This window comes from Oncorhynchus kisutch, linkage group LG1 (assembly GCF_002021735.2).
Source record: "Oncorhynchus kisutch isolate 150728-3 linkage group LG1, Okis_V2, whole genome shotgun sequence".
Lineage (NCBI taxonomy): Eukaryota > Metazoa > Chordata > Actinopteri > Salmoniformes > Salmonidae > Oncorhynchus > Oncorhynchus kisutch.
Genome location: NC_034174.2, coordinates 32,874,824 through 33,019,002, shown reverse-complemented (window position 1 = coordinate 33,019,002; position 144,179 = coordinate 32,874,824). Strand labels below are relative to the sequence as shown.

At 42.9% G+C, this 144,179-nt stretch overlaps 5 protein-coding genes and 1 long non-coding RNA gene across 12 annotated transcripts in view; 3 read left to right on the top strand and 3 right to left on the bottom strand.

Annotated features, from left to right (window-relative positions):
* Positions 1 to 10,263, bottom strand: part of LOC109895930 (tripartite motif-containing protein 16-like protein) — an 11,150-nt gene extending 887 nt beyond the window's left edge. Inside the window, exons 1-7 of one of the 3 annotated variants that reach the window (XM_020490055.2) lie at positions 8,254 to 10,263; positions 7,960 to 8,055; positions 7,224 to 7,457; positions 6,465 to 6,624; positions 6,303 to 6,362; positions 6,094 to 6,147; positions 4,654 to 5,668 (exon numbers count right to left, since the gene is read on the bottom strand). In XM_020490055.2, the coding sequence (XP_020345644.1) occupies positions 5,118 to 5,668; positions 6,094 to 6,147; positions 6,303 to 6,362; positions 6,465 to 6,624; positions 7,224 to 7,457; positions 7,960 to 8,055; positions 8,254 to 8,790 (1,692 nt within the window). In that variant the 5' untranslated portion in view covers positions 8,791 to 10,263 and the 3' untranslated portion in view covers positions 4,654 to 5,117. Of the gene's footprint in view, positions 362 to 4,653; positions 5,669 to 6,093; positions 6,148 to 6,302; positions 6,366 to 6,464; positions 6,625 to 7,223; positions 7,458 to 7,959; positions 8,056 to 8,253 lie in introns of those variants that run through there. The other 2 variants (XM_020490045.2, XM_031820209.1) reach the window with 2 other exon arrangements.
* Positions 10,264 to 12,561: 2,298 nt separating this feature from the next.
* LOC109895946 (striatin-interacting protein 1 homolog) lies at positions 12,562 to 26,258 on the bottom strand. Its single transcript, XM_020490075.2, has 21 exons — positions 26,102 to 26,258; positions 21,497 to 21,566; positions 21,321 to 21,395; positions 21,093 to 21,227; positions 20,830 to 20,950; positions 20,631 to 20,699; positions 20,427 to 20,533; positions 20,212 to 20,339; positions 19,950 to 20,132; positions 19,613 to 19,833; positions 19,416 to 19,481; positions 19,221 to 19,284; positions 17,194 to 17,265; positions 15,458 to 15,532; positions 15,258 to 15,355; positions 15,044 to 15,170; positions 14,759 to 14,859; positions 14,609 to 14,675; positions 14,322 to 14,426; positions 14,004 to 14,208; positions 12,562 to 13,819 (listed from the first exon to the last, which is right to left on the bottom strand). Exons 1-21 carry the CDS (start codon positions 26,207 to 26,209, stop codon positions 13,572 to 13,574), a joined length of 2,445 nt encoding a protein of 814 aa, XP_020345664.1. The 5' UTR covers positions 26,210 to 26,258; the 3' UTR covers positions 12,562 to 13,571.
* An 8,968-nt stretch (positions 26,259 to 35,226) lies between these two features.
* Positions 35,227 to 97,029, bottom strand: LOC109905569 (S-adenosylhomocysteine hydrolase-like protein 1). The gene is made up of 17 exons (XM_020503043.2): positions 96,516 to 97,029; positions 57,440 to 57,551; positions 57,201 to 57,344; positions 55,150 to 55,250; positions 52,442 to 52,544; positions 47,713 to 47,807; positions 47,465 to 47,571; positions 47,244 to 47,360; positions 44,721 to 44,784; positions 43,837 to 43,925; positions 43,401 to 43,471; positions 43,079 to 43,173; positions 42,811 to 42,909; positions 42,661 to 42,729; positions 38,840 to 38,918; positions 38,337 to 38,457; positions 35,227 to 38,116 (listed from the first exon to the last, which is right to left on the bottom strand). Exons 1-17 carry the CDS (start codon positions 96,723 to 96,725, stop codon positions 38,110 to 38,112), a joined length of 1,683 nt encoding a protein of 560 aa, XP_020358632.1. The 5' UTR covers positions 96,726 to 97,029; the 3' UTR covers positions 35,227 to 38,109.
* A 3,924-nt stretch (positions 97,030 to 100,953) lies between these two features.
* On the top strand, positions 100,954 to 102,944 carry LOC109905633 (uncharacterized). Its single transcript, XR_002257295.2, has 3 exons — positions 100,954 to 102,044; positions 102,231 to 102,334; positions 102,570 to 102,944. It is a non-coding gene; the product is annotated as an uncharacterized LOC109905633 (long non-coding RNA).
* A 20,659-nt stretch (positions 102,945 to 123,603) lies between these two features.
* On the top strand, positions 123,604 to 128,599 carry LOC109895953 (serine/arginine-rich splicing factor 3-like). 2 transcript variants are annotated; one of them, XR_004208839.1, is made up of 8 exons: positions 123,756 to 123,888; positions 124,632 to 124,696; positions 124,933 to 125,143; positions 125,580 to 125,720; positions 126,294 to 126,733; positions 127,435 to 127,473; positions 127,738 to 127,824; positions 128,007 to 128,599. XR_004208839.1 is itself a non-coding variant. In XM_020490088.2 (7 exons), the coding sequence occupies exons 2-7, from the start codon at positions 124,690 to 124,692 to the stop codon at positions 128,032 to 128,034; spliced, it is 513 nt and encodes a 170-aa protein (XP_020345677.1). In that variant the 5' UTR covers positions 123,604 to 123,888; positions 124,632 to 124,689; the 3' UTR covers positions 128,035 to 128,599. The 2 variants fall into 2 exon arrangements, 1 of the variants encoding a protein (XP_020345677.1); XM_020490088.2 differs by lacking the exon at positions 126,294 to 126,733 and having other exon boundaries at positions 123,604 to 123,888.
* Positions 128,600 to 136,995: 8,396 nt separating this feature from the next.
* Positions 136,996 to 142,282, top strand: cdkn1a (cyclin dependent kinase inhibitor 1A). 4 transcript variants are annotated; one of them, XM_020490099.2, is made up of 3 exons: positions 136,996 to 137,117; positions 140,794 to 141,242; positions 141,405 to 142,282. In XM_020490099.2, the coding sequence occupies exons 1-3, from the start codon at positions 137,047 to 137,049 to the stop codon at positions 141,458 to 141,460; spliced, it is 576 nt and encodes a 191-aa protein (XP_020345688.1). In that variant the 5' UTR covers positions 136,996 to 137,046; the 3' UTR covers positions 141,461 to 142,282. The 4 variants fall into 4 exon arrangements, with proteins under 4 accessions (XP_020345688.1, XP_020345705.1, XP_020345696.1 ...); XM_020490116.2 differs by lacking the exon at positions 136,996 to 137,117 and adding an exon at positions 138,071 to 138,331; XM_020490107.2 differs by lacking the exon at positions 136,996 to 137,117 and adding an exon at positions 138,386 to 140,190.
* The last annotated feature ends 1,897 nt before the right edge of the window (positions 142,283 to 144,179 follow it).

The following is a 144,179-nucleotide window of genomic DNA, read 5'->3' as shown; positions in this document are numbered from 1 at the left end:
TCCTCACAAAACGCAGCACACGCAGGAAGCCGAGGGCATTAGTGCTCAGCCCCAACTCCAGGAAGAAGGGCAGGACGGCTATAAAGTCAATGATGTTCAGTATGTTCATTACAAACACCAGCATGTTGGGACAGCAGGTGAAACGGACTAGGAACTCAAAGATGAACCACACCACACAGACGCCCTCCACCATGGTCAGAGCAGGATTGTTCACGATCTCATAGTATGTCACCTCTTCGGTGTGGTTCCCGACCATGACTAGCTTTGTGCGGTTCTCCATCGTGTGGAAGTTCTGATGTGTCTCCAGACAGAACGCTGTGATGGAGAGGAGGATGAAGAAGAGGGAAACAAACACAATGACCTGCAAAGGACAAGGGGCATCATCTGACTGAGTGGATCATGTCATAATGATTAAAAACACAAACAACACATTATGAACCAGGTTGAAAGTCTGATTTATTCATTTCTAGGTTTGATTTATGTGTTGAACACACAATGGTATCAAAAAGGCTGTTGATCAGTGAGATTGTTAGGCTTGTGTGTTGTCTCCTAAACTGACTCAATCCCATGGCTGCTGTTTCATATGGAGCCATGTTACCTTCCATTTGGGTGACATGGCTAGATGGGAGTTACATGACTGAACCTTTTAAAAGGACTCTGAGGGTGAATCTCAATTGTATTTTCTTGATTCCTCACATCCTCTCTCCTGATTTCCTTCTTAAAGCATATTGGTGCAGAATATCTGAGGTTTGTCCCCTGTGAACCTCTCCTGCAATGTTTTAAGGAGGATATAAGGAATCAATAAAATAGAATTGAGATTCACCCTGAGGCATCACTTCTGGTGAGGCTGCTTTTAGTTATTACCGTCTCAACCTATGGAACAGCCTACTGGATAATCTGAGGTTAGCAGAAACATTGGACATTTTTTAAAGAAAACCTGAGATGCACCCTTTAGCCTTGCTTTTCCTTACTTTAAAATGTTGGTTCATACAACTACTTTTGTACTAGTTGTTATTATTGTCCTTCACTGTCTCCAATTATTATTATTTAATTTGTATTTGTTTTAATTACTTGTGAAGTGAATTGTGTTGCTGCAAGGCAGCACTGAAATGTGGTATAAACATTTATTTAGAGTTGTATTTGTATTTATTAGGGAACCCCTAGGCAGCAGCTACTCTTCCTGGGGTCCAAACACATTAAGGCACTTACATCACACATACAACAAAAGATAAAACAGTACATCATCTAACATTTTTATACCACCACATATCTACAGTACAAAATGTATAATACCACCATACAACAATATTGTAATGTACGTGCATGTGCTAGTGTGTGTGTGCGTGCTAGTGTGTGTGTGCGTGCTAGTGTGTGTGTGCGTGCTAGTGTGTGTGCTAGTGTGTGTGTGCGTGCTAGTGTGTGTGTGCGTGCTAGTGTGTGTGTGCGTGTGTCTCTTCACAGTTCCTTCTGTTTCACAAGGTGTATTTTTATCTTTAAAAAAAAAAGTGATTCTACTGCTTGCATCAGTTACCTGATGTGAAATAGACTTCCATGCACTCATGGTTCTATGTAGTACTGTGCACCTCCCTTAGCCTGTTCTTGACTTGGGGATTGTGAAGAGACCTCTGGTGACATGTCTTGTGGGGTATGCATTGGTGTCCGAGCTGTATGCTAGTAGTTTAAAAAGACACCTCTTTGCATTTAGCTTCTCAACACTTCTTATAAAACAAGTAGTGATGGAGTCAATCTCTCCTCCACTTTGAGCCATGAGAGATTTACATGAGATATATATTATTAATGTTAGCTCTCAGTGTACATTTAGGGGCCAGCCGGGCTGACCCGTTCTGAGCCAATTGTAATTTTCCGAGGTCCCTCTTTGTGACAGTTGACCACGGCTGAACAGTAGTCTAGGTGAGAAAAAAACTAGAGCCTGTAGGACCTGCCTTGTTGATAGTGTTGTTAAGAAGGTAGAAACTAGGGCCTGTAGGACCTGCCTTGTTGATAGTGTTGTTAAGAAGGCAGAGCAGCGCTTTATTATGGACAGACTTCTCCCCATCTTAGCTACTGTTGTATCAATATGTTTTGACCATGACAGTTTGCAATCCAGAGTTACTCCAAGCAGTTTAGTCACCTCAACTTGCTCAATTTCCACATGATTTATTACAAGATTTAGTTGAGGTCCAGGGTTTAGGGTTTAGTGACTGATTTGTCCCAAATACAATTATTTTTGAAATATTTAGGACTAACGTATTCCATGCCACCCATTCTAAAACTAACTGCAGCTCTTTGTTAAGTGTTGCAGTGATTTCACTTGCTGTAGTAGCTGACGTGTATAGTGTTGAGTCATCCGCATACGTAGACACACTGGATACCATTATGTTGGAGAGGCTTCCATTGAAGAACACCCTCTGTGTTCTGTTAGACAGGTAACTTTTCATCCACAATATAGCAGGGGGTGTAAAGCCATAACACATATGTTTTTCCAGCAGCAGAGTATGATTGATAATGTCAAAAGCCTCACTGAAGTCTAACAGAACAGCTCCCACAATCTTTTTATGATCAATTTCTCTCAGCCAATCATTAGTCATTTGTGTAAGTGCCATGCTTGTTTTTTCCAAAAGTTTACTTAGGGTTGGTAACAGGCTGATTGGTCAGCTATTTGAGCCAGATAAGAGGGCTTTTTATTCTTAGGTAGGGGAATGACCTCCAGGCCTGAGGGCACACATTTTCTTGTAGGCTTAGATTGAAAATATGGCAAATAGGAGTGGCAATATTGTCCACTATAATCCTCCATCCAAGTTGTCAGACCCCGGTGGCTTGTCATTGTTGATAGACAATCATTTTTTCAACTCTTCCACATTTGCTTTACAGAATTCAAAATTACAATGCTTGTCTTTCATAATTTGATCAGTTATACTGTTGATATCACATACATTATCAAGCATTGCACACATATTACCCAGATACTGACTGTTATCACTTGGTGATCTATAGAAGCTTCCCACAAGAATGGGCTTTAGGTGAGGAAGATGAACCTGTAGCCATATTACTACGACAGTATTTAACATGAGCCTCACTAAGCTTTACAGGAATCTGGTTCTGATTATAAAACAGCAACTCCTCCACCATTGGCATTTCTGTCTTTTCTATAGATATTAACATGTTTTTGGTTTTCTATTATGATTATCTTGGGTATTTAAAAGTATTATGGAGCCTTTCCTGGACACCCCCCTTTTTTTCCCATGTTCCGCTTCCCTTTACCTATTTAGTTTTTTTTGCAGTATGGGTCCACTAGGCCTTAGGTATGGCGGTACCGTACAGTTTTTTGACAGCTACGCTACGACTTGGAACTAAGAAACCTGCTGCTAGTCTATATATTTTGTTTACAGTTTAAATTTGATCGCTTTGACTTTGTTCATCGATGGAATACAGCCTATGAAATTACCCTTTGTTTGTTTTTACACTATTGGAGTTTTGGATTCCTTGTTCTGTGGTTGCTTGGAAGCACGTCTGACTGCGGCATCACACACCTGTGGCCTCAAGGCAAGTTTAGAATTGCCTTCATACATGTGCACATCTTATCATGTGTATGTGTGTCTGTGCCTGTGTGTGTGTGTCTTTTCCCAGTCCCCGCTGTTCCATAAGGTGTATTTCAAAAAGAAAATCTGATTCTACTGCTTGCATCAGTTACCTGATGTGGGATAGAGTTACCTGTAGCCATGGCTCTATGTAGTACTGTGCACCTCCCATAGTCTGTTCTTGTTCTTCCATCAGTTTAGCTAAACGGGTACCGGGCAAGCTCTTGAGAGTGGCCATGGAAGTTTCATGATGCATGCCACCAACATTGATCACAACCTTTTTCCTGACATCCTGTTTTCCGTCCCAGTCTTCCCGTAGACATGTTTTGGATGAGGTCATGGCGTGGGTCAAAGTATGGCCCTGAGAGGACACACACATTGAGCAGATCAGGACTTGGAGTGGAGACAATAGCACGTCCAGGAATGTTGTTTAGTCTATGGTCCTCGTTTGCACCAAAAATGTTGAGAAGATTCAAAACATTTTTTTTTAGGCCCAGGGGTAAAGCAAAAACACATTGGGGCAGGCTATCCTCTCTCTCTTTTGGTAGTTCAGTTTGGGAAGAAATCATGAACCTTCCTTTTATTTATCAGTAGCCCACCCTGTAGGCAGGCCCCTGTCTGCTTTCCAAAGTGCCACTCCTTCTGACAGTTAGGGGTACAGCCACATTTGCCTATTACCAAGTTTCTATTCAACTTGATTTGATTTCAAAATAAGTAGGACATCCAACCACAAATCTGTGGCAAAGAACAACCTTTGGAAGACAGTTTTAAGGAAATGTTTCCATCAGTGAACAACCCCTGTCACTTTCACCTTCATTGTAAGCATTAACAGTATATAATAATAGGAAAATTAATATTTAAATTAAATGACAAATGGTTGAATTTTTTGTTCAAGTTCCTTGATCTTTAACATTGACTAAACTTTAAATCTTTGAAAAGTGCAAGTGTAAAGCAGTAACTACTGGACTAATGACCCCATCCTCTCATGTCATCCTGCTGTATAAGGGACATGACACTGCCCTCTAGTGTGAAATAGTCAGAAAAAGTATGTCATAAAAGTTGTATAAAACAACACTTTAGCACTTAATTTGCGTGATTTTATTTTTATAAAAATTGTATGAAAAATGTAAAAATGTTTCAGTAGATATTACAAATACGTCGATATTACAAATGTAAAGAGGGTACAAGCTGATTTTAGAGGTTTACAAGCTAATAAAACCAAGATATGATGCCCCAAAACCTAACAGCATTCTAAAGCCTTTTAACTGTTATCCAGGATGTTTACCATGTATATAGCTTTATTTTGAACTTCTATCCACAGTCTACACTTTCTAGTATATTATTTTCTATATAGGGTTGCAAAAATCTGGTAACTTTCCCAAGATTCCCAGAAATCCTGTTTGGAGGATTGTGGATTTCCTGCTTATTCCCTCCTGATTCTGGGAATTATCCAACATGGATTTCTGGCAAACATGGAATTTGGGGAAAGTTACCAGATTTTTGCAACCCGATCTCTATGTCCTAGTTTTACTCTCATGGTTAGAATCTTTCATGCCTCAGATTACATAGTGTGATGCAACTCTCCTCCCCAAGCCAGAACCCTGGGTAGAGGGGTTCAGTGAATGTGAACTTCTTGGTTCTGTAGAGTAACTCCATCTTATCTGAGACTTCATAAAATGTTATGGTGCCCTCCTTAAATTGCAGGTAAACCCCTAATCTGCACTGGCTGGGGGTTGCACAGAGTGCAACACCTTCACTGTTGTGGCACACAGAATAGCCTTTAGAACGGTCAAGGCTCCAGGATTGGTCACTGGCCCCAAAAGCGGATCTCTTAGAGACTGATTTTCTGTCTATGCCCCAATAGGCCAGGGCAATCTCAGCCTTGTTCCCCACCACTTCCACCTCCCAGTAGCAGCGCTCAGCTTCAAGCCCCTTCTTGCACAGCACCTGGCGACGGTAGTTAAACCTCTCAGAGTGAGGTTGGACCGGTTCCTTCTGCTTTTTAGCATCCCACCTCACCATTCTGCCGTCCTCTGAGAGGGAGAGGTCCTTGTGGGCAGTGTTGGGGTCCAAGGTAAGCTCACAAGCATCTGAAGGATCAAAGACGATGGTAAAATGAAGTTCATGACCATGTTCATAGAAAGCCAGTATGAGGGTTAGCGCTCAGGCTAGAATGAAAAGCATACGTTTAGTCCTTGATGAAGGCATAAGGCCGAAACGTATGCTCTGTTTCTTAAAAAATAAAATGTATTAGCACCTTACACTTTCACTTTTTGTATTCTTTTGAACATGGTCTAAATTAATTATATTATTTTTGCATCTCGGTCTCCTTGGGATATTATTCCTCTCATGGTTTTGAGTGCGAGTACTTTTTGAACTCTACATGATCATGTTCAAACAGCATTATCATGAGGTTGGTTCAGATCCATTTAAAAATAAATCTCTTTATTACCATGTTTCTGTTGTAAAGGTTGAGTGAAGATTCGATGTGTTACACAAAGAACATAGGACTCACACTGTAGAAATTCTGTTCTGGTCGTAGGCTCTGGGGTCTGTGCAGCACTGACAACTGTGTAGGTCAGGAGAAAGGCTCAGTTGTGGTTCAAGTTCTTGTTAATTACAAACTCTCGTTAATTACAAACTCTCATTACTAAGGGTCAAGTAAAATGTGACTGAGTTTCTGAAACACTTGGGATAACACATAAAAAGAAGGATAAGATTCACCTGGAAGCTGCTCAGGTATGACTCTATGGTCTGGAGACTGGGAACCTCCATTTCCAGCCACTGCTGAGACAGATCATAAAATCCTTTATAAATGTATTGTATATTGGTCTGTCTGTCTGCCTATGTGTACGTCTGTCTGCGGTATACCTCCCTTCAACTGACCAGTTTGAGACACTGTACTGATTTCCTCCTCAGCGAAAGCCTCCAGTCGATTCCCAAACTCTGAGACAGCACTCGTTATGGCCTCAAAGGGGAGGTGTGGATCCGTCGAGACACTGGACAAGTCAGTGGGTTCTGGGAGGTTAGAGAGAGAGGGCAATCTCTTTTTTCATGATAGAGAGGGAGATAGAGAGAGAGACTTGAAAATGATAGAGTTTTCATTATTAGTTGTGAAAATTCACCATGTCATCATGCACACACTTGTGAACCTCAGAACCAGATCCTACATCTATCTACTACAGCCTGTGATCAGTAGCAGTGTGTGGGTGAAATCACTGGGGAAGCCATGCCATGCCATGCCCGCCCCCCCCCCCCATCCCCATCCAAAACAAAACAAGCCATATTGCAACTTGTGTTGTGATAATGGTGTTGTTTGCTCTATAATTCATATGCCTTGCGACCGTGATATACTGTATAGGCCTAAAAGGGCTCCAAAGTGGCTCAGCGATCTCAGGCACTGCATCTCATTGCTTGAGGCGTCACTACAGACACAACCTGGATTGGAACCAGGGTATCGCAACCGGCATTGATTGGGAGTCCCATAGGGCGGCGCACAATTGGCCCAGCGTCGTCCGGTTTTTGGCAGGTGTAGGCCGTCATTGTAAATAAGAATTTGTATATATGGTCAATTTCTTTTAGGAAGCCTGGCTTACCTTGGCATCCATGAATACACACCACTGCCTGTGATACAACTAACCATACCTGGAGGAAGTGGATATCATCATCTGTCTGTGAGAGCTGCCCCAGCTCAGCGTCTCTCCTCTTCAGGGCAGCCATGTCTTTCTCCATGCTGCACAGGGAGCTCTCTGCCTGAGCCACTGCAGCTGTCTCGTGGGCCAAGATCAACTCTCTCACTGTGGAGTAGTGCCTCTGGAGGGAGTCGATCAGCCCAGAGAGGACGCCCTCGCAGTGCTCCTCAGCAGCCCTACCACCTTCCTGTTACACATACAGTCAGGAACAGACTTAGTGATTTACGTTTGTTCTTAATTTCAGGACGTTTTTAAATAGGCCATATAAAGTTAACACATTGGCATTACATGTCAGCCTCAAGGCCTTCGTCAGAGCTTTTGGGAGTGTTTTTAATGTGCACCCTTATGTTGACATCTGACGAAGGCCTTGTAGGCCGATACGTAAAGCTTAATAAAGAGCAGTGACACTAGCAAGAGCAGCATACAGAATCCTCCTTTTTTTCTCTCATGTTATTCAATTGTTACCATACACCTGCATCAAAAGACACTGTAGCTCAAATGTGCCTTTAGAATTTTGAAACACATTGGGCATTAAAATCTGTCAGTGTGGGCCACCTGGGGCAGTACACACCCATGAGTTAGGAAGGAGACTGTGGCCTTGCTGCTATGTTACTATTATAGTTGGGTTTGTCCAGAGAGCATTGTAAATAACTATATTCACTTCCTTGTCTGATCTACTGTATACCCACCTTAACCCTCTTTATGTTCTCTCTTATGTCCTTCTGCTCCTGTTCCCTCATTTTGATCCTCTGCTTGGATTCCTTCTTAATGTCCTGGAGCTGTTCCTGTGGAGGGCAAATTTATCTGCAGATTAAATATTTACAAGGTCAAACCAATAATAACCTCATAAATCTTGGAACGCACACGGTAATGAGGTGTTATTTACATTCTTATTTGAATTGAATCACTAAGGGATCAACTGAGAATTATACACATAACCTTTGGGATAGTCGAAGCGCCAGATTTGAGATAAAGGTCAGTACCTGCTTCCTTTTCCGTCCCTCTTTCGCCAACAAATTGTTATGTGCTTTATGCTCAACCAGGGCGCATAGAGGGCAGATGCATTGATCATCATCACAGCAGTAAATCTCCAGCAGTCTGCCATGTATAGGACATACTCTGCTCTTCGGTACCTCTGAGACTCTAGTGGTTTTGGGTATCTTTGTGGGTCTGGCCCAACCCAGAGCATGACTGGGCGAAGGGCCTGCCTCCTGACCGTCTTCAACAGGTCTGCGCTTACCTCCAGCACCCACATTATTTCCACACTTGGACTTCTTCATTCCTTCCACCATTTCAGCCAGAACAATGTTCTTGATCAGGATAGGCCTCGGCTGAAAGGAGTCTTGGCATTCAGGGCAGCTGCAGAAACGATCACCCTTTTCTTCATTGTCCCAGAAGTCCTGGATACAGATCATGCAGAAACTGTGTCCACAGGGAATAGCAGCTGGATTACTGAGCACCTCCTGGCAGAGTGGACAGCTGAGGTGGTCCTTCCTGACAGATATGCGAGACACAGCCATATCTGAGAACAAACTATAACATGTTGGTCTTTCTTTTCCGCCAGGAAGAGAACAGTTTCGATTCTGTGAAAAGGCACGCCTTGTGGTTTCATGGTATGTTTGAGAGCTGAGAGGGAGTGGTGAGTCTGGACTGAAGCCAAACGGGAGGATTTCAAAACCTTCAAGAGAGTACAGAAAGAGCAAGTAAATCAAGGTTTATTTATTGCTTAGTCTTATTCTGTTATCATTGTGTATAAATAAAGCAAAAAAATAGTAATATCTACAGTATGTATAAAGTCATACAATGCTAAACATATTGACATGATAAATAAGGGTTTTTCCAACATCCTAAAGTCATACGATGTCATAATTACATTTCTCCATTTTAGATTCTCTCTTCAATAACCATTATAATAAATCAGGCTGATGTAGAGTCTGCTTGCCAGACTTTTCTCACATCTTTTAATTCTGTAATTCACTACCATAGTTAACCCACGTAAGAGAGCAGCAGAAGGGTTCTGGAAACCTTGGTTTCCAGAACCAAAAAAGTTGTATAAAAAGGTTTCTCACAAATCCCTCTCCCCTAAATTCTACAAATTACAAAAAGTATAAGAACAAATTTACTCACCTACTTCAGATATATCCCAAAATATATTTTACCAACACATTTCAAGAATGCTTAAATAAAATAAAGTCAACTTGGAACTATTGAAAAAGAAAATGGCATCTAGAACTATTCCATCTCAATTTATTGTTGGAAATAATACCTAGAGTGATTCTGATGTTATTTCATGTGAATTTAATATGTTTTTGTGAATGTGGTTTCCTCTCTGTCAAATACAATTTAGAAAACCACTTAGATTACATGAAGTGGCATTTCCCTTCTATGCTCCAGTTTGATCCTTCTGCTGTAATGGAGGTAATTGGTAACAAAGATATCAGCAGCAGGTCATGAGATTGGTGCCTCTCTGGTGAAATCAGTGCCTTCCTTGATTACTGAGCCTCTAAGGTATACAGTGCCTTGCGAAAGTATTCGGCCCCCTTGAACTTTGCGACCTTTTGCCACATTTCAGGCTTCAAACATAAAGATATAAAACTGTATTTTTTTGTGAAGAATCAACAACAAGTGGGACACAATCATGAAGTGGAACGACATTTATTGGATAGTTCAAACTTTTTTAACAAATCAAAAACTGGGCGTGCAAAATTATTCAGCCCCCTTAAGTTAATACTTTGTAGCGCCACCTTTTGCTGCGATTACAGCTGTAAGTCGCTTGGGGTATGTCTCTATCAGTTTTGCACATCGAGAGACTGAACTTTTTTCCCATTCCTCCTTGCAAAACAGCTCGAGCTCAGTGAGGTTGGATGGAGAGCATTTGTGAACAGCAGTTTTCAGTACTTTCCACAGATTCTCGATTGGATTCAGGTCTGGACTTTGACTTGGCCATTCTAACACCTGGATATGTTTATTTTTGAACCATTCCATTGTAGATTTTGCTTTATGTTTTGGATCATTGTCTTGTTGGAAGACAAATCTCCGTCCCAGTCTCAGGTCTTTTGCAGACTCCATCAGGTTTTCTTCCAGAATGGTCCTGTATTTGGCTCCATCCATCTTCCCATCAATTTTAACCATCTTCCCTGTCCCTGCTGAAGAAAAGCAGGCCCAAACCATGATGCTGCCATCACCATGTTTGACAGTGGGGATGGTGTGGTCAGGGTGATGAGCTGTGTTGCTTTTACGCCAAACATAACGTTTTGCATTGTTGCCAAAAAGTTCCATTTTGGTTTCATCTGACCAGAGCACCTTCTTCCACATGTTTGGTGTGTCTCCCAGGTGGCTTGTGGCAAACTTTAAACAACACTTTTTATGGATATCTTTAAGAAATGGCTTTCTTCTTGCCACTCCTCCATAAAGGCCAGATTTGTGCAATATACGACTGATTGTTGTCCTATGGACAGAGTCTCCCACCTCAGCTGTAGATCTCTGCAGTTCATCCAGAGTGATCATGGGCCTCTTGGCTGCATCTCTGATCAGTCTTCTCCTTGTATGAGCTGAAAGTTTAGAGGGACGGCCAGGTCTTGGTAGATTTGCAGTGGTCTGATACTCCTTCCATTTCAATATTATCGCTTGCACAGTGCTCCTTGGGATGTTTAAAGCTTGGGAAATCTTTTTGTATCCAAATCCGGCTTTAAACTTCTTCACAACAGTATCTCGGACCTGCCTGGTGTGTTCCTTGTTCTTCATGATGCTCTCTGCGCTTTTAACGGACCTCTGAGACTATCACAGTGCAGGTGCATTTATACGGAGACTTGAATACACAGGTGGATTGTATTTATCATCATTAGTCATTTAGGTCAACATTGGATCATTCAGAGATCCTCACTGAACTTCTGGAGAGAGTTTGCTGCACTGAAAGTAAAGGGGCTGAATAATTTTGCACGCCCAATTTTTCAGTTTTTGATTTGTTAAAAAAAGTTTGAAATATCCAATAAATGTCGTTCCACTTCATGATTGTGTCCCACTTGTTGTTGATTCTTCACAAAAAAATACAGTTTTATATCTTTATGTTTGAAGCCTGAAATGTGGAAAAAGGTCAAGGGGGCCGAATACTTTCGCAAGGCACTGTATCTTCAACAAATCAATGCAAACTGGTATTGTTCCTAAAAAAAATGTCATTGCCAAAGTTATCCCACCCTCTATAAAATCTGGGGATCCAAGATCTTTTACAATTCATCACCCAATATCTGTACTACTATGTTTTTCAGAAATCGTAGAAAAATTGGTGTATAAGAGAATGTTGAAAAAAAAAACATGGTTTGGTTCATCAGGCTTGCTTCCTAACTCTATACTATAGCTTAATTGACCCATATCTCATTACGGTAAAAACTTCTGGGCCGATACATATGCCTCGTACCTACAGAAATGACTCATCATATAAAACACATTTGCAAGTCTAGCCACCTCTAATTACCTGGCTCCATCTGCACCTTTGTTTAAGAAACTCAATATCCTGTCTATTTACAACATTAAGGTACGCCAATTATGCACTTTCATCTACATATACCTCCCAGACAGTTTACCTAAACCCGTTAACGGATTCTCCCTGGAAATTCTGAAATCCATCTACATAACGCAAGACACTGCGATAACCTTCACCCTCCCCACTGCCTCACATAGAGAATTCTCTATCAGATACAGAGGTACCATACTCTGGAATTCTTATGTTCACATTGCCAAACCTCATCATCCATCAATACGTTCAAGCGAAGACTGGGGGTCCGCCCGATGAACCAAACTACCCAATAATCCACTCCAAGTCTAACTCTCACACAGATGCACACACACAGTCTTGTATAATGAGTATATCATGTTCAATTATAATTAATATGCTTTGTTTAACTGATGGAACATATTTTATTTTATGTACTTATATTTTTCATAAAAGCCCTTTTGGCCTTCCAACCTCTCCTGCACACAGTTTCTACCATTCTTTGTTTTATCTGTACGGTTTTGTCTTTGGTGCAAATAAATACAACCTAACACAAAAAAAGCAATAGCGGTGGTAAATTAGTATAAGCACAACGCAACTATACAATTATCTTAGAACTGAGGAGTTAGCAGGTGGGCATAATTGTTCCCTTGAGTAAAAAACATTAGCTAGTGAAGAGTGAGTGAGAACCACTTTCTTGCCTCACTCTCTCAAACATACTGTGCACACACACAAAATTAAGATTTGTTTCCCAAGTTCTCAGCCAATACGGTTGTGTAGTGGCCAGCATGAGTTCCTGTTGCTTTAGGTTAAAACATTAGGCTGTAAATTCCATTAAAATATCTTAATACCAATCTAAATTGTCTCCACCATGGTTGATAGAGGTGTGTGATTCATACAAGCCAACGGTCACTCACTGAGAAGAGTACTAATGGAACATCAAAAGCCTGGTCAACAGGGGGTTATATCAGTAACCATAAGACATACTGTACACACACACACACACAAACACACTCAAGCAACCCTTCCCTCACAATCTCTCTTCCACACACACAAACACTTTATTTTGTACTTCCTAAGGGTTATAATAGTGTACTATAGTGCTTGAAGGGCAGAGTACTGCTCCGACAGCCAGGAGAGTGGCATCATGGCAGGTTGGATGTGTGGAGTTGTGTGTAAGTAACAGAATACAAAGGGTTTACATCCCCAACCATGGAGGTTGGACAAGGCTGATAAAACCTATATCACTCTGTAAAGGTCCAGTTGAAAACTAGAAAAGGCTCTACATGGGGTAAATCAAGACCTGGTTCACCTTGGCCGTGCGTGACACCACTCTCCAAAATGGGATATGCAAAAAAACACATTTCCATTTCACCACACGCTTGTACAGGTTACACACTTGTACATGTGTGAAACAGGACAAATATAAGCACCCCCTATTTGTACCCTTTTTTTTTTACGAGTTATCTAGTGCCTGGATTCAGATATTATAAATGACTGATCCAACTGTGAAGGGGTAATGCTAATGCGCAAGGTCCACATTTAGGTGACTTAGCTGTTGACCCTCTAACTCTTGAATATCCCTTACTGACTGTTATTTTCTCTGCATGAGGTGACAACACAAGGATCATGTTTGTTATGGGGACTCGTCTGCGTAATTTTCAGAAACAAATGCAGTGCTCTATGACTGCTGTAACACGTATGCTTTTTCAGCACTAAACGATGTGGAGATGTAGACTAGTGTTGCCACCTTGGGGAGGTGTGTTCAGAAAACATTCCTATAGCACCACCTCCCACCACCCAGCCCTGTTATCATTGCAGAAGCTCCTCCCAGGATATGGGCTTGGAGAAGACTTCTCGCTCCAGCCAGAGGTCATAGTTCATCTGGAAATCCTCCGGCAGGTCGACGCGCTGTCCAAGAACGCTCTGCAGGCAATTGTCCACGGGCAGGAAGTCAGGGTTCCTCTGGTTGTTGTCGTAGCGGCGGCTGTTGAAGCGCTCAATGTTGGCGCGCAGAGCACACTCCTCTGCCTGGAAGTCCCAGGGCCGCGCATCCAGGTCTGCCATCAAAGAAACATAGAAGCTCATTACTTGGGGTTCTCATACCCCAAGCTACATAGGGTGCTTACACTTAACAGTTCACAGTCACTGTGGGGAAATATGAGGCTATCAATCATATCAATCACTGACTGAAAAACACAATGGACACTTTGTGGGTTGATTTTGGTGTTGACAGTGACTCACCATTACCGTAGGCCCAGTCGTCATTGAGGCGATGGCGGACCTTCTGGTATATGGCAGACATGGTCTTCATGTTGCTCTTCCTCCACTGGCGGCCCAGGTACTTGGTTTGCACTTTGAGCAGCTTGAGGACGTACAGCTGCATCATGGCCTGTTTAACCTTCAACGCCCTCTTCAATATGGGAGCAGATTTGAACACCACCAGCATCTGACAGAGAAGTGCAAGGTATGCAATTATGATATAAAATAATCCCAGATTGATGTCTGTCCTAGTGAATAAGAGTAACTGTATTGTTTTGGTTGGGTGGGTCTCGCCCTCACCATGGTTCTGGAGTGCTTCCACTTGGTCAGCTTGTTGAGGATCCTCAACAGGTTGATACAGGAGAACAGGTTCCTCCAGCAGAACTGGTTGTTGTCGCCAGCCTCCTGTAAAACACAGACAAACCAACCATTGGGTAACAACACCTCACCTCCAACCTTTGACTACTGTAACATTTCCATTAGGTACAATGGTGTGTCCCCCTTCTACAAAAACATTGCCCAGGCATTTGAGTTCAGATATTACAATCAGTATTTTATTTCTGTGAGGGATGGAGTGTGAAACTTACCAAACTCTCTGCAGTAAGTTCAGGGAGCTCATGCACCACACAGTAAGGGAAGTCCAGCACAGAAATACTGCAGGAAAGAGAATGAGAGGTGATTACTAAAAGGGTCTCAGATAATCAGAGTCTTGTAATGGCTCAAATTCCCCAACGTACCTGTTCTTGGCTGTGATGTAAGAAATTATGTTCTGGTTGAAGAACTTGAGAATGAGAGGAATACAGTTGGCAAACACCAGGTGCTGAGCCATGTACTCAAACTGTCAAATTAAATAAATAAAAAGAAACAGAAGGGTAAGGGAAGGCCACTCACAAGTGTATGGTGCTTGTGAGAAATGACCACTCCTATTAAATGGTTATCAATACTTGGTAGATGAGGCTAATTCAGGGTTTTGAGAGTTTGCCTGTATGTGGTGGTAGTGGTTGAGTGTCGGTTGCCAGTACCTGGTAGACGTGATTGAGTTTGAAGTGTTTGAGAAGCAGCAGCAGGATGGCAGAGATGGCCTTAACAATGATCTCCTTGTGGCGGTTAACATCCACACCAAGCTTCATGCTCTGGAGCACCGTGGTCCTGCAGATACAGTATTCAAATAATAAAACCCTTTCAGTTGGAACTCAACAGAATACAGCCCCCTTTCAAATCAAACAATTGACTCACGGCATCTCTTCAGGCAGCACATCTGCCAGGATGTTGATGGAGTCTGTCTTGGCCTTGGAGGTGGGGGCAGCAGCTAGCAGGATCTTCAGCAGGGCAATCTGAGAGGGAGAAGAGTCACAGGTCAATTCTGCCAAGGGTTAGAGGTCATAGAAATGCACTGGAGACCTAGATTCAGTATACAAGAGGAGCAGAACACTCACCATGTACTGAGGCAAGCTGGGAAGAATGCCCTGGTATAGCAGCTCAGTGGAGCACATCTCCACATCCTCTTCCCCCTAGAAACAAACACAAAACATGCAAAATAATGTTTTTTAAATTAAACACATTGCCCTTTCTCTAGGACAGTGATATTCCAACGTACATTTCAGTGATACAGTGCCTTGCGAAAGTATTCGCCCCCTTGAACTTTGCGACCTTTTGCCACATTTCAGGCTTCAAACATAAAGATATAAAACTGTATTTTTTTGTGAAGAATCAACAACAAGTGGGACACAATCATGAAGTGGAACGACATTTATTGGATATTTCAAACTTTTTTAACAAATCAAAAACGGAAAAATTGGGCGTGCAAAATTATTCAGCCCCCTTAAGTTAATACTTTGTAGCGCCACCTTTTGCTGCGATTACAGCTGTAAGTCGCTTGGGGTATGTCTCTATCAGTTTTGCACATCGAGAGACTGAATTTCTTTCCTATTCCTCCTTGCAAAACAGCTCGAGCTCAGTGAGGTTGGATGGAGAGCATTTGTGAACAGCAGTTTTCAGTTCTTTCCACAGATTCTCGATTGGATTCAGGTCTGGACTTTGACTTGGCCATTCTAACACCTGGATATGTTTATTTTTGAACCATTCCATTGTAGATTTTGCTTTATGTTTTGGATCATTGTCTTGTTGGAAGACAAATCTCTGTCCCAGTCTCAGGTCTTTTGCAGACTCCATCAGGTTTTCTTCCATAATGGTCCTGTATTTGGCTCCATCCATCGTCCCATCAATTTTAACCATCTTCCCTGTCCCTGCTGAAGAAAAGCAGGCCCAAACCATGATACTGCCACCACCATGTTTGACAGTGGGGATGTTGTGTTCAGGGTGATGAGCTGTGTTGCTTTTACGCCAAACATAACGTTTTGCATTGTTGCCAAAAAGTTCCATTTTGGTTTCATCTGACCAGAGCACCTTCTTCCACATGTTTGGTGTGTCTCCCAGGTGGCTTGTGGCAAACTTTAAACAACACTTTTTATGGATATCTATTTGTGCAATATACGACTGATTGTTGTCCTATGGACAGAGTCTCCCACCTCAGCTGTAGATCTCTGCAGTTCATCCAGAGTGATCATGGGCCTCTTGGCTGCATCTCTGATGAGTCTTCTCCTTGTATGAGCTGAAAGTTTAGAGGGACGGCCAGGTCTTGGTAGATTTGCAGTGGTCTGATACTCCTTCCATTTCAATATTATCGCTTGCACAGTGCTCCTTGGGATGTTTAAAGCTTGGGAAATCTTTTTGTATCTGCCTGGTGTGTTCCTTGTTCTTCATGATGCTCTCTGCGCTTTTAACGGACCTCTGAGACTATCACAGTGCAGGTACATTTATACGGAGACTTGATTACACACAGGTGGATTGTATTTATCATCATTAGTCATTTAGGTCAACATTGGATCATTCAGAGATCCTCACTGAACTTCTGGAGAGAGTTTGCTGCACTGAAAGTAAAGGGGCTGAATAATTCTGCACACCCAATTTTTCAGTTTTTGATTTGTTAAAAAAGTTTGAAATATCCAAAAAATGTCATTCCACTTCATGATTGTGTCCCACTTGTTGTTGATTCTTCACCAAAAAAATACAGTTTTATATCTTTATGTTTGAAGCCTGAAATGTGGTAAAAGGTCGCAAAGTTCAAGGGGGCCGAATACTTTCGCAAGGCACTGTATGCAATGGCACTCACCCCTGACAGTGGAGTTTTCTGAAACTCATCCTCCTTGGCAATCTGAATCTCAGCTATAGAGATGTACTTATGCTGCAAGGAAATAGAAACAACTGTCATTGTAAAGAATTCCCACTGTCAGTGGTGCTCTTATCACAGCTCACTCCACCCATCCCCCGATGCTGCCAGAGAGACTGGGGGTTAAAACTATAGAATTGCTATAGCGGTCATTTTTTTTTATTTTATTTTTATTTTACCTTTATTTAACCAGGCAAGTCAGTTAAGAACAAATTCTTATTTTCAATGACGGCCTGGGAACAGTGGGTTAACTGCCTGTTCAGGGGCAGAACGACAGATTTGTACCATATTTAGACTGCTCATGACTTTCATTATTTTATTTCTGGCATTTTTTAAGTCATGCCCCATCCCACCCAACCAACTTTTCCTAAAATAAATCTATAACACAGTTGTTTAAATCTTAATTCACAAACAGAACTGGACTTATAACCAGTTTTAGTGCATGTCCTTTTTTTAATGGCTTTCCTCCCATTATTGCTTTTGTGATGATTTTCACTATTTATCAAGCACACTTAGCACTTATAATGATGTTTAGGCTACTGATGCTTTCCATTAGACCGTGCACCTTGATGGTTGGGGTAGGATACTTTTCTTATTTTGTTGTTATAAAAAGAAGCTGTTAGCGCTTTTCAACACATATATGCGTTCTATTTCATAGTTGTAACAAACGCAATTCACAAATAAAATGAACACTTGAATTTATGTTTTTACATATAGCCTACAGTAAGATAAACCAGTGGTCCCAAACAGGGGTACTAAGACCACTAGGGATACTTTAGAAGAATCATGAGACCATAGGCCTACTGGTAAAATTCACAATTAAGTTGAAAATTTTGATAACAACCAAAAAAAAAAAACACAGATTGGAGTCTTATAGAATGTATTAATTACACTGTTATAACGTTATTAGTAGCTTGAATGAGGGCCCCTTGAGACCCAGTGGTTCTAGTGTTAAAAAAACTGCCCCTCAAAATCCCAGTGACATCTGTGACCAGGCCACTGATCGGTTGCTAGGGTCAGGTTGCTAGATGGCAGGACACCAGACAGCCCTTCGGCTTCCTCAGTCTCTGTCCAAGTGGACATGTGTGATGGAGTGTGGATTATTTTAAATCACATAGCCTACAGTCGGAAGGCCCGCAATTTGGGCAACGCAGAAGGCAAGTATCAAATAGAGATGACTGTTGAGTTGCGACTGTCAGTGAAAAGCAGAGATTTAGCCAAGCATATCGCAACATTAAAAAAATACAATTGCGGAAACACAGTTTGGGAAGCAAATAGCTATCGCTGTAAAGAGATGACAATAAAGACTTTAATCTGTCTTTTAGTTTAAAAATTCTCAACTTAATTGAGCGACCAGTAAGTAGCCTCGTATCTTATTGGCATATCCCCAGTGAGTGTGCATATTCACTGTCTTTATCATTGGGTCAGTGCCACTTTTGTTTGTTTTTGAACAATAATTTCCTCCTCCAGGTTAGATGGACGTCATATTTTATGTGTCTCCCCTTATCATTGGCTGATTATATGGAAGAAACAACATTTTCATTGATCTGTTTGTCAGTGTAAGCAGAGTAGGATACCGTGTAATTTTTGTAGTATTAAAGAACAATTCTGCTAATGTCTCCATTCATATAAAGTATAGTAGAATTGCATGAAATGTGTTTATAAAAGGCCAACAAGAGGCCTATAGCCTCAGTGTGCTGCATTGAACAGTATTTTTTGTAAACAATGATTGAGTTGTATTATTAGCCTAAATTATGAGTTTCCAATCTAATTATCACATTAGTAATAGTCGGCCATCTTACATAGAGTACTTTCACCATTGTTTATCCATCTGACTGGGAAAGGTCAGAGACCAGCCCAACTGGAGAATGGCTCTCTTTCAGGCATAATGCAGCAATATTATGCAATATCTAGAAAATGTCTCCATGTTTCACAATGTTTGAGACTTGTTGAGTACTGTATAATATAACCTGCTTCAAGGTTCTGATGCTTTCATGGATGGGTCTGGGTAGGCCGACAACTGTATCTGTGTCACTGCAATACAAATACAGAAATAACCATGAAATCTAGGTCAAGGATCCTCGAAAAGAAACAGCATTAAAATGGATTAAATCTCTAGAAGATTTAATCTCTATTAATGAAAAAAAGACACCAACTGAACTTACTTTCCAAGCGTATAGCCGATAAACTTGCTTCTACTTGATTCCAGGAAATGTTCTATGTCCTTTTCCCTGTAAAAGCATTAAACAAAACTCTAGTCATAAACTTTAGGAACACTATACAAGACACATAAAATAACAAAGCACATCTATAGAAACAGCACTAATCTGTAGCAAATGTCTCACTCAGCCCCGGACTGTACCTGACTTTGGGGGCCCAAGGCAGGCCCTTGGGGAAGTTCACCCTCTCTGAGGTGGGGTGTAGGATGGGTGGGGGCATGACCTCATCCCGTTCCATGGGAAAAGGCTCCGCCTCCATGGAGTTGTCATTGTCATCGTTGTCGTCCTCATCTTCACGAGGTTCATCTGACTTGTAGGGGTCCTTCTCATTGAAGGCGTCCAGGTTGTCCTGTTTTATTAGGGACTGTAAGAGAGGAGGAGTATTTTTCAAATAAGCCTTACACAATGGTACATTGAGCAGGTGTTAAACAGGGGGAGGCGTAACTTTTGTGTGCCGCATTGAGACGTGGTAGAGGTTACCTTGTGTTCACGGCGTGCCCTTTTCTGCTGCTGTTCGATGAGGTCAGAGGCAGATGCGGGGGGTGAGGCTGCCCTCATGCTCCTGATGACCCGGATGCTATCCTCTGGGAGGGGGGGCAGGCGAAGCTCCTCCCGCTTACGCACCTTAATGTTCTGGAGCTGCTCAAACCCCCCGAGGGTGAACTGGGGCAGAGGAGAAGACATGTTGTAAATTGGATATGCAAGCCAAAATCCACGAAATATGATAAAATCTCTCTCTCACCAGTATGCTCTTCCACAGCAGCATTAGAACCTTCTTCATGGGGAAGTGGGGGGCGTGACCACTGCAGAACTTCGTCACCATGCCAAAGAGCATGACAGAGATGGGCTCGTTGTTGTACAGAGGAGAGCCTGGGAGAGAGAGGGGAAATAGAAAAGACTAGTTATAAACTACTCCTTGACAAAACCCTTCTATCTAATAGAAACACACACTCCTACCCAGCTCTGTTTTAAAGGTCTCCCTGGTGGCCCTCCACTCAGGTGAGTCGGCTGGGTCCTCCTGCTGGATGGTCACCACCATCAGATACATGATGTTGAGCAGCACCCTGGGGAACCAGAAAAACACCCCAGCATCAGAGGGGGACTCCCATACACTGGTGTTTAACTATATAGAGCTGCAGGAAAGTCAGTGTCTAATCTTACCTGAGGTCTGTGCTGTCAGCCAAGGAGATTGCTGGCTTTCTGACTGCACTGCTACAGGCAGCACTGTTACTGTGAGAGAGAGAGAGGGGTTGAAAAGAGGAAAGAAAGAATCAGCAACCTGATTTTGACCACATTTTGTGTAGCAAAGAAACTCCTCCCAAAAACAATGACATCTCACTGATTTGTAGTTCCAACTTACTCAACCTCCATGTTGAGCAGCTCCACAAGGGCTGTGAAGGTGCCAACATCCAGCAGCAGGAAGATGTTATACCTCATCCAGTGCTGCACTTCTGCCTCCGAGCTGCACTCCGCAAATGTTCCTGTAGAGCCACAGGTGGGAAACATGACTTTAGTGCTGAAACACTGTTTGCTTACTGCATCACTATAAAAACATACGGAAACAGCTGTCTCTTCCCAGGCTTCTTTAGTCACAGCAGGCTACTAAACCTGCTGAGGGCTTACCCTGAACCATGTAGAGGATTGCCCTAGACACCTTCAGCCTCTTCTCCCTGGTGATCACCTCCAGGCCGTCAAGTAGACGCATGGCGTGAGCTCTGTGTTGAGCCACATCCAGCTCGGTCCATTTCTTGTCAGACACTGAGACAGGGCAGGAGCAAAACACTCTCAGTAAGAAGTACTGTATAACCACACTTGAGGAAGACAATGCATTCAAGTCGAAAAGGTGCATACCATGAGTTCGGAATTCCTCCTCAAAGCATTTTCTGTTGAGAAGAAATTCTGGTCCTTCAGTGTAACTGTATAGCTCTGGAGAAGAGATGTAGGCATAGCTGGTACCAAATTCACAAGAGAACCTGTCACAGAGGTCAGTATTTAAAAGCAATAAGGAGTGTCCAGTAATACCTCACCTGACAGTTCAGCAGACCACTTGTCTGTATCTGCATACTCAAACTCAAGGTCTGGAGACTCGGAGAAGCCCTGTGTTGGAGCACAGACACAAATACAGTGCATTCTGAAAGGATTAAATTGTTTCGTTTTTTTCTCCTCAATCTGCACACAATACCACATAATAACAAAGCAAAAACAGGTTATTAGAAATTTTAGCAAATGTATTAAATATAAAAAAGTATTCAGACCCTTGGCTCAGTACTTTGTTGATGCAAAGCACACCTGTATAGCACACCTGTATGTATAGCACACCTGTATTTGGGGAGTTTCTCACATTCTTCTTAGCAGATCCCTTGGACTGCGCCGTTCATCTTTCCCTCAAGCCTAACTAGTCTCCCAGTCCCTGCCACTGAAAAACATCCCCACAGCTTGACGCTGCCACCACCATACTTCACCGTAGGGATGGTTCCAGGTTTCCTCCAGAAGTGACACTTGGCATTCAGGCCAAATAATTCAATCTTTGTTTCATCAGACCAGAGAATCTTGTTTCTCATGGTCTGAGAGTGTTTTAGGTGCCTTTTGGCAAACTCCAAGCGGGCTATCAAGTGCCTTTTACTGAGGAGTGGCTTCCTTCCGTCTGGCCACTACCATAAAGGCCTGATTCATGGAGTGCTGCAGAGGTGGTTGTTCTTCTGGAAGGTTCTCTCATCTAAACAGAGAAACCCTGGAGCTCTGTCAGAGTGATCATCGGGTTCTTGGGCACCTCCCTGACAAAGGCCCTTCTCCCCCGATTGCTCAGTTTGGCTGGGCGGCCAGCACTAGGAAGAATGTTGGTGGTCCCAAACTTGTTCCATTTAAGAATGATGGAGGCCACAGAGATTTTGGGGACCTTCAAGGCTGCAAAAACATTTTGGTACCTTTCTACAGATCTGTGCCTCGACACAATCCTGTCTCAAAGCTCTAAGGACAATTCCTTTGACCTCATGGCTTGGTTTTTGCTCTGACATGCACTGCCAACCATGGGAATAGACTGGTGTGTGCCTTTCCAAATCATGTCCAATCAATTGAATTTACCACAAGTGGACATTCAAGTTGTAGAAACATCTCAAGGGTGATCAATGGAAACAGGATGCACCTGAGCTCAATTTCAAGACTCATAGCAAAGGGTCTGAATACTTAAGGAAATAAGGTATTTGTTTTTTTATTTTAAATAAATGTGCAAACACTTCTAAAAACCTGTTTTAGCTTTGTCATTATGGGGTATTGTGTGTAATTTGAAGAGGAAAAAAATAACACCCACCCGTAGCACGTGCTATGCCGATGTACATTGTACGTAATCCATTTTAGAATAAGGCTGTAACGCAACGTGATTTTTATTTCAACTTTATTTAACCAGGTAGGCCAGTTGGAAAAAAGTTCTCATTTACAACTGTGACCTGGCCAAGATAAAGCAAAGCAGTGCGACAAAAACAACACAGTTACACATGGGATAAACAAACGTACAGCCAATAACACAATAGAAAAATATATATACAGTGTGTGCAAATGTATTGAGATTAGGGAGGTACCACAATAAATAGGGCATAGTGGCAAAATAATTACAATTTAGCATTAACACTGGAGTGATAGATGTGCAGATGATGATGTGCAAGTAGAGATACTGGGGTGCAAAAGAGCAACAAAAAAACAATATGGGGATGAGGTAGTTGGGTGGGCTATTTACAGATGGGCTGTGTACAGCTAAAGCAACCGGTAAGCTGCTCTGACAGGGTCTCCAACTTCAGTGATTTTTGCAATTTGTTCCAGTCATTGGCAGCAGAGAACTGGAAAGAAAGGTGGCCAAAGTAGGTGTTGGCTTTGGGGATGACCAGTGAGATATACCTGTTGGAGCACGTGCTACGGGTGGGTGTTGCTATGGTGACCAGTGAGCTGAGATAAGGCGGGGCTTTACCGATCAGACCTGTAGATGACCTGGAGTCAGTGGGTTTGGCGACGAATATGTAGCGAGGACCAGCCAACGAGAGCATACAGGCCGCAGTGGTGGGTAGTATATGGGGCTTTGTAGATAAAACAGATGGCACTGTGATAGACTGCATCCAACTTGCTGAGTAGAGTTTTGGAGGTTATTTTGTAAATGACATCGCCGAAGTCAAGGATCAGTAGGATAATCAGTCTTACGAGGGTATGTTTGGCAGCATGAGGGAAGGAGGCTTTGTTGCGAAATAGGAAGCCGATTCTAGATTTAATTTTGGATTGGAGATGCTTAATGTGAGTCTGGAAGGAGAGTTTACAGTCTAAACAGACACCTAGGTATTTGTAGTTGTCCACATATTCTAAGTCATAACCGTCCAGAGTAGTGATGCTTGGCGGGCGGGCAGCGATTGGTTGAAGATCATGCATTTAGTTTTACTAGCATTTAAGAGCAGTTGGAGGCCACGGAAGAAGTATTGTACATTGATGCTCGTTTGGAGGTTTGTTAACACAGTGTCCAAAGAAGGGCCAGATGTATACAAAATTGTGTTGTCTGCGTAGAGGTGGATCAGAGAATCACCAGCAGCAAGAGCGACATCATTGATATATATACAGAGAAAAGAGTCGTCCCGAGAATTGAACCCTGTGGCACCCACATAGAGACTGCCAGAGATCCGGACAACAGGCCCTACGATTTCACACACTGAACTCTATCTGAGAAGTAGTTGGTAAACCAGGCGAGGCAGTCATTTGAGAAACCAATGCTATTGAGTATGCCGATAAGAATGCGGTGATAGAGAGTCGAAAGCCTTAGCCAGGCCGATGAACACGGCTGCACAATATTGTCTTTTATCCATGGCGGTTATGATATCGTTTAGGACCTTGAGTGCGGCTGAGGTGTACCCATGACCAGCTCGAAACCAGATTGCATAGTGGAGAAGGTACGGTGGGATTCAAAATGGTCGGTGATCTGTTTGTTAACTTGGCTTTCAAAGACTTTAGAAAGGCAGGGTAGGATGGATATAGGTCTGTAGCAGTTTGGGTCTAGAGTGTCTCCCCCTTTGAAGAGGGGGATGACCGCGGCAGCTTTCCAATCTTTAGGGATCTCAGACGATAAGAAAGAGAGGTTGAACAGGCTAGTAATAGGGGTTGCTACAATTTCGGCAAATAATTTTAAAAGAGAGGGTCCAGATTGTCTAGCCCAGCTGATTTGTAGGGGTCCAGATTTTGTTGCTCTTTCAGAACATCAGCTATCTGGATTTGGGTGAAGCGGGGGACTTGAGCAAGTTTTTGCGGGGGGTGCAGAGCTGTTGACCCGGGGTAGGGGTAGCCAGGTGGAAAGCATGGCCAGCCGTAGAAAAATGCTTATTGAAATTCTCAATTATCGCAGATTTATCGGAGGTGACAGTGTTTCCTAGCCGCAGTGAAGTGGGCAGCTGGGAGGAGGTGCTCTTATTCTCCATAGACTTTAGTGTCCCAAAACCTTTTGGAATTAGTGCTACAGGATGCAAATTTCTGTTTGAAAATGCTAGCCTTTGCTTTCCTAACTGACTGTGTATATTGGCTCCTGACTTCCCTGAAAAGTTGCATATCGCGGGGTCCATTCGATGCGAATGCAGTACGCCACAGGATGTTTTTGTGCTGGTCAAGGAAGGTCAAAGCTGGAGTGAACCAAGGGCTATATCTGTTCTTAGTTCTACCTTTTTTTGAAATGGGGCATGTTTATTTAAGATGGTGAGGAAAGCATTTTTAAAGAACCAGACATCCTCTACTGACAGGTTGAGGTCAATATCCATCCAGGATACCCAGGCCAGGTCAATTAGAAAGGCCTGTTCACTGAAGTGTTTGGGAGCGTTTGACCTCAATACTTGCCGAAAGCACTGTACCTCGTACATCTGCACATTAATCTGGTACTGGTACTCCCTGTATATAGCTACATTTTTGTGTGTATTTTGTTTTATTCCTCGTGTTTACTCAATGTTCTAGTAGTGTAATATGAGTAAATTCAAGAGGGTGGCTGGCACACAGCGTTACCATTTTAATTTTAAAAATCTACATGGTTGGGAAGGGTTCTTACATGTACACGGTAAAGTCTACACTAGTTGTATTCGGTGTATGTGACAAATAACATTTAATTTTACAGTAAGTGTGTATTTTGCAATTGTGAAATTATTTTTGATGTGATTATGTAGAGAGCAGGGATTTAGCTATGTGAGACTCGACACACATAGGTTATTTTGCTGTATTGGCTTCCAGAGAGAATTCTAATTTAAATAGAACGTGTTAAATCCTTGGATTATAAAGGAGCAACGTTAGACTCAGTTAGTCCATTATTAAGCTAGCCACCTAACTAGCTACTGTAGTTACTAGTCGGTAAAGTAAACTAACGTTAGCTGGTTAACGTTGGACAAGTGGCTGTTTCAAATTCAGGGATAACCATTCTAATATCGTATTTTTGTTACAGAGAGGTCGCTATACTTCAGAACAGTTGTATTGGGTAAAAACGGACTGGGGGCTCAATAATTAAATGAACGTTGGCTAGCAGCAGGTATCGGCTAGTAAATTTGCTAATTTAGCTTGTTCTAGCTAGGATTGTTGACAGCACAAACACGATGCAGAACGTACTTCAATAAACCCTCACTTTTCTTCCTTACCTCCGAGTCTTTTCTCTGATTACGGACAAATTCACCCCTACTTTTGTTGGGTAACATAGCCCTCTGTTTGTTGATAATCAATCCACCACTATTACCACCAACGTCCATCTCTGATTCAATAACAAAATCACAGTTTCGAAACCCAGAGGCGCAACATCGCGAGACTTCGGGGAACGCTTTGGAAACAGACCAGACCGGTGTTTGGGGTTTGAGAAGGAAACATTCTTCCTTAGTTGTTATTTTTTTTCCAAATCTAAAGGCACAACCTAGATTCGAGACAATGTCCTAAGTAGTCGAACATTTTATTACTCCAACCCCGTAAAAGTGACAAACTCACACGTTTTATTTTCGTCAAAAACAACTTTATATCGAAGGAGTGGCTTTGATTTGACGGCCTGCACTTGAGCATTTCATTGTGTTTCTACGCATGAGTTTAGCTAGCCAACGATTGTGGAGAGATGTACTGCTTGGATTCTTTACCTACGATAGGAATACGCTGAAACATTTTTATGTAATTGATTTTATTATTCTTTTGGCCAAATTTCATATTCACAAATGTAAATTTGCAAACAAAAAAACATTTTCTTACCCTACAAAAATAAATTGAACTCTATTTTAAGACAATTAAATACTAACAAAAAAGCTGTTAGAATTATAAGTGTATGTATGTCCCTTAAGGTCCTTGAGTAATGTGAAATTTTACCCCCTTGCTCAATTGTCCATTGTATATAATCTATATATACTTGTGTTCCCTCATGTACTTTCTGTATTGATTTGTTGTTAATAACAAACAAAACTAAAATAATAATAAGTTTAGCTAGCCAACGTCGCCATGACATCGCCTACAACTTCTACAAGCGTGATTGCTATTGGAAGGGCAGATTTACTGTATCTTCATACTGCCTTTGACAAAGTTCTTCTTCTTCGTATGGCTTTCCGGCAGACTAGACGCTTTCTTTAGTGTCTCTGCCTTTCACAGGTCGGAGTGTGAATTGTACATTTGTCACCAATAAAGGGAAAACGAGAAGAATAAATCGCACCACCATCGAACCCAGAGGTTCCCAACCAGCGGTACTAGGACCTCTTGCGACCCGTCATTCAGTGCAGGTGAGGCTGAGACACATTTTTAGCCCCCCAAAATAATATATTGCCTAGTTGCATGTTATTTTGGCATTATTTTATTTTTTTACCTTTATTTAACCAGGCAAGTTAGTTAAGAACACATTCTTATTTTCAATGACGGCCTGGGAACAGTGGGTTAACTGCTTGTTCAGGGGCAGAACGACAGATTTGTACCTTGTCAGCTCGGGGGTTTGAACTCGCAACCTTCCGGTTACTAGTCCAACGCTCTAACCACTAGGCTACCCTGCCACATATCAGTTTTCAAACAATGTAAAAAATAATAATATATATAATTGAGTCAATAAACCTACATACAAACATGGTCTCTTTTATTAAGTGTATGTTGTGTAGTAACATGTTAGTAGCCCATTTTCCTCACCCTAAAGATTTGGTCTATTTACCCTTCTTAATTTCGCCTATTGTTCTGACTGTTCTTCTGTAGCCTATAACCTGTGCTACAGGTGGGAGATGCTATGGTGATCAGCGAGCTGAGATAAGGGGGGACTTTACCTAGCAGGGTCTTGTAGATGACATGGAGCCAGTGGGTTTGGCGACGAGTATGAAGCGAGGGCCAGCCAACGAGAGCGTACAGGTCGCAATGGTGGGTAGTATATGGGGCTTTGGTGATAAAACGGATTGCACTGTGATAGACTGCATCCAATTTGTTGAGTAGGGTATTGGAGGCTATTTTGTAAATGACATCGCCAAAGTCGAGGATTGGTAGGATGGTCAGTTTTACAAGGGTATGTTTGGCAGCATGAGTGAAGGATGCTTTGTTGCGAAATAGGAAGCCAATTCTAGATTTAACTTTGGATTGGAGATGTTTGATATGGGTCTGGAAGGAGAGTTTACAGTCTAACCAGACACCTAAGTATTTGTAGTTGTCCACGTATTCTAAGTCAGAGCCGTCCAGAGTAGTGATGTTGGACAGGCGGGTAGGTGCAGGTAGCGATCGGTTGAAGAGCATGCATTTAGTTTGACTTGTATTTAAGAGCAATTGGAGGCCACGGAAGGAGAGTTGTATGGCATTGAAGCTTGCCTGGAGGGTTGTTAACACAGTGTCCAAAGAAGGGCCGGAAGTATACAGAATGGTGTCGTCTGCGTAGAGGTGGATCAGGGACTCACCAGCAGCAAGAGCGACCTCATTGATGTATACAGAGAAGAGAGTCGGTCCAAGAATTGAACCCTGTGGCACCCCCATAGAGACTGCCAGAGGTCCGGACAGCAGACCCTCCGATTTGACACACTGAACTCTATCAGAGAAGTAGTTGGTGAACCAGGCGAGGCAATCATTTGAGAAACCAAGGCTGTCGAGTCTGCCGATGAGGATGTGGTGATTGACAGAGTCGAAAGCCTTGGCCAGATCAATGAATACGGCTGCACAGTAATGTTTCTTATCGATGGCGGTTAAGATATCGTTTAGGACCTTGAGCGTGGCTGAGGTGCACCCATGACCAGTTCTGAAACCAGATTGCATAGCAGAGAAGGTATGGTGAGATTCGAAATGGTCGGTAATCTGTTTGTTGACTTGGCTTTCGAAGACCTTAGAAAGGCACGGTAGGATAGATATAGGTCTGTAGCAGTTTGGGTCAAGAGTGTCCCCCCCTTTGAAGAGGGGGATGACCGCAGCTGCTTTCCAATCTTTGGGAATCTCAGACGACACGAAAGAGAGGTTGAACAGGCTAGTAATAGGGGTGGCAACAATTTCGGCAGATAATTTTAGAAAGAAAGGGTCCAGATTGTCTAGCCCGGCTGATTTGTAGGGGTCCAGATTTTGCAGCTCTTTCAGAACATCAGCTGAATGGATTTGGGAGAAGGAGAAATGGGGAAGGCTTGGGCGAGTTGCTGTTGGGGGTGCAGTGCTGTTGTCCGGGGTAGGAGTAGCCAGGTGGAAAGCATGGCCAGCCGTAGAAAAATGCTTATTGAAATTCTCAATTATGGTGGATTTATCAGTGGTGACAGTGTTTCCTATCTTCAGTGCAGTGGGCAGCTGGGAGGAGGTGTTCTTATTCTCCATGGACTTTACAGTGTCCCAGAACTTTTTTGAGTTAGTGTTGCAGGAAGCAAATTTCTGCTTGAAAAAGCTAGCCTTGTCTTTTCTAACTGCCTGTGTATAATGGTTTCTAGCTTCCCTGAACAGCTGCATATCACGGGGGCTGTTCGATGCTAATGCAGAACGCCATAGGATGTTTTTGTGTTGGTTAAGGGCAGTCAGGTCTGGGGAGAACCAAGGGCTATATCTGTTCCTGGTTCTAAATTTCTTGAATGGGGCATGTTTATTTAAGATGGTTAGGAAGGCATTTAAAAAAAATAACCAGGCATCCTCTACTGACGGGATGAGATCAAAATCCTTCCAGGATACCCCGGCCAGGTCTATTAGAAAGGCCTGCTCGCAGAAGTGTTTCAGGGAGCGTTTTACAGTGATGAGTGGAGGTCGTTTGACCGCTGACCCATTACGGATGCAGGCAATGAGGCAGTGATCGCTGAGATCTTGGTTGAAGACAGCAGAGGTGTATTTAGAGGGGAAGTTGGTTAGGATGATATCTATGAGGGTGCCCGTGTTTAAGGCTTTGGGGAGGTACCTGGTAGGTTCATTGATAATTTGTGTGAGATTGAGGGCATCAAGTTTAGATTGTAGGATGGCTGGGGTGTTAAGCATGTTCCAGTTTAGGTCGCCTAGCAGCACGAACTCTGAAGATAGATGGGGGGCAATCAGTTCACATATGGTGTCCAGAGCACAGCTGGGGGCAGAGGGTGGTCTATAGCAGGTGGCAACGGTGAGAGACTTGTTTTTAGAGAGGTGGATTTTTAAAAGTAGAAGTTCAAATTGTTTGGGTACAGACCTGGATAGTAGGACAGAACTCTGCAGGCTATCTTTGCAGTAGATTGCAACACCGCCCCCTTTGGCAGTTCTATCTTGTCTGAAAATGTTGTAGTTTGGAATTAAAATTTCTGAATTTTTGGTGGTCTTCCTAAGCCAGGATTCAGACACAGCTAGAACATCTGGGTTGGCAGAGTGTGCTAAAGCAGTGAATAGAACAAACTTAGGGAGGAGGCTTCTAATGTTAACATGCATGAAACCAAGGCTATTACGGTTACAGAAGTCGCCAAAAGAGAGCGCCTGGGGAATAGGAGTGGAGCTAGGCACTGCAGGGCCTGGATTCACCTCTACATCGCCAGAGGAACATAGGAGGAGTAGAATAAGGGTACGGCTAAAAGCTATGAGAATTGGTCGTCTAGAACGTCTGGAACATAGAGTAAAAGGAGGTTTCTGGGGGCGATAAAATAGCATCAAGGTATAATGTACAGACAAATGTATGGTAGGATGTGAATACAGAGGAGGTAAACCTAGGTATTGAGTGATGAAGAGAGAGATATTGTCTCTAGAAACATCATTGAAACCAGGAGATGTCATTGCATGTGTGGGTGGTGGAACTAATAGGTTGGATAAGGTATAGTGAGCAGGACTAGAGGCTCTACAGTGAAATAAGCCAATAAACACTAACCAGAACAGCAATGGACAAGACATATTGACATTAAGGAGAGGCATGCTTAGTCGAGTGATCAAAAGGGGCCAGTGAGTGGAGAGGTGGGTTGGTGATTTAGACAGCTAGCCAGGGCATCGGTAGCAAGCTAGCATAGGATGGAGGTCTGTTGTTAGCCACCTCTTGCGTTCCGTCAGTAGATTAGTGGGGTTCCGTGTGGTAGAGGGGATTAATCCAAATCACACAACAACAACAAAAATAAAAACAATAGATATAGTTATAGAGGCCCAAGAAGAAAACATAATAATAATAAAAATAAATAAATTGTCCGATTGTCTATTCAGATAGCAGCCGGTAAGACAGCTAACGGTTAGCAGGCCGCAGATTGTCGTTCAGGTAACGTCGCGACGGAGGAGCCAGCCGGATAACTCCTTCGGGTAGATAACGTCGGCAGTCCAGTTGTGAAGGCCCGGTGGGGCTCCGCGTAGGCAGTAAAATGGGTCCGGATAGGTGACTGCAGCCCAGGAGTGATTGATGGAACTCAGGAGTGATTGACGGAGCTGGCTAGCTCCGGAATAATTGATGTTTGCTCCGGAATCGACGGAGGCCGATAGTCACACGGATAGCAGCTAGCTAGCTGTGAGATCCGGTATGAATGTCCAGAGAGCAGTCGAAATCCAGGGACATGGAGAGAAAAATTGGTCCGGTATGTTCCGTTCCGAGCTGCGCCATACAGAACTGGCGATAGATTTTCGAGCTAAAGGATAGCTGATGACCACAAACCGTGGTTAGCTGAATACTAACGATTTGCCAGTAAAGGAGCTAACTAGCTTCTGAACTAGCTTCTGGTTAGCTTCTGGATTAGCTTCTGGCTAGTTTCAGGCTAGCTTCTTGGGGTTTCTGGCTAGCTTCTTGGAGGATTACAGATTTGAGGTAAATAATACTTTTTTATAAATATACATTGGTGAGGCGGGTTGCAGGAGAGTGTTTTGAAGATGAGTTGATGGAAAATAAAAATAAAATATGTGAAAAAAGTTGTAAATATATATATATACAGGACACGACAAGACGAGGACAAAAGACGTCTGAACTGCTATGCCACCTTGGTTGTAGAGTGAGGGATCTAACATTAAGTAGCCCTATTTTGAGATGTGAAATATCACAATCTCTTTCAATAATGGCAGGAATGGAGGAGGTCTTTATTCCAGTGAGATTGCTAAAGCGAACACCGCCATGTTTAGTTTTGCCCAACCTATATCAAGGCACAGACACGGTCTCAATGGGGATAGCTGAGCTGACTACACTGACTGTGCTAATGGTAGACTCCACTAAGCTGTCAGGCTGGCTAACAGCCTGCTTCCTGGCCTGCACACTCTCTCATTGTGGAGCTAGTTGATAACCTTAGCAGTAAATGCAAGAAATCCTACCTTACCAAAACTCATCCTCTCTCAATCTCTCTTTAGGCCTACTCACTGGGGGGCTCCCAGTCGAATGGCTTTGGAGGTTCACTGTGTTTCTCCCTTTCCAGTCCTAACCTGTGAGAGTCTGTCACTCCCCTTGATACAGGTGTTTATTAGCTATCAATTCCATTATTTCCTGTAGTGTTCATGATCTCTCAACTTGTGGCCTTTAGTTTCTGTCTTCCTGTAGCATAAAAGCTGCAATTGAAGTGTAGACCGTGGCTCAAAGGGACCCACCCGGTTTGCGTCCAGAAGCTTATGCCGCGTTCAAGTACTAGTCGGACCAAGGAAACTCTGACATTTCCAACTTGCTAACTGGTTGTTGTTACACACGTGCCGCGTTCAACGAAATCAGTAAGTTGTACATTTCAGAGTTTCCTAGTTCCAACTAGCATGTGAACGCGGCATTACTCCAAAAGGTAATTGAGGACATCACATCAGCAGTGACTTGACCTGCCTCCCAGCTTCCTGTCTACAGAGTGAATCTTGGGTGGTGGTGGAAATTGTCACCAGTCTTATTCCCAGCGTTAGAGCCAACCCTGCAGATAGAGACTTCCCTGAGGGAGAGGGATCCGCCAGCAAGGCACTTGTCGACCTAATGATTTGGGTGGTGATATCTTTGCTTTAGGAACTTGCTGGTACTCTGCACTTCACAGATGCTTTCAATCATACGAAGCAGCTACATATCTTCTTCTGGGGTCAGGATTGTGCGCTCCATACTTGATGACATGATGAGTGTGGCTGGTGGCCCCACTGTCCTGAGAAAATCCTGAGTGCTGGAAATAGAGGTTACAGGAACTATCATGACAGCTGTCAGTCGAACATGCTGACCACACCGCTCGTTTTACGTGCGCGAACGTTGCAAAAGAAATGTACACGTACATATTATTCAATCATTGCATACACACTGCTCGCGCGTGTCTGCATAGCCAGGCGCTAAAATAGAACTTGGTTCTATTTGTGACGCTTGACGTGCTGCAAGTCCCACCTCTCCCATCTCCTCATTGGTTTTTAGGAGCAGATACCTACATGGGTGATTGAACGATGAACTGAGGTCCATACTCCAGTCCAGTTGGTGGTGGTAATGCACCTTAAAGTTGTTTGCCGACATATAAAGTCCAAAGAAAGAAGACTGAAAGAGGAGAGGTTACTAGAAACTAACTCGGTTTACCCTTTTATCTGTGGATTAATTGTCAGAGTAGAGGACATTGTGCATTTCAAGTAAAATAACTACCCAATGTTTATTTTTTAAATTTAACTAGGCAAGTCAGTTAAGAACAAATTCTTATTTACCATGACAGCCTACCCCGGACGACGCTGGGCCAATTGTGCGCCGCCATATGGGACTCCCAATCACGGCCGGATGTGATGCAGGCTGAATTCGAACCACTGAGATGCAGTGCCTTAGACCACTGCGCCACTCAGGAGCCCAGGACAAATTAGCTAGCAACAGCAAGCTAGATAGCTAAATTGCCATGAATGTTTAATGCTTTTCAACCTGTCCCCAAATTAATGTAGTTGGTTCAGAGTTCACGTGCGCCCGGCCCAGTCAGTGTCTGTCAGCTATTCACGTGACTGCAAGACAGGACCCTGCTCCTGCATAAACTTCTGCTTTATCTAGAACTCTGAGTCACATCTTGGCAGTAAGTTCCCTCTTGTCCATGGAGAACGTCTTGTGATTGGTTTTCCAACCCTGCACACATTGTGACCAAACTTCTGGACCAAATCTACTGTGGTGCAGCAAAGGAGGATTCCATACGCGTCCTGAGGGACTGGCCTTTTCTGGATGATCTTGGTCAACAAGAGGTCAACTTATAACCAGCAGAGGTGAAAGAGATTGTAGCCTCTGCATATAATCAACTGACCCAGCACTCAGAATCCAAGATGATCGTTCAGTACAATGTCCCCTCTAAGAGCCAAATGGTGTCCAGAGACATCACCTGTCTGATTGTGAAAGCCATGAAGGTCTTTCCCAGTGGCTACTCTGGGAGATACCCTGTGAGACCTGGTGACTGGGGAGCACTGCAGAGTGGATGAGCACAAAACGGTGAACTACTGGACCATAATGTAACTTGGAACTGTTCCAAATGCCCTCTTTCTACACATTATTGACACGTGTGTATGGCATCTTTGCAATTGACCCTACAATTCCAGTGAATGGTGAAGATGTGAAGAAGCACTTCTGCTTGACACAGCAGCTTTAGGTTGTTCACCAAAGCGCCAAAGAGCGAAGCTCTCCTATGAGCCTTGAAGAAATTACCTGTTTGTGAAGAGAACCTGGACAGGTTGACTCTGACCTGGGAGACATGCCCTACTCTGGATACGTTGCAGCATTCTCTGCAAACCAACTGAATATTGATGCCTTCATGGAGGACAAGGAGCCGTGCTTTAATGTCTCCCACATGGTCTGCTGAAAAGTTGCTGTATTTCTAGAGCCCGTCTGCCAACAACAACAGCCCTGCAGTCGTTGTAGGATCAGAAGACTATGAATACAGTTTGTTAGTCAGGCATGCTATTTAGTGAGTCACAACTGTGGTGCTATTTTGTCGGTTTACAGTTGAGGAAACCTTGCAGCCTCGTATGCACTTGGCAGATTGACACTGGAGGAGAAACCATGTGAGCCAACAGAATATAATGGATTTGGAGGAGAATACTTAAAATACTTCATTCAGGTGATCATGAAATCACCCATGAAAGGAAGTTTCCTCCGCTGTTTGGAGGGCAGTGTAGCCTGTGGCAGCTGTAGACATCCTAGCGCTAGACCAAGCCTGCACTAGACCAAGCCTGGACTAAAATACAGTCATTCTTGGCCCAGTCTTAAAAAAATGTAAACAGCCAAATCAAATATTGTTTATACTTGAATCTATATTTGGTCATTTACAGCACTGTTCACATGAATAAATCGTTTATTCATTCCATTTACTTAGTTGTTTTTCAAAATGTCTATACTGTGAATTTGTATAAAAAATAGTTGCTTAAGTGAAAAACCCTCTTACAGTTAGTTCCAGAATTGGACCTTGATCACATTAGGTAAATAATCACTTGTTACACAATGGTGCACTAGCAGGTTTTAATTCAAACACCGAAAAGTTTATTAAAGGGATCGGTACACATCAACCAACAGAAAGCAGAAAAATAAATAGCAGCATCAGAGAGCAGTCAGATTAAAGTAAAACAACTTGAGTTGACTCAGACTATACATCAACCACTCAGATAATACACAGAAAAATAATACATAGTAGTGTATAATTTAACAATAGAATTTAATTTGCAAAGCTCAAATAAAAAAGGTAGTTTTGTCACAACCAGAGATACATAAGCGATTCTCGCATCATGTACATCACAGTGCTCCTTGCTTTTCATCAGGGATGTGCACTGGCGCCCCACGGCCCCCCTTTTGTAGGCCTGCGGATCAATTTCACCCAAAAAATAAATAAATAAATACATTTTAGGAACTCAGTCGGGGTCTCAACTTATTTTTGATAGTTGGAATAGTAGAATACACAAGGTGCAATTTCGAAATTTGGTAGTGTGCATCAGTTTCTGTTGTTATGTCAGTCACCGACAGTCACTCAATTAGCCCAAATTGCAGAACACTGTTGCATACAACATCCTAATGACCCTGGACTTGTGAGCTGGTCAGATAACACTTAACTGCTAGACAGGGTTTCATAAACTGACTATATTTGTCAGTTATTACGACATCCTGCTAGTCGTTATGGTTCTGACAGTATAAACAAATCTAAAGTATGGGAGATTCAATGAACTAAAACAGAATTTAAATTCAGAGGCCTTGTAAACAACACAGTGCATGTAAAGGCATTCTGGTTTTACTTCATGGCATGCTTTTGGTAGTGCTATACAGACAATATCCAAGGGAAGAAATAAAGATTTACTGTAACTTCAAAAAGTCCAAAACAGGTCAATTCAAACTACTATGTTCTCTTACAATGGAAGTAACTAAATGCTGACACATTAAGCAGTTTGGGTACCCCCAATAAGTACAAATATTTATAAGAGACCACTACAGTGATGCACATCTTGGTGCATAGTGATTATACTGCAGAATCAGAACACTGTTGGACAGCTTTCAAAGAGGAATAGAGTGGACAGACATAATCCTACAACTGATGAATATGTGCAGTAGCAGATGGGTCACAAGGCACTGTCACTTGACCAGTAACCAAAGTTACGACGCCAATACCCCTCCAACAATGTCCTTCTCACACATATGTCCTTGGTTGTAAATGCTCAACAGCTTTAAGTAGTGCAAAGAAGAAAGCGCTTTATCTCACAGTTGCATCAGCTAATATATATACAAATAAAACAGTATCTGTTGTTTCACACAGCTAAAATGGAAGGACAGAAAACACTGGACATTGTACACACAGATGTGGTCTGTATTCAACCGACTCAGTGTCCCATGTTACCAGACCAGAGTGACAGTGCATGTCATTTTAAATGCACCGGTAATACATACAGATTATTTACCCTGTGTAATATTCATCAGCAGGTGGAAGTAAAAAACAACATTACTCAACTGAATAACCACTCTCCTTATGGAGTAGACCTTTCAATGTGATGGTGAAATGAAAACAGGCAAGTATGGATGCAGAGAACAGACAGAAGGACAACATGGTGATCAGGAACGTTAAGTGAAAAACAGATTCACGTCACACAAACAGGGATACTAGTTACTACTAGTAATAACAATACTAAAATCAGCCAACTACTGTATTTAAAAAAAAATAACGTCAATAAACTTAATTCCACATCGTTTAGACCAGGAATGGAGAAATAGCAATGCACTATTGTCCTTGTAAGTCTGATAAGACTCCTAGAATGCAAAACATTCCAGTATTATTACCATATTACCATGTGAGACTCAATCAAAACCAGTGCCAGATTGGATAGTCACTCTTCTGGTTGCACATACCTTTCTGTATCTTACACTTATAAATGTTGTTAGTGAAGATAATTGCATTTCTGTACTGTACATGCACACATGTACTATTCAAAGAAAATCATATACTGTTTGTCTGCCCTTTAGTCTATTTAAAAAAAAAAAAAAAAATTAACCTTTATTTAACTAGGCAAGCCAGTTAAGAACAAGTTCATATTTACAATGACGGCCTAGGAACAGTGGGTTAACTGCCTTGTTCAGGGGCAGAATGACAGATTTTTACCTTGTCAGCTCTGGGATTCAATCTATCAACCAAACACTCTAACCACTAGGCTACCTGCCGCCCCAATACAGTACAGTCAGTACAGGTACTCATATTTTCAATAAAACCTCAGTTCTGTTTCAGAGGAAGAGAGATAAAGATCAGTAAAATGACAAGCTGGTAGTAAACATATATATGGGTATACACATGGTCCAGCAGGAAATGTGACAATGCCTTTAAATGGGACATTGAAGTTGAGTCTTTCTAGTGTGGAGGCCATTTCTCCCTGTTCCCTTGGCTGGAATGTAATTATTTGAGAAGAGCGACATCAATGCAGACAGAAAATATAAATCTCAATTACAACAATCCCCTTCCCTACACAATCAATTGGCACAATAATAAAGATCTATCAAACTACAAATAACACATCAGAAAAATGTCTATTCTACTGGAGAGTGGGAATGAAATCAGACGTGTATATAAATATCTCAAGCAGACAGCTGAGTTTAGGTACTGTACTTTCAATTGGTCATTGATGGACAGTGGGGTCCTGTATGTTGGTTTGTTAGAGTGTGTATTTACAGAACTAATGGTGAAACTAAACACACAAAACAGCAAGTGAAACAGGGTAACACCTACTGTAGAAGATGAAGGAATAGGAGCTTAATATATATATATATATATATATATATATATATATATATATATATATTTCATTATCTTATCCAGGCCTTGTCCAAGTCAAGGAGTGCAGAGGTGTGGTCCGTTCATGCAAGCTAATACCTATGAATACCAAAAATGAAAATATTAGTCAAATGTATGTACTGAAGTTATAAAAACCTTCACTTAACTTGATTGTACCAATAAGAACATTTGTTGTGGCTGTGGGGGATGATGTTGTTGTGTTGTGGCTGTGGGGATGAAATGCAAAAATGAAGATAAATCTGACATAAATCTGATATTTTGGTGACATTTAAAGGGATGTTAGCAGGGAAATGTGTACCTGTAGTAGTTGGGTTTGAATGGGCCATTCTTGTTGAGGCCCAGGTACTTGGCCTGCTCATCTGAGAGCTCCGTTAGGTGGGCATCAAAGGTGGGCAGGTGCAGGCTGGCAACATACTCATCTGAGACAATCACAACACACATACAATTATAGAAGTAATAAGCAATGTTTTTATAATTGTATTCAACAAATATTTGTGTCTGTATGCTTGAATACCAAATAAAAGTTACAGAATTTATTTGTAATGTCTCATTCCCATCACCAGATGGCATAAGTAGGGCCTCAGAGACTAGTGAAAGTGGTTTGCAGAGCTTGTCCAAAACAGGCATTTGTGAAACAGTATTATGTCCACAGAGACAGGGATAAAACAGCTAAAGCAGGAATTGTGTTGTGTAGCTAGCTAGATCATAACATAATTATAACTACCACTACAGACATTATTTATCTGTATTTCCTTGTAATGCGCCAAACATGGCAGGGTATAAGGGCTGTCCATTACTCACCCATCTTCTTGGGAAGCAAGTAGACATCCTGTTTGTAGCGGCCCTCTGGAGCATTGTACAGCTCAATAAGAGCCAGAGCCTGTTGGAGAAATGAAGCACAATACACAATCATTAGTATACACACAAACTCAAGAATAGACGGGTCGTTACAACAATTAGGTGCCTTTTGATTTGTGTAACTACTTTTGACTTCACGTTATTTAAACCGTGTCATAAAGACACACGTTATTTTATTAAATGTTTTTGTAGTCGTTTCTCTGTAATACTACTAGTCACCTAGCAATTTTATGAAGTTGGCTTTAGCCCAGATAGCCTGAAATGTAGCTAGTTATCAATCAAATTAGAGTAACTAGCTTGTCTAACTATCTTAGCTGGCATGCCTGCTGGCAAGGTTGGTAGAGTTTAGAAAAGTAAGCAATTACTACATGTACTGAAGACTCACATAACTTTCAATCTTTTACCCATTGTTTACCAGTGATGCAGAGAAGCATATATTGTTTATTTAAACAAATTACCATCAGGCAGGAGGATACAGACAGCTCAAGAGGTATGCTTAGATATACAGAAAATAAAACGTTTTTTTTAATATATATATATATATATATTTATTTTTTATTTTTACATATGATTATGGCTTTAGATTGCAGAAAAAAGCTATAACTTCCAGACAGGGGGCGAGCCCCTCTCCTGACCACACACCCAGACATCCTAACGTACCTTGTCCCCTTCCGATTTTTGGGGTGCATGTGTAACACAGGTCAACTAATGTTGAACACTTATCGTTACTAGTGAGATTCCAGTAACCAATCATATTATACTATATTGCTATTGATATTGATATTTAAGTTGACAGCTATTACAAATCAGCTGTCAGAAGCTGCATGACAGGCAGTTTATTTTGAGCCAATCAAAACTCAATATTCTCTTAGTCCCTCTCCTAACCTCACGTTATACACCAGTCGGCGCCAACATGCTGAAAAAAAAGAGCTAGAACGGAACGTGAAGAGCTACTGCCATTCCATGGAAGAAATCAAGTTGTATGAAACTGAACTAAAAGGAGAGAACTGGATATTAACACTCACTTCTCTATACAAACGTACTGTGAAGGGATTTAGGGAAAGATTGACGCCAGGATTTGGTCAGGTTTTTTGAGTATGGATTCAGTTCCACCAAGGATGGCGAGCCGCCGAACCCAGAACTTCGATAAGAAGATTTGAATGCAAAGATTTATTTTCCTTGGAGAACACTACATTTGCACTGCCATACTACGGTGTGATAGGATTTTTCTTGCAAGACATTGCAGTGGGATTGTTATAAGCACATGCTACACTTAAACACCTTACAGTGTTTATTGATAGGCACAGTCACTCATATTGATTCCATCGTAGTGATTTATAAGTCAGTATTTGGGAATTGGTTTGTGTTTTTCTGTGGATTCATGTTTATTGTATTGCTATTGAACATTAACATCAGAGATTCTCAGATTAAGATAGAGTTGTGTGCACCCTAGCAAATTCTAGGCAGGATATATGGCCGATATCTAAGTCTATTGCACTATTGAAGTATTTCAATCATATTGAACTCTGTCACGACTTCCGCCGAATTGTTTATTGTAGTGCTTGTGCACGTTCCCCGTGAGCGCACAACGGGTTATTTTGTGCCCATTTATCTTGTTGCCGTTGGTTTTGCTTAATAAATATCGGGTTATTACCCAGTTCTGCTCTCCTGCGCCTGACTTCTCTGCCGCCAATTACGCACTCCGCTACAAGCTCATTGTAGAAATTTAACATATCAATATTTACTCAAGGTGATACATTTTTTTGTAAGTATTTTTTTATTTACAAATACAAGCCGGCATTCTTTTCCTAAATTATTCAGTTGTGTGGTTTTCAATTCACCCGAACCTAACTGGTCCAATAGAGTTTAATCTTGAACATAGCGTTAAGCAATTGTTACACATAATGCCCCTAACTTGTTGATGCACAAGGTGCTTAAGTTCAGAATGGCTGTCAGTCAAAACCCATACAGAGTTTTGAAGCAGAGACCCTGAACTCTGACATCACGTATAGCATGTTACTGTACAGCCACTGCATTCCAATTTAAGTGCTTATCAGTGTCCAAATCTGCCATTTTCAAACTGTTTACGGGTATGAGTGTACAGGGCTACATGAAAAAATTACTACAGTAAGTGTCAAATAAAGTAACAGGGTTGACGACTTAATCTTAAATCAGCCATGAATCCCCTTGTTACAGGGGGAATGGAAGCTTGTTGTGTGCAAAAGGGAGGGGCAATTAAATGCAAGCTTCACAATTTTTGTTTTTATTGCTAAAACATGTCTAGCCTCTCTCTGTGGCAAAGGGAAAGGGGGATACCTGGGGTAACAGGGTTGATGTGTTATGCTCCACCAATAAACATCAGAAAATGGCCATAAAGAGTAGAACCAGCTCACTTGCTTTTACACTACGATCCATTATTACATGTTCAATGTTTCTTTTGAAAAACCTTTTTAAAGGAACAGTTTCACCATATTAAAATGAGAGTTCTGTGCACGTAACAGGGTTTACCTTAAAATGAGGGACAGGGTTGTTGTTGTTTTTTTTATTACCTTAAAATGAATCACTAATCACATTTTTTTTTTAAATAATCTTCAGAAATGACCTTGTCAGAGCAACAAAATAATTCGGGCTTTACAATGATGGTGAATAACGTTGGGATTGAGTGGGTTAAAAACTTCCTAGAAGTCACCAAAGATGCTATATACAGTAGCAATATGTAACTTTTTGGGATACCTAACCAAATTCACGTAGAAAAGTGAGTTATAGATCTGTCATTCTCATTGAAAGCAAGTCTAAGAAGGGTTTACATGTGCGTTATTTATATGCTTCCCGTTCTTAAGTATTTTACTTTCGGGTTTGTACACCAGCTTCAAACAGCTGAAAATAAATGTAAAAAATGTTGGTTATGTAAAATATATTTCACAGTGGTTTAGATGGTAAAGGCGTGGCCATGCACACCTCCAACTCAATCATCAAGTTTGCAGACAACACTACAGTGGTAGGCTTGATTACCAACATGACGTGAAGGCCTACAGGGAGGAAGTTAGGGCCCTCGGAGTGTGGTGTCAGGAAAATAACCTCACACTCAACATCAACAAAACAAAGGAGATGATCGTGGACTTCAGGAAACAGCAGAGGGAGCACCCCCCCTATCCACATCGACAGGACGGTAGTGGAGAAGGTGGAAAGTTTTAAGTTCCTCGGCGTACACATTATGGACAAACTGAAATGGTCCACCCACACAGACAGCGTGGTGAAGAAGGCGCAACAGGCCTCTTCAACCTCAGGAGGCTGAAGAAATTTGGCTGGTCACCAAAAACACTCACAAACTTTTACAGATGCCCAATCGTGAGCATCCTGTCGGGCTGTATCACCGCCTGGTACGGCAACTGCTCCGCCCACAACCGTAAGGCTCTCCAGAGGGTAGTGAGGTCGGCACAACACATCACCGGGGGCAAACTACCTGCCCTCCAGGACACCTACAGCACCCGATGTCACAGGAAGGCCAAAAAGATCATCAAGGACAACAACCACCCAAGCCACTGCCTGTTCACCCCACTATCATCCAGAAGGCGAGGTCAGTACAGGTGCATCAAAGCAGGGACCTTGACTGAAAAACAGCTTCTAAATTCAGGCTGTAACAACAAAATGTGGATAAAGTCTAGGGGTATGAATAATTTCTGAAGGCAGTGTAAACCCACAGACTGCTATCTGTAGCACTACTCTAGCTGCTTGTTAGCTACTGTGGGGAGTGTCTGTATTACCTGGGTCGTGGCAGTGATTGACAGGACGAAGGTAGGAACTGTGGAGCAGCTGAGGTTCAGAAGACGACCCTGAAGGAGAGAATTTTTTTATTTGCTATGTGGTAGTATATGTGTATGTATGTGTGTGTGTGTGTGTGTGTGTGTGTCCACCTCGGCCAGCAGGATGACCCTCTTGCCATCAGGCCAGATGACATGGTCCACCTGAGAGCGCACTCTCTCCCAGGTCAGCTCTGGGGTCCGCAGGCTCGCCTGGGGAGCAGGTCACACAGATCAGCAGACCAACACACTATGCACACTACTAAAAATCTTAATATGCAGTACATTTTAAACAATCATGAACTTCATTTTCCCTGGAAAGGCTCTGTTGATTTTTACGTTCTACTGTAGTCACAAATTGTGTTGTGTTAAAGTTCCTCACCACGTCAATCTCAGTGTTGGAGTGTCCCATGTTGCACACGATGGAACCGTTCTTCATACGGTCCAGCTGGTCCCTGGTCACCACGTTCTTATTCCCTAGGAGACCACAGGAAAAACACCAGTCTAAAACTTCCAACAAAATAGAGCTTGGCAGCACAACTTCTCTCGATTAGATGATACAGAGGGCCATGTATGTATGTCAATGCATATATTGATCGTGACAGGCATGTACTGGAAGCCCATAGATTAATGTATTTCCATATAAAAGCAGTCCCCTGTACAGAAAGTTGATTACATATGTACGGTAGTTTGATGTTGTTTACCAGTGCATGTGATGATGATGTCCACCTGACGGATGACCTCATTAAGCTTGACCACCCTGAAGCCATCCATGCTGTTCAAACATGGGGAGAGACGGGTTAGTAAGAACAGATGGGGGTAGACAGGTGCTCTGCCTACAGTAGAGTTGGTTAGTACTGGTCTACGAGTGCCATTAAACTAATAAGGCTCTATTGTTGTATTTAAAAGGTTTAATATGCTGCCATCTAGTTTCTATCATGTTATCCTAATGATGAAAGCCAGTTCAGGTTTTCGGGTTTATATTTTGATGGAGAATTTCTGTTTCAAAGGTTTATCTTAGAGCAGGACAGAGAGACTCCTCTGTCCAGAGGGTTTTATGGTCTAATTCATGGTGTCATTTCTCTGGGTCAGCAGTGCTCTACATTTGGCACTTTCTGCTTCCAGTTTCCTGTCCCTCACCAGGCCTGCAGGGAGCAAATGGGATCAATCTCTGTGACGTAGACGATGGATCCCATGGCTTTCAGTGCGGCAGTGCAACCTTTCCCAACCTGCAGGGAGAGCATATCGCATTAGAATTACATAATATGATCACATCACATTGACCTCAATCAACAGAACAGGCCACAATGGACCCACAAAAGAACATGCATATCAGTAAACATTGACGTCCACATTAAAAACTCTATAGAGGCCGATTACTTTAGACTAAATATACAATAACTTAGCATGACATGGCATTGAACTCTTCAGTATATAAATGTACAAGTATGTACTGTATAGGTGATTATCATTATACAGAATGCACATCTTTTTTTTATAGCAGGTTTAGCATAGCCAGCACAAACACAGTCTCTTCAAACATAACTACATATACAATATGAAAACCCTGTGATGGAAATAAAAAATGTGTGCTATTCTAATAACCAATTTCTGTGTTCATTCAAGTGACTGATTGAACGAATCCTCACTAACAGTATCTGCAATCTGGCAGTACGCCCAAAACCTTTTTTAGAGAAAGGGATATCTCAGTTTTAAGGTCTCAGCTTAGAGAGAAGAAGCATTATGAGGTATTGGTATGTCACATGCATGACCCAGTATTGGTCGATAACATGAATGAAGCAAATGTTAATGATTAATTAATTATAAATAAGCTAAATCATGCTAATATAACTTGTCTGTATATAAGAGAACTAACGGAACTGCCCCGGGGGGAGCAACGGAACGACATGTGTACTTTGCATTGAGTTAGTTGGAACCTCTCCAGCGCGCTGATAATAAAGAATAATGCATTTTGGATTGACTTCCGAATGTCCCTGTGTAGAATTTCGATGACACCCCCTTACCTCGCCATAACCACAGACAACCACCTGCTTTCCTCCAAACATCACGTCCGTGGTCCTCTTCAGGCTGCAGACAGAAACATGGAGATAGAGATAGGGGAAACATTAAGATACAGGAAGTTGGCCTTTCTATGTTAAGTTGAAACTCCAGAAAGAGTGAAGTGGGCAGTAGCAGTCCATAAAAGCAATTTCCCAGGCCACTGGATCACACAGGCCATGTTGTTAGCCTGATGTATTGGCCTATTGTGTGTGTGTGTGTGTGTGTGTGTGTGTATATATGTATGTATGTATATATATATAAATAACTCACACACACATATATATATACACATACAGTACCAGTCAAAAGTTTGGACACACCTACTCAATCCAGGGTTTTTCTTAATTTATACTATTTTCTACATTGCAAAATAATAGTGAAGACATCAAAGCTATTGAATAACACTTATGGAATCATGTAGTAACCAAAACAAGTGTTAATCAAAATAGATCTTATATTTGAGATTCTTCAAAGTAGCCACCCTTTGCCTTGAGATGGTTTGGGATGTGTTGGACCGCAGAGTGAAGGAAAAGCAGCCAACAAGTGCTCAGAATATGTGGGAACTCCTTCAAGACGGTTAGAAAAGCATTCCAGTTGAAGCTGGTTGAGAGAATGCCAAGAGTGCAAATTTGTCATCAAGGCAAAGGGTGGCTACTTTGAAGAATCTAAAATAGAAAACATATTTTGATTTGTTTAACACTTTCTTGGTTACTACATGATTCCATATGTGTCATTTCATAATTGTGATGTCTTCACTATTATTCTACAATGTAGAAAATAGTAAAAATTAAAACCCTTGAATGAGAGCGTTCAAACTTTTGACAGGTACTATATTTGAGATATATATTTACAGTATTTGATCCACAAAAAAATCAGATACATAGTTAAATATTATATATACAGTTGAAGTCAGAAGTTTACATACACTTAGGTTGGGGTCATTAAAACTAATTTTTCAACCACTCCACAAATGTCTTGTTAACAAACTATAGTTTTGGCAAGTCGGTTAGAACATCTACTTTGTGCATGACACAAGGCATTTTTCCAGCAATTGTTTACATACAGATTATTTCACTTATAATTCACTGTATCACAATTCCAGTGGGTCAGAAGTTTACATACAGTAAGTTGACTGTGCCTTTAAACAGCTTGGAAAATTCCAGCAAATGGCTTTAGAAACTTCTGATAGGCTAATTGACATCATTTGAGTCAATTGGAGGTGTACCTGTGGATGTATTTCAAGGCCTACCTTCAAACTCACTGACATCATGGGGAAATCAATTGTAGACCTCCACAAGTCTGGTTCATCCTTGGGAGCAATTTCCAAATGCCTGAAGGTACTACGTTCATCTGTACAAACAATAGTATGCAAGTATAAACACCATGGGACCGCGCAGCCGTCGTACTGCTCAGAAAGATGATGCATTCTGTCTCCTAAAGATGAACGTACTTTGGTGTGAAAAGGGCCAATCAATCCCAGAACAACAGCAAAGGACATTGTGAAGATGCTGGAGGAAACAGGTACAAAAGTATCTATATCTACAGTAAATCGAGTCCTATATCGATATAACCTGAAAGGCTGCTCAGCAAGAAAGAAGCCACTGCTCCAAAACCACCATAAAAAAAGACAGACTATGGTTTGCAACTGCACATGGGGACATAGATCGTACTTTTTGGAGAAATGTCCTCTGGTCTGATAAAACAAAAATATAAGTGTTTGGCCATAATGACCATCGTTATGTTTGGAGGAAAAAGGGGGAGGCTTGCAAGCCGAAGAACACCATCCCATCCGTGAAGCACGGGGTTGGTAGCATCATGTTGTGGGGGTGCTTTGCTAAAGGAGGGACTGGTGCACATCACAAAATAGATGGCATCATTAGGAAGGAAAATTATGTAGATATATTGAGGCAACATCTCAAGACATCAGCCAGGAAGTTAAAGTTTGGTCGCAAATGGGTCTTCCAAATGGACAAGGACCCCAAGCATACTTCCAAAGAAGATTTGTGGGCAGAACTAAAAAAGCGTGTGCCAGTAAGGAGGTCCTACAAACCTGACTCAGTTACACCAGCTCTGTCAGGAGGAATGGGCCAAAATTCACCCAGCTTATTGGGGGAAGCTTGTGGAAGGCTACCCGAAATGTTTGATCCAAGTTAAACAATTTAAAGGCAATGCTACCAAATACTAATTGAGTGTATGTAAACGTCTGGCCCACTGGGAATATGATGAAATAAATAAAAGCTGAAATAAATCACTCTCTCTACTATTATTCTGACATTTCAACTTAAAATAAAGTGGTGATCCCAACTGACCTAAGACAGGGAATTTTTACTAGGATTAAATGTCAGGAATTGTGAAAAACTGAGTTTAAATGTATTTGGCTAAGGTGTATGTAAACTTACGACTTCAAGTGTATGCACAAAGAGCAGTGAGGTGTCGAAGCGAGGGAACATTCACTTGTATGCTTGAAAGGTACATTTAACACCTACCCATCCAAGATAGACTCTCTGCAGCAGTAGAGGTTGTCAAACTTCTGCTTTGTCACAGAGTCATTTACATTCATGGCTGGCACACACAGCTTGCCTGCTTTGGACAGCTGGTACAACCTTTAAGGCAAAGAGAAAGTAACTAAGTAACTAAGCTCAGAGTTACCTGTTGGTCTTATGAACATGTATGATTGAGAATGTATTTTAATCAGAAATAAAACCACCTGTGGACCCCAGTCACACTCTCCTCCACAATGCCCCTGATCTTCTTGAAGCCGTTGGGGTATTTCTTATACACCCAGTGAGTCAAGTCCCCTCCGTCATCAAGGATCTACCACAGACACAGCAAGAAGAGATAACATTCTCAACAAACAGTGACAACACGCAAACACATATCAGTAACACAAAATGGTCAACAAGGGCGTTTGTCTTGCTGTTAAAGGAGGGTAATTGACAAGAGTTCTATGGGTACCATATTAGGCTGCCACCCCTCCATGTTGATGCACTTGTTGATACACCACCAGAAGTCATCCTCCGATTCCCCCTTCCAGGCAAAAACAGCCACACCTGCAGAAATGACAAGGTAGTTGGGGGAAAAAAAGGGGTTTAGAAATTACAATATTTCTCCAGATCAGACATATGTCGCAACAAATATAGAAGCTAAGGCCCTTTTTAAACAGCAGCACAGGGTCCTGAGCCATTAACAAGACCCTTCATTCTAGAGAGAGCAGAACCGATGACATTTGAACACACGGTGCTTGATGTCCATATAATCTGTTGTAAAGTCATTAATATAACGACCTGCAGCTTAACTCTAGACATCTGGACCTGCACAACGGTCCAACCACAACACCAAAGAGCCTAGAACAGCCCCTGCCTCTGTAGGCTCCTCCAGGTAGACTTACATAACCCTGCTCACTAAACACCAGGGCCGGGACGATACTCGTTGGTATCGTGGCAAGGAAACAAAACACAAAGTTGATTCAACTTCTTTAGGAAAACAGCCTTAATGTTGGAAACAAACATTATGTTGTCATCCAGAGTCATATGTATTTATTTTCCAAGCTATAGCACACAATTTACATACAGCAGGTTTTTAATGATCAAAGAGTAATGTCTGCTTCGTGTTTTCATATTTGCCATGGAAAGAATATTGCAATTCTGGTATCATCCCGGCCCCACTAAACACTTCAGCTCTCTACCATTAAAGCCAACTTCACACCATCATAAATCACTCAGGAAACGGGTGTCAATAGCAGCCAGAACTACCAGTATTGACATCCGTATTGAACAGTCATGTAGGATTTAAGCTACACTAGTTTATCGGGGTTAGCTTCACTGTAGGCCTATTCACCTATACTGGTATGTGTGTCACTATACTGCTATTTGTGTCATGACCAATTGTCGTGAACTGACCTAACCATTGAGTATTTAACATTGTGTTATAAAGCCTGCATTATGATGTTATAAGCATGGCAGAAACAGAGGGCCTGAGTAAAGCCCTCCATATGTTTATTTCTTTATTTATGTGGATTAACTTCAGCAGAAACAGCAGCTACTTTTCCTGGGGTCCACAAAAAAAAGAACAAGTAACAAAACACAGATAGATCCGGACAGTCACAAATTTAAAATCTAAAAACAACAAAAATGTGTGTTTGTCTCCCCTTACAGTCCCTGCCGTTCAATAAGATGTTGTTTATTCAGTTTTTTTAAAGATAATTTTGTTGTTTGCTTGAGTAAATGGAGATTTGAGTGCTGATAGCTACTTTGAGGTAAAATGTACTTACTATGACAGTAAAATGTGGTTTTCACATTGTGCCATCTTAAGATGAATGCACTAACTGTCAGTCTCTCTGGATAAGAGCGTCTGCTAAATGACTAAAATGTTAACTTGTGTCAAAAACGCAGAACATCTTTTTATAACAGACATGAATAATGGGGAGATGAAGAGTGTAAATAATTAAGATACCTTGATATTTAATCTAACGGGACCAACTGTTTTAAAAATATCGGTATCTTTCATACCGTTTGTTGATCACACATTCCCTACGGAAGCTCTAATATGGGCAGAAAGTACGACAGTGCAGAAAATAGTGGGAAATGTTAGAGATATTTTGACCTGCATAGGCGAGAGATGTGCTTTGATAATGCAACCTATGGATTACAGAATAAAGTTAGGAATTTTCATGCGAGACAGGAGTCAGGATTTGGGGTTTCAGTGGAATTGGGACTAGATAGACTATTTTCCTATCTCTAGGACAGGAGAACATAGCATTTTCCCTCAAGCCTCTGAATTGTTAACAGACTTAATGTCTGACAGAGATGTCTATGTAGTGAATTGTGCATAGGCCTATCAAATATGTGACTGTCTGAAGAGTCACGATGACAGCTCAAAGAGGCACACATTATTTTATAGTCTATACCGTAAGGGTTTGCTGTAGGGTTTATCAAGTACATTTGGGTCAGCAGTGTCAATTATGCATCTGCTTTGAATCTATGGTAACTTTGTGTGAAGTAAATACGCTGGGCTAAAGGCTTCCATGTGAAAACCTGTTTGGATAATGAGCCATTTTATTTTTTGCTAATCTGTTGCTGCACATGTTGTGTATTTTGTGGCATTGCATTAGTGCCGACATTGGGGAAAATGTCAGTAATTTCCAGGTCGTCATTAAATTTTTTCTGGAAATGTGAAGTGATCCCGGTTACCCATGTTAATCCCTACTTGGTGGCCAACAGCAGCACCCCAAAAGAAGAGGCTTTAGATGAGGCAAGTGAATTTGCAACTAAAACAGTTCAACAACATCTGACATGAGATCCTCTCTAAGCTTTACTGGAATATGGCTCTGAATATATACAACACCCCATAGGCATTCCTGTCTTTTCTGTAGATGTACAAGGATATGTCTGTTCTTTAAACCAAGAGGGGATAATAAGCTAGGTCTCTTGTTTCTAAAGCTGTTATCCAGTGATTTTTAGGAGAGGACCAGACATCAGGTATTAACTGCAGCAGGACAGAAGGCCTTCTGGTAATTTCCACCCCAGAGAGAGCAGAGCAGGCAGGCCGAAACAGAAGCTGCCAGAGGACAGTTCCATAAAGACCAACTTTTTATTAGAAATAGATACTGTGACAGATGTCGCTTTACACAATGATGTGGGAAAGGGAGGGCTTACGTAAAAATATAATTACCAAAAAATAAAGTGGTACACAAAAAAAAAAAAAGTATCCTAAGCCCTGCTATTGAATTGGAGGAGTGGGGAGATTTTGAAAGCTCTATGATTATTCTGCCATGCTACTCGTCCCATATGACCATACAGCTAGAAACATGTTATACAGTACCTGGGCTTAGAACCTCTATTCTACTGACAGTTTTTTCTTAGTTAACCTCCTATCTAGTCCTCAAATCCCTGCATCTTTCTCTGTGTGCACAGTGCATTTGAAAAGTATTTTTCCACTTTGTTAGATTACAGAGTTATTGTAAAACATATATCTACACACAGTACCCCATAATGACAAAGCGAACACAGGTTTAGAATATTTTCAAACAGAAATACCTTATTTACATAACTATTCAGACCTTTTGCTATGAGACTCGAAATTGAGCTTAGCTGCATCCTGTTTCCATTGATCTTCCTTGATGTTTTTACAACTTGTTTGGAGTCCACCTTTGGCCTGAATGCCAAGTGTCACATCTGGAGGAAACCTGGCACCATCCCTACGGTGAAGCATGGTGGTGGCAGCATCATGCTGTGGGGATGTTTTTCAGCTGCAGGGACTGGGAGACAAGTCAGGATCGAGGGAAAGATGAATAGATCAAAATAGAGAAGTCATTGGTGAAAACCTGCTCCAGGGGGCTCAGGTCCTCAGACAGGGGCGAAGGTTAACCTTCAAACAGGACCACGACACAGCAAAGACAACGCAGGAGTGGCTCGGGACAAGTCTCTGAATGTCCTTGAGTGGCCCCGCCAGCGCCCAGACTTGTACCCGATCGAACATCTCTGGAGAGACCTGAAAATAGCTGTGTAGTGATGCTCCCCATCCAACCTGACAGAGCTTGGTAAGATCTGCAGAGAAGAAATGGGAGAAACTCCCCAAATACAGGTGCTAAGCTTGTAGCGTCATACCCAAGAAGACTCGAGGCTGTAATCACTCCCCAAGGTGCTTCAACAACGTACTGAGTAAATACCTTTATTTATTTATTTTTTATTTATCTAGGCAAGTCAGTTAAGAACAAATTCTTATTTACAATGACGGCCTACAACGGCCAAACTCAGACGACTACTGTGCGCAGCCGTATTGAACTCCCAATCACGGCTTGTTGTGATACAGCCTGGTTTTGATATAACTTATGTAAATGTAATACTTCAGTTTTTTATTTCACTTTGTTATTATGTGATATTGTGTGTAGATCGATGAGGAGAAAAAAACTATTTCATCCATAGAATAAGTCTGTAATGAAAAAAAATGTGGGAAAAGTCAAGGGGTCTGAATACTTTACAAATGCACTGTATATACCTACGTACAACTATCTATCTACTCCCTTCATCTGGTCAAGTCAGTAGGTTTCTGGCAGGCTTGCTGTATGTACGGTATGAAGATTGCTGGCATAACTCACACGTAGAAAATGTCAACACTGCTGAGAGTGGGTTGTAAATGGTCAGAGGATACTGTGTTTGTAGGACAAGTTAATCAGCCCACAGCCTATGCACCAGTTCTTCTCCCAGCTTGAGCTGTGTGACTGGTGATATTTACTGTAATGCAGTCTGAATCTGTTGTGAACTGCTCAGGCTAACAGGCTGTGAAAAGCAAAAAGATCCCGCTACGGAAACACATATACTTAACAAACACCCAGAAACCTAAGAGCTATGCGTGTCTTGGTGCTGTAGTTCATTGACTAGAGGGCAAGTCTGATGTTCTCTGTGCTTTCCAGGACTTTATTGAGAACATCTCCAAAATGTCTCTTTAGTTTCAAACGGCACAGGGAAGCAAATCACCCCCAACATTTAGCCCGCTCATGTAATTAATTACATATTAATACGAGTTTATGTATATTATGCAGAAATAGTACCAATTAATATGAATGTGATGAAACACAACTTTCAAAAACCTCTTATGAAGTACAGTCAGTCTCTCATTCTGTTCCACATAGAAGCCATTACTGTAACAAAGCTGTAAAGTAGTCATGTTGAAAGCTTCTACTTACCGATCTCTGAGAGGGCAGCTGCCACCTCGTTCTGTGTGGAGTAGATGTTACAGGCTGTCCAGCGACACTGGGCCCCCAGTGCCACCAAAGTCTCAATCAACACCTGAATGCAGAGCGAGGAGGTTGAATAAGAGGAACAAGGAACAAGAACAATACAGAGATGTACAGGTAATATTTTGTATCATAAATAGCTAATGGGCAATACAGAACACAAAAGAGAGCCGACCATTCAATATATTTAGCTTACTGTATATACAGTACCAGTCAAAAGTTCAGACACCTACTCATTCAAGGGTTTTTATTTTTTACAATTTTCTAGATTGTAGAATAATAGTGAAGACATCAAAACTATGAAATAAATCATATGGAATCATGTACCGGTACCCCCTGTATATAGCCTTGTTATTGTTATGTAAATGTTTTGTGTTCTTTTTTGATTGATTTGATTTTTCCCCTTTTGTTTATTGCTTGAACTGCATTGTTCGTTAAGGGCTTGTAAATAAATATTTCAAGGTAAGGTCTACACCTGTTGTAGACCTTACCGAGCTGGTCACGGGTGCACCTCAGCCACGCTCAAGATCCTAAGGTCCTAAACGATATCATAACCACCATCGATAAAAAAACAGTACTGTGCAGCCGTCTTCATCGATCAGGCCAAGGCTTTCGACTCTGTCAATCACCGTATTCTTCTCGGCATACTCAACAGCCTTGATTTCTCTAATGACTGCCTCGCCTGGTTCACTAACTACTTCTCAGATAGAGTTCAGTGTGTCAAATAGGAGGGCCTGTTGTCCGGACCTGTGGCAGTCTCTATGAGGGTGCCACAGGGTTCAATTCTCGGGACGACTCTTTTCTCTGTATATATATCAATGATGTCGCTCTTGCTCCGGGTAATTCTTTGATTCACCTCTACGCAGACGACACCATTCTGTATAAATCTGGCCCTTCTTTGGACACTGTCTTAACAAACCTCCAAACAAGCTTCAATGCCATACAACACTCCTTCCATCTGCACATCTATCACTCCAGTGCTAATGCTAAATTGTCATTACTTCACCACTGTGGCCTATTTATTGCCTTACCATCCCATCTGGTTTGCGCTTACTGGAACTATAATTTGTTTTTAAACAGGACAATGACCCAACACACCTTCAGGCTGTGTAAGGCCTATTTGACCAAGGAGAGTGATGGAGTACTGCATCAGATGACCTGACCTCCACAATCACCCAACCTTGACCCAATTGAGTTGGTTTGGGATGAGTTGGACTGCAGAGTTAAGGAAAAGCAGCCAACAAGTGCTCAACATATGTGGGAACTCCTTCAAGACTGTTGGAAAAGCATTCCAGGTGAAGCTGGTTGGGAAAATGTCAAGCGTGTGCAAAGCTGTGTTCAAAGGTAAAGGGTGGCTACTTTGAAGAATCTAAAATAGAAAATATATTTTGATTTGTTTAACACTTTTCTGCTTACTACATAATTCCATGTGTTATTTCATAGTTTTGATGTCTTTACTATTATTCTACAATGTAGAAAATAGTAAAAAATTATTAAAAACCCTTGAATGAGTAAATAACACTGTAAATATATAATAGCATATTAACAGCACCAATATATTAAATCTTAGACACTAACGGGGTATAAAGCCTTGTTCACGCAGCAGGCCTTAATGCTCAAATCAGTTTTGTTTTTCAAATATGTTTTGGACTACTGACTGTCCAAACAGTAAGTTTACAAGTGACCAAATCGGATGCGAGTCCAGAGAGCAGTCATTTGTGAACAAAGCTACACTAGTTGTCATAGTAACAACATGTGTGAGTGTGCTGGGGTGTAGGCTGATTGGTGGTTGCGCTTGTGCTTCCTATCACTCAGAAGTTATATAGCATGCTAAGGTGACAACAATGCCTGCCATGGACATTTCCCAGTTGTTTTGAATGTTCAAAATCCTAGGGAAAGAACACTTTTAAAGCCTCAAAGTTTAAGATTTTTGGCTAGCCACAGCAGTCGGCCAACTAGGTAGCTGTTAAGCTTCTAGCACATTCACTCATTTGTTTGAAAACAATTAACAAGCTAGTTAGCTACCACATGTTCTTGTCAAATTGTCAACAGAGTAGCTAGCAAGCGAAAAGATATGCTGAATAACAGTCTAAAAACCACTTCAGGACAAATAAATCAGATTTGACTGTTTAGACAAGTCACATGGCCAGGAATCAGATACGAAGGTGGTTTGAAATGTGGCTTGAAATATCTGATTACATGTGATTTTTGGCTGTTCAGACTGCAGGAAAAAGAACAGATTCAAATCAGATATGCAAATAAATAGAATTCGAGTCACTTCAAACCGCCAATGTGAACAAGGCTTTAGAGACGCTGTACATTATTTATGGACTGTCATGAGATGAGCCAGCTATCATTTTTAGGTACAGAGCAAATTGTAGCAGAGCAGTGGTGGTTAGGTACAGTAGAGATACTGTTGGAAGAAAGATCATACTGCAGTCATGGCACTGATATTTGGGTATGTAGCCTAAGTACGGGAGAGATATTTCACTGCAGCAAAGCTTGGGTAATGGAAACAGTGTAAGTTAGTGTAAACAACAGGGCCAACTTGGTTACTGAAGAAGCCTCTGTGACCTTCAAATCCTACTTCATTAGGAGAAAGATGTCCCCGTGTAGCCTTGGCATTATGATAGGTAAGACAGGGATAGTTATCTTACTGCAGTCTGGGCAGTGATGTGAGTGCAGCCAACGATTTTAGCCCCAGCAAGTGGCTTCTCTCCCTGGGCTCTCTTCCTGAGCGAGATTAATGCTGACATATCTGTGAGGAGAGAGCGAGCAAGCGACCAAGAGAGAGAGAGAGAAGGGAGTGAGAAAGTGGGGTGATAAAGAGAGCAAAGGAGATGGAGCGAGAGAGAGGGAGAGAAAGAGATCCCAAAACTTGATAGCCACATTCAGTAGACACCAGAAAAGTGGTCTGACTATAATGACCTTCCCACAAATATCTCTCATAATTGAGGGTCTCAAAGATTTTCCTGCATCAGAACCTTCTTAGCTCCATAAAATCAAATGCCCTAAAATAAGCAATGCCATCTGCAACCTGCCAATTCATTAGAGGATGAACACTCCATATCAAGCTCTGGGGTTGTGCTGACAGTGTTATGGGTGTAGATTAAGCTGCAACGCGACACCAATAAAATACATTTACTCATCCTTACACTGTAACAATTAATCCCAGTGCTCAACTTATTATGTCCCATTTCCAGCAAAGGATGGATTTGAAATTATACAATGACTATGGGGTTAAAGTGCAGACTGTCAGCTTTCTTTTTAGGTTATTTTCCTCCATACCAGGTGAACCCCCCCCCCCTCCCATTTTAGGGGTTCAAAAGTACATTTACTTATATGTGTATTAAAGTAGTTAATAGGTAAGTATTTGGTCCCATACTCATAGTCATTGCATGCTACATCAAGTTTGTGACTCTACTCTGCTATTTGTTTTGGTTGTGTTTCAGATTATTATGTGCCCAATAGAAATGAATGGTAAAGAATAATAATTCTGGAGTCACTTTTATTGTAAATAAGAATATAATGTTTCTAAACACTTCTACATTAATGTGGGATGCTACCATGATTACTGACCATCCTGAATGAATTGTGAATAATGATAAGGGAGAAAGTTAGAGGTATAAATATCCTATACCCCCCTAAAAAAATGCTAACATCCCCTGTTATTGTAATGGTGAGAGGTTAGCCTATCTTTGGGGGTATGATATGTGCGTGTCTAACTTTCTCACTCATCATGCATCCAACAAGTTTGAGTCACAAGCTTGATGTAATCATTACGTGCTAGGAATATGGGACCAACTAATAAAAACGTCACTACTTTAATACACATGAATTTGTCCCAATACTTTTGGTTCCCTAAAATGGGGCCAATGACAAAAAGTGATGTAATTTCTAAATAGTTGAAAATACCCAACTTAAAGCTGACAGTCTGTACTTTAACCTTATAGTCGTTGTATAATTTCAAATCCAAAGTCTGGAGTACAGAGCCAAAACCAAAAAAAAATGTGTCACTGTCCCAACACTTTTGGAGCTCACTATGTTTCTCTCTCTCTATGATGTAATGTAGTTGCACTTCGAATGACTGATCAGCGAAACCAGAGCCTAATAATACGACACAGGAGTAGTTTCTGAATCCCTTAAGAGCAGAAGCCATATCTGCAGACAGATTGACCTCAACCAATCTAAATATAAATAACATTCTTAATACAGATAACAAGCTAGACTCTAGCTGCTAGAATATTTCAGTTATGCACAGAACTGAGTGATGCTGTTCTTATGACAGACTCTCCCCTCCAATCAGTGTCTCTGTCAATCTGACTTGGCCAATCCTTGCCTTGGAGGGTGAGACTCTACTACATTTCCGCGCAACAGACCCAAAGTCCTGGCAAGAGCAATATTTAGATGTAAATATACTTTACTGTCCCTTGTTCACAGAAATGTATTTGTTGCTCATTGCAACCTGATTGACGCCAGTAGTGGTTTAATTGACATTTCCCGATATTACCTAGGATCAAAGACCCTTACCCATTGAGGAGATTCATACCATAAGACAGCAAATTTCAAGAACATGCTTTAAATAACCAACAACCAGTACTTATACCTCGGAGCACCCTTGGGATGTTGACGTTTATCACTGGTCACTGATTGTCTTGTATTGTTCTTTGTGTGAGAGGTGACAGGTCACAGAACCATGTTATCCTACCTTGTTCTGCAATCTCAATCTCGCGGCGACCAAATTCGGCATGTTTGATGTTCTTCACACAGAAGTCGTTGGTGCCCTTGGAATTGACCTGTATTTTGTCCCGTGGTGAAGTTTCATCGTCAGAGCTGTCCGTGTAGGACGCAGCTGGGAAATCAGACCGATAGGAAAAGTCAGCAAGAAAGGGGTCAAGCAATCCATTCATAGCTCTGTGCATGTGCGTGTTTGTGTGTGTATAGTACCTGAACTGTAGCTGTCGGTGGATGACTGAGAGATTGATCGAGACAGGGAGCGTCGTCCTGCCTTGGTAGGAAACCTGCTGAACTCTTGCTTGTCTTCCACAAACTGGATTTGCTGAAGGAGCAAAAGAGAGTACAATTTATACATCCCTAACTTCAATTCACTTGAAACATGGATCAAAAGATTAGAAGATCTGGTCTCAAGAAATCACCCTACACCTATAAGAATAACAATACTTTCCATGTAACAGTAGCCTAATGGTATTCCATTGCTAATAGATATGTACATCAGGGGTGTAGTATATATATGTATGTCAGCCTTGAGATAGAAATTAACAGATTCCTTATTCTGAGAGAGCACTAGAATTTTGAATGCTTTCACAGATAAACCACTGTGGTGTGCTTTTGGAGCTGAATTGGGTATGTGCTTGTGGCCTAGTTTGTTTACATGCAGCCTTGTCTTAAAGTGGAGAGGAGAGAGTGAAGTGTGATAGTTACTTTGTACACTGACACACATCAAGGTAATCCTATCTTGAAAAGGTGAGCTTCTATATTTATTGCATGGAATCCAAAATAAACGTGTTATGTAACCCAAAATATTGCTGTTAATTGAAAAGTGAAGTCACTTCTAACTATAAAACTGGCCAACTGGACAAACCATGGAAATTGTACTTGGAATAATAGCCTTGTGTCACGACTCCTACCGAAGGTGGTTCCCCTTCCCGTTTGGGTGGCGCCTGGAGGTCCTTTGTAGACGAGATTCTCAGGGACCTGCACGGGCAAGTGGTTGTTTATATCGATGACATTCTAATCTACTCAGCCACCAGCGCCGAGCATGTGTCTCTGGTACGCAAGGTGCTTGGTAGACTGCTGGAGCATGACCTATAGGTTAAGGCTGAGAAGTGTGTGTTCTCCAAACGAGCCGTCTCCTTCCTGGGTTATCGCATTTCCACCTCGGGGGTGACCACATTAAGGCCGTGCGTAATTGGCCGACCACGGTAAAGGAGGTGCAGCAGTTTTGGGGTTTTGCCAACTACTACCGGAGGTTTATCCGGGGTTTTGGCCAGGTAGCGGCTCCCATTACCTCACTGTTGAAGGGGGGCCTGGTGCGTTTGCGGTGGTCAGCAGAGGCGGACAGAGCTTTCAACAGGTTGAAGGCGCTGTTCACGGATGCACCCGTGTTGGCGCACCTGGATCCCTATCTAGCATTCATAGTGGAGGTGGACGCGTCCGAGGCTGGGGTGGGTGCCGTGCTATCACAGCGCTCGGGTACGCCACCAAAACTCCGCCCCTGTGCTTTCTTTTTGAGGAGGCTCAGTCCAGCGGAGCGTAACTATGATGTGGGGGACCCGGAGTTGTTAGCGGTGGTCAGGGCTCTGAAGGTGTGGAGACACTAGCTTGAGGGGGCTAAGCACCCCTTTCTCATCAGGACCGACCACTAGAATCTGGAGTATATTCGGGCAGCTAGGAGACTGAACCCATGTCAGGCAAGGTGGGCCATGTTCTTCACCCAATTATGTTTTACGTTGTTATATAGACCGGGCTCCCAGAACGTAAAGGCTGACGCACTGTCCCGCCTTTACGACACGGAGGATCGGCCCACCGAGCCTACTCCCATCCTTCCCGCCTCAAGGCTGATGGCACCAGTGGTATGGGAGGTGGACTTGGACATCGAGCGGGCGTTACGGGCGGAGCCCGCGCCTCCTCAATGTCTGGCTGGGCGGAAGTACGTGCTGCTTGGTGTCCGGGACCAACTGATTCGGTGGGCTCACGTCCTACCCTCCTCGGGTCACCCTGGGGGGGCAATGACAGTAGGGAGCCTCCTGGAGAGGTATTGGTGGCCCACCTTGGCTAGGGACGTTAAGGTGTATGCCTCCAGAGTAAGGCTCCTAGGCACCTTCCTAGAGGGAAGTTACAACTCCTCCCCGTTCCACAACGGCCATGGTCTCACCTATCCGTAGATTTTCTGACCGATCTCCCCCCGTCTCAGGGGAACACTACGGTTTGGTGATTGTGGATCGGTTCTCTAAGTCCTGCCGTCTCCTCCCGTTGCCTGGTCTCCCTACAACCCTACAGACTGCGGAGGCATTATTCACCCACGTCTTCCGGCACTACGGGGTGCCGGAGGACATCGTCTCTGATCGGGGTCCCCAGTTCACTTTTTTTTATTTCACTTTTATTTAACCAGGTAGGCTAGTTGAGAACAAGTTCTCATTTGCAACTGTGACCTGGCCAAGATAAAGCATAGCAGTGTGAACAGACAACACAGAGTTACACATGGAGTAAACAATTAACAAGTCAATAACACAGTAGAAAAAAAGGGGAGTCTATATACATTGTGTGCAAAAGGCATGAGGAGGTAGGCGAATAATTACAATTTTGCAGATTAACACTGGAGTGATAGATGGTCATGTACAGGTAGAGATATTGGTGTGCAAAAGAGCAGAAAAGTAAATAAATAACACAGTATGGGGATGAGGTAGGTAAAAATGGGTGGGCTATTTACCGATAGACTATGTACAGATGCAGCGATCGGTTAGCTGCTCAGATAGCAGATGTTTGAAGTTGGTGAGGGAGATAAAAGTCTCCAACTTCAGCGATTTTTGCAATTCGTTCCAGTCACAGGCAGCAGAGAACTGGAACGAAAGGCAGCCAAATGAGGTGTTGGCTTTAGGGATGATCAGTGAGATACACCTGCTGGAGCGCGTGCTACGGATGGGTGTTGCCATCGTGACCAGTGAACTGAGATAAGGCGGAGCTTTACCTAGCATGGACTTGTAGATGACCTGGAGCCAGTGGGTCTGGCGACGAATATGCAGCGAGGGCCAGCCGACTAGAGCATACAAGTCGCAGTGGTGGGTGGTATAAGGTGCTTTAGTGACAAAACGGATGCCACTGTGATAAACTGCATCCAGTTTGCTGGGTAGAGTGTTGGAAGCAATTTTGTAGATGACATCGCCGAAGTCGAGGATCGGTAGGATAGTCAGTTTTACTAGGGTAAGTTTGGCGGCGTGAGTGAAGGAGGCTTTGTTGCGGAATAGAAAGCCGACTCTTGATTAGATTTTCGATTGGAGATGTTTGATATGAGTCTGGAAGGAGAGTTTACAGTCTAGCCAGACACCTAGGTACTTATAGATGTCCACATATTCAAGGTCGGAACCATCCAGGGTGGTGATGCTGGTCAGGCGTGCGGTTGCAGGCAGCGAACGGTTGAAAAGCATGCATTTGGTTTTACTAGCGTTTAAGAGCAGTTGGAGGCCACGGAAGGAGTGTTGTATGGCATTGAAGCTCGTTTGGAGGTTAGATAGCACAGTGTCCAAGGACGGGCCGGAAGTATATTCAATGGTGTCGTCTGCGTAGAGGTGGATCAGGGAATCGCCCGCAGCAAGAGCAACATCATTGATATATACAGAGAAAAGAGTCGGCCCGAGGATTGAACCCTGTGGCACCCCCATAGAGACTGCCAGAGGACCGGACACGTCCCGGGTATGGAGGGCGTTCATGGAGCGTCTGGGGGTCTCGGGTCAGCCTAACCTCCAGTTATCACCCCAAGAGTAATGGGCAGGTGGAGAGAGTGAACCAGGAGGTGGGTAGGTTTCTGCGGTTGTATTGCCAGGACCGACCAGGGGAGTGGGCGAGATACATCCCCTGGGCTGAGATGGCCCAGAACTCACTACGCCACTCCTCTACTAACGTGTCCCCATTTCGGTGTGTGTTGGGGTACCAGCCGGTCCTGGCACCATGGCATCCGAGCCAGACCGAGGCTCCTGCGGTGGAGGAATGGGTGCAGCGCTCCAAAGAGACCAGGAGGGACGTCCAGGAATCCCTCCAACAAGCCAGTGGACGGCAGAAAAGGAGTGCTGACCGCCACCGTAGTGAGGTGCCCGTGTTTGTACCGGGGGACAGGGTCTGGCTCTCGACCCGAAACCTACCCCTCCGCTTGCCCTGCCGGAAGCTGGGGCCGCAATGTGTAGGGCCCTTCAAAGTCCTGAGGAGAATAAACGAGGTGTGTTATCAATTACAACTCCCTTCCTATTATCGCATTAACCCCTCGTTTCATGTGTCTCTCCTCAGGCCGGTGGTAGCTGGTCCCCTGCAGGACGGTGAGGTGCCGGAGGTCCCTCCTTCTCCTCTGGACATTGAGGGGTCCCTGGCGCACACGATACGGGCCATTCTGGACTCGAGACGCCGGGTGAGGGGCCTGCAGTACCTCGTGGACTGGGAGGGGTACGGTCAGGAGGAGAGGTGCTGGGTACCGGTGGGGGACATTTTGGATCTGTCAATTTTGAGGGATTTCCATCGCCTCCATCTGGATCGCCCTGCGCCTCGCCCTCCGGGTCGACCTGGAGGCCGGTGTCAGCGTGCGGTCAGGGGGGGGGGGGGGGGGGGTACTGTCACGACTCCTACCGAAGGTGGCTCCCCTTCCCGTTCGGGTGGCACTCGGCGTTCGTCGTCGCCGGCCTACTAGCTGACACTGATTCTTTCCTCCCCCTCCTTGCCTGTTTATTGGTTACACCTGTTATGTATTGTGGTGATTAGTTGGGCTTTATTAGCCAGCCGGCCCGCCTGTTCTTTGTGTGGGATTGTTTGTGTGACATTTGTGCATGTTTGAGACGAACGTGTTTTTTCCTGTTCGCGGGTTTTGCTGGACTGTTTTAGTCCCCGTGTTTGGGGCATTTGTTTTTGTGAGCGCCCAGTGTTTTGTGGGGTGGCCTATGTTCGCTGTGTGTGCATTAAAGAGCACTACCTTGAACTCTCTGTTTCCTGCTCCTGACTTTGCACCCACTACACCCAGATCATTACACCTTGCCAGATCAGAGGAACTTCAAAAGTTCAAAAGCCATCTTTAGTGGTGTGTGACATCTTGCACCTTAGAAGAGGCTTAGCATAGAAATAAGAGTTCCACTGAACTGGCAAGGCTATTATTCCAAGTACAATTTCCATGGTGTGTCCAGTTGGCCAGTTTTATAGTTTTTGAGGAACAAGAAATAGGCCTATAAAGCAGGACTCTCCAACCTTTTTCCTGGAGAGCTACCATCCAGTAGGTTTTTGTTCCAATAATAATCTTGCGCACCGGGTTAAAATAATCAGATGGTTGATAAACCAAATGAAGTTAGTTACAACTGGTGTTGAAACAAAAACCCAGAAACAGGGTTGGAGAGCCCTGCTATACACTAGAAATAAAAATGGGTTAAAGAGATTCTCTGGTGAGATTCAGAGATTCTCTGGTGCTTTTGTATACTTTTTAGCCAGTAGTTATGAAAGTAGCACTCACGAGCCAAAAGTGGTCCCCGATAATGGTGTACTACATATGTGCACCACATCATTGCGCTCTCTTGCTCTGCTGTGTATGCATCTTACTAGCAGTCACTCAAATGGCAAGGGGTTGAAGCTCATTAGCAAGAACTCGAATTGCTAGGGGGCTGGCCCATGCGGAGGAAAATGTCGTGGCACAGCTTCCAGTAAAGTTCGTCAGAACTAGGAATTTCGTGGCTCACAGAGGTAAGACAGTAATTCTTCAAGGTTATTGTAGTTAACAAAAACTGAAACTGAAAAAAAAACTGGAAAAAAGTTAGTAAACTGAAATAGAAAAAAAAAAAAAACTATGCCGAAACGATTATCGTTGTCTGTAAAACAAACTAAAATAAAACCATCAAATTGATTCTTTTTTTCCTTTTAAACATAAAAAAATCTAAAAATGGGGTTTAAGCTTTATTTCGAATGGGGTTTTCGAGCTTCTGAATCTGACGGGTAAATATTGCCAGTAGATGCCGAGGTTTCAAATAGGTCTAGCTTGTGCATCACTATCACTAGATAAAAGGGAAGAAATCTGAGGGCAAGCACAGAGCGTGACTGGGCCAAGCCAGAGCAGCTTCTGAAGTTGATGGAGCCGTTCGAAATCCACAACGACCAACTTCGAACTGACAGCCAGTTGCTGTCTTATGTGGTGCTGTGCATTTTTAAACTTGAGGAACACTTGCAGTGAACTAGTGTTGCAAAACAGTTGGCACAGGTCCTACTGAAGTCACTGCGTAAGCGCTGCACATGTATTTTAAAACATAAATAATTTATTCCACCTTTATTTAACCAGGTAGGCTAGTTGAGAACAAGTTCTCATTTGCAACTGCGACCTGGCCAAGTTAAAGCGTAGCAATTCGACACATACAACAACACAGAGTTACACATGGAATAAACAAAACATACAGTCAATAATACAGTAGAACAAAAGAAAACAAAAAGTCTATATACAGTGAGTGCAAATGAGGTAAGTTAAGGAAATAAATAGGCCATGGTGGCGAAGTAATTACAATATAACAATTAAACATTAAATCATTGTTCTTCCTCTGTCAATCATGGTTACCTACAAGGAAACACGTGCCGTCATCATTGCTTTGCACAAAAAGGGCTTCACAGCAAGTATATTACTGCCAGTAAGTTTGCACCTAAATCAACCATTTATCGGATCATCAAGAACTTCAAGGAGAGCGGTTCAAATGTTGTGAAGAAGGATTCAGGGCACCCAAGAAAGTCCAGCAAGCACCAGGACCACCTCCTAAAGTTGATTCGGCTGCGGGATCGGGGCACCACCAGTACAGAGCTTGCTCAGGAATGGCAGCAGGCAGGTGTGAGTGCATCTGCATGCACAGTGAGGCAAAAACTTTTGGAGTATGGCCTGGTGTCAAGAAGGGCAGCAAAGAAGCCACTTCTCTCCAGGAAAAACATCAGGGACAGACTGATATTCTGCAAAAGGTACTGGGATTGGACTGCTGAGGACTGGGGTAAAGTCATTTTTCTGATGAATCCCCTTTCCGAATGTTTGGGGCATCCGGAAAGAAGCTTGTCTGGAGAAGACAATGTGAGCACTACCATCAGTCCTCTGTCATGCCAACAGTAAAGCATCCTGCGACCATTCATGTGTGGGGTTGCTTCTCAGCCAAGGGAGTGGGCTCACTCACAATTTTGCCTAAGAACACAGCCATGAATAAAGAATGGTACCAACACATCCTCCGAGAGCAACTTCTCCCAACCATCCAGGAACAGTTTGGTGAGGAACAATACCTTTTCCAGCATGATGGAGCACCTTGCCATAAGGCAAAAGTGATAACTAAGTGGCTCGGGGAGCAAAGCATCAATATTTTGGGTCCATGGCCAGGAAACTCCCCAGACCTTAATCCCATTGAGAACTTTTGGTCAATCGTCAAGAGGCGGGTGGACAAACAAAAACCCACAAATTCTGACAAACTCCAAGCATTGATTATGTAAGAATGGGCTGCCATCAGTCAGGATGTGGCCCAGAAGTTAATTGACAGTATGCCAGGGTGGATTGCAGAAGTCTTGAAAAAGAAGGGTCAACACTGCAAATATTGACTCTTTGCATCAACTTCATGTAATTGTCAATAAAAGCCTTTGACACTTATGAAATGCTTGTAATGCTTGAAATACTTTAAAGTACTACTTAAGTATTTTACACCACTGCATACTGAATCGTCTTGCAGCCATCTTCGATCCACCCCTGTAGCAGCTTGCCTGATGGATCCAAGTGTTTCTCTGGCACTTCGCTCAACAGAAATGGAGCCACTGATGAGGGAAGCAGAGTCTTTTGTACTTCAGCAAATTCAGAGAGTACAGCCGTGGAGCAGCAGGACCCCAGGAAGATGCCAATACGATAAATTCAGCAAGCATCTCAACAACATTGATTCAGAAAAATAGCCTCCTGAGGTTGTGATTGTGTCTGAGGTCACTGTCCAGCCGGAGGGTCAACCTGGCAGGACATTATGTGTCCCGTGTGATCTGTGGAAATACCTGGAAAAGGTTTATGGGGGCATGTTCACGGCGTCACCTCTCCAGTTCTGGCAGGCAAAGGATGGCGGTTTATCCGCACTGTGGAACTGGTTTCTGCCCCTGCATTCCAACCGTTCGTGGAGATAGAGAATACTGTCTGTGGACAACTGTCATCAGACTTGAGAAACCGAACAACCACCTCTCTGAACTGATAGATTTGTGAAGAAGCTTTGTATTGCCTATGTTTTTATTAACCCTATTTGAAAGGGATAGTGAGATATACATGTTTAATACTACATAAACATAACATGTTAAATGTGCCATGACATAATTAGTTGTTTTTTCCTCTCTTTGTCAGATAAAAAGTACTTGATTCATCTTACATCTACTAATATAAAAACATTGGATTGGTGTAAACATGAGCAAGAGAGTGTCTTTCCACCATATTTAATACTGGAATACTTTTCCAACCGTCTTGAAGGAGATCCCACATATGCTGAGCATTTATTGGCTGCTTTTCCTTCACCTCTGTGGTCCAACTCATCCCAAACCATCTCAATTGGGTTACACAGCCTGGAGGTGTGTTGGGTCATTGTCCTGTTGAAAAACAAATGATCGTCCGAGTAAGCACAAACCAGATGGGATGGCGTATCGCAGCAGAATGCTGTGGTAGCCATGCTGGTTAAGTGTGCCTTGAATTCTAAATACATCACAGACAGTGTCACCAGCAGAGCACTATCACACCTCCTCCTCCATGCTTCACACTGGGCACCACACATGCAGTGATCATCGGAACACCTACTCTGCGTCTCACAAAGACATGGCGATTGGAACCAAAAATCTCAATTTTGGACTCATCTGAAAAAAGCACAGATTTCCACCGGTCTAATGTCCATTACTTGTGTTTCTTGGACCAAGCAAATCTCTTCTGCTTATTGGTCCTTTAGTAATGGTTTCTTTGCAGAAATTCGGCCATGAAGGCCTGATTGACGCAGTCTCCTCTGAACAGTCGATTTTGAGATGTTTAAGTTACTTGAACTCTGTGAAGAATTTATTTGGGCTACAATTTCTGAGGCTGGTAATTCTAATGAACTTATCCTCTGCAGCAGAGGTAACTGGGTCTTCCTTTCCTATGACGGTCCTCATGAGAGCCAGTCATCATAGCGCTTGAGGGTTTTTGCAACTGCACTTGAAGAAACTTTCAAAGTTCTTGAAATGTTCCCTATTGACTGACCATCATGTCTTAAAGTTATGATGGAATGTTTCTCTTTGCTTATTTGAGCTGTTCTTGCCATAATATGGACTTGGTCTTCTATCAAATAGGGCCCTCTTCTGTATACCACCCCTACGTTGTCACAACACAAGTGATGGGCTCAAACGCATTAGGAAGAAATTCTACAAATTAACTTTTAACAAGGCACACCTGTTAATTGAAATGCATTCCAGGTGATTACCTCATGAAGCTGATTGAGAGAATGCCAAGAGTGTGCAAAGCTGTCATTAAGGCAAAAGGGTGGCTACTTGAAGATTCTAAAATATCTTTTGATTTATTAAACACTTTTTAGGTAACTACATGATTCCATGTGCGCTATTTCATAGTTTGATGACTTCACTATTATTCTACAATGTAGAAAATAGTACAAATAAAGAAAAACCCTTGAATGAGTAGGTATGTCCAAACTTTTGACTGGTGCTGTATGTCCTGGCCATGAAGATATATGGAGTCCTCTAGCAGGGTTTCAACAACCCTCTCCTCAGGCCCCCCGCAGACGTTGCACATTTTTGTTTTCACCCTAAACTTGTACACCTTATACAATTAGTCAAAGGCTTGAGGACTAATTGAGTCAGGTGTGCCAGTTTAAGGTTAAAACAAAAATGTGAAATGTCTTTTTTTTTATTTTTTTTTATTTCACCTTTATTTAACCAGGTAGGCTAGTTGAGAACAAGTTCTCATTTGCAACTGCGACCTGGCCAAGATAAAGCATAGCAGTGTGAGCATACAACAAAGAGTTACACATGGAGTAAACAATTAACAAGTCAATAACACAGTAGAAAACAAAGGGGGGGTCTATATACAATGTGTGCAAAAGGCATGAGGAGGTAGGCAAATAATTACAATTTTGCAGATTAACACTGGAGGGGGGGGGGGGGGGGGCTAGGAGAGGGTTAGGAAACCATTAGTGTCCAAAAGCCTGTGCTAGCATGGTCAGCACCATTGAGAACTGTCATCATTTTGATTTAGTCAACTGGGCGGGACTTCCAACTTCATTGGCTAATCCCTCCTGACCCGGTTGGCATGAACTGATGACCCGGTTGTATTTATGACAGCAGGGTCATCAGGATGGATCAGCCATTGAGTTTTACTTGTGAAGAAGGAAATTAGCTATTTCAAGATGGAGATGGTCTCAATGGCGCTGCCCATGCTTTCACAGACGCCATCATGACACAGATACAGATGTTATGTCTATCCAAGTCTATGGTCCATCACCTTACATATTACTGCCCCCCAGTGGCACGAAGTGACACCCACCCCACAAAAAACAAAACATAGGCCTACAAATGGCTCTTAGCCTCCCATGCATTGGCTACTTGCTGTCCCCAACACTAAAACTAAATATTAAAATGTAATTAAATGTTTTTAAATCAAACAAAGTATACTAAACAAAAATATATAAGCAACAGGTAAAGTGTTTGTCCCCTGTTTCATGAGCTGAAATAAAATATCCCAGAAATGTTCCATATGCACAAAAAGCGTATTTCGCTCACATTTTGTGCACAAATGTGTTTACATCCCTGTTAGTGAACATTTTGCCAACATAATCCATCCACCTGACAGCTGCGGCATAACAAGAAGCTGATTAAACAGCATGATCATTACACAGGTGCACCTTCTGCTGGGGACAGTAAAAAGGCCACTCTAAAATGTGCAGTTTTGTCACACAACACAATTCCACAGATGTCTCAAGCTGAGGGAGAGTGCAATTGACATGCCAACTGCAGCAATGTCCACCAGAGCTGTTGCCAGGTAATTGAATGTTAATTTCTCTACCATAAGCCGCCTACAATGTCATTTTAGAGAATTTGGCAGTAGACCACATGTAACCACACCACACCAGGTCCTCCAGATCCGGCTTCTTTACTTGTGGGATCGTCTGAGACCGGCCACCTGGACAGCTGATGAAACTGAGGAGTATTTCTACCTGTAATAAAGCCCTTGTGGGGAAAAACTTGTTCTGATTGGCTGGGTCCTTGAGCCCCAGTGGGTGGGCCTGGATCCCAAGTGGGTGGGTCTATGCCTTCCCAGGCACACCAATTTCCTTATATGAATGGTATCTCTGTAAAATCATTGAAATTGTTGCATGTTGCATTTATATTGTTGTTCAGTATAAACAAAAACTAGTAAATCAAGTCTGAAAACTAATTGAAACTAAAGTTGAAGAAAAAACGGAAGAAAAAAACAAACAGAAAAAGAAAAAAAAAAATTAAATAACAAAACACAGATTCACATGAGAAACACCTGGTTCATCACAGGGATTGTGCATGTGTGCTGGTGGTGTCACAATTCCAGGTAATGTGTTATGAATCATGACAAAATACCCATGTCACACAACACAACAATGCTAAGATATAAACCTCTTTCTGCTCAGGATGAACACAAATAGCCTATGCTTAGCAAAAAGGTCCTATAGCTTCTTGGGTCTTTGATAGCTCCCAGTGTTTAGAAAACTACAACCTTAATATTTTGATATTTTTATTATTTTAACCTTTATTTAACTAGGAAAGTCAGTTATGAACAAATTCTAATTTATAATGACGGCCTACCTACCAAAAGGCCTCCTGCGGGGACAGGGGCTGGGATTAAAAATAAAAATATAGGACAAAAACACACATCACGACAAGAGAGAGACAACAACATAAAGAGAGACCTAAGACAACAACATAGCATGGCAGCAACACATGACAACACAGCATGGAAGCAAGTTAGCAACACAACAGCATGGTAGCAGCACAAAACATGGTACGAACATTATTGGGCACAGACAACAGCACAAAGGGCAAGAAGGTAGAGACAACAATACATCACGCAAAGCAGCCACAACTGTCAGTAAGAGTGTCCATGATTGAATCTTTTAATGAAGAGATTGAGATGAAACTGTCCAGTTTGAGTGTTTGTTGCAGCTCGTTCCAGTCGCTAGCTGCAGCAAAATGAAAAGACGAGTGACCCAGGTATGTGGGGACCTTTAACAGAATGTGACTGGCAGAACAGGTGTTGTATGTGGAGGATGAGGGCTGCAGTAGATATCTCAGATAGGGGGGAAGTGAGACCTAAGAGGGTTTTATAAATAATCATCAACCAGTGGGTCTTGTGATGGAGATACAGAGATTACCAGTTTACAGAAGAATATAGAGTGCAGTGATTTGACCTAATAGATCTCCCATTGGCAGTGACCCCTCTCATAGCCATTAGCATGTTAAACTGCGGCTGGAGGCCAGAGAGGGACGAGAGGGAGAGGGCGGCTGGAGGCCAGAGAGGGACGAGAAGGAGAGGGCGGCTGGAGGCCAGAAAGGGACGAGAGGGAGAGGGCGGCTGGAGGCCAGAGAGGGAGAGGGCGGCTGGAGGCCAGAGAGGGACGAGAGGGAGAGGGCGGCTGGAGGCCAGAGAGGGACGCTGGATATGTACTGAATGTTAGCATGCCAGAGGGTCTTTACATGGATTGAGGGCAGTGGGACCATTAATGAACTTCAGACCAAGGTCTTGTTTGATTTTCACTCATCGATGGCAAATTGCTCTAACCATTTTGCACAAGAACATTCCCCAAACAATTGTGTCGGTATAGAGGATAAAGTACCAATAGGTAGGGCCTATAAAATAAAAACATTTTCCCCAAATTCCATTTTCTTCATTTAGTTTTCCAGGTTTCCATTTCTGGTTTTTAGGATTTCACTCTCAAAAAATCTGACTTTTTAAATAGAAAACAACCAAATTGGACATTCTAAGTCCACAACAATGCCTAAACCACACCAGCAGACCACTTGAGTTCTGGGGGAAAATGACCCTTTAATGCAAGTGTACACCAGCCAGAGTCTGTTGTTTGGTTAGCGGTGTTCCTGTAGCACTCATGTGATTGCAGAGTTTGCTAACCAAATGGCCAATGGCTTGACGCAAAGAATCATGCTATAATTCTGCCAGGTAGGAATAGGTTACTTTGTAGTTAACATTTATTTGAGAAGGTTTTTGGGAAAGTGTTACTTACCATCTACAGCGCATTTAGAATCTATTCAGACCCATTAACTTTTGCCACATTTAGTTTTCGTTACAGCCTTATTCCAAACTAGATTAAATAGTTTCCCCGCATCAATCTACACACAATACCCCATAATGACAAAGCAAGAACAGGTTTAGACATTTTTGCAAATGTATTAAAACTCAAATAAAAATATCACATTTACCTAAGTATTCAGACCCTTTACTCAGTACTTTGTTGAAGCACTTTTGGCAGCGATTACAGCCTTAAGTCTTCTTGGGTATGACGCCATAAACGTGGCACACCTGTATTTGGGGAGTTTCTCCCATTCTTCTCTGCAGATCCTCTCAAGCTATGTCAGGTTGGATGGGGAGCGTCGCTGCACAGCTATTTGCAGGTCTCTCCAGAGATGTTAGATTGGGTTCAAGTCCGGGGTCTGGCTGGGCCACTCATGGACATTCAGAGACTTGTCCCAAAGCCTGTGTTGTCTTGGCTGTGTGCTTAGGGTCGTTGTCCTGTTGGAAGGTGAACCTTCGCACCCAGTCTGAGATCCTGTGCGTTCTGGAGCAGGTTTATCAAGGATCTCTGTACTTTGCTCCATTCATGTTTCCCCTTGATCCTGAATAGTCTCCCAGGCCCTGAAAAGCATCCCCACAGCATGATTCTGCCACCACCATGCTTCACCGTAGGGATGGTATTGACCAGGTGATGAGCGGTGCCTGGTTTCCTCCAGACATGACACTTGGCATTCAGGCCAAATAGTTAAATCTTGGTTTCATCAGATGAGAGAACTTGTTTCTCATGGTCTGGGAGTCCTTTAGGTGGCGTTTGGGCAAACTCCAAGCAGGCTGTCATGTGCCTTTTACTGAGGAGTGAATTCCGTCTGGTCACTCTACCATAAAGGCCCGATTGGTGGAGTGCTGCAGAGATGGTTGTCCTTCTGGAAGGTTCTCCCAACCCCACAGTGGAACTTTGGTACCCTTCCCCAGATCTGTGCCTCGACATAATCCTGTCTCTGAGCTCTACGGACAATTTATTCGACCTCATGGCTTGTTTTTTGCTCTGATGCACTGTCAACTGTGGGACTTTACATAGACAGGTGTGTACCTTTCCAAATCATGTCCAATCAATTTAATTCACCACAGGTGGACTCAAATCAAGTTGTAGAAACATCAAGGATGATCAATAGAAACAGGATGCACCGGAGCTCAATTTCGAGTCTCATAGCAAAGGGGCTGAATACTTAAGTAAATACGTTTTTTACATTTTGTATTATAAAATGTACTAACATTTCCAAAAACTTTGTCATTATGGGATTGTGTGTAGATTGATGAGGAACAATTTTGACTTCATCTATTTTAAAATAAGGCTGTAACGTAACAAAATGTGGAAAAGGGGAAGGGGTCTGAATACTTTCTGAAATGTTTTAAATGTTTTATTTATTTATCTAGGCAAGTCAGTTAAGAACACATTTTCAGAAGGTTGTTGGAAAATACAAATCACTAATGCATTTAGTTCATATGTCTTATGATTAACTTGGGCAAATGAATGCATTTTCTATTAAGTTCAACACATTTAGTTGATTTCCTACTAGGTTCCATCCACTTTTTTACACTGTTGAATTCCGTTTTTCTTCATGATTCCGCACACGTTTTCCGCAACATGGATTCTATAGGGCATGACAAAGCGCAGACATGTAAATCCAATCGATAAATCTCTATTCAAGGTTAACACTCAGTTGACAGTGGTGGAAACTGTAGTGGTATTTAGTCCATTATGCAATATTTAACATTTTACCTTCATTTAACTAGGCAAGTCAGTTAAGAACAAATTCTTATTTTCAATGACAGCCTAGGAACAGTGGGTTAACTACCTTGTTCAGGGGCAGAATGACAGATGTTTACCTTGTCAGCTCTGGGATTTGATCTTGCAACCTTTCGGTTACAAGTCCAACGCTTTAACCACTAGTCTACCTGCCGCCCCGCTAATGTAATTGTCTTAGGTCCCTTGTCTCAGATGGACCATTTTAGAGACTACAAACAGACATACACCGAGCCACAGACACCTGCAAACAAAGGACATCCTTAATTTGTGCAGCCCACACATTACTTAGGGTGTCTGACACAAACAGTATAATAGTGAGCATTGATTTCTTAAGTTTAGTTTTGGTTTTGCTGTCTAGAGGCAGGACAAGTGTCAAGTTGGCAGTGTTCCCATAAATTCCAGCGGTAGCAACCTATTCCTGAAGATTGAGTCTGGGTCACACAGTTCTGGTGTAAAGTGGTGAAAAGAACCCGGGCTCAATTTCCAGAGGCACTCTACCAGAGCACTGTGTACAAAGAGATTGATTGTTTTCTTGGTCCGTGCGTTGTTGTAAAGGTATACAGTATGTGTAAGCGTGTGATGCTGAGGTGACTATGTGTCCGTTTTACTACTTGGCATACACAAGACCTGCTACCTCCATCCCCTAGAGTTGCTTTAATTTCAAGTCATGTTAACACATTTTTTATGTCATGTGCACAAGTACAGTAAAATGCCTTTCTTGCAAGCTCAAAACCCAACAATGGAGTAATCAATATCGTACAAAAAATAACAAGGTACAACAAAAACATACAAATAAAAATAAGAAAAACAAGAGAAAGTAAGAAGCTATATACATGGTGGGTTCCAATACCATATTTACAATGTGCAGGGATACTGGAGTGATAGAGGTAGATATGTATAAGAGTATGGTGACTAGGCATCGGGATATCTGATAGAGTAGTAGCAGCATAACGTATATGATGATTGTATTTCAGAGTGTGCGAGTGTGTGTGGAGTCACCGGTACCCCTTGTCCAAAGAGTTTATGGCTTTAGTCTAACAATTTTCCAGGGCTTCCTTTCACACTGCCTGAAAGGGGTCCTGGATGTCAGGGAGCTCGGCCCTAGTGATGTACCTGGCTGTCCACACCACCCTCTGTATCACCATGTGATCGAGGACAGTACTGTTACCATACACCGAGCAGTGATGCAGCAAGTCAAGATTCTCTCAATGGTGCAGCTGTAGAACCAGCGCCTTCGTCACTACTTTGTGCATGTATGTGAACCATTTTAAGTCCTTTTTGATTTGGACACCAAGGAACTTGAATCTCTCGACACACTCCACTACAGCCTCAGCAATGTGGATGGGGGCGTGCCACCCCCCACCATTTCCTGTCGTCCACGATCAGCTCCTTTGCATTAGTGATGTTGATGGAGAGGTTGTTGTTGGAATTGTTGGAGTCGTGCGTGGTCACGCAGTCGTGGGTGAACAGGGATTATAGAAGGGAACTAAGCACATATCCCTGTTGGGCCCCCGTGTTGAGGGTCAACGTGGCAGGGGTGATGTTGCTTACCCTCACCATTTGGAGACGGTCCGACAGTCCAGGATCCAGTTGCAGAGGGAGGTGTTCAGTCCCAGGATCCTAAGCTTGGTGACAACCTTGGAGGGGATAATGGTGTTGAACGCTGAGCTGTAGTCAACGAACAGCATACTCACATAGCTATTCCTCTTATCTAGTTGGGTGAGGGCATTGTGGAGTGCAATTGAGATTGTGTCGTCTATCAATCTGTTGGGTGGGAATGCAAATTGTGGGTCTAGGGTGTCTGGGATGATGGAGTTGATGTGTGCCTGATTACAGATGTGAGTCCTACAGGGCGGGAGTCATTGTGGCATGAAGCCTTACAAGTTCTTTGGAACAAGAATGATGGTGGTCAGTTTAAAACATGTGGGGATTACAGACTGGGACAAGGAGAGGATGAAAATGACCGGTAATATGCCTGCCAGCTGTTCTGTGCATGCTCTGAGAACGTGCTCCGGAATACAGTCGGGCCTTGCGAGGGTTGACCTGATTAAAGCCCTTACTCAAGTCGGCCTTGGAGAGCAAGATCACCCAGCCCTCTGGGTCGGTGGGGCCTTCACACACACCACAGTGTTTATTGTCGACGCATGCATAAAATGCATTGAGTTCGTCTGGTAGAAGGCATCATTGGGCAGATCATGCCTGGTTCTTCCTTTGTAATCCGTAATGGACTGGAGCCCCTGCCACATGCGGCAGAGCCTGTGTAATATCATTCCACCATATTCCTATACCAGTGGCGGTCAGTGCCTTTTAAGATGAGGGAGGGTGATAATTTTTTCTTCATGAGCATGGCCAGTTTATTGGATGGCTCATTCATTTCCCATCCAATCAGTTCAAAGTAACAGCGATAGGTTTATGCTACTACATGATACTCACATTTTCCCTATACCCATCATGAGTTTGCTACAACCTAGCCTATGAATGAAAGTTGCAAACGTTGGTGCAAACAGGTAGAGAGAAAAATATGAGGTGACAGTGACACATGGACAAACAGTGAAACATTCAATACTGGATTGCACACTCTTACCTGCATCTAGCTGATACAGGGTGCAATCATTAGTCCAACAGTTGCAAAAGAGTTTCTATTGGACAAATTCAGGTATGTTCATCCCCGTTTTGTTCAGTTTGCTTCCTTTTAAGAATGTTTTTTTCAACAGAATCGGCTAAATAAATACACCCCTGATCACGCGTAAACACAGTTCAATTTCATAGCAGCCACGTTGTATTCCTTCTCACATCTAACGTTATGCACTCTCCTCCACTCACCTTGTCCCATCGCTTGTGGACTTCAATGCACAACACATTAGCTGTAAGTGACCAGACGAAAAAACTTTTCCAATCCAAATCATATCATAACTGCTACACATAGCCTACATCTTTGTCACTATATTAGCTAAAGTAACATCATAGTCAACATAGCTAATTGAACTAATGCTTTAGTCAACCCGCTACAATCATACAGTAAAGTTAGTGTACAGTCAAGTATGCAGTTACCCTGGTGGCAATAAATGAGTAAAACCAAAAGCTTACCTTGACTTGGAAGAGTTCCAGTGTTGTGTTGGATAGTCATAGCCAGATAGCTAACATAGCATCCCTCTGTTTGAGCAGGGTGTTTGAGTAGGCTAAATTAGATAGCTGCATTTGCTAGCTAAGCAAGTGAAACTGAAATAATATTACGAGATGTCTTGCTTCTTCATTTTGGAAGATATTAATTTGTTCAAAAACTGTTCAACTATTGTCTTCTCTCTCAGTCAACCATTCACAACATCTTGGAAGAGTTCCAGTGTTGTGTTGGATAGTCATAGCCAGATAGCTAACATAGCATCCCTCTGTTTGAGCAGGGTGTTTGAGTAGGCTAAATTAGATAGCTGCATTTGCTAGCTAAGCAAGTGAAACTGAAATAATATTACGAGATGTCTTGCTTCTTCATTTTGGAAGATATTAATTTGTTCAAAAACTGTTCAACTATTGTCTTCTCTCTCAGTCAACCATTCACAACATTTTTTTGCACTGCAGTACTAGCTAGCTGCATCTTAGGCTTTCAGTACTAGATTCATTCTCTGATCCTTTGATTGGGTGGCAACATATGTCAGTTCATACTGCAAGAGCTCCGATAGGCTGGAGGATGTCATAATTACCGTGTATGTCTATGGAAGGGGGTGAGAACCATGAGCCTCCTAGGTTCTGTACTGTCCCTTTGCTCATTTGAGGACTCTGCAGAGGTCGTAGTCCTCAGCAGTAGCCTCAGGGTTGTCTGCGATAGCCTTATGTGCGTTAGCCCTGTCCTTTAGTTTAGCAACAACCTCTGTGTTAAAGCTGCAATTTGTAACTTTTTGTTGTGAGTTAATAGATCACATAGAAATGTGAGTTATAGATCTTGTAAGGGTTTTCCTCCTCTTCGTTAGAAGGATCGGACCAAGATGCGGCGTGGTAAGTGTCCATGGTTGTTAATTTAAAACATAAACTGAACACTCAATGAATACAAAACAATAAACGTGAACAAAACCGAAACAGTACCATGTGGCGAACAAACACAGACACGAAAACAATCACCCACCAAAACAACAGTGAAATCCAGGCTACCTAAGTATGATTCTCAATCAGAGACAACTAACAACACTGGCCTCTGATTGAGAACCATACTAGGCCGAACACAGAAAACCAACCTAGAAACACAAAACATAGAATGCCCACCCAACTAACGTCCTGACCAACTAAAACAAACAAATAACACAAGAACTAGGGTCAGGACGTGACAGATCTTTCATTCTCATTGAACGCAAGAAGCAGTAAATCTGTTCTATGCGCATTATTTCTATACTTCCTGTTCTTAAGTTTAGTTTTTGCATCTTTTACTTTCAGTTTGGACATCAGCTTCAAACAGCTGAAAATACAATATTGTTGGTTATGGAAAAGATATATTTCACAGCGGTTTAGAAGGAACAATAATTCTCTACACTATGCTTGCCTTTGTCACAAACTGAAATTAGGCGAACTATTCGAATTTTAGCAACCTTAGCAACCAGGAAATGGCGGAGAGATTTATGCAGTGCATCTTTAATCCAGGGCTTTGATTGAGGAAGCAGTAAACCATCACAGTGGGGACAACTTCGACGATGCATTTCCTAATGTCGCCAGTGACGGAGGTTGTTAGATGGTCGATGCTATCGGCGGCACCTCAGACCATATTTCAGTCAGAGCTAGCAAAAGCAGTCCTGTAGCATAATCTCTGATTCTGATGACCATTTCTCAAAGGCGAGAGTTATGGGTACTTCCTGTTTGAGCTTCTGCTTGTAAACAGGAAGCAGGAGTACAGAGTCATGATCCGATTTGCAGAATGGGGGACAAGGGAGTGCCTTGTATGCTTGCTTGTGGGTAGAGTAACAGTGGTCTCTGACTTTATCACCCCTAGCGGCAAAGAAAGCATGTTGATGGAAGTTGGGCATGACGTGTCTTAATGACGCATAACTAAAATCGCTGGCAACAAGGAAAGCAGCCTCTGGGTGAAATTTTCCTGCTTGTTTATAGCCCTGTACAGTTCGTTAAATGGAATGAAATGTGGAATGTATACAACAATCAATAACAGCTTAAAATTCCCTCGGGAGGTAGAAGGGTCGGCATTTGACCATCAGGTACTCCAAGATGAGTGAATAATGGGTCCACTGTGCTCGAGTCAGCACACCGTGTTGTTGTTGATGAAGAGGCAAACCCCTCTTCCTCTCTCGATTTCCCTGACTTCACTGTCGTGTCCGCTCGGAGAATGGAGAATCCATCGAGTTGGATTGCCATGGCGGATATCTCGTTCAAAAGCCATGTTTCAGAAAAGCAGAAATACTTGCTGTTACGCAAGTTCCATCGGTAGCAAATGCGCAATTGGAGGTCAATCATATTATGATCAAGTGACTGTACATTGGCCAATAGACTAGAGGGAAGAGGTGGCCAGTTTTACCATTGCTTTAATCTCACCAGAACTTCCCCTCTCTTGCCTCTAACGCAGGCGTTTCCTCTTGATACCCCGAAAATGATTGTAATTACAGAAAAAGCCCAGGGCAGAGGAGTCTAAATTGAAGCCGGAATTGAGGTAACTGCCAATCTGACGTTCGAAAGTTCTTGTCGGCTATAAGAACAGTTTCCACCATAATACTCTCTATTGCAGGGGGTCGGCAATAGGCGGCCCGTGGACCAATACCGGCCCACAAGTGACTTTTTCGGGGACCCCAAACAAATACATAAAGAAATATTTTGCTGAATTTTAGTATGATTTAGGAAATCTGTTGCCAAGTAATCCCACAAATAAAAAGAAATGTGATTGTGTCAATGTAATCAAGTTATGAAATTATTATTTTCAAATATAATCTCTTTTTGGGCTTACTTGTGTTCAATTTGCAGTGTGCAAATGATTACAATTATGTTCCAGCCCGCAGTTTAAATCTAGTTTCCTAACCCTGCCCTATCGCATTCAGTCAATTATCCACTTCATTTTTGTAGAGAACCGGGACCGCACAACAGCAAAATTCAGTACACATCCATAATCCTCTTTCAGAAAGCTGACCTCTATCAATTGCAAAGAAAAACATTTGACAGGATATGCTTAGAGGGGAGATTCTCTATCTAACTTACCAATATAACTGAGCAAGTTAGCATTAAAATGGTTGCATTGTAACTTTGCTACAATGTGACTCATATCACCTTAAGGGTGTTGAAAGTTCACAACCTTTTGAAAAAAAATAAACTGAGCTGAAAAAATGGCAAATATAAAATGACTGATTATTTTATCTTCCTAAGTGAGACACGGTCCGGCTGCATGGCTCAGTCATAGAGGGTTTTTATGGAGCAGTGCCTCACCCTCTCACTCACCCTGTGTCTGTGTGCCTGAGCCATGGCTCCCGCTTGTAGCTCCATACCCCCCACTTGCAGTACAGGCTCCACGTTCATCCCTCACCAGTGCTCAAGCTCTTCTCCTGGCTGTTACGTTCAGCATCTGTTATCATAGCAATATCCACTCCGCGAGGGCAAAAGAGGGCCGTACCGTAGCCCCCACCATCAGCCACCTGACCAATCCACTTCCCTCCTCTCTCCTTCTTTCCTTAACTTGAGTCGTTTCCCTGTTTGCACTATTGTCTCAGTCTGGATCTGTTCCCTCTCACAGTCTCTCTGCTAATGTTCCATTCCCTTCGATTTTGTAAGTTTCGTGCCCCTTTCCATCCTGTGAAATCCCGGCAGTGGCTGCTTGCTAATTGAGCCTGAGGTCATTGGCTAATAAAAAGGATTGAAAGGGAATTAAAGCCTATTTCCATAAGCCTAAAAGCACTGCAGCAGATCTGACCAGGCCCACAGATATGGTCCAGCCTAAAAATACCCACTATTCTGACCCATCCTACTTACACCAAATTGTTCACCACCACCACCACCACCAGTGTGGTTTTAGAGTGAGCAGTCAGTCATTAGCCATTTAATTCCATTAGCCAATAGTACCCGCACCTGGCCGCCAAGCCAATGCCCCATAAGTCACCATGCTCCTCTATGATGAGGATCAGCAGTGACCCCAGTGACCTCATTACAATATAAACCATAATAAAACGTAGTACCATACCAAAGGGAACTTTTATTTAAGCACACTTCATGCTTCACTGGGGAATATCCAACTGCCATGTAAGTGTCTGTTGCTTAAAAAAATGTAACTGAATTTATGAACATTTTCTTAACAGACACTTATAACAGGTTCTTTAGAACAGTCGGGCCGGAAAATGTGGTAATATCATATGAAATACTACGGTATCCTAAAATGTTGGGACCATAAGTATCATGACATCTTAGTAACATGATTACCAGTATACCGTGCAACACTAGTTCTTAGAAGCTTTCTTTCAGAATAATTATATCAGTGATATTTCTCACAGCCTAGCACTATTGGTGTTTTGATTAGACCGATTATGATACCGATCATTGGAGGACCAAAAAAAAAGCCGATACCGGTTAATCGGACAAATGTTATATATATATTTGTAATAATGACAATTACATCAATACTGAAGGAACAATGAACTCTTATTTTAACTTAACATAATACATAAATCACATCTATTTAGTCTCAAATAAATAATGAAACATGTTCAATTTGGTTTAAATAAAGCAAAAATTCAGTTGGAGAAAAAAGTAAAAGTGCAATATGTGCCATGTAAAAAAGCTAACGTTTAAGTTCCTTGCTCAGAACATCAAATCAAAAATCAAATCAAATTTTATTTGTCACATACACATGGTTAGCAGATGTTAATGTGAGTGTAGCGAAATGCTTGTGCTTCTAGTTCCGACAATGCAGTAATAACCAACAACTAATCTAGCTAACAATTCCAAACCTACTACCTTATAGACACAAGTGTAAGGGGATAAAGAATATGTACATAAAGATATATGAATGAGTGATGGTACATGAGAACATATGAAAGCTGGTGGTTCAATATTCCCAGCTAAGAACTTTTAGGTTGTAGTAATTATAGGAATTATGACGCGTCGACTATTTCTCTCTATACCATTTGTATTTCATATACCTTTGACTATTGTATGTTCTTATAGGCACTTTAGTATTGCCAGCCTAATCTCGGGAGTTGATAGGCTTGAAGTCATAAACAGCGCTGTGCTTCAAGCATTGCGAAGAGCTGCTGGCAAACGCAGTAAAGAGCTGTTTGAATGAATGCTTACGAGCCTGCTGCTGCCTACCACCACTAAGTCAGACTGCTCTATCAAATATCAAATCATAGACTTATAATAAACACACAGAAATACGAGCCTTTGGTCATTAATATGGTCAAATCCGGAAACTATAATTTTGAAAACAAAATGTTTATTCTTTCAGTGAAATACGGAACCATTCCGTATTTTGTCAAATGGGTGGCAACGCTAAGTCTAAATATTGCTGTTACATTTCACAATCTTCAAAGTTATGTCATAATTCTGTACATTTCTAGCAAATTAATTACGGTCTTTGTTAGGAAGAAACAGTTCGCAACGATCCAGGCGGCCCAAATTGTTGCATATATCCTGACTCTGCTTGCACTGAACGCAAGAGAAGTGACATAATTTCCCTAGTTAATATTGCCTGCTAACATGTATTTATTTTAACTAAATATGCAGGTTTAAAAATATATACCTCTGTGTAATGATTTTAAGAAAAGCATTGATGTTTATGGTTAGGTACATTTGTGCAACAAATGTGCTTTTTCGCAAATGCGCTTTTGTTAATTCATCACCCGTTTCATCAAGTTGAAATAATTTATCATCGAATGACAGCCTAACAGGCACTGAATTAATTATATGCAACGTTGGACAAGCTAGTTAACCTAGTAATATCATCAACCATGTGTAGTTAACTAGTAATTATGTGAAGATCGATTGTTTTTTATAAAATAAGTTTAATGCTAGCTAGCAACTTACCTTGGCTCCTTGCTGCCACAAGGTCCTTTTGACGCTGCACTCACGTAACAGGTGGTCAACCTGCCACACAGTTTCCTCATGGATTGCAATGTAATCGGCCATAATCAGCATCCAGAAAGGCAGATTACTGATTGTTATGAAAACTTGAAAATCGGCCCTAATTAATCGCCCATGCCGATTAATCAGTCGACCTCTGGTTTTGATACACTTCTCTTTAAAAACCAAATTGTTTTACTGTCATGTCTGCTAGTCACGAGATGCGCTTAAAAAAGCAGGATTAATATAGGCCTAAAAATGTCATCCTAAACTATATTAAAGAATCCATCTTTCTGGTGCTCCTTACATTCTTATTGGTGGCTAATGTTTTTAAAGTTGGCAGTAGTGTGTGTATGCTTTGTGGGAGAGAGAGTGGTGTGTGTGTGTTTATGTGAGAAAATGGAGAGAGAGTGCGTGTGTCACACATGGAGCTAACAAAAATATATGAAAATGTCTGCTCTACTCAAAATTACAAACAACTAATTGCAGCATTACTGCAAAAATGGAAGAGGCAAGAGGAAGGGGGAGAAAGTAAGGAACTTGTCTGTCAGCCATGTATTAACCTCTTACGGCTCATTGGGACGCTAGCGTCCCACATCGACAACATCCGGTGAAATTGCAGAGTGCGAAATTCAGAATACAGAAATCGTAATATTAAACATTCATGAAAATACAAGTGTTATACATCAGTTAAAAGCTTAACTTCTTGTTAATCCAGCCGCTTTGTCAGATTTCAAAAAGGCTTTACGGCAAAAGCACACCATGTGATTATCTGAGGATAGCGCCTCGCACACAAAAGCATTACATACATTTCCAACCAAGCAGAGGCGTCACAAAAGTCAGAAATAGCGATAAAATAAATCACTTACCTTTGAAGATCTTCATCTGGTTGCAATCACAAGGTTCCCAGCTACATAACAAATAGTCATTTTGTTTGATAAAGTTTACTTTATATCCCAAAAAAGCCATTGCCATTGTAAAAAGCCACAGACATTGTAATCAGTGGTGAGCTGGGAAAAAAAATCTGGATGGATTGCTTGCCATATCAGTTCTGTTATACTCACAGACATTTTCAACCTCTCCCTGTCTGACTCTGTAATACAAACATGTTTTAAGCAGACCACCATAGTCCCTGTGCCCAAGAACACTAAGATAACCTGCCTAAATGACTACCGACCCATAGCACTCACATCTTTAGCCATGAGTGCTTTGAAAGGCTGGTCATGGCTCACATCAACACCATTATCCCAGAAACCCTTGACCCATTCAAATTCACATACCGCCCCAACAGACCTACAGATGATGCAATCTCTATTGCACTCCACACTGCCCTTTCCCACCTGGAGAAAAGGAACACCTATGTGAGAATGCTATTCATTTCAGCGTTCAACACCATAGTGCCCTCAAAGCTCATGACTAAGCTAAGGACCCCGGGACTAAACACCTCACTCTGCAACTGGATCCTGGACTTCCTGACGGGCCACCCCCAGGTGGTAAGGGTAGGTAACAACACATCCGCCATGCTGATCCTCAACACAGGGGCCCCTCAGGGGTGTGTACTCAGTCCCCTCCTGTACTCCCTGTTCACTCATGACTGCATGACCAGGCACAACTCCCAACACCATCATTAAATTTGCAGATGACACAACAGTGGTAGGCCAGATCACTGACAACGATGAGACAGCCTATAGGGAGGATATCAGAGACCTGACCGTGTTGTGCAAGGACAACAACAACCTCTCCCTCAACGTGATCAAGACAAAGGAGATGATTGTGGACTACAGGAAAAGGAGGACCGAGCACGCTCCCATTCTCATCGACGGGGCTGCAGTAGAGCAGGTTGAGAGCTTCAAGTTCCCTGGTGTCCACATAACCAACAAACTAACATGGTCCAAGCACACCAAGACACTCGTGAAGAGGGCACAACAAAACCTATTCCCCCTCAGGAGACTGAAAATATTTGGCATGGGTCCTCAGATCCTCAAAAGGATCTACAGCTGCACCATCAAGAGCATCCTGACGGGTTGCATCACTGCCTGGTATGGCAACTGCTCGGCCTCCGACCACAAGGCACTACAGAGGGTAGTGCGTACGGCGAATACATCACTGTGGCCAAGCTTCCTGCCATCCAGGACCTCTATACCAGGTGGTGTCAGAGGAAGGCCCTAAAAATGGTCAAAGACTCCAGCCACCCTAGTCATAGACTGTTCTCTCTGCTACCGCACGGCAAGCGGTACCGGAGCGCCAAGTCTAGGTCCAAGAGGTTTCTAAACAGCTTCTACCCCCAAGTCATAAGACTCCTGAACATCTAATCAAACGGCATTTGTAATGATACTAACTTGAGGTAGAGAATAATTTATTAATTAGAAGACTGATTGATCAGATTTTAAAATATCTGAAGAGTTATATTAGGAAAATTATAACTTTGTAATCTGAAGATTTTCCTTGGTTCCCCGACTTCCTAGTTAATTACATTTACATGATTCGTTTAATCACGTAATAATAATTACAGAGAATTGATTTGATAAAATAACAGCCTTCACTTTTAATGATGCCAAAGACACGGCACTACCCAGACTATTTGCATTGCGCCCCCACCCCCACGCTCGACACCAGTGCCCCCGCACATTGACTCTGTATCGGTACCCCCTGTATATAGCCCCGCTATTGTGATTTACTGTGTTGTCTAATTATTTGTTATGCTTAACTCTTACTTTTTGTTAGGTATTTAGGTACTGCATTGTTGGTTAAAGGCTTGTAAATAAAAATGTCCCTGTAAGGTCTACTACACCTGTTCTATTCAGCGCATGTGACAAATAAAATTTGATTTGTGGGAAACAAGCTTATGCTGCTCTCACTACATGTGAACACCACACAGACACATTTGTGCGGGATTGTTTTCGTTTACTGTCAGTTTGGGTTGCGTTTTTTCGCTAGTTCATGTTTTACAGGTGGTTTTTCCCTGGACTGTGTCTGAGTGTGTTTCATGGCTACTGCTGTAGTCAGGTGTCCTGTGATTTTTGAGCTGGTTTATTAAACACCCTATTCATTCTGTACTTGTTTCTCCTGCGCCTGACTCCACACCCACATCTCCTTGGGGAGTTTTGACAGAATCCCGCACCGGATATCATGGAGTCAGCAGGAGCTAACGCGCCCACCCCGTCCATGCAACAACATACAGCGGTATTACACCGTTTGGGGACAGCTATGGATCAGGTGTTGGCGAGAATGGAGAGATGGGAGAGGAGCGGCCTCCCTACCCAGTCTCCAGCCACTCTCCATCCTGCACCACCACCCTCTCTGGCGGCGTCCGGCCCCAGCGGGATTCGACGAGGGACTACGATGAGACGGCTGCCGAGTGTAAGGGGTTCCTGCTCCAGCTGTAGCTGTATCTGTTGACCGTTCACCAGACTCCCTCGGGAGAGGAGAGTGTCAACGTCCTCGTCTCCTGCCTTTCAGGTAAAGCCCTGGAGTGGGCCAACACGGTCTGGGAGGGCCCGGACTCAGCGAGGGACCATTACCCAGAGTTCACCAGCCGCTCCCGGGCGGTGTTCGATCACCCACCCGAGGGCAGAACGGGGCGTGAACGGCTGTTTCACTTAAGGCAGGAGACGAGGAGCGTGCAGGATTTCGCGCTGGAGTTCCGGACCCTGGCCACCGGCGTGGGGTGGAATGACAGGGCCCTGATGGACAATTATAGGTGTAGTCTGCGGGAGTATGTCCGCAGGGAGCTAGCCTGTCGTTACACTACTCTCACTCTGGCCCAGCTAATAGACATGTCCATCAGGCTGGACAACTTGCTGGCTGCTCGCAGGTGTCCTGACCAGGGTCTGTTCGTTCCACCCCCCAGCGCTCCTGCTCCGACAGTGGGTGCTGCTGCTGCTAGGGCATCCGGAGGAGGAGCCTCCTCCTGCACCAGTTGTGGTCGGAGAGGACTCACTGCTGACAGGTGCTGGAGGAGCTCGTCTGGGAGCCGAGAGAGCAGGCAGAGCATGACTCGAACACCTCAGGTGAGTCAGCACCCAGCTCACCCAGAGCCCCCTGTTGGTCATATCTATGTGTTGATTTCCTTTCCTGATTTTTCCCCTCATTCCCAGCTTAAGGCGCTAGTCGATTCAGGCACAGCAGGGAGTTTAATGGACCGCGGTTTCGCGCGTAAGTTAGGGATTCCCTTGGTTCAAATAGACCAACTCTTCCCTGTGCACACCCTAGATAGTCGACCGTTAGGGTCAGGGCTGATCAGGGAGGCCATGGTTCCACTGGACATGGTGACACAGGGGGGGTCATGAGGAGCGGATTAGTCTCTTCCTCATTGATTCTCCTGCGTTTCCAGTGGTGCTGGGTATTCCCTGGTTGGCTTATCTCAATCCTAAAATTTCATGGAAACAGGGGGCTCTTAAGGGTTGGTCAGAGGAGTGCTCAGGTAGGTGTGTAGGAGTTTCCATCGGTGCAACGACGGTGGAGAGTCCAGACCAAGTCTCCACTGTGCGCATTCCCCCCGAATATGCTGATTTGGCAATCACCTTCTGTAAACCTCCAGGTAAACGCCGCACTTCCCAGGAGTCACGTGTATCCCCTGTCACAGGAGGAGACGGTGGCTATGGAGACATGTCATCGAATCTCTGGGACAGGGGTACATTCCCTCCACATCACCTGTCTCCTCGAGTTTCTTTTTTGTGAAGAAGAAGGAGATAGGCCTGCATCCGTGCATTGACTATAGAGGTCTAAATTCCATCACAATGGGGTTCAGTTACCCGCTACCTCTCATCGCCACGGCGGTGGAATCATTCCACGGAGCACGCTTCTTCACAAAACTGGATCTTAGGAGCACATATAACTTGGAGCGAATCCGGGTTGGACATGAGTGGAAAACCGCGTTCAGTACCAAATTTGGTCATTATGAGTAGCTCGTCATGCCTTATGGGTTGAAAAATGCTCCAGCAGTTTTCCAATCCTTTGTTGACGAGATTTTCAGGGACCTGCATGGGCAGGGTGTGGTGGTTTACATCGATGACATACTGATCTATTCTGCCACACGCGCCGCGCATGTGTCTCTGGTGCACAAGGTACTTGGGCGACTGTTGGAGCATGACCTGTACGTCAATGCCAAGAAATGTGTGTTCTCCAAACAAGCCGTCTCTTTCCTGGGGTATCGCATTTCCACATCTGGGGTGGTGATGGAGTGTAACCGCATTGCGGCCGTGCGTAATTGGCTGACTCCGACCACGTAAAGGAGGTGCAGCGGTTTTTAGGGTTTGCCAATTACTACCAGAGGTTTATCCGGGGTTTTGGGCAGGTGGCTGCTCCCATTACCTCACTGCTGAAGGGAGAGCCGGCACGTTTGTGGTGGTCGGTGGAGGTGTACAGAGCTTTTGGTCGTCTGAAAGCGTTATTTACCGACGCTCCCGTATTGGCGCATCCGGACCCCTCTTTGCCATTCATAGTGGAGAGGGACGCATCCGAGGCTGGGGTTGCAGCCGTGCTATCGCAGCGCTCGGGCGCACCCCCGTAGCTTCACCCCTGCGCTTTCTTTTCAAGGAAGCTCAGTCCGGCTGAGCGAAACTATGATGTGGGGAATCGGGAGTTGCTGGCTGTGGTAAAAGCTCTGAAGGTGTGGAGACATTGGCTTGAGGGGGCGAAACACTCTTTTCTCATCTGGACTGACCACCGTAATCTGGAGTACATCCGGACGGCGAGGAGACTGAGTCCTCGCCAGGCAAGGTGAGCGATGTTTTTTTACCAGGTTTCGCCTTACTATCTCTTACAGACCAGGTTCCCGTAACGCGAAGGCCGACGCACTGTCACGTTTCTATGATACGGAGGAGAGGCCCATCGATCCCACCCCCATACTTTCGGCCTCTTGTCTGGTGGCACCGGTGTTATGGGAGGTGGACGTGGACATCGAGCGGGCGTCTCGGTTAGAACCTCCTCCACCACAGTGTCCAGCGGGCCCGGAAGTACGTCCCACTTGGTGTTTGTGATAGATTGATCAGGTGGGCCTACATGCTACCCTCCTCTGGTCATCCGGGGATTGATGAGGACAGTGCGGGCTCTTAGGGGGAAGTACTGGTGGCCCACCTTGGCTAAGGATGTGAGGGTTTATGTTTCCTCCTGTTCGGTGTGCGCTCAGTGTAAGGCTCCTAGACACCTGCATAGAGGGAAGTTACAGCCCCTCCCCATTCCACAGCTGCCTTGGTCACACCTGTCTGTTGACTTTCTTACCGATCTTCCTCCGTCACAGGGGAACACACGATCCTGGTCGTTGTGGATCGGTTCTCTAATTCCTGCCGTCTCCTCCCTTTGCCGGGTCTCCCTACGACCCTACAGACTGCGAAGGCCCTGTTTACACACGTCTTCCGGCACTACGGGGTGCCTGAGGATATAATTTCCCTTTCCTGGTTTGGAAGGCGTTCATGGAGCATCTGGGGGTCTCGATCAGCCTGACCTCTGGTTTTCAACCCAAGAGTAATGGGCAGGTGGAGAGTGAATCAGGATGTGGGCAGGTTTCTGCTGTTGTATTGCCAGGACCGGCCTGGAGAGTGAGCGAGGTTCGTCCCATGGCCCGAGATGGCCCAGAATTCACTTCGCCACTCCTGTCGCCGTTTCAGTGCGTGTTGGGTTATCAGACGGTCCTGGTACCGTGGCATCAAAGTCAGACCGAGGCTCCTGCGGTGGAGGATTGGGTGGAGCGCTCAAAGGAGACCTGGAGAGCCGTCCAGGAATCCCTTAAACAGGCCGGTGGGCGACAGAAGCTGAGCGCTGATCGCCACCGTAGTGAGGCCCCCATGTTCGCACCAGGGGACAGGGTCTGGCTCTCGACCCGAAACCTGCCTCTCCGCCTGCCCTGCCGGAAGCTGGGTCCGTGGTTTGTTGGGCCATTTAAAGTCCAGAGGAGAATAAACGAGGTGTGTTATAGGTTACAGCTCCCCTCTTAACCCCTCGTTTCATGTGTCTCTCCTCAGGCCGGTGGTGGCTGGTCCACTACAGGACGTTGAGGTACGGGAGGTCCCTCCGCCCCCCCCTGGACATCGAGGGGGGTCTGGCGTACACTGTACGGTCCATCCTGGACTCTAGACTTCGGGTGGGGGGCCTGCAGTACCTTGTGGATTGGGAGGGGTACGGTCCGGAGGAGAGGTGCTGGGTGCCGGTGGGGGACATCTTGGACCCATCTCTGCTGGGTGAGTTCCACCGCCTCCATTCTGAATGCCCTGCGCCTCGCCCTCCGGGTCGTCCTCGAGGCTGGCGTCAGTGTGGGGGGGTACTGTCATGTACTGTGGCTCCTCTCCCTATTCGGGCGGCGCTCGGCGTTCGTCGTCGCCGGTCTACTAGCTGCCACCAATCCTTTTTTTGATTTTTGAGCTGGTTTATTAAATGCCCTTTTCATTCTGAACTTGTTTCTCCTGCGCCTGACTCCACACCCACATCTCCTTAGGGAGTTTTGACATATATCCAATGGTATGTATGACAAGACTGCTGCTTTCGTGCCTCCCGGGTAGCGCAGTGGTTAAGGGCGCTGTACTGAAGCGCCAGCTGTGCCACCAGAGACTCTGGGTTCGTGCCCAGGCTCTGTCGTAACCGGCTGTGACCGGGAGGTCCATTGGGCGACGCACAATTGGCATAGCGTCGTCCGGGTTAGGGAGGGTTTGGCCGGTAGGGATATCCTTGTCTCATCGCGCACCAGCGACTCCTGTGGCGCGCCGGGCGCAGTGCACGCTAACCAAGTTTGCCAGGTGCACGGTGTTTCCTCCAGGTTGGATGCGTGCTGTGTTAAGAAGCAGTGCGGCTTGGTTGGGTTGTGTATCGGAGGACACATGACTTTCAACCTTCGTCTCTCCCGGGCCCGTACGGGAGTAGTAGCGATGAGACAAGATAGCTACTAACAATTAGATACCACGAAAAAGGGGGTAAAAACAGACGGGCTGACAAAGTGTCAAGAGTAATGTATCGCTTTTAACCTCTCTGAACCACCCATACTGGATCCGGGATAATTGTCATCAGCAACGCTGAATAGCATAGCGCCACAGTCAAATAATATTACTAGAAAATATTCATATTCATGAAATCACAAGTGCAATATTGCAAAACACAGCTTAGCCTTTTGTTAATCCACCTGTCGTCTCAGATTTTGAAATTATGCTTTACAGCGAAAGCAATACAAGCGTTTGTGTAAGTTTATTGATCGCTCAACAAAACAATAAGTACACTTAGCGTCAGGTAACTTGGTCACGAAAATCAGAAAAGCAATCAAATTAATCGTTTACCTTTGATGACCTTTGGATGTTTTCACTCACGAGACTCCCAGTTAGACAACAAAAGTCCCTTTTGTTCCATAAAGATATTTTTTATATCCAAATACCTCAGTTAGTTTGGTGCGTTATGCCAAGGAATCGACCGGAAAGGGCGGTCACGACAACGCAGACAAAAATGTCAAATTATATCCATAATGTCCACAGAAACATGTCAGACGTTTTTTATAATCAATCCTCAGGGTGTTTTTCAAATATCTATTCGATAATATATCAACCGGGACAGTTGGCTTTTCACTAGGACCGGGAGTAACAATGGCCGCCTTTCTCTTTTGCATGCAACTCACTGAGAGCCCCCACCTATCCACTTACGAAATGTGGTCGTTCACACTCATTCTTCAAAATAAAAGCCTGAAACTATGTCTGAAGACTGTTGAAACCTTGAAGAAGCGATAGGAAAAGGAATCTGGTTGATATCCCTTTAAATGGAGCAATGGGAGGCTATGGAACATGGAGTTTTCAAAATAGAAGCCACTTCCTGGTTTGATGTTTATCAGGGTTTTGCCTGCAATATCAGTTCTGTTATACTCACAGACAATATTTTGACCGTTTTGGAAACTTTAGAGTGTTCTATCCTAATCTGTCAATTATATGCATATTCTAGCATCTGGTCCTGAGAAATAGGCGGTTTACTTTGGGAACGTTATTTTTCCAAAAATAAAAATAGTGCCCCCTAGTTTCAAGAGGAGTAGTTTGTGGATGTATGCTCTTTTAAAAAAGTGCAACAGTGGCTCTGTTGTGTTGTATAACTGCCCCCTGAACACTAGCAAAAACACTTATCCCACCAGACATGCCACCAGGGGCCTTTTCACAGTCCCCAAATCCAGAACAAATTCAAGAAAGTGTACAATATTATATAGAGCCCTTGCATGTTACTTCCTTCCATCTCATATTGCTCAAATAAACAGCCAACCTGGTTTTTAAAAAACAGATAAACACCTCAAAAAGCACAAAACATGAAACATAATACAGAATGACATAATTCAAACCATCAAAGTGAACACTGTCACATTCACCTATAATATCAATTGAACAGGAACACAACTATGAGAATCTAGATAGTTTGGTGTATGCATTGATATGTAGGCTGCATGTGCCTTTAAAATGTTTTTATGTAGTTCTGTCCTTGAGCTGTTCTTGTCTATTGATGTTCTGTATTATGTCATTCTGTATTATGTTTCATGTTTTGTGTGGACCCCAGGAAGAGTAGCTGCTGCTTTTGCAACAGCTAATGGGGAGCCTAATAAAATATCAAATACCACCCACACATAGCTAAGGTCAAGTCCCAGCATAACTGCTCACCTGTAGCTCCTTGTCTGTATCTGTCCTTACATTTTCTCTACAAAAGAATAATAAGCCTACACTGTATTGGAATTATCATGTGAAATAGGCCCATAAATCTGTGTGAACAAACTGAAATGTAACAAAAACCTTTCGCTCTCACTCTGAAACTGTATGTCCACTTCTATTGCTCACAGACTCACTTCCTGCTGGAATCCAAACAATGATGTGTATAAACCCTGGACTGCTGATGCTATGTTTTGGCCATGGAGAGGCTTTGAAGCCATACTGGCACTCAGAAAAGCAGAGCTCCATAGGAATGAATGGAATTCTGCAGTATTTAATTTAAATGTTTAAAGGACAAAACACATGCATTTAAGTATTTTTTGTTTTGGTGGGGATATTGACATTAATACTTTCTCAAAAAAAATAGTTATAATTTTAAAAAGGTACTTAAAGGTTTTTATACATAAAACCCTGTCAGTCATCTAGTGCACACATAAATCATTGATTCGAACCAGTGTTGCATAACAACCACCAAGTGTGCGTGTGTGTGTGCATTCATTGAGCGTAACATTGCACCTCTGGCTTGCATAATATGCCAGGCTGCTTCTGGGTGCTAACGCAGGAGAGCGTTCCAAGCTAATGTTTATTCAGAGCATGAGAAGGTGAGATTGTACAGGGTAGTCTTTCTAATGCTATCCAAGCTGATTTTCTGAGTTCATATAATACTATTATTACCATATTTCCTATGCCTTCCATGGATGATAAACACCTAAGTCAGTAGGTTTTAGTAGCTACATAAAAAAGGGCACTTGTTTAATAAGTTACTAGTGACACAGGACATGGCACCTGCACACTTTCTGACCATATAGTCTTAGAGCTGTACAGTGATGTTGCAGCAGGTGTTACTGATGTTGCAGGTAGGACCCGATATGGAATGGGCATGGGGCTTTCCCACCCAGACCAGATATGCATAAATGTATTTGTTAATGATAAAAAAGTAATGTTGTTATTACAGTAATGACTATATGTCGTAGCAGAACCAGGGTGAAATTCCCATTTAATTGTGTTTTTTTCAAGGTGTGTTTTTATGTGTGTGAAGTTTCTCCACTTTGCCTATTCCTGGGTGCTAAAATTCGAATAGTTTGCCTAATTTCAGTTTTGTGACAAAACAAGCAGTTTTGAGAATCACTGTAATTATCTAAACATCTGAAATATATTTTAATTAACCAAAAATATTGTATTTTCAGCAGTTTGAAGCTGGTGTATAAAACCAAAAGGAAAAAGAAGGGTGCAATTGTGGCCAGCAATTTGAGGCGTTCCTGCAGGTGTTCCCCCATCGAGCATCCCACTGGTTCCTTCATGAAACCAGCTAGCTAGCTAGGACACGGTGCCCCCCCAACCTCCTGCATGTCCTTCACCCCACTTGACGGGAGGAGGAGTGACACTGTGTGCTGGCTAGCTAACTGATTTTATGCAGGAACCAATGGGGTGCTTAAGGGAGGGGTTTCATGAAGGAACCAATGGGGTGATGGGGGGGGGGGGCTATCTGCAGGAACACCCCAAATTGCAGACTGCAGTTGCACACTATTGAGTAAAATACACTAAAACTTAACAGGAAGCATAGCAATTGTGCACATAGAACAGATCTACAACTTACTACAATTGCTTGTAATGAAAATGACAAATCTATAACTTACATTTCTATGTGAATTTGGTCGGGTCGCCCAAAAAGTTACATATTCCAACTTTAAATGCAAACTAGGCCTTACTGTAGCTGACAGCTTGTGGCCAATAAATCAAATTCCATTAACACTGTGCCCAAGTCTGGTTATGGGCAGTGGCGTCGCATTATTCAGGGCAGGTGTCACATCAGTTTGCGAACAATGTAAAAAATAAATAAAAAACATTTATAAATAAACATTGAGTTAATAAAGCCGCATACAAACATGGTCTCTTTTTTGCTTTCTTGGGTAAGGCAGCTCCAAAATGCAGGTGTTTCAGCCTACCAGAATGCTTTCTGTGATGGTGGGGCAGCCAGTGGAAAATACGAGTGTAGACGTTGGTAATGTTCTCTAGTTGCGCCATGATTGGTTTAATGTTCTGTCACTCATGGGGACACTACGTCACCACAAAATCTACAGGGATAGCTTGAAAATTCAAGCCCCTTGGGTCCTGCAATAGAGTTACATTAGAAGTGCCCATCCAAGAAGGCTCAAGGTCATTGACCATAGATAAATTGACACCAAATCACCTTATATCTACCGTAGCTTTGACTGGACTGATCATGTCATCATACTTTCAAAATCTTAGCTAGCAAGCTAGACAAGCAGTCATCATCCCGAATCAAGTCGACAATCTACTATTCGATCCTTGTCATATGAAGAGAAATTATAGATCAAATGTATAAGTGCTCATCGGCCAAACATTACACAAGTTGGAAATCGCAAATTCAACAGTGAGTGGTTTGGAAGGAATCAGTGGCTAACTGCAAGCGTTGCAAAGCTATCACTAGCCTGCTATTCAGTGGAGTGGGTGTGTAGTCCAAGTCTGGGTTTAAGGGTTTCTTTTTCCGAGCTTAAAAGGATAAACACTTAACACCATGGGGCCAGAAAAGGTTGTATACATTGTCAACCCAGCATGACTTCTGCCGCGTTCAAAACAACTGAAATCTCAGAACTGGGAAATCTCAGACTTCACTGAGTTCAAGACAACTGGGAACTCTGGGGGGGGGGGGGGGAGCTCTGACTGGTAAAATACGCCTTGAACGGTCATCCAACTCGGAATTCCAAGTCGGGAACTCAAGCCTCTTTCTAGAGCTCTAACTTGAAGATCACTGACGTCATGATTCGACCTTGTTTCCCCCCCCCCCCCAGAGTTCCCAGTTGTCTTGAACGCACCATAAACCCAGAAATGCCAGACTGATGACAAAGTTTGATGACAACATTTGCCCACAGAAAGGACCACCACGCCACCTTCCTGTTCAAGTGAGCACAGCACAACAAGGTGAGTCCAAAAATGTATTGAATGCTGATGCATAAATTATGTAATATGCCAGGGAGATATATATACTGTAGCTATGAAAGTAATTCTATGTGTATGTTGTAGAGGTCGACCGATTAATCGGAATAGCCGATTAATTAGGGCCGATTTCAAGTTTTCATGACAATCGTAATCACACAAAAATGACACCGATTGTGGCCGATTACATTGCACTCCACGAGGAGACTGCGTGGCAGGCTGACCACCTGTTACACGAGTAAAGCAAGAAGCCAAGGTAAGTTGCTAGCTAGCATTAAACTTACTTTATAAAAAACAATCAATCTTAACATATTCACTAGTTAACTACACATGGTTGATGATATTACTAGTTTATCTAGCTTGTCCTGCGTTGCGTATAATCGATGTGGTGCCTGTTAATTTCTCATCAAATCACAGCCTACCTCATCAAACGGGTGATGATTTAACAAGCGCATTCACGAAAAAAGCACTGTCGTTGCACCAATGTGTACCTAACCATAAACATCAATGCCTTTCATTAAAATCAATACATAAGTATTTATTTTTAAACCTGCATCTTTAGTTAATATTGCCTGCTAACATTAATTTCTTTTAACTAGGGAAATGGTGTCATTTCTCTTGCTTTCTGTGCAAGCAGAGTCAGGGTATATGCAGCATTTTGGGCCGCCTGGCTCATTGCGAACTGTGTGAAGACCATTTCTTAATTACATAGACCGTAATTAATTTGCCAGAATTGTACATAATTATGACATAACATTGAAGGTTGTGCAATGTAACAGCAATATTTAGACTAAGGGATGCCACTCGTTAGATTCACTGAAAGAATAAACGTCTTGTTTTCGAAATGATAGTTTCCAGATTTTACCATATTAATGACCTAAGGCTCGTATTTCTGTGTGTTATTATGTTATAATTAAGTATATGATTAGATATTTGATAGAGCAGTCTGACTGAGTGGTGGTAGGCAGCAGCAGGCTCGTACGCATTCATTCAAACAGCACTTTCCTTTATTTGCCAGCAGCTCTTCGCTGTGCTTCAAGCATTGAGCTGTTTATGACTTCAAGCCTATCAACTCCCGAGATTAGGCTGGTGTAACCGATGTGAAATGGCTAACTAGTTAATAGCGTTAATAGCGTTTCAATCGTGACGTCACTCAATCTGAGACCTTGAAGTAGTTGTTCCCTTTGTGGAGCGATAGGTAACGATGCTTCGAGGGTGGTTGTTGTCGATGTGTCCCTGGTTCAAGCCCAGGTAGGGGCGAGGAGAGGGACGGGAGCTATACTGTTACACTGGCAATACTATAGTGCCTATAAAAACATCCATCAACATCCAAGGTTGATGAAATACAAATGGTATAGAGAGAAATAGTCCTATAATTCCTATAATAACTACAACCTAAAACTTCTTACCTGGGAATATAAGACTCATGTTAAAAGGAACCACCAGCTTTAATATGTTCTCATGTTCTGAGCAAGGAACTTAAACGTTAGCTTTTTTACATGGCACATATTGCACTTTTACTTTCTTCTCCAACACTTTGTTTTTGCATTATTTAAACCAAATTGAACATGTTTCCTTATTTATTTGAAGATAAATTGATTTTATTGAAGTATTATATTAAGTTAAAATAAAAGTGTTCGTTCAGTATTGTTGTAATTGTCATTATTACAAATAAATAAATAAAATATAAATCAGCTGATTAATCGGTATCAACTTTTTTTGGTCCTCCAATAATCGGTATCGGCGTTGAAAAATCATATTAGGTCGACCTCTAGTATGTTGTGTAGTAAGCTGTTAGAAGCCCATGTGCCTCACTCTAATAATTTGGTCCCTTTCCCCCTCATAACTTAGCCTACTGTTGGTGGTGCATAGCCTATATCCTGTTATAGATAAATGTAAACATTGAATATTGTAAGAGCTTTCATTGTCTGTTTATATACCCCCTTTATTTATCCTATGGTTATGACTTGGTGTACAGGTAGAATACCGTAAGAACGACCCATGTTCTGAATTCTGTCACTGTACATTTCAAAAGTGCTGAACTTAAAGTTATGTTGACTACATTCGTCCTAGCTCAATCATTAATGTCTTAATTGAAATTATGGAATCCCTCTTATCTGCTCATCATTCCCTTATACCATAGTTTGTACAGCTTAATTGTCCGTAGAAACAACATTTGTTTAAGCAAAAAAGCTCTGCTGTTGGGACACATTTACGTAGGCCCCAACGGTTTGTGGGCACCGTTTGTCACCGTTATAGTGCAATTAATGTATTGTTTAGTGTCGTGTGTAGTGGCTCTGCTGGCATGCATCTAAAAAATGTGTTTGCCCCACCAAGATATACATGCTAAAATCAACACTGTTTATGGGGGTGGGTGACAGACATAGACCGTAAATTACTGCACCAAGTGTACACCTGCAATAATACTATAAATGCATTGAGAATAAATGGTTGGATTGCAGAAGCTACTAACGAAGTCAAAAATATAATTGAATTACGTTATGTTTAGATGGGACATCCTGAATGGGACATGATGTGAAGATAAGAAAAGTAGCAAAATAAACACATACGTACATAGCTAATGTGTCTTACCTTTTTGACAGGTTTGTGAGTAGGGACCGCACTAAACGCAGCGGACGACATTGACAGATCACCCATGACAATTTCGCTGTTCTTGCTCACTGTCATGGCTGAGTATTTTTCCGCCACGTTCTCGCTCTCCTTTACTTCTTTGCTGGCTTGTTTCAGCTCCAACTTTCCGTCCCCTAGAGTGTCCGACATTCCGATAAATAATGAAAACATGCAACAAATTAGTTAGAACGTGGTAGTAGCTAGTTAGCTACAGAATTAGTGTTGCTGCCAACTGTTCGGTATTTTGAGGAAGAGTGAATTATGTGTGCAGCTGAAGAAACCATTTGGTATATTAGTTGGCCATTTTATCTTTACAAACTAGTGTAGCAATTGCTGTCATAAAACGGCTGGTTGCCTGCGCAGTTCCTTCGCGTGCACCAAGCTGCAGTCTTTTGCATAGCAGTCACCTGAAAATGTGCGCTATGGGGGGTGATATGAGCCAAAATTAAGCCTAGGCAACCGTACCACCGTGTGTCTATAGCCTGCCATTGAAAGTCTAACTGGCATGACATGAGACCAACGCCTTGCTAACGTCTGCGTGACGCCTGCGTGTTAATAAACCTAGGCAACAGTACCACCCTGTGGCTAACCTCTGCGTGACGCCTGCATGTTCATGAAAGTCATAAGGTGCATAAGGTGTATTTCCTGTTATTGCTAATGGCCTAGAAAATGTTATGTCCAATCTATAGATAATCTGTCTTTCCCTCAACACCTCATGGGATGGTATAGTATCTAATCTCGCTGTATACATATCTAAATGTTGTTAGCAAATCACAGATGGTGTTGTTACCAGTTCCCAGTATCAGACAACCAATAAGAGTTGTGACCGTGACTTTCAGTCGAATAGAGGAGTTCATAGGCTTTCCCAGAGGGTCCGTGCTATTCGGGTACCTTGGGATGTCTCTCCCGCAATCAACAACATGGGGCGGTGCACAATTGGCGTCGTCCGGGTTAAGGAGGGTTTGGCCAGCAGGAATATCCTTGTCTCATCGCGCACTAGTGACTGCTGTGGCGGGCCGGGTGCCACAGCAGGATATATTTTGGCCTACTGTGTTGATATAGCAAATTTGGTTTATTTGAAAATAATTACTTTTTGTTGGTAACGAGTTGAAGGCACATAGGCAATATTATTTACTGTGTCAAGTAGGCTAATAAAAACATAATTTTATGTGTTAGTATTATTTATTTCATGGATGAATTCAATTGTACATGAAAATATACACACGTATTGCTTTAGGATATACATATTTTACTTTGTAATACACTACCCCGACATGCCATTGCATTTTTTCCACTGTTTCTAGGCCTACACATTCACACTAGAGCTGAATTGAATGGGGGATGCATAAGTACTTTTCAATGAAGAAGGGAAATGAGGTGCAACATACAACTTTGATCGAAGACCTTAAATCATGCCTGACAAGACCAACGAAATCATAACGGTATCCTAATATAGTCTGGATACAGGGGTAGCCTATTCTACAATAATGTAATTGTATGTGCTAGTATTATTTATCTAATTGATAAATTAAATCTCCCTCCACAAGCAACCAAATCCTCTTCTCCTGTTGAACTAATTTGGTGCCACACAAAAATTACTGTATATACATGCCCCTGTGCCCATGTCAGTGCAACATGATCCATCCAAGGCCTCAGCTGGATGCCTAAAATGTGAGAAATGTAAAGAAGATGCTACAGTTGTGTGTGTGTGTGTGTGGATGGAGATCCAAGAAAAGACGTGATAAGATGGCAAAGGAGATAGTGATGAGAGTGGGAGCAGTATGAAAATAAAGACCCATTGGGATCTAAAATGAGTGTGGGGTACCCTCTTGTGTCTCCTTTTTGTCAGTTTGAGGATACTACAGTCAACCATAGTGGAGGTTCTTGGAACACTGCTATTTAAGTCTGAGCAGAGGTTGACGAAAACCTTTTAAAGGTGGTGGTACTATGATGCATGTTATCTTGAATACCAGGCAGATGTTTGAGTACAGACTGAAATGGTTTAAACTTACAGGCTAAACTTGAGAAAGGGGTTCCAACAGAGTTATTTTGCTGTCACCAAAGGAGAACCCTTTTTGGTTCCAAGTAGAATTTGTTTTGGTTCCGTGTAAAACCCTCTGTGGAATGGAGCCCAAAAGGGTTCTACCTAGGCACAGAAGGGTTTCTACCAGGAACCAAAAAGGGTTCTCCTATGGGGACAGAGCAATAATCTTTTTAGGTTGTAGATAGCACCACCACCTTTTTTCTGAGTGTAGGCCTATATTAGAGTGGTGGTTGCATGGTTTTCTGTAAAAAAATAAATGTAACAGGCCCTGTGCGTCTCTGGAGGATCTAGCAAGATAGCGAATCATTGTATCACTGACTCAGTATGACTATAATGAACATGTCTAACTTGCACCGTTATGCAATTATTAAGAGACTAATTCTGGCAACCAATGTTCCCGCATTAATTAATTGAGGCAAGCAGATCAGAGATGTCAAGGTGGCATCCAAGAATATGCTACAGTATGAGTATAGTGTAAATAACAACTACCAATAGAACTTCTAAATTATAAGCATTTAGTCAGTCAAATAATTACTCTGTAAAACAAGGAATGCAGTTACTCTATTTAACTAATAATGAAAGAATTGACACAAACAATTACAGTGTACATTATACATTACAGAATAACAGAGTATATGACTATCACCAATAGGATAAAACAACATGGTAACACATTTCTTCAGTTCAGAATAGTCTCTAAGAGAAAACACGGTGTGTGTTTGATACACATACAGTTGAAGTCGGAAGTTTACATACACCTTAGCCAAATGCATTTTCACAATTCCTGACATTTAATCCTAGTAAAAATTCCCAGTCTTAGGTCAGTTAGGATCACCACTTTATTTTAAGAATGTGAAATGTCAGAATAATAGTAGAGAGAATTATTTATTTCAGCTGGGTCAGAAATTGGTCAGAAGTTTACAAACACTCAATTAGAATTTAGTAGCATTGCTATTAAATTGTTTCATTTTGGTCAAGCGTTTTGGGTAGCCTTCCACAAGCTTCCCACAATAAATTGGGTGAATTGTGGCCCAATACTCCTGACAGAGCTGGTGTAACTGAGTCAGGTTTGGTCCTTGCTCACACATGCTTTTTCAGGTCTGCTCACAAATGTTCTATAGGATTGAGATCAGGACTTTGTGATGGCCACTTCAATACCTTGACTTTGTTATCCTTTAGCCATTTTGCCACAGCTTTGGAAGTATGCTTGGGGTCATTGTCCATTTGGAAGACCCATTTTCGATCAAGCTAACTTCCTGACTGATGTCTTGATGTTGCTTCAATATATCCACATACTTTTCCTCCCTCATGATGTTCTCTATTTTGTGAAGTGCACCATTCCCTCTTGCAGCAAAGCACCCCCACAGCATGATGATGCTACCCCCATGCTTCATGGTTGGGATGGTGTTCTTCGGTTTGCAAGCCTCCCCCTTTTTCCTCCACACATAAGGATGGTCATTATGGCCAAACAGTTCTATTTTTGTTTCATCAGACCAAAGGACACTTCTCAAAAAAGTACAATCTTTGTCCCCATGTGCAGTTGCAAACCGTAGTCTGGCTTTTTTATGGCGGTTTTGGAGCAGTGGCTTCTTCCTTGCTGAGCGGCCTTTCAGGTTATGTCGATATAGGAATCGTTTTACTGTGGATATAGATGCTTTTGTGCCTGTTTCCTCCAGCACCTTCACAAGGTCCTTTGCTGTTGTTCTGGGATTGATTTGCAATTTTCGCACCAAAGTACGTTCATCTCTAGGAGACAGAACATGTCTCCTTCCTGAGCAGTATGACGGATGCGTGGTCCCATGGTGTTTATACGTTCATACTACTGTTTGAACAGATGAACGTGGTACCTTCAGGCATTTGGAAATTGCTCCCAAGGATGAACCAGACTTGTGGAGGTCTACTATTTTTTTCTGAGGTCTTGACTGATTTCTTTTGATTTTCCCATGATGTCAAGCTAAGAGGAACTGAGTTTGAAGGTAGGCCTTAAAATACATCCACAGGTACACCTCCAATTGACTCAAATGATGCCAATTAGCCTATCAGAAGCTTCTAAAGCCATAACATCATTTTCTGGAATTTTCCAAGCTGTTTAAAGGCACAGTCAATTTAGTGTCTGTAAACCTCTGTCCCACTGGAATTGTGATACAGTGAAATAATCTGTCTGTAAACAATTGTTGGAAAAAGGACTTGTGTCATGCACAAAGTAGATGTCCTAACCGACTTGCCAAAACCATAGTTTGTTAATTAACAATACATTTGTGGAGTGGTTAAAAAACGAGTTTTAATGACTCCAACCTAAGTGTATGTAAACTTTCCAACTTCAACTGTAGGAGCTTGGTAACAAATTCTCAAAGTATGAAAAAAGTCATCTTAACTAAATTCAAGCAGAAACTCACGTCCAACCTGAATGAACATTTCTTTGCACTTTGCTAGTTAAAATAAAAGACAGGAAAACACAGCCAGATTCAAATCGAATTAACTCAATGTAAATGATAGGAGCGCATCCTTGTGTCGCACCCTCTTTGAACTATCCGCTGCCCGACGAACAAAATAACACTCCCTGTAACAATAAATCCATAGCACTTACAGTACAATAAAATATATAAAAATGAATAGATCTTTGTGAACTCTAAAAAATTCTAAGATGACAATTTAATTCACACAGTAACATTAATTTAGCTGATTCACGTTTTCATCTGTCTTCAACCCTCTCCTGGCGTCGGGGACCATGGAACGCCAGCCAGTCAGGAGTATAGTATCAAAGAAGAAGACCCCGTATGTAGTCTAACATAAACGTTAGACGAAGACAAATATTATTCTTTACCATATATTTGTATTTAAATGACAAAATATTGTTAAATAGGAATTAATAATTTAAGTTGTTTTTGCTAGCTACTGTAACATTACTTATTTACTTACATCAGCCTGCCTAGTCAGCTAGCTAGCTAGCCAGACATTTTTGTTTAGCTAACATTAGCAAGCTCGCTAACGTTAACTGTTTTTGTAGTTTTTTTTCCATCTAGGTAGTTGGTCATCTAGAAGTTGCTAGTTATACATTTAGTTATATTTGCTAGTTATACATTTAGTTATATGTCTGTCACATTGAGGTATCTAGCTATATGTTAACCCTGATCAATCAAATGCATAGGTGTACGCAATTATGGTCTTTCCAACTGCCCTCAACTAGGTCCTTTGCTAGACAGACACACAGACAGAGAGGATGTACTACAGCTTTGTGGACAGCTGGGCATGTGAAATAACCTTTTGTTTATCGATCACATTCTATTATATCTCAAATTATTATGATTTCAATTAATGTCATATCAGAGAGAACACAATGTTTCAATTTGTCAACTTAAAGGTCTGTACCTGTCTAGTCTGACAGAATTTTAAGAGGGTGAAGACTGACGTAGGAGTTGAAGCCCATCAGTTATTTCACATGATCTGTAAGTGTCACAGTTCAAATTTTGCCCTGATAAATTGTTTTGTAATGGTTGCTTTATTTGACCACAGCAGAGTTCAATATTATAGATTGTGTGTCATTATCCTTACAAATATAAAAATCTGCATACTGAATGACACAGATACGGGTAAGAATGAAGTATTCTTCTCTCTAACACTTTATATGTTAGGGGTGGACCTCATCGGACCCTTCACGAAATCCAGGAATGGCAACAGCTGGTGTATGACGGCGACCGATTATTTTACCAAGTGGGTGGAGGCAATACCCATTAAGGTCTGTAAAGGACAAGAACGTGCTTAACTCTAAATTCCCTTCTGTAACCCATTTAAAAAGGGTGCTTGGAATCAAAAATCTGGAACAAGGTACGGATGCTATCGGTTATATTCTGTCACCAATGGTTTGTTTTAGTTTTTTTAGAATTAGTTTTTGTTTTTCCATGGTACATAATCAGACATTTCTCAATATAGTCCATTGTCAATAGATATCCCTTTCCTATTCCCTCCTCCAGGTTTGGAAGAACGGACCAACCACACCCTCAAGACTGCCACAGGCAAGTCCCTTAATAGGTTCCAGGAATGGTGGGAGGACAACCTGAAGGTCATTCTCTTTGCACACAACAGCAGCATCCAGGCCTCCAGAGTACTCACCCTATATCCTGCTGTATGGATGGGAGCTACAGCTGTTGACTGAGGTAAATAATGCAATTGTATATACAATCATTGGATCAAATTTGTGATTGATTTAGTGTTGTTTGTCTGTTGCTATTTTTGTTTATCCTCTTAAGGATCACACCCTTTCTTTCAATTTCCGCCTAAAATGACATACCCAAATCAGGATCCGAAGCAAGGTTATGCATATTCTTGATACTATTTGGAAGGAAACACTGAAGTTTGTGGATATGTGAAATTAATGTAGGAGAACATAATACAATAGATCTGGTAAAAGATAAAACAAACAACAAAAGAACATACATTTTCTATTTTTATTTGTTGTATCATCTTTGACATGAAAAATAAAAGCCATACATTCAGATAGGAAAGGATGTAATTTAGATGTTGTCCACAAGAGGTCAACAGTGTATGTGCAAAGTTTCAGACTGATACCTTCAAGAATGAGCGAGCTACATATCATTTAGTATGAAGTCACCCAGGTGTACCTCACGAGATTGTCCAAATGTACCCAAGTGGCCTCCAAGTGGCCAAATTGGTAGATTGAAACATTTTCAAGTACATAACTATAGAGAACATCCTTCCTGTTTGGCCCTGTCCGGGGGTGTCCTCGGATGGGGCCACAGTGTCTCCTGACCCCTCCTGTCTCAGCCTCCAGTATTTATGCTGCAGTAGTTTATGTGTCGGGGGGCTGGGGTCAGTTTGTTATATCTGGAGTACTTCTCCTGTCCTATTCGGTGTCCTGTGTGAATCTAAGTGTGTGTTCTCTAATTCTCTCCTTCTCTCTTTCTTTCTCTCTCTCGGAGGACCTGAGCCCTAGGACCATGCCCCAGGACTACCTGACATGATGACTCCTTGCTGTCCCCAGTCCACCTGGCCATGCTGCTGTTCCAGTTTCAACTGACCTGAGCCCTAGGACCATGCCCCAGGACTACCTGACATGATGACTCCTTGCTGTCCCCAGTCTACCTGGCCATGCTGCTGCTCCAGTTTCAACTTCCACCTGACTGTGCTGCTGCTCTAGTTTCAACTGTTCTGCCTTATTATTATTCGACCATGCTGGTCATTTATGAACATTGAACATCTTGACCATGTTCTGTTATAATCTCCACCCGGCACAGCCAGAAGAGGACTGGCCACCCCACATAGCCTGGTTCCTCTCTAGGTTTCTTCCTAGGTATTGGCCTTTCTAGGGAGTTTTTCCTAGCCACCGTGCTTCTCCACCTGCATTGCTTGCTGTTTGGGGTTTTAGGCTGGGTTTCTGTACAGCACTTTGAGATATCAGCTGATGTACGAAGGGCTATATAAATACATTTGATTTGATTTGATTTGATTTGATTTGAACATACACAAATGCTATGGTAATAAAAATACAAGTTGACACACTCCCAGGAATGTCGTACATGATGGATCATTAGCTTCCCTACATACGACACTAACCTTCACACATCTAGATGGCCGTTCAGGGTGGGTGTGGAGCCAGAGACAGCAGCAGTGGTCTGACTGAATTAACCCGTTTCTACTGGAGGACTTAAATATGGTCTCTTTGCTGTTGGCTCCCAGAGGTCATCTGAGTTAGTCTCTAGCACCACAGAAGATTTTTTAAATTCTGTTAGATATCAAGTTTACTATGACTTATTGTTGAACCTTTATTTTAGAAGGGTGTGAACCCTGCATCAATACATCAAATAAACAACACATATCTATAAACATATATATTATATCGTTTGTGGAACACATGGACTCTAATGAAATTTGTTAACTAATAGTAAATAGGGCACAGACCTACAATGTGTACATATACAGACCGACAAAATTAGCAGAATACCCAAGCTATTATTCCTCCAGCTGGCACTATTATGCATTCGGTCAGCTAGCATTCTCCTTTCATCTGCCAAACCCAGATTCGTCCGTCGGACTGCCAGATGGTGAAGTGAAACCCATTAGGCTTGTGTGTGGCTGCTTGGCCACAGAAACCCATTTCATGAGGCCCCTGACGCAGTTCTTGTGCTAATGTTGCTTCCAGAGGCAGTTTGAAACTCAGTAGTGAGTGTTGCAACCGAGGACAGGCGATCCCGTTCTGTGAGCGTGTGTGGGCCTACCACTTCGCGGCTTAGCTGTTGTTGTTCCTAGATGTTTCAACTTCACAATAACAGCACTTACAGTTGACCGGGGCAGCTCTAGCTGGGTAGAATTTTGACAAACTGACTTGTTGGAAAAGTGGCATTCAATGACGGTGTCACGTTGAGAGTCTCTTTAGTAAGGCCATTCTACTGCCAATGTTTGTCTATGGAGATTGCATTGCTGTGTGCTCGATTTTATACACCTGTCAGCAACGGGTGTGGCTGAAATAGCCGAATCCACTAATTGGAAGGGGTGTCCACATACTTTGTATATATTGTGTAGGTGTTACAGACTCAACTCTACGCAAACACACACACACACTTAGCTACTATGGCCAAAGACCTGGCACTTTTACCAAACCATTAATAAAAATACAACCTAGCCCAAACACATGGAATTAACATTCTTACATAGGTACATTTGTCTTAACCCCTTTCCAATATACAAACACACCACACACTTACGTATTTGGAACACCTTCCTAATATTGACCTGCACCCCCTTTTCACCTTCATTTAACCAGGTAGGCCAGTTGAGAACAAGATCTCATTTACAACTGCGACCTGGCCAAGATAAAGCAAAGCAGTGCGACCCAAACAACACAGAGTTACACATGGAATAAACAAACACACAGTCAATTACACAATAGAACAGTCTATATACAGTGTGGGCAAATGTAGTAAGATTAGGAAGATAAGGCAATAAATAAGCCATAGAGGCAAAATAATTCAAATGTAGCAATTAAACACTGGAGTGATGGATGTGCAGAAGATGAATGTGCAAGTAGAGATACTGGGGTGCCAAGGACCAAAATATAAATAACAATATGGGAAAGAGGTAGTTGGGTGGGCTATTTAAAGATGGGCTATGTACAGGTGCAATATGAAGGATATGGATATGACGGATATGAAGCGAGGGTCAGCCAACGAAATATATCCAATCTTTTCCACAATTGTGTCAAGTTGCTGGATGTCCTTTGGGTGGTGGACAATTCTGAATACACACTGGAAACCCAGCAGCATTGCAGTTCTTGACACACTCAAACCGGTGTGCCTGGCACCTACTACCATTTCCCTTTTGCCCATTCACCCACTGAATGGCATACAAACACAATCCATGTCTCAATTGTCTCAAGGCTTACCAATTCGGTAACACTTTACTTGACACCCAGTGTCCAAACCAGTCATAACCATGTCATAATATGGTCATAACACTGTCATGACCCCTATATGTACACCTGTTGTGACATATATTGCTATATTTTATGGCTGGTTATGACACCTACATAAGAGTGTCAAAACCCACATTTATTCAAATGTATTTTTTCTCTGCCAAGAAATTTCCTTTCATTTGAACGTTTGTTTCCTAAGTCTTTTGTTGTTGTTGTAATTAATTCTTTGCAGTGATGTTTTTCCATCATATTTAAAATACCTTGCAGAAAACACATGTTATGACATTGTCATGAAGCATTATGACCATCCTGTGGATGCACTTTATGACACTGTCAAGAAGCATTATGACCATCCTTTGGCACTCTACTTGGACTAAGATAATACACTTTATGACTCTGTCAAGTAGCATTATGACCATCGTAATCATACGAGCCAGGCATATCATGTACATACTCTAATATCAGTCAAAAGGAGGGTGTCATGATGGTCTTCATCCATAACTGTCGGTACATAGGTCTAATTTATTGGGGTAGGTGGTGGGACAAATAAAGGTGGTCAATTCTCATCTTATTTTTATAAAAGTATCTAACTTGAAAGGGCATATATGTTACAGCCCGTTGGCTCATAATAATCGTAATAATAATCGTGCCAATCCAGATTTAAATTGCATTTCAGAATCATGATGACTAAGCACATGATGACTAAGCACATTGCTTTGCTTTAAAACAGGAGTATAGCCTACATGGCTGGCATGAAAATTAACCACGGGAAAAGTGTCCATGCCCCTGTTCTGAGACAGATGCATGATAGTGGTCCATTCTAAATCAAAACGAATTTCTCACTTATATGATTTAATATATCTAAAGACAACATTAAATTGAGAATAGTCTGATGGGTGACAATATTAGCCTATCACTTTTGAATTGATGTCTTATAGAGTTATTATGATGGCGTCGGAGCAGAAGACAGACATTTTATGTGCACCCAACCGATTGTGTTTTTTTTAATTTATCTGCGTTGTTTCTAACAATTTTTTAAACTCTTTTTGTACATAATGTTGCCGCTACCATCTCTTATGACCGAAAATAACTTCTAGACAACAGGACTGTGACTACTCACCACGGACTAGCAGAATATTTTTTCTTCTTTCACGACTCTGACAAGCCCAAGGCGGAGGATATACGGCTCCCTCAGGAACAGGCCCCAACCCCAGTGATCTGTGTGAAGAGGAGGCAGGGAAAGAGAGGTCGAAGGGCGGGCTGCCTTCTGAGAAGTCGGAGGAGATCGAATAAACCCCACTACCCCCCAAATTCTGCTAGCAAACATACAATCTTTGGACAATAAAATGGACACGTTATTGGGAATATTAAACTACCAACGGGACATTGAAAACTGTGAACAGTAACATCTTATGCTTCACGGAGTTGTGGCTGAATGACGACAATATCAACATACAAGTGGCTGGTTATACGATGTACCGTCAGGATAGAACAGCGGCGTCTGGTAAGACAAGGGGCAGAGGTATTTTTGTAAACAACAGCTGGTGCACGATATCTAAGGAAGTCTCAAGCTATTGCTCGCCTGAGGTAGAGTTTATCATAATAAGCTGCAGACCACATTACCTACAGAGAGAGTTTTGATCTATATTCTTTATAGCTGTTTACATAAACCACAGTCAGAGGCTGGCACTAAGCTAGCATTGAATTAGCTGTATTCCTCCATAAGCAAACAAGATACGCTCACCCAGAGGCGGCTCTCCTAGTAGCCGGGGACTTTAATGCAGGGAAACTTAAATCCGTTTTACCAAATTTCTATCAGCATGTTAAATGTGCCACCAGAGGGAATAGAACTCTGACCCACCTAACTCCATACATAGAGATGCATACAAAGCTCTCCCTCGCCCTCCATTTGGGAAATTTGACCAGAATTCCATCCTCCTGATTCCTGCTTACAATCAAAAATTAAAGCAGGAAGCACCAGTCACTAGATCAATAAAAAAGTGGTCAGATGAAGCAGATGCTAAGCTACAGGACTGTTTTGCTAGCACAGACTGGAATATGTTTCGGGATTCCTCCAAATGCATTGAGGAGTACACCATATCTGTCATTGGCTTCATCAGTAAGTGCATCGATGACATCCCCACAGTGACCGTATGTGCATACCCCAACCAGAAGCCATGGATTACAGGCAGCATCCTCACTGAGCTAAAGGCTAGAGCTGCCGCTTTCAAGGAGCGGGACTTAACCCGGACGCTTATAAGAAATCCCGCTATGCCCTCTGACGAACCATCAAACAGGCAAAGAGTCAATACAGGACTACGATCGAGTCGTACTACACTGGCTCTGATGCTCGTCGGATGTGGCAGGGCCTGCAAACCATTACAGACTACAAAGAGAAGCACAGCCGAGAGCTGCCCAGTGACACGAGTCTACCGGACGAGCTAAACTACTTCTATGCTCGCTTCGAGGCAAATAACACTGAAACATGCCTGAGAGCATCAGCTGTATCGGAAGACTGTGTGATCACGCTCTCCGCAGCCGATGTGAGTAAGACCTTTAGACGGGTCAACATTCACAAGGCCGCAGGGCCAGATGGATTACCAAGACGTGTACTGCAAGCATACGCTGACCAACTAGCAAGTGTCTTCACTGACACTTTCAACCATTTCCTGTCTGAGCCTGTAATACCAACATGTTTTAGGCAGACCACCATAGTTCCTGTGCCCAAGAACACTAAGGTAACCTGCCTAAATGACTACTGAACCGTAGCACTCATGTCTGTAGCCATGAAGAGCTTTGAAAGACTGGTCATGGCTCACATCAACACCATCATCCAAGAAACCCTAGACCCACTGAAATTTGCATACCGCACAAACAGATCCACAGATGATGCGGTCTCTTTTGCACTCCATACTGCCCTTTCCCACCTGGACAAAAGGAACACCTACGTGAGAATGCTATTCATTGACTACAGTTAACACCATAGTGCCCTCAAAGCTCATCAATAAGCTAGGACCCTGGGACTGAACACCTCCCTCTGCAACTGGGTCCTGGACTTTTTGATGGGCCGCCCCCAGGTGGTAAGGGTATTAACTACACAGCCACGCTGATCCTCAACACAGGGGCCCTGATCACCGACAACAACGAGACAGCCTATAGGCAGGAGGTCAGAGACACCTCCCTGTGTGGTGCCAGGACAACAACCTCTCCCTCAACTTGATCGAGACAAAAGAGATGATTGTGGACTACATGAAAAAGAGGACAGAGCACACCCCATTCTCATCGATTGGGCTGCAGTGGAGCAGTTTGAGAGCTTCAAGTTCCTTGGTGTCCACATCACCAACAAACATGGTCCAAGCACACCATGACAGTCGTGAAGCGGGCACAACAAAACCTATTCCCCCTCAGGAGACTGAAAGTATTTGCCATGGGTCCTCAGATCCTCAAAAGGATCTACAGCTGCACTGGTTGCATCACTGCCTGGTATGGCAACTGCTCAGCCTCCGACCTCAATGCACTACAGAGGGTAGTGCGAACGGCCCAGTACACCACTGGGGCCAAGCGTCCTGCCATCCAGGACCTCTATATCAGGTGGTGTCAAAGGAAGGCCCTAAAAATTGTCAAAGACTCCAGCCACCCTAGTCATAGACTGTTCTCTCTGCTACCACACGGCAAGCGGTACCGCAGCGCCAAGTCTAGATCTGTTAAGGGAATTTTTATCAATAATGACTAATTATGTATACATTTCAATCAGGACTGACTAATCAGAATACTATTATGTTACTGTATATGTACTAATCAGAATACTATTATGTTACTGTATATGTATGAATTTTCTTTCTAATTCTAGTACTGAATATAATGTGTGTAAATATAATCAAGAATTAGAACAATGACTGTCTGTTCCTTGGTAAAATTGAATTAACTATATCGCCAGACTGGCTAGAATGCTTATCTACACAGGCTGACCTTGGCTCTAGACGATGTGGGAAGGCTTGAGAACTATACAGCCTTTGTACCAGTGTCGAGAAGAGACAGTTTAGAAAACGCTGACGTCATTTTCAGTTTATAACCTGTGATAAAATGTATAATGGGCAGTACTCACGAGAATAAACACAGCTGGTTGATTTCAAAGACTGGTCTCAGTCCATTTTATACAAATAAGGGTCTTACAAACTCTTATGAATTGACAGAGTGATTCATTTTAATTGGGTATTAAAACCGAGGACATTAATTCCTGCAACAAGATCCAAGAGGCTTCTAAACAGCTTCTACCCCAAGCCACAAGACTCCTGAACATCTAGTCAAATGGCTACCCGGACTATTCGCATTGCCCCCCCCCCCCCCCTCCACACCACTGACACTCTCTGTTGTCATCTATGCATAGTCACTTTAATTAACTATACCTACATGTACATACTACCTCAACTAACTGGTGCCCCCGCACATTGACTCTGTACCGGAACCCCCCTGTGTATATTGTTATTTTATTTTTTACTGCTGCTCTTTAATTACTTGTTACTTTTATCTCTTATTCGTATCTGTATTTTTTGAAACTGCACTTTTGGTTAGGGGCTCGTAAGTAAGCATTTCACTATAAGGTCTGTTGTATTTGGCACATGTTACTAATACAATTTGATTTGATGACTTGTGAATGTCGGGGCTTGGAACAGCACATGCCTTTTTTTGGTGACTTTTCTCAAACATACACTACCGTTCAAAAGTTTGGGGTCACTTAGAAATGTCCTTTTTGAAAGAAAAACATTTTTTTTTGTCCATTAAAATAACATCAAATTGATCAGAAATACAGTGCAGACATTATTAATGTTGTAAATGACTATTGTAGCTGGAAACTTTTTATGGAATATCTACATAGGCATACAGAGGCCCATTATCAGCAACCATCACTCTAATTCCAAAAGCTAATCCAAGTTTATCATTTAAAAGACTAATTGATCATTAGAAAACCCATTTGCAATTATGGTAGTACAGCTTAAAACTGTTGTCCTGATTAAAGAAGCAATACAACTGGCCTTCTTTAGACAGGTTGAGTATCTGGAGCATCAGCATTTGTGGGTTCGATTACAGGCTCAAAATGGCCCGAAACAAAGAACTTTCTTCTGAAAGTCAGTCTAACTCGTCAGTCTCTTCTTGTTCTGAGAAATGAAGGCTATTCCATGCGAGAAATTGCCAAGAAACGGAAGATCTCGTACAACGCGGTGTACTACTCCCTTCATAGACCAGTGCAACTGGCTCTAACCAGAATAGAAAGAGTAGTGGGAGGCCCCGGTGCACAAGGTGCAAGAGGACAAGTACATTAGAGTATCTAGTTTGAGAAACAGACACCTCACAAGTCCTCATCTGGCAGCTTGATTAAATAGTACCCAGCATCCCGGAGTTGCCTCTTCACTGTTGACGTTGAGACTGGTGTTTTGCGCGTACTATTTAATGAAGCTGCCACTTGCTCATGCCTTTCATGCAACTTTTTTCAAATCATCATTAGATTTGCATCATGCTGCCTTAGAATTAATTAAAAATAAAAACAGATAGCCCAACGTTTGTATCACAGCTAAAGTTGCATAAATAACTCTAAATTAAGCATATAGGTGGACCTGTGTCTTTCAATTGTAATCTTCATACTATAAAATAATAAATATAATGCCACAGAATTCTAAGCAAATCTTGCCTGCTAAATTAACTAGTGTAGCCCACAGTCATATGGCATAGCCATATCAGGGCCTAACATAAGGACAACTCGGGTGTAAGCTATTCTCTTCTTCTGAAATAGACTACATTTTCTTCAAATCATGTTTCTTTAGACCTGTCTAAAATAAATAATGGATTTATTGTGATGGTGTAGGCTATATTAAATGGATTTATTATACCTTTTTTAATGTATATGTTCCAAAAGTCTGTAACTGTCACGACTTCCGCCGAAGTTGGTCCCTCTCCTTGTTCGAGCGGTGTTCGGCAGTCGACGTCACCAACCTTCTAGCCATCATCGATCCATTTTTCATTTTCCATTGGTTTTGTCTTCCTTCACACCTGGTTCCAATCCCATCAATTACATGTTGTGTATTTAACCCTCTGTTTCCCCTCATGTTTTGTCTGAGATTGTTTTATTGTATGTTTGTGCAAGTCATGTGTCGGTGTGCGACCGGTTTTGTACCCACTTATGTTATTTTTATATATTTTGGTTTTTGGAGTTGTATGAGTACTTATTAAACAACTTTGTTTTTACCAAGTTCGTTTTCCTGCACCTGACTTCCCTGCCACCGACACGCACCCATTACAGAATCTCCGACCAATACTTTGTAGTCAGCAGGAGAGGGTACCCCGGCCATTGAGGTGGAGGAGCGCGTCCAGGAGCATGCAGTTTTAATTTACCAACTTGGCGCCGCCATGGACCGCGTTGTCCAGACAATGGACCGCTGGGAGAGACAGGGAGTTCTTCCACCACCTACCGGGGTCTCCCCTGAGTGCCCCTTTCCTGCCTGAACCCAGCGGGATCCGTCTCTCCTTGCCACAGGAGTACGACGGGAGGGCTGCCAACTGTCAGGGGTTCCTCCTTCAATTAAATCTCTATCTGGCCACGGTCCACCCAGCTCCATCGGACCGTGAGAGTGTGTTTGCCCTCGTCTCACCTGGAGAGCCCTGGAGTGGGCCAACGCAGTGTGGAGAGAGGGAGATGCAGCGTTGGACCAGTTTGAGGAGTTCATCCATTGTTTCCCGGGCAGTCTTCGACCACCCGCCTGAGGGTAGAGCGGCGGGTGAGCGCCTCTATCATCTGAGGCAGGAGATGAGAAGCGCCCAGGAGTTCGCCGTGGAGTTTAGGACCCTGGCTGCCGGCGTGGGATGGAACAACAGGGCCCTGATCGAGCATTATTGTTGCAGTCTGCGCGACGACATCCGTCGGTAGCTGGCCTGCAGAGACACCACCCTCACATTTGAACAGCTGGTGGACCTGTCCATCCGGCTGGACAACCTGATGGCTACTCGCGGACGTTCAGATCGGGGTCTGGTGGTTCCATCCTCCCGCACCCCCTCTCCATGGAGCTGAGAGGGGCGGTGCGCAGGGTGACTGGAGGGGGTCCCCGCTCGTGCACCATCTGTAGCCGCAGAGGTCACACTTCCGGTCGGTGCCGGGTTGGTTCCTCTGGGAATTGAGGCAGCAGGCAGGGCGCTCTGGCGTCAGCCCAGGTGAGCCGGAACCATTCTCACCCAGAGCCCTCTGTTGTACATATGTTTGTGTCTGTTATGTTCCCTGAATTTTCTCCGCATTCCCAGCATAAGGCGCTCGTCGATTCAGGCGCGGCTGGGAATTTTATTGATAGTGCTTTAGCCTATAGTTTAGGGATCCCTATTGTTCCCGTGGATGTGCCCTTCCCCGTTCACGCCTTAGATAGATTAACATTAGGGTCAGGGTTAATTAGGGAGGTCACCGCGCCGTTGGGCATGATGACGCAGGGGGGTCATACGGAGAGAATTAGTCTCTTCCTTATTGACTCTCCTGCGTTTCCCGTGGTGCTGGGCCTACCCTGGTTAGCTTGTCATAGCCCCACTGTTTCTTGGCCACAGAGGGCTCTCACGGGGTGGTCACGACAGTGCTCAGGTAGGTATTTAGGGGTTTCCGTAGGTGTTACTACGTTGGAAATTCCAGACCAGGTTTCCACCGTGCGCATTCCCCCTGAATATGCCGATTTGTCTCTCGCCTTCTCCAAAAAGAAGGCGTCTCAAATACCACCTCATTGACGGGGTGATAGATCTCCTGGTAGACGCTGCACTTCCCAGGAGTCACGTGTATCCCCTCTCACAGGCGGCGACGGAAGCTATGGAAACATATGTCTCCGAATCCCTGCGTCAGGGGTACATTCGGTCTTCCACTTCACCCACCTCCTCGAGTTTCTTTTTTGTGAAGAAGAAGGAGGGAGTTCTACGCCTGTGTATTGACTATTGGGATCTGAATCAGATCACTGTGAGGTATAGCTACTACCGCTCACAGCCACAGCGATAGAGTCAATGCACGGGGAGCGCTTCTTCACTAAACTAGATCTCAGGAGCGCTTACAACCTGGTGTGTATCCGAGAGGGAGACGACTTTCAGTACCACCTCTGGGCACTATGAGTACCTCGTCATTTTATATTTTTATTGTACCTTTATTTAACTAGGCAAGTCAGTTAAGAACAAATTCTTATTTTCAATGACGGCCTAGGAACAGTGGGTTAACTGCCTGTTCAGGGGCAGAACGACAGATTTGTACCTTGTCAGCTCGGGGATTTGAACTTGCAACCTTTCGGTTACTAGTCCAACACTCTAACCACTAGGCTACCCTGCCGCCCCGTCATGCCTTACTGGTTGATGAATGCGCCATCAGTCTTCCAAGCCTTTGTAGACAAGATTTTCAGGGACCTGCACGGGCAGGGTGTAGTGGTGTATATTGATGACATTTTGATATACTCCACTACATTCGATGAGCATGTGTCCCTGGTGTGCAGAGTGCTTGGTCGCCTGAGAAATGCCTGTTCTTCCAACAGTCCGTCTCCTTCCTAGGGTATCGCATTTCCACTTCAGGGGTGGAGGAGGAGAGTGATCGCATTGCAGCCTTGCGTAATTGGCAGACTCCCACCACAGTACAGGAGGTGCAGCGGTTCTTAGGGTTTACCAACTACTACAGGAGGTTAATCCGGGGTTTTGGTCAGGTGGCGGCTCCCATTACCTCACTGCTGAAGGGTGGCCCGGTACACTTGCAGTGGTCAGCTGAGGCGGACAGGGCTTTTAGTCACCTGAGGGCTCTGTTTACCTCGGCTCCCGTGTTGGCCCATCCGTATCCCTCTTTGGCGTTCATAGTGGAGGTGGACGCGTCGGCGGCTGGGATAGGAGCGGTGCTCTCTCAGCGCTCGGGTACGCAACCTAAGCTCCGCCCCTGTGCCTTCTTCTCGAAGAAACTCAGCCCGGCGGAGCGAATCTATGATGTGGGAGACCGACCGGGAGCTGTTGGCTGTCGTCAAAGTCTTGAAGGCGTGGAGACATTGGCTTGAGAGGGCTAAACACCCTTTTCTCATCTGGACTGACCACCGCAATCTGGAGTACACCCGGGCGGCGAGGAGACTAAACCCTCGCCAGGCATGGTGGGCCATGTTTTTCACCCGTTTTGTGTTTACCCTTTCCTACCGACCAGGTTCTCAGAACGTTTAGGCAGACTCATTGTCCTGGCTGTATGACACAGAGGAGCGGCCCATGGATCCCACTCCCATACTCCCGGTCTCTAGCCTGGTGGCACCGGTAGTGTGGGAGCTGGACGCGGACATTAACCCGGACGACGCTAGGCCAATTGTGCGTCGCCCCACGGACCTCCCGGTCGCGGCCGGTTACGACAGAGCCTGGGCGCGAACCCAGAGTCTCTGATGGCAGTACAGCGCCCTTAACCACTGTGCCACCCGGGAGGCCCGTGGATCGTTTTTCTAAGTCCTGTTGTCTCCTCCCGTTGCCTGGTCTCCCTACGGCCCTACAGACTGCGGAGGCACTATTTACACACGTCTTCTGGCACTACGGGGTGTGCCCTTATGTTATTTTTGTATATTTTGGTTTTTGGAGTTGTATGAGCACTTATTAAATGACTCCGTTTTTACCAAGTTTGTTTTCCTGCGCCTGACTTCCCTGCCACCGACACGCACCCATTACAGCAACAGTGGCTTGTAGTCTATGCGTGGAAGCCAGGAGATGCTCAACGAGTTTATGTTAATTAACAGTCAATTACGTGAGATAGGCAGTTATTTGCTTGACAATAACCGGCCGACAAAATTTCATGACTAACTCCAACTCTGGTATTTTTTATCCTATAGCTTTTTCTTTTTAAATAGTCTCCCAACATGTTTTTTCATCCTATAACTTGTTCTCCATCTTCTTTTTAAATAGCGAGTCAACATGTCTTTAGCACTTTTATTTCCATGACTGATGAAAACTAATTTTCTAATGCTCTCTCCTGCAGCTGACATAGTGAGCAATATGTTTGGAACGCAATAACATCGATGTAACGAATCGCAATACATATCGTATCAGCACCTAAGTATCGTGGTAATATCATGTCTTGAGGTCCCTGGCAATTCCCAGCCTTAGTCGGCATCAGTCGATACTTGTAAAAATGTATATTCTTTAATACATACCTTGTACCTTTGTTTGTCCTGTGTAACTCTGTTCTTTTCTACTGCAATCTGTAGTTTTTGATAGAAATATCATTTTACGCCACCCCTGCCGAGGGAGCCGTTGTTTGTTAACGGAGCTGTCCCGTCATTGCACGGCATATTTGTTATTTTTTTGGTAGTGATGCATAGGATGCAATTTATTTTTGGGATTCCAACTCCCATGGACAACTATAGTAATCAGGACAATCACAGGTACACAGTAAGCGTTGCATAATTGATATTTATAAAAGTATTGAGTGGTAGTGCATGTTTGAAGTCCCTAACTTCATACTCCATTGGAAAACAGAGGATTGAAGTGAACAAAAACTACAGATTGAATCACCCAAATACAGGTACAAGGTACACATAAAAACATTTGACATTTTTACATGCATCAACTGATACCGGCTCAATGTAGTCGGAGGTACACTCCACCAGTGATGTAGTCAAGTGAATATACCTTGGGTCCGAGTTGAGCCCCAAGTCTCTTGTGCTCCAGTCCGAGTCCAAGTCACCAATGGTCAAGAAACGAGTCACTGTAACTGAAGTCCAAGTCCCAGTGCTCAAGTACTGTACTCGATATCATCTACTGTATCTTGCCTATGCTGCTCTGTACCATCACTCATTCATATATCCTTATGTACATATTCTTTATCCCCTTACATTGTGTATAAGACAGTCATTTTTTTTGGAATTGTTAGTTAGATTACTTGTTCGTTATTACTGCATTGTCGGAACTAGAAGCACAAGCATTTCGCTACACTCGCATTAACATCTGCTAACCATGTGTATGTGACAAATAAATTTGATTTGATTTGAAGTTCTGGTCTAAGTGCTCAAGTCTGAGTCACTGGGTCCACATTAACCTAATTTAAAAAAATAACCCCGTGTTGGCAAGAGAAAAAAAAAAAAACTTTGTCAATAAGTTGTTTGCCATCCCTTTTCCGTTGCCACCAATTGTTTGCATATGGTAAGGTTACCAGGTTCAATCAAGTACAGGAATGACAACAGAGACAGAATACAATATGGAATTTTATTCAATAGCTTGCGATATTCCAGCTCAGTCTTCATCTGTACTACCACAGTGGCTATTACATTGGACGTAAATCAAGGAAAATAGATGTTCTGGTGGCAGCTGCAGAGAAGTATTTGGGTATACGAGATTTGTCTTAAGTAGTGTTACAGGGTGTGTTGAGTGGTGGTGTCCCCTAAGGGCCAGCCCTGGTCGTTATGCCACCCTAGGCAACAAAAACAAAAAAATGCCACCCCTAGAGGAATAGTCCCAGTAAGCAAAATGACGTTGAAAAAACGTCTACAATACGTATTTTTCCAGTCATTGAATTTAGATCCATTTTCAGTTCAGAATGAAAGTTGAAAATATGTCATTTATAGACATCTATATTTGGGCCAAATCAAGGCTGGTCCATACCGGACATTGATGTCTATGATTGGTGCAGATTTGGTCCGGACCAGACCAAAAACCAACATCCGTGCAGTCTGGACTGCACCAAAACAAGACGTCAGAAATGTGTCAGCGTCGGTTCGTGCTTAAGGAGTTATAGCTTACAGTAGGGTTGAGCAACTTCAGTCCTCTGGGTTTGCAGTGGTGTCACATGTTTTCCCCATCCCTAGTCAAACACAGCTGCTGAAACTAATTGCATTCTAAACTGAAGATTATGATTAGTTGATTATTGGAGTCAGATGTGTTAGCTAGGGCTGGGGCAAAAGTTTGACACCAACCTGGTCCCAGAAGACTGGAGCTCCCTATCTCTGGCCTATAGTGTTGCAATTTAATTTTATGTGGTACGCCTACCGTTTGTAAAACACACAAAGAAAGACGGCCTGCCATATCGCCCGCAATGGAATTTAATGAATGCCCATCCATGTTGTAGGCCCACCATTTGCAAACATTGGCTTTATTAGTCCTGCTTCCTGTGACTCTGAGCTCTGAATATCAGATACCCAACTTTATCAGAAAGAGTTATCCTGAGCCTATTTACAATGTGTTTACACAGCGGGTAATGAAGAAGAATTATTTCATTTTTTGCTATGATCAGCTCTGAAAAAATTGACAGATACAAACTTGAAACCTTGATCATGTCAATTTCGCCCACCGGATGAAACTCCTGGACAGCAGTTGTGAGTAGCCTGATTGTCCATTCCATATTGTCCATTTTACTTTGATCTGTCCTGTTTTTAGGATATGTTGTTTGTTAAAAAAAATTATTTGATTGGGCGCCATTTAGGTTAGGCCATTTGATCGGAGAAACCTGCATGATGTAAAAAGTTTCCGTATTGTCATACATTTTATCTCCAACCTTTAGGCTACAGAAAAGGCCACATACTATTTCTACCATATGCTATATCTGCTACATCAAATCATATCAAATTTATTTATATAGCCCTTCGTACATCAGCTGATATCTCAGTGCTGTACAGAAACCCAGCCTAAAACCCCAAACAGCAAGCAATGCAGGTGTAGAAGCACGGTGGCTAGGAAAAACTCCCTAGAAAGGCCAATACCTAGGAAGAAACCTAGAGAGGAACCAGGCTATGTGGGGTGGCCAGTCCTCTTCTGGCTGTGCCGGGTGGAGATTATAACAGAACATGGCCAAGATGTTCAAATGTTCATAAATGACCAGCATGGTCGAATAATAATAAGGCAGAACAGTTGAAACTGGAGCAGCAGCACAGTCAGGTGGAAGTTGAAACTGGAGCAGCAGCATGGCCAGGTGGACTGGGGACAGCAAGGAGTCATCATGTCAGGTAGTCCTGGGGCATGGTCCTAGGGCTCAGGTCAGTTGAAACTGGAACTGCAGCATGGCCAGGTGGACTGGGGACAGCAAGGAGTCATCATGTCAGGTAGTCCTGGGGCATGGTCCTAGGGCTCAGGTCAGTTGAAACTGGAACAGCAGCATGGCCAGGTGTACTGGGGACAGCAAGGAGTCATCATGTCAGGTAGTCCTGGGGCATGGTCCTAGGGCTCAGGTCCTCCGAGAGAGAGAAAGAAAGAGAGAAGGAGAGAATTAGAGAACGCACACTTAGATTCACACAGGACACCGAATAGGACAGGAGAAGTACTCCAGATATAACAAACTGACCCCAGCCCCCCGACACATAAACTACTGCAGCATAAATACTGGAGGCTGAGACAGGAGGGGTCAGGAGACACTGTGGCCCCATCCGAGGACACCCCCGGACAGGGCCAAACAGGAAGGATATAACCACACCCACTTTGCCAAAGCACAGCCCCCACACCACTACATGATTTATGTTAGATCATTTTTGGACTGAGTTTTGGTGGAGCGCCACAGTGATGTCTCTCCAACAGCACCCTGGAGAGGCGCGCTGGGAATGGACAAGATAAATATTTTGCACCCCTGCCTTTGACAAAGTGGGCACTGCTTATCACAGGGCGGCATCAGCGCTCACCTAAAAAACCCATATGCCACTGATTGAGAGAAATTGTAATTGTTTTGGGGCAGAATTATGTGAGGTTTTATGTGTTGTTGAAGATGTGTCTTAGACCGTTCAGTCCTCATCAATCTGCCACCTAATGAGCGGACCGGCCTTAATCCCATCCTCCCAGGCCGTTGTCATGGTGCAGGAGCAGATAGGGTCAAAGTAGTTTAATGGGGTAGTGGGAATATAGGTGGCAGCTGCAGAGAAGGGCCTGGGTGGAAGAGATTTTACTGCAGAAGAGTGAGTGTGGTGGTGTTTTAAAAAAGAAATTAAATAGAGGTATATAGGTGAAGGGTTAGTTCGTGGTCCAATTTTTTTCCTTTTAGCAATAGGAATAATGTAGATTAGCCGTGACTGGCCTCACACTTAAGTACAGTAGGTGGCAGTGTATGCACCTTAAAGTCGGATGAGATCCGCCAACCCAATCCCAAAGAGGAAGAAAACGAGACAATGCTGAAACATCAATCCATGGGGGAGTCAGTACCTCCTTTTAATTTGTGCCTGAAAATCTAAATGAAAGAAAAGTTATCTTGCAAACTCCGCAGCAGTGGCGACCAGTCAGACCTCTACCTGTTTTGAGCCCTACCTGTTTAGCAAAAAATTGCCTATTTTGTAAGTTATTTTGGCATTAATTTGTGTTACAATGTAAACAATGACAAAAAATCTATACAATCCTTGAGTTAATGAAGCAGCATACAAATATGGCTCTTGAGCTACAAAATGCGTTTCAGCCTAGCTCAATCTTTCTGTGTAGGAGGGGAAGCCGGAGACTGGAGCATAGGCTTTGGTCATTTTCTCTAGTTGCGCCGTGATTGGCTCAGTGTTCTATCATTCATGGGGACACTTTGTCACCACAGAATCTTCAGGGAGAGCTAGGCAATTCAAGTCCCCTTGGGTCCTGCCATAGATTTACACTAGAAGTGCCCGTCCAAGAAGGCTCAAGGTCATTGGCCACAGATAAAATTATGTCAAATCACTTATATCAAAATCTTAGCTAGCTAGCTAGAAAAGCAGTCATCATGAATCACGTTGACAATCTACTGGCAAATTATTTTCAATCCTTGTCATATGAAGAGAAATTATAGATAAAACGTATTAGTGCTAATAATAGGCCATTGGACATAAACATTACACAACCAGTCGGAAATGGCAAATTCAACAATGAGTGGTTTGGAAGGAATCAGTGGCTAACTGCGATGCAAAGCAATCACTATTTTGCTTTCCCTGCCTGCTATTCGGTGGAGAGGGTGTGTGGTCCAAGTCTGGGTTTAACAATTTAAAATATCTGTCTGAAAGGGTCTGTTTTCCAAGCTTGAAAGGATACACATTCACACAAAACACCATGGGCCAGAAAAGGTTGAATACATTGGCCATGCTATCAATACAGCATGACTTCTGTCAGGTTCAAAACAACTGAGAAATCTCAGAATTCCGTGCGTTCAAGATATCTGGGAACATGGAGGAAAAAACTAGCTCCAACTGGGAAAATAAGTTTTGAAAGGTCATCCAACTTGGATTTCCAAGTCAGGAACTCGGGTCTTTTTCTTGTGATTCAACCTCGTTTTTTTTTCAGAGTCCCTCGTTGTCTTGAAAGCACCATAAATCCAGATGATGACAAAGTTTACCAGTCCAAAAATAGGCCCATGTCTTGTATGCTGCTACATAAATTATGTAATATGCCAGGGATATATGTATACTGTAGCTAAAAAAGTAATAATTTGTGTATGTTGTGTAGTAAGCTGTTAGTAGCCCATGTGTCTCACCCTAAGAATTAGTTCCCTCTCCCCCTCAGACTATAGGTCTACTGTTCTGACTTGGTGGTGCACATGTAGCCTATAGCCAGATTTGGAGAGATCTCATCAGCAAATATTGTAAAAGCTTTCATTGTTTGCTTATATGCCCCAGTTATTTATCCTACGTTTCTGATTTGGTGTACAGGGAGAAAACTGTAAGAACGGCCCATGTTCTGAATTTTGTCTTTGTCCATTTCAAAAGTGCTGAACAAATAGGCATTTCATCCGTCTGAGCTCGGCTATGACCGAGAGACCCATATGGTTCACAATTGACCCAGCGTCGTCCGGGTTAGAGGAGGGATTGGCCGGCCAGGATGTCCTTGTCTCATCGGGCTCAAGCAACTCCTTGTGTTGGGCCGGGCGCCGGCAAGCTGATTGCGGTCGTCAGTTCGACAGTGTGTCCTCCAACATATTGGTGTGGCTGGCTTCCGGGTTAAGCGAGGAGTGTGTCAAGAAGCAGTGCGGATCAGTTTCCATTCCTACAGTTTAGTATAGGCAGTCAGCAGATGCAGCTTGCATACCAAAGAGACCAATTGACTAACTGGAATGTGAAAGGCCTGTCACAAACAGACTTGCCTTTTGATCTTTCTAATGTGTAATTGACCTGTGGGTGAAGTTTTTTAAATTCTTGAATGTGACAAAAAGTCCTGCAGGTCACATCCTACTGTACATGTTTCTTTATATTCCTTTGGAAGTCAGGTAGGATGATAATTTGGCTGATCTTCAGTAGTGGTGTGTGGGTAAAACCTCCAGGGAAGCCAAGCCAGGAAAAACAAGCCATATTACAACGTATGTGTTGTAATAAAAAGTTCTAAAATGGTTTTGGTTTCATCTGACCATATGACTTTCTCCCAGTCTTCTTCTGGATCATCCAAATGCTCTCTAGCAAACTTCAGACGGGCCTGGACATGTACTGGCTTAAGCAGGGGGACACGTCTGGCACTGCAGGATTTGAGTCCGTGTGTAGTGTGTTACTGATGGTAGGCTTTGTTACTTTGGTCCCAGCTCTCTGCAGGTCATTCACTAGGTCCCCCCGTGTGGTTCTGGGATTGATCTTGTGATCATTTTGACCCCACGGGGTGAGATCTTGCGTGGAGCCCCAGATCGAGGGAGATTATCAGTGGTCTTGTATGTCTTCCATTTCCTAATAATTGCTCCCACAGTTGATTTCTTCAAACCAAGCTGCTTACCTATTGCAGATTCAGTCTTCCCAGCCTGGTGCAGGTCTACAATTTTGTTTCTGGTGTGCTTTGACAGCTCTTTGGTCTTGGCCATAGTGAAGTTTGGAGTGTGACTGTTTGAGGTTGTGGACAGGTGTCTTTTATACTGATAACAACTTCAAACAGGTGCCATTAATACAGGTAACGAGTGGAGGACAGAGGAGCCTCTTAAAGAAGAAGTTGCAGGTCTGTGAGAGCCAGAAATCTGGCTCGTTTGTTATTGACCAAATACTTATTTTCCACCATAATTTGCAAATAAATAAATAAAAAATCCTACAATGTGATTTTCTGGATTTTTTTCTCACATTTTGTCTGTCATAGTTGAAGTGTACCTATGATGAAAATTACAGGCCTCGCTCATCTTTTTAAGTGGGAGAACTTGCACAATTGGTGGCTGACTAAATACTTTTTTGCCCCACTGTATAGGCCTAAGGCCGAAATAGTAAGAAGAGTGGCAGAATAAATTTAACAACTTGGTTTCATCACAAAACCGGAGAGCAACATCTGTCAGGTAGAGTCCACAAAACATATTGCATGTAACAAACAGTTACATGACCTACAGCATGTTCAAGTAAGTTCATGTTTCCAACATTTTCGAGCTACTAAACAACTATTGATGAAGAACCATGAGAGGTTACCGCAATGCAAAATAATTTATTTAGTCTCTCTGGGTTCGTAAATGTCCTTCAATTCGCAAGAGGCTGGATGTATCGCACCAGAGAAAGCGAACAAAACAATGGGGGAGAAGGCCATGCAGGGGTAATCACTAGTTACTACAGCCACAAAGTCATAAACCCTGCATATTTCTACAATTTATCTTCTTAAAATTTTAATTTAAACCTAACCTTAACGTTTACTAAACTACTAACATTATGCCTAACTTAAATTAAGACTAAAACGATGTGATAACTAGTGGAAACCCCATACAGCTCAGGGTGGAACCAATACCGTCAGTCAACATATCCCATCGTCCCAATATCCATATCCACAGACGATATTAACGAAAATGTGACGGGAGGCAGAGGGATTGAGGTCAAAAAGTTGATCAGTAGGTCATATCCGTCAGTTACGTAAGACGTATAGATGGTACACACGATCCATAAAGATTTCCGGTCTCCATTTTATTGTAGCTTGCAGATACAGACAGGCGGTTCGACGAAGGACAGGAAACGAATCGACTATCAGTGTTTGTTTTAAAATACGTTACGGTAAATAACACCTAAATAATACAAAATGTGACACGTATTTCTATTTAGCAGTTAATATTGTTTCTTTGATATTTATTCGAACTTTCTCTTGTATTCATATTAGCTAGCTGGCCCTAGTTAGCCATTTGTTTCTCAGGTAGCTAACGAGTAGCTGAAATGGCTAGACCCAACTGTATCGCAGCAAGTAACTGATTATGTTGCAGTTCATTTGCAATTGTACTCTATGCAATTATACTCTCTCACACGTAGCCATGGCATGTGCAAATTCTGAACTAGTCAGTGCAGGGACTGGGGAGGGAGCCAGCAAATGTTGAGGGTTATCTCAGCAAGGCCCCTCTTCCATTTTGCGTAGTAACGTATGTGAACAAAGGCAAGAGGTGTGATTGACGTTTACTAACGTTAGTTAGTAGTTTTACCCTGTTATTATAGTTTGTTATTGCAGAACCAATTAGCGATTTCACGGAAATAAGAAATCTCGCAATGCATTTCCATGTGCTATGTATTTCCACACCACTGGCTTTATTTATGCCCTATTGTTGCCTACCTCAAATTCAACCATAATGATACACATCTGCTTGATTGTTATAAACACACCTGGCTGTTTGAATGTGGGTTTAATTGTATGTGGAGGACCATTTGTATCTAAGTGTTATGAACAGACTATTGGCCTACTTGAATATACATTGTTGTTGTGTGGAAAATGTGTACGACATGAAAATCTAAATGGACAAATCTTCTTTCAGTTTCTCATTCACGTTTGCGGAGTATCAATTTTTGTTTTGAAAATTGAGGCCTGTTGAAATGGGAGGTAATTACTTACATTTTTGTTCCTTGCATGCCAATACAATTCACATAATTAGAGGTGTGTGTTCCAGAACTGCTTGAAGTAGCTTTTCTGGTTCACGTCTATATGAATGCAATTGAGCCCCGGGTTCTTTTTACAGGTGCATGCCTTTAAAGTTAAGTCAATTTGCTGATAGGCTGCCTTTTTGAATAATGATTCCTAGAAAGCAAAACATACATGCTGTTTAATATTTTTTAAAGATCCAGCCATGCACCGAGATTGCCCTCTCGACTGCAAGGTCTACGTGGGAAACCTGGGGAACAATGGCAATAAGACAGAGCTGGAGCGGTCATTCGGCTATTATGGGCCACTTCGCAGTGTCTGGGTAGCTAGGAACCCCCCAGGCTTTGCTTTTGTGGAATTTGAAGATCCAAGGGATGCAACCGACGCAGTGAGAGAACTTGATGGAAGGTAAAACCTAAGAATAAGTTCCTCTGGTGTAAAAATAACTGAATGATAGAATCAGGAAATTGAGGTCATTTTTCAAGTTTTTGTTCCTTGCATCATTTGCATGCCAATACACTTGATAGTTTGACTAAATAAATGCAGATAATTTCAGAGGTGTGTTCCAGAACTGTTTGAAGTAGCTTTTCTGGTTTGTCCATGTGAATTCAAATTATCCACATGTGCTTTATACTCTGGTATAAAATAACTTAATGACAGAGCCTAGTTTCCTTGGAGATATTTGTTTCCACTCTGATATTTGGAAGGACTGCCTATTAATTTTTGTTGCCACTTGCCTCCATTTAACTTCCTGAAAGGGGGTGAAACAAGGCCATGCATGCCATAAGGTTTTGGTGACTGTTTAACAGCATGCTCTGCGGTAACACTGTATTGCTCTGCACAGGACATTAAGTGGTTCCCGTGTGCGAGTGGAGCTGTCCAATGGTGAGAAACGCACCCGCAACCGGGGTCCTCCTCCATCGTGGAGCCGACGTCCTCGAGATGACCATCGTGGGCGTCGTGGTAGCCCGCCCGCCAGGCGCAGGTAACCCATCTCCCATACAGGGCTTTATGATAGCAATGCACAACAGACTACTAATCCCTTTCTGTCCCTTTTACTAGTTAATCTACTTGTTTTGTTCCTGTGTCCTCTTTCCAAACTGCATCTCCTGTTTCGCTGCACCATATTGATAGTTTAGCACTGAGTGTTTGATAACCCCTTTTCCATGGTAGTCTACAGTGGTTAGTGTAATGTGGTGCTGAAGGCATGCAGTTTTCATCTTCATTATCATTGTTTAATGACTTCTGGGGTTCTTTAGATCCAGGGGGTGGGTACAGTGTGAAATGAAGTGTGCTGATTTGTATGCCAAGTTTAAGTGATAAGTACATTTGCGTTTTCTCTACCACATTTTCTCTAAATTTGGCTTGCAAGCTTTTCACTGTTACCTGAAGCACTGAACGTGTTTTGGAAGTAGGTGATTCGTATTTCAAACCAGTACCTCACTATGAACCGGGTGGGAGGGGAAGCTTAATGATGCTAGGTTGGTTGTTTTTGTTACAATTTGAGGTTGCTTTTTTTATTGACCATTTATATTAATAAAAATGAACCCCGTTACAGAGTCATCACCATGCCTCTTCTCACCACCCTCTGAGTCAGTCAACTAGTCCTCTTTCAGCATCATGTGACCATTGACCAGCGTGCCCCAATCAGCTTGGCTGATGTCGTGTCACATGGCCAGTCGTCAGGTTGCACCAGCCCATTGGTTCCTGCGCATGCAGTTCTCAGCCTCTTCCTCCAACTTTAATCCAATCGGCAGCGGCCCTCCTCACATTCCCGACCAATCAGCGTTTTACGTCCCCAAATGTCTACACTGCAACCTACCAGCAGCAGCCCTCGGCTAACCAATAAAAGCAGGAAAAATCCACAGCCAGCCCCCATCCACCAGCCAACTAATCACCTCGCAGCATCTGGCCAGTCCTTTTCAGCCAAATCTGCCTACCCGGCCTACAGTCTACCTCCCCTTCGTCATTTCTAGCTTGTTGAAAACCAAACGACTAGTAAGTTTTACCTGCTTCATACAGTACACTGCTGATTACAAATTTAAAAGTGAAGAGAAAGCTGCTTTAAAAAAGGTTATCCTTTTTTATTTGAATCAAACAGGATTGATATTTCTCCCTCATTACTGTAATCCGTTGATTTAAAGGGGGATGGACATTTTTGAGAAACATTAATTATTAATCTGTGAAGGTCTTTCTAATTGTTCAAAGGAGCTTTTCTGATCAGTGCTTTCCCTGGTTTAGGTCGCAGTGGTCCCATCTTGTGTGTGCTTTGCACTTGTGCTCAATATGTAGCCTTGAATTTACTGCAGCATTGAGAGCATTCTTACCCAATTTTTGACCATTAATTATGTTACAACCCTCCATTTTCTTACCCCTTCCCATTTGGTATAATTGCACTTCTCTTTCCGAAGCATTTTTTTGTCATTCACTCAGCTGGCAGTATTAACTAACCATGGCCTTTTATGGGAGGCGATGACTGAATTTCAGATTACAAATGCCTTATCTGCAGTCACCCATTCCCATCCCTTTGGGGGGGTGGTGTGTAATAGACATTAACTTGGTTCCCCCAGAGGGGCAGTTTTTGGTGGGGACTGTAGGGTTTACTTCAGGGTAATTTGGGGGTTGGGTGGGTTTGGAATCAATGGGCCATCAATGTATCATGCTCTGCTTTTAACATCCTCTTATTCCCCCCTCCCCAGATCCCCACGTAGGAGGAGCTTCAGCCGCAGCCGAAGCAGGTATGTTGACAGCCATGAGAGATTGTAAAAAATTAACAGTGGGCAAGTAAGATTAAGGCAGGTTATTTGTCATGGAAGCATGGACTGAAGGACCCAATTTTGAACCTTGTGTATGGTTCTGACAAGTATTTGATCTCTTAACACACCACACCCCAGCACAGCTTTCCAAACTTGTCAATGATTAGATCCTCTTGTCATTGTCAACAGGGGCCTCTGTAAAATTCAGGTTGTTTTGGTTAATTCTCTTTTCCCTTCTGTATGCAGGTCTCTCTCCAGAGACAGGAAGAGGGAGAGATCTTTGTCCCGCGACAGGAACCACAAACCCTCAAGATCATTTTCCCGATCAAGGAGGTAAGCAGGGGGGGTTTTAACAGACAGCAAGAATTTCTTATCTTAGCAACAGTGAAACCACTAGTTGTGGCTTTTAAGGAACAGTAACAGGCCAATGGTGTAACATATTTCTGAGGGAGTGCAGGAATGCTCCAGGGGAAGTTTATATTAACATTCTGGCTTAACTGTTTTTCCCCTCACAGCCGCTCCAGGTCTACGGAGAGGAAGTAAGGAAATGCATGGCAGTCGAGTTTGACGGCGAAGAAGATGAATGAACCTTTTTTTTTTTTTTTTTTTTTACTGATATTTTAGCGGTTTCATTTTTGCTTCTCTGTGACATGTAAGGTATCCAATTCCTCTGTAATTTGTAAATAAGTTGGTATGCAGGTGTAACGCATGACTAAAATGGTTGTTAATCCTGTTAATGCCAAGACATACCGTAGTTGTCCCCAAGCAGTATTTCATCAATCATTATAAGCGTTCTCTATTTGTCCATGAGTACCAGCTCACACCATTCTAAATAGTCTAGTGCTCAAGTCATGTTCCATGTCAGCAAGATTAGTGTGTCTGGATGTGGTGGAAGGCTATGGTCAGCTATCCTATTGTCGGTTAATATACCAATATGTTTTCTATTGACCTCTAGGACTTCCACTATTCTTCCAGTTCCTGTTGGTAAAGGTTTGTCTTTGCAAATAACGGCACCCTTATTTTGTCTACAATAGCCCACTTTTTCTTTTCCTTGATATTTGTACTACTTATGTTCTCTGAATTAAACTAGTTGTAAAAAGGCTTCTTACATTTCTTGTGTGGCAGTTTTTTCATTAATTATTCATTCTAAAATATGAAACAGAACTCAAAGGAGGTCTCATGTTGACATCCTGAAGCAACTAGAGAGAAGAAAAACGCAGACTACTACTCAATCACAAATCAATGGGAAATGCTGAGCATCATCATGACATTAGGCAGTGCTTACTGTATATTTGATGTGCTATGTGAACCTTAATTTGAGGTCTGAAAACATGAGACAATTGAGCAAACATTGTTAGAACAACCATTGCTCTTTGTATGCACCACAATAGGTTACTGGTGTATTTGCATACATTTCTGCTCTTAACAGCTCACCTTGATGGCCTCTAGTTGCACATACACTGATTGTACAAAACATGCTCTTTCCATGAAATACTGACCAGGTGAATAATGGTGAAAGCTATGATCCCTTATTGATGTCAGTTGTAAAGTCCACTTCAAACGGTGTAGATGAAGGGGTGGAGACAGGTAAAATATATTTTAAGCCTTGAGACGAGGATCGCTTATGTGTCATTTAGAGGGTAAATGACCAGATTTAAGGGCCTTTGAACAGGGTATGGTATTAGGTTCCAGGCGCACTAGTTTGTGTGTCAAGAACTGCAACACTGATGGGTTTTTCACGCTCAACAATTTCCTCTGTGTATCAAGAATGGTCCAACACTCAAAGGACATCCAACCAACTTGACAGCTGTGGGAAGCATTGGTGTCAACTTGGGCCAGTATCCCTGTGGAACACTGTAGACACCATTCCCAGATTGAGGCTGTTATGTGGGGCGGGGTGTGCAATTCAATAGGAAGGTGTTCTTAATGTTTTGTACACAGTGTATACTGTATTCTAGTCATGGCTCACCCTATATAACTACTGCTATACACACCTTGTCTATTCACATACTGTCTATACACACCATTCATATACTGCATATTAGAATGAACTATGTCGAGAATACAGTTTACTGTATATAGCAAAATGGATAGAACTGCAGGAAATTTGCTTCCGGACCGGAGTCTGAAATATAAATAATATATCAAATGTATTTATATAGCCCATCTTATATCAGCTGATATCTCAAAGTGTTTTACAGAAACCCAGCCTAAACCCCAAACAGCAAGCAATGCAGGTGTAGAAGCATGGTGGCTAGGAAAAACTCCCTAGAAAGGCCGAAACCTAGAGAGGAACAAGGCTATGAGGGGATGCACCTCAGGAGTAAATGTCATTTGGCTTTTCATAACCAATCATTGAGAGTATCTCTACCGCTCCTGCTGTCTCTAGAGAGTTGAAAACAGCAGGTCTGGTGAACAGGTCAGTGTTCCATAGCCGCAGGCAGAACAGTTGAAACTGGAGCAGCAGCACGGCCAGGTGGACTGGGGACAGCAAAGAGTCATCATGCCAGGTAGTCCTGAGGCATGGTCCTAGGGCTCAGTTCTTCAGAGAGAGAAAGAAAGAGAGAATTAGAGAGAGCATACTTAAATTCACACAGGACACCGGATAAGACAGGAGAAATACTCCAGATATAACAGACTGACCCTAGCCCCCCGACACATAAACTACTGCAGCATAAATACTGGAGGCTGAGACAGGAGGGGTCAGGAGACACTGTGGCCCCATCCGATGATACCTCCGGACAGGGCAAAACAGCCAGGACACAACCCCACCCATTCTGCCAAAGCACAGCCCCCACACCACTAGAGGGACATCTTCGACCACCAACTCCTGAGACAAGGCCGAATATAGCCCACAAAAATCTCTGCCATGGCACAACCTGGAGGGGGAGCGCCAACCCAGACGGGAAGATCACGTCAGTGACTCAACCCACTCAAGTGACGCACCCCTCCTAGGGACGGCATGGAAGAGCACCAGTAAGCCAGTGACTCAGCCCCTGTAATGGGGTTAGAGGCAGAGAATCCCAGTGGAGAGAGAGGAACCGGCCAGGCAGAGACAGCAAGGGCGGTTCGTTGCTCCAGTGCCTTTCCGTTCACCTTTACACTCCTGGGCCAGACTACACTCAATCATAGGACCTACTGAAGAGATGAGTCTTCAATAAAGACTTAAAGGTTGAGACAGAGTCTGCATCTCTCACATGGGTAGGCAGACCATTCCATAAAAATTGAGCTCTATAGGAGAAAGCCCTGCCTCCAGCTGTTTGCTTAGAAATTCTAGGGACAATTAGGAGGCCTGCGTCTTGTGACCGTATAGTACGTGTAGGTATGTACGGCAGGACCAAATCGGAAAGATAGGTAGGAGCAAGCCCATGTAATGCTTTGTAGGTAAGTATTAAAAACTTGAAATCAGCCCTTGCCTTAACAGGAAGCCAGTGTTGGGAGGCTAGCACTGGAGTAATATAATCCGTTTTTTTGGTTCTAGTCAGGATTTTAGCAGCCACATTTAGCACTAACTGAAGTATATTTAGTGCTTTATCCAGGTAGCCGGAAAGTAGAGCATTGCAGTAGTCTAACCTAGAAGTGACAAAAGCATGGATATATTTTTCTGCATAATTTTTGGACAGAAAATGTCTGATTTTTGCAATGTTATGTAGATGGAAAAAAGCTGTCCTTGAAACAGTCTTGATATGTTCGTCAAAAGAGAGATCAGGGTCCAGAGTAACGCCGAGGTCCTTCAAAGTTTTATTTGAGACGACTGTACAATCATCAAGATTAATTGTCAGATTCAACAGAAGATCTTTTTGTTTCTTGGGACCTAGAACAAGCATCTCTGTTTTGTCAAAGTTTAAAAGTAGAAAGTTTGCAGCCATCCACTTCCTTATGTCTGAAAAACAGGCTTCCAGTGAGGGCAATTTTGGGGCTTCACCATGTTTCATCAAAATGTACAGCTGCATGTCATCTGCATAGCAGTGAAAGTTAACATTATGTTTTTGAATGATATCCCCAAGAGGTATATACTGTATACATAAAGTTGGTGGTTACGTTCAACGTTCTTGTGTTGAATTCCCTCCATTATTACAAAGCAGGAGTGTATTACAGGCTTTCTGGGTGTCTGTAAAGAGTTATGTTTCAGAGTTTTGTTACGAAATCATGTGAATTTAGTGGAGTTGTAAGTGTTTAACCCATTCATGATAACATTCATGATAACTTGACCAAGTGGCCTAGTCATTTGTGCAATACATTTTATAAAAACTGTCAATTTTTAAGAATAGCCACCTGGAAGTCTGAAGTGATGGAGAACACATTGTACATCATAGATACCAAAATGTAATGTTTATTTGGCCAAAGAGCTCTATTTTCATGTCATCTGACCATAGCTCCAGTTCCAATCCAAACTCCAGGCAGTGCTTTGGTCAGACAACCTGTAAATTGAGCTCTTTGGCCACGCACACCAGTGTTGGGTTTGGCATTGAAAAACAGAAGCATATGCCTGTGGTAAAATATGGTGGTACATCTTTGATGTTATGGGGGCTATTTTGCTTCCATTGGGCCCTTGTTAAAGTCAACAACATCAACGACAAGTACCTGGACATTTTCATGAACTTTACCAAGAACCTGGTTGCCTCTGCTCGGAGGCTGACACTTGGCCCCAAGCACACATCAAAATCCACAAATAAATAGTTAATTAACCACAAAATCTACATTTTGCAATGGCAATCTCAGTTTCCGGATTTGAACCCCATTGAAAACCTGTGGTTTGAATTGAAGAGGGCATTCCATAAACAAAGGATATCAAGGGGGAGAGTGCTGGAGAACTGAAACAGGTGCTAATAATTGTGACCCCTATCTTTTTTAGTTTTTTTAATTAAATGTTACACAAAATCTCTTTCTCTGAGCAATTGTGTTAATATAAAAGAATATATATTTTTTGCATGCAATATAGCTCAGTATTTAAATTATTTATTTTAGACAGTCATTTTTACTCATCTTTATCAAGGGTGCCAAAAATGATGGTGTCACGTTCTGACCTTAGTTCCTTTGTTTTCAGTCTTTGTGTTTCTGCACCAGACAGAACTGTTTCAGTTGTTTCTTTGTTGATTTGTTATTCAGTGTTCCGTTTTGATTATTATTAAAAATCATGAACACTTACCACGCTGCACCTTGGTCCTCACCTTCTTCCACCGACGACAGCCGTTACAGAAACACCCACCACCAAAGGACCAAGCAGCGTGGTAACGGGCAGCAGCAGCAGCAGCGATCGCAGGACTCCTGAACATGGGAGGAGATTCTGGACGGCAAGGGACCCTGGGCACAGGCTGGAGAATATCGCCGCCTCAAGGCTGAGCTGGAGGCAGCGAAAGCCGAGAGGCGGTGGTATGAGGAGGCAGCACGGCGGCGCGGTTGGAAGCCCGAGAGGCAGCCCCAAAAATGTATTGGGGGGGGGGCACACGGGGAGTGTGGCTAAGTCAGGTAGGAGACCTGAGCCAACTCCCCGTGCTTACCGTGGAGAGAGATGGACCGGGCAGGCACTGTGTTATGCCGTGAGGCGCACGGTGTCCCCGGTGCGTGTGCATAGCCCGGTGCGGTACATTGCAGCGCCTCTTGTCGGCCGGGCTAGAGTGGGCATCGAGCCAGGTGCCATGAAGCCGGCTCAGCGCATCTGGTCTCCAGTGCGTCTCCTCGGGCCGGTGTACATGGCACCAGCCCTACGCATGGTGTCCCCGGTTCACCAGCACAGCCCAGTGTGGGCTATTCCACCTCGTCGCACTGGCCTGGCTACGGGGAGCATTCAGCCAGGTAGGGTTGGGCAGGCTTGGTGCTCGAAGACCTCCAGTGCGCCTCCACGGTCCGGTCTATCTGGTGCCGCCTCCACGCACCAGCCCTCCGGTGGCAGCCCCCCGCACCAGGCTGTCTCTCCGTCTCCTCCCTACAGGTGCTCCTGCCTGTCCAGCGCTGCCAGAGCCTTCCTCCTGCCCAGCGCTGCCAGAGTATCCCATCTGTCCTGAGCTGCCAGAGTCTCCCGTCTGTCCTGAGCTGCTAGAGTCTCCCGTCTGTCCTGAGCTTCCAGAGCCGCCCGCCACTCAGGAGCTGCCAGAGCCGCACGCCAGTCAGGAGCTGCCAGAGCCGCCGGTCAGTCAGGAGCTGCCAGAACCGCCGGTCAGCCAGGAGCTGCCAGAGCCGGCAGTCAGCCAGGAGCTGACAGAGCCGCCAGTCAGCCAGGAGCTGCCAGAGCCGCCAGTCAGCCAGGAGCTGCCAGCGCCGCCAGTCAGCCAGGAGCTGCCAGAGCCACCAGTCAGCCAGGAGCTGCCAGAGCCGTCAGTCAGCGGCGAAGGTCGCCTCTCTTAAGAGGCCACAGAGGGGAATAAAGAGGCGGAGAAAAACTATGGTGAAGTGGGGTCCACGTCCCGCGCCAGAGCCTCCACCGTGGACAGACGCCCACCCAGACCCTCCCCTATAGGTTCAGGTTTAGCGGCCGGAGTCCCCACCTTTGGGGGGGAGGGGGGGTACTGTCACGTTCTGACCTTAGTTCCTTTGTTTTCAGTCTTTGTGTTTCTGCACCAGACAGAACTGTTTCGGTTGTTGCTTTGTTGATTTGTTATTCAGTGTTCCGTTTTGATTATTACTAAAAATCATGAACACTTACCACGCTGCACCTTGGTCCTCACCTTCTTCCACCGACGACAGCCGTTACAGATGGACGTCTCTGTCAATGGAGGCAGCTAAGAGGAGGACGGCTCATAATAAGGGCTGACACGGCGCGAATGGAATGTGTTTGATGTATTTGATACCCTTTCACCCATTCCGCTCCAGCCATTACGACAAGCCCGTCCTCCCCAATTAAGGTGCCACCAACCTCCTGTACACTGTATATATAATAGATGTAGCCGAAATACAAGATTAAATAGACAATAGTCTGTAGGGTGACAATAGTATCAAATGTCCTGTGAATTAAGAGACTGATGAACAGCAGCATGTGTAATTGACAAAGAAAGGAACAGGGCTTACCAAAAATCTACTTTTTTTTCAATTTAATTTGAAAGGATTTGACAGTCTGCTTTAATATGTCATACACCACATGACCAAAAGTATGTGGACTCCTGTTCATCGAACATCTCATTCCAAAATCATGGGCATTAGTATGGAGTTGGTCCCCCTTTTGCTTCTGTAACAGCCTTCACTCTTTTGGGAAGGCTTTCCACTAGATTTTGGAACATTGCTGCGGGGATGTGCTTCCATCCCCAGCCACAAGAACATTAGTGAGGTTGGAATCAGCCAAGACCTCAGAAAAAAAAGTGTAGACCTCCACAAGTCTGGTTCATCCTTGGGAGCAATTTCCAAATGCCCGAAGGTACCACGTTCATCTGTACAAATAATAGTACGCAAGTATAAACACCATGGGACCACGCAGCCGTCATACCACTCAGGAAGGAGACACGTTCTGTCTCCTAGAAATTAACATACTTTGGTGTGAAAAGTGCAAATCAATCCCAGAACAACAGCAAAGGACCTTGTGAAGATGCTGGAGGAAACAGGTTCAAACGTATCTATATCCACAGTAAAATGAGTCCTATATCGACATAACCTGAAAGGCTGCTCAGCAAGGAAGAAGCCACTACTCCAAAATCGCCATAAAAAAGCCAGACTACGTTTTGCAACTGCACATGGGGACAAAGATCGCACTTTTTGGAGAAATATCCTCTGGTCTAATGAAACAAAAATAGAACTGCTTGGCCATAATGACCATCGTTATGTTTGAAGGAAAAAGGGGGAGGCTTGCAAGCCGAAGAACACCATCCCAACCGTGAAACACGGGGGTGGCAGAATCGTGTTGTGGGGGTGCTTTGCTGCTGGAGGGACTGGTGCACATCACAAAATAGATGGTGTCATGAGGCAGGAAAATTATGTGGATATATTGAAGCAACATCTCAAGACATCAGTCAGAAAGTTAAAGCTTGGTTGGAAATGGGTCTTTCAAATGGACAATGACCCTAAGCATACTTCCAAAGTTGTGGTAAAATGGCTTAAGGACAACAAAGTCAAGGTATTGGAGTGGCCATCACAAAGCCCTGACCTCAATCCCATAGACAATTTGTGGGCAGAACTGAAAAGGCGTGTGCGAGCAAGGAGGCCTACAAACCTGACTCAATTACACCAGCTCTGTCAGGAGGAATGAGCCAAAATTCAACCAACTTATTGTGGGAAGCGTGTGGAAGGCTACCCGAAACCTTTGACCAAAGTTAAACAATTTAAAGGCAATGCTACCAAATACTAATTGAGTGTATGTAAACATCTGACCCACTGGGAATGTGATGAAATAAATAAAAGCTTAAATAAATCATTCTCTCTACTATTATTCTGACATTTCACATTCTTAAAATAAAGTGGTGATCCTAACTGACCTAAGACAGGGACTTTTTACTAGGATTAAATATCAGGAATTGTGCAAAACTGAGTTTAAATGTATTTGGCTAAGGTGTATGTAAACTTCCGACTTCAACTGTACTTAAAGGATTTAGATAGTCAAAAAAGAGAGTGAAGGAACTCACAGAAAGTGAAAAAGACAGGAGCGAAAGAAATGGCGGGTCAGATAGGCAAAACACATATTGGTGGCATATTGGTGATCTGGCATCAGTTGCCCAATTTAATTAAATATGTTTTTTGTATCTACCTAACTGTTGCTATATTCATGAGTAAACATTTGAAGGATATGATCATTCGATTTTGATGACTCAACCTATATTTCTAATGTTACAACACAAACTATAGTATAAATGGAAAAGTGTCAGACAATAGAACTTTACACATGCATGTTTAAAGTAAATTATTACTAATCCAAACAATTTCTTAATATTATCATTAACATTTTCTGTCTTTGATTATATATGAAAATGAAAGACAGAAATTAGATTCCAGAAAGCCTGAATTGTCATCTAAAATATAGGTAACACCAGTGACAAAAAGGCAGCACAAGCATTTTATGTTATGTGGTAAAAATATAAATATGTTAAATTGTAATTTATGTTGATTTATAATGTTAAGGGGTTAACTATTATCTGACTAAGATTTGATTTTTTTTAAAGAATTACGATTTGTAAAAGTTGGCTATTCAAAAGGCACCATTTTCATAGAATGACCCACATGTATTTCTAAATGTATTTTCGCAATGCCCGCGAACCCGACGCGGGCGGTGTGAACAGCATTTGGGTCATCTAGCGACTTCGATCGCCAAATCAAGCAACCAAAAGCGATTCTCACTGAAAAATAGTTGGCCACACTGATCATTCCTCCCAAAATTGAGAAAACCAAACTCATTTTTAGATCTCAGCCATTATAGCGTCTATGACAACATGGGCAGCGCTATTGAGGCCCATATAAATAAAGGTGAAATAAATAAATATGAATCCCCACCCATTTTACTACTTTGGTTGCAGTCCAAACACTTAAAAGAAACACCCTATCCCCTCAGACATCAAATTAAGTGTACACTTCTGTTGTCATATCATGACGTCTGACGAGCATACACTTGCAGGGAAGGACGGAAGGACAGATTTTTAAATGGACCGCCCATTCCCAGAAATTCGTCAATCGTTCAACGCGATGATTGTGTTTTCAGCCACCGGTAGCGTGTGAGTGCTTTATATGCGCTACAGTCAATTATGATTGCATGTCTACTTACATTAAACATATCATTATTTAATATTCGCCCACTGTATGATAGCTAGCTAAATAACGTTAGCCTGCCTAGCTGGAACTTCTGAAGAAGGAACATGTTTTATTTATACAATTTCCAAAAGCTAACCAAACAAAAACATCATTACTTTTACGAGACGTGTTTGTGCCGTAATGTGCATTGGTAGCAGATTTCTAATTTATTTACATTCGTATTTACTTACACTTGTATGTTGACTCTATTGACATTGACGTTACTTTTTGGCGGACTTTTCTTAGCGGTTGTACAATCGTCGCGAATTGAATTATGGGGAGTTTCAGGCACCGAAGTGAACATAATTGTACAGTACACTCACAAATTCGACTAAAGATGAGGGGCTTACGTTGCAAATTTACCAAGCTTGTCTCATCATTTGAACCGCCCGCCAAGATGGTGAAGGGGATTCCCCCAAGGGCATATGAACTGGACAGTTTCATCTCAATCTCTTCATTCAAAGACTCAATAATGGACACTCTTACTGACAGTTGTGGCTGCTTTGCGTGATGAATTGTTGTCTCTACCTTCTTACCCTTTGTCCTATTGTCTGTGCCCAATAATGTTTGTACCGTGTTATTGTAATGTTGTGTTGCTGCCTTGCTATGTTGTCTTATAGGTCTCTCTTTATGTAGTGTTGTGTTGCCTCTTTTGTCCTATATTTATATTTTAATCCCAGCCCCGTCCCGCAGGAGGCCTTTTTGTAGGCCGTCATTGTAAATAAGAATTTGTTCTTAACTGACTTGCCTAGTTAAATTAAATAAATAAAGTGGACGAGGGTGTGTCTTTTATAAGTCTTAACCGCAGCCTTTGACTACTTTAAAATGGCTGAAGCATGGGGGAAGGTGCTGCCGATGTTAAAATTGCCATTTGGCCACTAGAGGCCTCTATCATTCTCTACTATAAAACCCCACTTCTGCATCACTAGAACACTGAGAAAGGTATCGAGCAAAGAGAAGCAGCCCTCAGTGAGGGTTTGAGTTGATTTAGTTGTGTCACAAGGATTTCGTTTTGAGAAAATTGGTATGCTAAGAAAAAGTTTACTTAACGTTGGCTAACGTCGTTTGTTTCATTTGATCTTCAAAGAGTAACCCGCATAAACCTAAAAAGGGACGTTTACATTAGGCTAGTTTAAATGTAAGTAAAATCTTAAAATATCTATGCATGCAATTTTTTATGTAAATTGAAAAGGCCTGTCGATTTGTAGGCTATAGACCGATGGAAATGTATTATTTAATACAACTGAACGAAGGCAAGTTGTAATCATCCTCACAGTTAACCTTGCTGTTGGTGGCTATGGTTTGATAAGATACGTTTTTGTCAATGATACAATGTATTTGCTTATTAGTCATACATTTTTGTCATTTTTCACTGGGTCAACATCTGTCCACTGGAAACCGTGTATTGATTTCCTCAGTTACCGGTTCAAACGATTTTCAGATTCACGTGGGGTGTAGTAGTAAGTGGGCAGGTTCTGAAGTCATGTGAGTCTGCTGTATTTCTCCCGCCACTTACTCGAATCCGCCCCTTTCAGTGATGTCAACGGAGAGCTCTTTGAGTGGAAAGAGGAAATATGGGTTTCTCCTGTCACGTTTCCATATATTTACCATATTTCTTTGTAGACTATTCGTTTACTGTAGCTAGTTAACTCGGTTTGTATTGTTTTGAATGACATCAGACATGGTATCATGAAGATACTGTAAGATTAGACCCACATCGACCCCATACTCAACTCTCAGTTTGATATGTTCACTTCACATAAGTTAACATTTTGAAAAGTGTATTTTTGATTTTGAGTACTTATAACAGAAATACCCAGTAATGTGATAATGGATAATACAGGGATTTTAATGTCTCCCTCGGAGTCTATATGTAAAAACAGGCTGAGGCCTTAAATATGATTTGTAATGTAACTTCTAACTATACTGATGTCTTAGTCATGGGGCATGCCTTCAAATTCTCAGACATGTCTCATGTAATGACTTCAGGCCAGTCTGTTCTGCAGCCTTGCCCATGTGTGACTGCCCACCCTGTCAGGTGATTTCTCTCAGCAGACAGACAGGGAAAGAGAGACACGGAGAAGTAGGCTAGAGTAGATACATTCACAACAGGAGCTCCTTGGGATATGATTTTCTCTCCCAGGTTTTTTAAAAACAAAATGAGAACAGAAAAGTCCAACTCATGAGGATGGGGTTGAGTTTGCTTTGAGTGGAATTTTGTGTAAATAATTTGACTGACTGTTACAGATCTACTTCCAGTTTGATCTGGCAAAGTTCCCCCTGCATGTCTCAAAGGGCCCCATCCCGGATATCTCCTACAATTTAGTAAACGGGATCCCATCTTCCCCCACTTCCTACTTCTTATGCACTTCAAGGAAATAATACATTTGCAACTCTCTATGTGTAAAAATTATAATAGAACTGATTTTTCTTGCATGGCAATGAATGCTAAAGAATGTGGTTCCTTGTCAAAAATGTATACATTTAGCTTACAGTTACATAAATACAGCTTGTGTAATTATCTCCTAAAGGAGTAATAGAAGCCTCTGCTTCCCTTTGGGTAAACTTTGTTATTGCAAGGGAAGGTTCTTTACCATGAGAGTGCTCTGTGGTCATAGAGCAAGAATATGAGGGCTGGGATTTGACACTCAACACACCTGAACCCCTATTTAACCATTGTCTGACAGGGAAATAGATAGAAAATTGTGAAACATGACAATAGTGTCAGTTGATAGTAGTGGTACATTCAGACTAGTTATGTAATTACATGAAATATGTTTTTCTTAAATTATGGATGAACACTGGTGCCTAGTAGTTATTGTACTCCAGTCATAATGGTTGATGTTCAGGACTTGTCTCTACATGTCCATAGAGCTTTGCCCAGACATGTACTAGATCAGGAAAGTAGGAAGGCTTTGTGAATCACTGTCTGATGGCTGTTAAATACAACTGCAGCGTTCTCAATACACAGTCCAGTTCCTCCGTTACACATATGAAGTAAGTTACAATTAAGATTTTGAGGGAGGTTTACTTGTGCATAAATGGTAAGTTCTTTATTGGTTGTGGTAGGCTATACAACTTGTTACATTTAGTGTTGTTTAAGTGATTATGGTTTGATAGTTGTTTTTTGAATTATATTGGAATATCAAATTATAGGATGCCATTTACTAATTTGTTTCGGTTTGATGGTTTTTGGTGATAGGGTGATTTAAGATCATTTCATTATGTTAGTTTAGTAGTTGAGGTTTAAATCTGCGAGAAACCGTCTTGGTCTTACATATATTCTTGCTATCATCTTTACCTATGTTCAGAGAAGTATCTGATTGGTTGCAGTGGAACATTGCATGATTTTATTTTTTTACCACTTCAGTGCATTTAGATAGTTTTGCTATTCTGTAGAAGACTCAAGAAGGGGACTCAATAGTGTGACATACTCAAAGTACACCCGGTGTATACATTTGATATGACTTCTTTTCACATGATCTTACTGATGACGTCACTGTTTCCTGGACAGCGGCTCAGACCACTATCCTCTTGCTGTGCTCTATGTGCCCAGTCAACTAACCATGCTATCCTCTCCCTGTGTCCCCTGCAACCTAGAACCAGAACAACCATGGCCAGTCGTAAGCGCATCCTGAGCTCTCTGGGGAAAAGTCCTGCCAGGCAGAACCTGTTTGGCCCAGTTGACCGTGAGCAGCTACAGCAGGAGTACCAGGACACCCTGCGCAGAGACCTGGAGGACGCCTGTCGCCGCTGGGGCTTCGACTTCCTGTCAGATAAGCCTCTGGCTGAGGGAGACTTCCAGTGGGAAGAGGTACCGGGCACCAAGGTGCCTCTTCTCTACCTGCCCTGCCTGTTGAGTCAGGGGGAGGCACAGAAGATCAGAGGGCCGGCAGCATCCACAGGGAGGGTCAGGGCGGGGCCATGGCACCGTGGCAAGGAAAACATCCCTTGCACCCCTGAGAAGTACAGAGCCAACCTCCAGAACCTGGAGAAACCGCAAGACAAGAACGAGAACAAACTGAAGAGGAAACAGACCAACCTCACAGGTAGGAGGATTGGTGTGGTGGGTGGATGTAGGGGATGTTTTTCGGGTAGGGGATATTTTTGGGGGAGGGTTTATAAGTTGTTAGGGTTGAACTGCTGGTTTACTTCAATTAAGTTTTGAACACCGAGTCCAATGCTAATGAAACATCTATTGGTGTCTGCAGATTTCTACCAAGCCAAGAAGAGAGTGGTGGGTACGTCGCTAAAGTCAGGCCGGTGATTTCAGAGACACAGTCACAGCTGCCAGGGAGCCAACAGTCGGACAAAACCACAGCAAGCACTACTTCTCTCAGGAACCCACACGCTGAATAGACTGAGTACATACAGTACACTTACCAGAAGGAATACATAACCAATCCTCTGAACAAACGCAGTGAAAAATGAAACAACCTATTTTATTGCATCCATTACCGATGCATACTGTTTTATTTTAATATCCATGTAGGTTAACCGATGTACAATTGATTTCAATGTAAGGGGGCTTGTGTTCTCCCTGTGGTAAGGGAGGGACATTCTAATCGTGCATCCATGACCATTTGTGAGTCATGAAAGAACATCCTCTGCACCTTTATGACCGTTTAGTGTAAGGAAGACTTGAAAATCTAAGTCTGGACAGTTAAGGTCCTGCATTCCACAGCACTGATATAGACCAATCGAAACCATGCCCCTGGGTCTATGCCTAAATCTTCTTGTTTTGATGACATGTTGTAATTATGAAACCATACTGTTTATGGTGCTGAGTTTGAATCTACTGTAATATGGTGTCATATTGAGAGGACGCTTGAAAAAAATGACCACAACAACACAATAGTCTTCAACAGTCTTTCCAGTTCAAATGTATGGATTGATGTTTTTTTCATTATGCTGTGTCTCTCATGAAGAGGGCCAGGAATCATGTTATTGTCTGTCATTTGCAAGCACTTCCTTTCCAATGTATGCATTGTTGTACATGAGATTTCACAATTTAAATATGTGTCTCAACATGTACTCATAGGAATCTACTTGAAGGGTACTGCTCTGCATAAAATTATGCAAACTCCTATATAGAAATGGCACTCTTTTTTTCTCACCTTTTATTTAACTAGGCAAGTAAGTTAAGAACAAATTCTTATTTTCAATGACGGTTATGAACAGTGGGTTATAACTACCTTGTTCAGGGGCAGAATTACAGATTTTTACCTTGTCAGCTCGGGGTTTTGATCTTGCAAACTTCCGGTTACTAGTCCAATGCTCTAAACACTAGGTTACCTGCCACCCAATGTCCCCCTTTCTACCTAACTAGGGCTTCTTGCTATAATACTCTTGGGAATTTGTTGATAGGGACCTCTGCTATGTTCTTTCAAGCTTTTCAAGTATTTTTACAAAGTCTATTTAGCATCTGAACACAAAGCCAGACATTCATGTTTCCTTAGATACAGTGAGGGGGAAAAAGTATTTGATCCCCTGCTGATTTCGTTCGTTTGCCCACTGACAAAGAAATTATCAGTCTATAATTTTAATGGTAGGTTTATTTGAACAGTGAGACAGAATAACAACAAAAAAATCCAGAAAAACGCATGTCAAAAATGTTATAAATTGATTTGCATTTTAATGAGGGAAATAAGTATTTGACCCCCTCTCAATCAGAAAGATTTCTGGCTCCCAGGTGTCTTTTATACAGATAACGAGCTGAGATTAGGAGCACACTCTTAAAGGGAGTGCTCCTAATCTCAGTTTGTTACCTGTATAAAAGACACCTGTCCACAGAAGCAATCAATCAGATTCCAATCTCTCCACCATGGCCAAGACCAAAGAGCTCTCGAAGGATGTCAGGGACAAGATTGTAGACCTACACAAGGCTGGAATGGGCTACAAGACCATCGCCAAGCAGCTTGGTGAGAAGGTGACAACAGTTGGTGCGATTTTTCGCAAATGGAAGAAACACAAAAGAACTGTCAATCTCCCTCGGCCCGGGGCTCCATGCAAGATCTCACCTCGTGGATTTGCAATGATCATGAGAACGGTGTGGAATCAGCCCAGAACTACACGGGAGGATCTTGTCAATGATCTCAAGGCAGCTGGGACCATAGTCACCAAGAAAACAATTGGTAACACACTACGCCGTGAAGGAGTTTCTGCAAGGTCCCCCTGCTCAAGAAAGCACATATACATGCCCGTCTGAAGTTTGCCAATGAACATCTGAATGATTCAGAGGACAACTGGGTGAAGGTGTTGTAGTCAGATGACACCAAAATGGAGCTATTTGGCATCAACTCAACTTGCTGTGTTTGGAGGAGGAGGAATGCTGCCTATGACCCCAAGAACACCATCGCCACCGTCAAACATGGAGGTGAAAACATTATGCTTTCGGGTGTTTTTCTGCTAAGGGGACAGGACAACTTCACCGCATCAAAGGGACGATGGACAGGCCATGTACCGTCAAATCTTGGGGGAGAACCTCCTTCCCTCAGCCAGGGCATTGAAAATGGGTCGTGGATGGGTATTCCAGCATGACAATGACCCAAAACACACGGCCAAGGCAACAAAGGAGTTCCTCAAGAAGAAGCACATTAAGGTCCTGGAGTGGCCTAGCCAGTCTCCAGACCTTAATCCCATAGAAAATCTGTGGAGGGAGCTGAAGGTTCGAGCCAAACGTCAGCCTCGAAACCTTAATGACTTGGAAAAGATCTGCAAAGAGGAGTGGGACAAAATCCCTCCTGAGATGTGTGCAAACCTGGTGGCCAACTACAATAAACGTCTGACCTCTGTGATTGCCAACTAGGGTTTTGCCACCAAGTAAGTCATGTTTTGCAGAGCGGTCAAATACTTATTTCCCTCATTAAAATGCAAATCAATTTATAACATTTTTGACATGCGTTTTTCTGGATTTTTTTGTTGTTATTCTGTCTCTCACTGTTCGAATAAACCTACCATTAAAATTATAGACTGATATTTCTTTG

Coding starts and splice junctions, on each gene's coding strand:
- LOC109895946 (XM_020490075.2), bottom strand. CDS start 26,209: ATGGACGTTGGTGGTAATAGTGGTGGATTGATTATCAACAAACAGAGG. Junction 15,356..15,457: donor CCAGCTTGCCTCAGTACATG/GTGAGTGTTCTG, acceptor TCTCCCTCTCAG/ATTGCCCTGCTGAAGATCCT. Junction 14,676..14,758: donor TACATCACAGCCAAGAACAG/GTACGTTGGGGA, acceptor TCTTTCCTGCAG/TATTTCTGTGCTGGACTTCC.
- LOC109905569 (XM_020503043.2), bottom strand. CDS start 96,725: ATGTTTTCATTATTTATCGGAATGTCGGACACTCTAGGGGACGGAAAG. Junction 44,785..47,243: donor AGAGAGTCTATCTTGGATGG/GTAGGTGTTAAA, acceptor TTCTGTCTGCAG/CCTGAAGAGGACCACGGACG. Junction 38,458..38,839: donor CTTGCTTCCCAAGAAGATGG/GTGAGTAATGGA, acceptor TGATTGTCTCAG/ATGAGTATGTTGCCAGCCTG.
- LOC109895953 (XM_020490088.2), top strand. Junction 125,144..125,579: donor GTGAGAGAACTTGATGGAAG/GTAAAACCTAAG, acceptor TGCTCTGCACAG/GACATTAAGTGGTTCCCGTG. Junction 127,825..128,006: donor TCATTTTCCCGATCAAGGAG/GTAAGCAGGGGG, acceptor TTCCCCTCACAG/CCGCTCCAGGTCTACGGAGA.
- cdkn1a (XM_020490099.2), top strand. CDS start 137,047: ATGGACCGCCCATTCCCAGAAATTCGTCAATCGTTCAACGCGATGATT. Junction 137,118..140,793: donor TTTTCAGCCACCGGTAGCGT/GTGAGTGCTTTA, acceptor CCTGCAACCTAG/AACCAGAACAACCATGGCCA. Junction 141,243..141,404: donor GAAACAGACCAACCTCACAG/GTAGGAGGATTG, acceptor TGGTGTCTGCAG/ATTTCTACCAAGCCAAGAAG.